This window comes from Nasonia vitripennis, chromosome 5 (genome assembly GCF_009193385.2).
Source record: "Nasonia vitripennis strain AsymCx chromosome 5, Nvit_psr_1.1, whole genome shotgun sequence".
In the NCBI taxonomy this organism is placed as follows: Eukaryota; Metazoa; Arthropoda; class Insecta; order Hymenoptera; family Pteromalidae; genus Nasonia; species Nasonia vitripennis.
Window position 1 is genome coordinate 23,184,419 of NC_045761.1, and position 141,580 is coordinate 23,325,998.

At 44.1% G+C, this 141,580-nt stretch overlaps 11 protein-coding genes across 20 annotated transcripts in view; 8 read left to right on the plus strand and 3 right to left on the minus strand.

The window, feature by feature from the left end:
- LOC100678217 (lymphocyte antigen 6C2) overlaps window positions 1-55,036 on the plus strand; it is a 58,017-nt gene extending 2,981 nt beyond the window's left edge. Inside the window, exons 2-4 of the mRNA XM_003426645.5 lie at window positions 28,503-28,630; window positions 46,067-46,124; window positions 49,814-55,036. Of these exons, the coding sequence (XP_003426693.1) occupies window positions 28,503-28,630; window positions 46,067-46,124; window positions 49,814-49,953 (326 nt within the window). The 3' untranslated portion in view covers window positions 49,954-55,036. The remainder of the gene's footprint in view (window positions 1-28,502; window positions 28,631-46,066; window positions 46,125-49,813) is intronic.
- A 5,578-nt stretch (window positions 55,037-60,614) lies between these two features.
- Window positions 60,615-90,455, minus strand: LOC100123668 (MICOS complex subunit Mic60). Of its 5 annotated transcripts, none has more exons than XM_008209024.3 (15): window positions 90,035-90,249; window positions 89,594-89,673; window positions 89,193-89,258; window positions 88,598-88,813; window positions 88,490-88,530; window positions 88,046-88,162; window positions 87,695-87,911; window positions 87,203-87,614; window positions 87,004-87,129; window positions 80,840-81,068; window positions 66,001-66,159; window positions 65,183-65,286; window positions 64,565-64,752; window positions 62,577-62,766; window positions 60,615-61,554 (listed from the first exon to the last, which is right to left on the minus strand). In XM_008209024.3, exons 1-15 carry the CDS (start codon window positions 90,083-90,085, stop codon window positions 61,534-61,536), a joined length of 2,217 nt encoding a protein of 738 aa, XP_008207246.1. In that variant the 5' UTR covers window positions 90,086-90,249; the 3' UTR covers window positions 60,615-61,533. The 5 variants fall into 5 exon arrangements, with proteins under 5 accessions (XP_008207246.1, XP_008207245.1, XP_008207247.1 ...); XM_008209023.3 differs by having other exon boundaries at window positions 88,439-88,530; window positions 90,035-90,161; XM_008209025.3 differs by lacking the exon at window positions 89,193-89,258 and having other exon boundaries at window positions 88,439-88,530; window positions 90,035-90,455.
- Window positions 76,937-80,048, plus strand: LOC100678103 (4-coumarate--CoA ligase 1). Of its 3 annotated transcripts, none has more exons than XM_003426642.4 (8): window positions 76,937-77,077; window positions 77,464-77,616; window positions 77,931-78,138; window positions 78,293-78,771; window positions 78,839-79,016; window positions 79,082-79,306; window positions 79,389-79,618; window positions 79,758-80,048. In XM_003426642.4, the coding sequence occupies exons 2-8, from the start codon at window positions 77,467-77,469 to the stop codon at window positions 79,914-79,916; spliced, it is 1,629 nt and encodes a 542-aa protein (XP_003426690.1). In that variant the 5' UTR covers window positions 76,937-77,077; window positions 77,464-77,466; the 3' UTR covers window positions 79,917-80,048. The 3 variants fall into 3 exon arrangements, with proteins under 3 accessions (XP_003426690.1, XP_032456400.1, XP_008207243.1); XM_032600509.1 differs by having other exon boundaries at window positions 76,940-77,339; XM_008209021.4 differs by having other exon boundaries at window positions 76,940-77,103.
- LOC100678189 (39S ribosomal protein L35, mitochondrial) lies at window positions 90,137-91,291 on the plus strand. The gene is made up of 4 exons (XM_003426644.3): window positions 90,137-90,248; window positions 90,519-90,666; window positions 90,749-90,886; window positions 90,965-91,291. Exons 1-4 carry the CDS (start codon window positions 90,206-90,208, stop codon window positions 91,212-91,214), a joined length of 579 nt encoding a protein of 192 aa, XP_003426692.1. The 5' UTR covers window positions 90,137-90,205; the 3' UTR covers window positions 91,215-91,291.
- A 661-nt stretch (window positions 91,292-91,952) lies between these two features.
- LOC100114488 (fumarylacetoacetate hydrolase domain-containing protein 2A) lies at window positions 91,953-98,221 on the plus strand. Its single transcript, XM_001608008.6, has 6 exons — window positions 91,953-92,981; window positions 95,051-95,212; window positions 96,424-96,640; window positions 97,029-97,363; window positions 97,438-97,525; window positions 97,614-98,221. The coding sequence occupies exons 1-6, from the start codon at window positions 92,863-92,865 to the stop codon at window positions 97,674-97,676; spliced, it is 984 nt and encodes a 327-aa protein (XP_001608058.2). The 5' UTR covers window positions 91,953-92,862; the 3' UTR covers window positions 97,677-98,221.
- A 498-nt stretch (window positions 98,222-98,719) lies between these two features.
- LOC107981096 (speckle-type POZ protein B) lies at window positions 98,720-99,659 on the minus strand. The gene is made up of 2 exons (XM_031931486.2): window positions 99,020-99,659; window positions 98,720-98,945 (listed from the first exon to the last, which is right to left on the minus strand). The coding sequence occupies exons 1-2, from the start codon at window positions 99,636-99,638 to the stop codon at window positions 98,938-98,940; spliced, it is 627 nt and encodes a 208-aa protein (XP_031787346.1). The 5' UTR covers window positions 99,639-99,659; the 3' UTR covers window positions 98,720-98,937.
- Window positions 99,660-104,432: 4,773 nt separating this feature from the next.
- On the plus strand, window positions 104,433-105,530 carry LOC103316296 (speckle-type POZ protein B). Its single transcript, XM_031931402.1, has one exon. The coding sequence runs from the start codon at window positions 104,433-104,435 to the stop codon at window positions 105,528-105,530; it is 1,098 nt and encodes a 365-aa protein (XP_031787262.1).
- Window positions 105,531-106,981: 1,451 nt separating this feature from the next.
- LOC103316295 (ankyrin-3-like) lies at window positions 106,982-109,816 on the minus strand. Of its 3 annotated transcripts, none has more exons than XM_031931144.2 (3): window positions 109,383-109,816; window positions 108,202-109,259; window positions 106,982-108,083 (listed from the first exon to the last, which is right to left on the minus strand). In XM_031931144.2, exons 2-3 carry the CDS (start codon window positions 109,072-109,074, stop codon window positions 107,298-107,300), a joined length of 1,659 nt encoding a protein of 552 aa, XP_031787004.1. In that variant the 5' UTR covers window positions 109,075-109,259; window positions 109,383-109,816; the 3' UTR covers window positions 106,982-107,297. The 3 variants fall into 3 exon arrangements, with proteins under 3 accessions (XP_031787004.1, XP_008207655.1, XP_016841054.1); XM_008209433.4 differs by having other exon boundaries at window positions 108,202-109,291; XM_016985565.3 differs by having other exon boundaries at window positions 108,202-109,294.
- Window positions 109,817-111,881: 2,065 nt separating this feature from the next.
- Window positions 111,882-117,177, plus strand: LOC107981095 (TD and POZ domain-containing protein 5). Its single transcript, XM_016985543.1, has 3 exons — window positions 111,882-111,916; window positions 112,008-112,353; window positions 116,290-117,177. Exons 1-3 carry the CDS (start codon window positions 111,882-111,884, stop codon window positions 117,175-117,177), a joined length of 1,269 nt encoding a protein of 422 aa, XP_016841032.1.
- Window positions 117,178-117,963: 786 nt separating this feature from the next.
- Window positions 117,964-118,994, plus strand: LOC107981094 (speckle-type POZ protein B). Its single transcript, XM_016985542.1, has 2 exons — window positions 117,964-118,735; window positions 118,822-118,994. Exons 1-2 carry the CDS (start codon window positions 117,964-117,966, stop codon window positions 118,992-118,994), a joined length of 945 nt encoding a protein of 314 aa, XP_016841031.1.
- Window positions 118,995-137,614: 18,620 nt separating this feature from the next.
- LOC100678036 lies at window positions 137,615-138,546 on the plus strand. Of its 2 annotated transcripts, none has more exons than XM_003426641.5 (3): window positions 137,615-137,955; window positions 138,020-138,319; window positions 138,395-138,546. In XM_003426641.5, the coding sequence occupies exons 1-3, from the start codon at window positions 137,868-137,870 to the stop codon at window positions 138,484-138,486; spliced, it is 480 nt and encodes a 159-aa protein (XP_003426689.1). In that variant the 5' UTR covers window positions 137,615-137,867; the 3' UTR covers window positions 138,487-138,546. The 2 variants fall into 2 exon arrangements, with proteins under 2 accessions (XP_003426689.1, XP_016841072.1); XM_016985583.3 differs by having other exon boundaries at window positions 137,644-137,955; window positions 138,392-138,546.
- The last annotated feature ends 3,034 nt before the right edge of the window (window positions 138,547-141,580 follow it).

Sequence of the window (141,580 nt, forward strand, 5' to 3'; positions counted from 1 at the left end):
ATACGCAGTATATGGCAATCGAAGAATTTCAGTGTGGAATTGCGAATAGCAACTCTTGAGAAAATAAGACAATTGAATATTTCATGCGGAAACTCACTCCCAGATCTGGTACGATATAAGACGTTGCATCGAGTTGACCAAGCACAACTCTCTAAAATCACATGAATTTTAATGAAGAATCTAAATCAAAACGCAACCGGATTTCTCCCAATTTCCATGAAAACCAAGGGTATAGCGATGAAAATGCTCGACTTTCTTCTGCAGAATTTTCAATTACGCTATATCAACACACCAAAGCAGTCGTCTCCACCCCGACAAACAAATGGCGCATTCAATAATGCATCGGTTTTTCGATCGGCCCGGCTTGAATTATCATATAATCGAATAAATTTGGCCGTTATATTAATGCGTAAAAAAAGTTCGCGAGACCAGAATATTCATGGATCTCGCGGTATAATTATATAAAAATGGAATAAAAATCTGCCTGTTGATTTCTTTCGGTTCGTTATATATTCCGTTCGAATTAAATATGCTTAATTCATATACGTGTACGTAAACGCGGTATATCGTGAAAGAAGCTTTATTTTATTAATTTTCAACACAGCAAACTATAGAGTTAATGCGATAACGCAAGAGTATAATCAAAGATAACAATAAATCCAGGGAACGAAACGAGGTCACGTTCATCAAAGCAAATCATCGACACCTTATTATTTCATCCCTCGATTAGAAAAACAGGCCCTCAACTATATAGATACACATGCACTACAAGTACACACGCAGAGAGAAGCTCGAGTCGGGGCGTAAAGGATTGTTATTTGCGGCACGTAAACACAGATCGCAAGATGGGGGATGGCAGATAGAGGCAAGGTCGAGCTTATGCAGATCTACACACACACGTCAAGAGAGATTCCTTGATAATTCACGAGTCGAGCGTATATATAGCGTTATATAGTGCACACGTTCGAAGCTAAGACACAATCGGATTAAAGGCACGTCTTGGCTTCAATTGTTGTACATAAGCGAAAGCCTCGCGTGCGTCAGCTATACCGTTGATGCGGATGTGTGATACCAGCGAGTAGTCGAAGTCAGCGTCGAGTCAGGCGAAACTATCGGCGCAACTTTCTCTCCCGCATCTCTCGCGATGGGATATTGCACCCGCTGTTTACCCTCCGGAAATATCTGTGCTTGCGCAGCCATAACGTACATTCGAAAAAGAAAATTAAAAATCACCGAGAGGCAAACGTTAATTACCAAGCCGCAGAGAAACGAAGCACAGAATATAAGGGTCGTTTTCTCCTCTCAGCGAATGAAATTCCCTCTCTCTCTCGTTTATACGAGAGAAGGCATCGAATGGCAAAAGTAGCGAGTCGGGGGCCGATTCGATTACGTTTCAGTGGCGGCAACACTTTCTCTCGACGACGACTCTCGGGCCCAATTAGCAGGCTCGCGCGCTTGCAGCTGACCTTAATTAGAGCGTGACCAATTAGATTTTTATCGAATAGGAAAATAGCCCAAACGTTTATGAGCTACAGCCGGACGACTAAGGCTCGAGAATTGTTACGCTAATGCGGACGTATCGATCTTCCGCCGCTAGAGGGACGCAGTTGTAGTAGTAGGGGCGGCTCGCGCGCAAGCGAAACCGATAATATGTGCAGTGTTTCGGGCGTAACCGCGCGCTCTCCCCTCCCGCCCCTGGATATTCGCCGCGTGCAAAAGTTGCTTTGATTGTTATCGTTATTATTATTATCGAAGCCTGATGAATCGTTGATATGTTTCCAGGGGGGGGGAGGTATATTTTACGATTCCGAAATTCAATAATTCCGCTCACGTCCGGGGGGGAAATATTCGCTTTTACTGCGCTGCACTTCGCGCGCGCGTGTGTGTATATAGTTTAATTAAAGAAAATAAAGCCGTAATGGAAAATACATACACCCGATTGTTTTCCGCAGGGCTGTACATTCGTGGCGAATTTCAAATATTCATTCGAAATCCTCCCGCGCGAAAGAAGAGCTTCGACCGCGACGCAGATGCGGCTGCAGAGACACAATGGCAGAGCGTTAATGCATCGTTCGATCATCGCAATTACCTCTCGATCGTCGCCATACCTATACCCACACGTACGTACGCGCACGTGCGGATACGGGGTAGGGATGATAAACGACTAGGCTCGATCGCTGTCCGCAGTTACGCGCGGCTCGGTTTGTAATCCGGGTGGACGTGTACGCGCTCTGCCCCCTCCGATCATCATGAAAGTCATGAAATTATAATTTACGACACAGCCGCGCGCGAATCTCTTGGTACTGTCCGCGCAGGTCTCTTGTTCTCTTGCATATGTTTTCTGTCATGCTCTGTTTATGCGTCGTAAATCATCGAGCGGTAAAATGAATTGCGTCGGTGGGGGGTGGAAGGTTGAGACTATTGAATTTTGATCGCATGAGACTAGCAGCCCGTATGTGAGGCTGTATACTGGCTGGAATTTTTGGAATATCGGTATGCGAGAGGTGTGGATGTTATTGATAAAGTTTCGGGCTAGGAAAGTTTCTGGTTGGATCTCTCTCGTGCTTTCAATTCGGCGCATGATGTGATCAGGACTTTCGCGAAGTTACGCTGGGTGTAAATAAGAGGGGAAAAAAGGGTTTACAAGAAGAGCGTATTATATTATATATACCCTCGAAACTTCGCTCTGGGAACAAAGGATCGAGTTTCATTACTACTTCGCTCTGCTGCTTCAAGGTTTTATACTATGAAGACTTTTCGCGCTAATGACTTTTTAAAAGTATGCGAGTTTCAGCTTTTTGCAGCTGTGTGTGTGTGTGTGTGTGTGTGTGTGTGTGTGTGTGTCATCGCTTGTTGTTTATCCGCAAGTCCCCTTTGTCTTCTTCCACCTTATTGTTTCCTCCTTTCGTGTATTTCTTATCTTCTCCATTATTAACGATATTTTCTAAGATTTCCTTCTTTGTTCCATCTCGCTCGTATATTCTTCTTCGATTCAGCAATAGGTTATCGGTCGATCAGGAAAAAACGCGACTTTCATTACCCACATGACCCAGTTTACCTTCACGCTTGTGGTTATAAATTGCAGTTTCTAGCGATATTTCAAACGCATCGAGTCAATTATATTTTTACGCTCGAATTCACAACTGGAGAACGCTGGATGCATACGACCATGGTTTTGATTTGTGCGTATCACATTGTCATCAAAGGCTGTATAATCAATTAACCGCGATCGGAAATGAATTGGCAAATAGCGTATAGTGTCCAACGATAAATCATCGAGATAACACGTTGAACTATGATACGATGATGGCACACATTGTGCTAATTAAAATCGGTACATTTCGCCTGAGCAAACACGTCCCTCCACCTTTTGATTTACGCGCATCCGCGAAGATCGCAATCGCGTATTTATCGATGTAACGTGCCTCTGCTGTTCAAAAATTCAACCAACGACAACCAGCATCGCTATACACCCCCGTCCATTGCACTTTTCGACCCGTACGCGTATACATCTCGAGCGGCACAAGCCGCAGCGGCATAATGACTGCTTGGGTTATGCATCACCGGTAGATCATCGTACGCGCTGCGTATAAATCCTCAACGGGCTGATGTAGGTATCAGTCGAGGACCAGTATATAGAGTAGCGGCACAACGAGTTATGCATGCGACGAGGGAGCGCCGAATCCATTTTCATTATGCCGAGTGGCTGTAACGCATTTACGAGGGAAGAGAGAGAAACGTACGCCACATTTCGAATCATCTCGGATGGATACAATGACGCGCGGCCAAGTTCGAGGTATAGGTGTTCTTTTCAGGGCATAGTATGGAACCGGCCAATGGCTGGCTGATTGAAAGGTGAGATTTGCTGACTGCAGCTGCTGATCATCGGGAGCTTTTTTGGTTCGAGCGTGACTTTTTTTATTGGTTTAAAAGAGTATTTTATCGACTTCTGATTACAAATAAAAGGGTGGTTTAACAAAGCCCATGTAAGTAAATTACGTATCAATGCTGTTTGGAACACCTTTAAAAGAGAGAGTTCGTTGTAACGAGAAACGAAGACTTTGGAGAAACGAAGGCTTTTATTATCTTGGGGCTGTAAATCGATTTCGGGATCGTAAAGAGGTAGTTTTACGAGTGTCTTGGATTTAGGAGACTGATTACAAATTGTATTATGGATCGTCGGATCATCGATTGAATTTTCACCCACTACTACGCCCTTTCACGATAAATTTTTCAAGACGAGTATAAAAACGTAAAAGCTACTGCGCGAAGAATAATTTACAGGCTCAAGATTGAATTTTCCGAAGTGTATCGAAAATCGATTACGAGAGGACCGAAAAAAAGTGCCAAAAAAACGGGAGCATCGCAATTTATCTATACTCTTCTATCTCTTCCCTATCGTTCCACTTCGCCGATAGATATTTAGTTATTACGGCACTATAAAACAGGTTATCAGGCGCCGCCCGTATAAAAAATGGAATATTCGCTAAAAACGCGTAAAATACAGCGTCGCTGGGAAGAATAAACTGGTGCTTCTGGAAACAAAATCGGCCGTTAACTATAACTATCGCTTATAACAATCCAGATAATTCCATAGGTCGAACGTAAATAAAGCGATATTCGTTAACTTCCACGCCGTCGTCAACCCGAAGTGGGGAATAAAAATTCGAACCCTCGCAATAAAAGTCGCTTATCGCGCCGATGAATCATCTCGTCACTATACACGCAAAGAAATCCGAGAAATAGTTCGAATTTTAATTCAACCCCTAAAGCTCTCAACAACTTTTTCCATTATGCATGACTGCAGGCTTTTACCGTCGATATTTTAAACTTTTATCATCGAGAGATCCGCGAGCAATCGGTTCGTTACGTATTCATGAGCGTTTAAATGCATTCAATCTCGCGAATAAAATCATCCGATAATATAATTCGCCGATGTAAAGAAGGAAGCTTGCGAAGAAAAAAAATAATCGACGCGGCGAAAATTTCCACCAGACATACACTCTATTACCCATTGTTTGCGATCGATCCAAGGAGAAAGAGAGCTCTGCAACAGAAACAGCCCCGCCGTTGTTTTTCAGCCGAACGACTTCATCCCGCTACGCGTCGCGATCGCTAATTAAGCTCTTAATCAGCGCAAGCTTCTCACTCCACCACGCTCGAAACTGTATATACAGTCGGTCGTCAATTTTCTTATCGGACGCGGCCAAACTTTCGATTGCTCTAGCTCTCGATACTTTCTAATTTTCCGTGTAGCCTCGCGAAAGTTTTATCGATTAGGGAAAGGCTTTACATGCCCCCCTGGGAAGTGTGTTTCGCGCGGAACTCCGCTGCATGTGTCCGCGGGGAGGCTGCCTTCGCCGCTAAAAGCGACTCTGTGCCGCGCGACTCGTTTCCTTTTTTTATTTCGTCGCGATGCGTCGAGTAGTAGAGGCTGGAGTTGGATGGCTTTGCTGTGGGCATTTGGGATTGCACTTCGGCACTTGTGAAGTGTAAAGTGTTCGATTACGGAAAGTCTCTGAGTGGAATCGATGAAGCTTGTTGTTCGAAGTTTTGTCGATCAAAATTTCTACCTGTCTCTCTTCTCTGCACAATTAAAAAACGCAATCGCTCGTCTCGTCAAGTAATCGCTCAGCGCCTCGAACCAAAATTCAGAGTAATAACGCATCCCCGCAGTGTCATCAAAAGAACCATCAAAACTTAACCAAGCCCAATAAGCTTTGAATTTGAAAAAAATGCCTCCCGCAGGTAAAAGCTCACTCTATCGTCGCTCGAGTTTAATATCCCCTCCATATATAATACGAGCGACTGTACGACAGGGGCAATAAAGTTGGAACGTCACGGAAGAGTATAACAATCTCATTCCTCTCGGAAATCCGAGTAAACGTCAAATCACGTATGTAGAGCTAGCCTTCCTCTCCCAAAGACAATTATATCTCGCGGCTGGGCATAAACTCGCGAACGTGAATCATCCAGGCAGATGTCTTCCGCGCGATAGAGCCCACCTGTTCTCGCGTCCGTAGGATCGTTAATTATCGGCTCTCTCTCCCTCACTCTTCCGCGACACACACTCGGATTTCGAATCTCCAGACGTCAGCCATATATTCAATGAAGGCTGTACGGATGGCTGCTTTACGACGACGTTCTGTCGTCGTGCGACTATTGCTAATTCCGCGTCAGCGTTCATCTGACCGACTTGTATTATTGTCGCGTCGGGCTGCTGTACACTGCGCCAATTTATATACTTTTGACGTTTATGAAACGTCTTGCCGGCTTCTGCAGGATATGAAGCTTTTTTACGGTCAGTTTCTTTCTTTACGTTTTAATTTTTATCCTGAATCGGCAAATATATGGCTTCCTATTCAATATCATGCGACGCTTGAAATACAGTAGCCGTTTGCGCGAAATGTAATAATCGATCTCTCTACCCGGAATTTTAGAGGTAATATATTCCGAAACTGAAATTAACTTACCGCGTTCGAAACTTCTGGCGGCTTTAATTTCGGCCCGTCTGTCACGTTAATCTTCGAATAAAATAACACAGCGAGACGTTCTATTCGTACACACGGATGCGTATAATAACCGACCGACGAATCAACGGTTCGCCGCGTTATAAGCGAGAATAATTTTTATCCCGCGAGAGGGTTAATTTTAAAAACTCTAAACTATTGTTGTCACTCAGCGGTGAGAAAAAAAACTGGGCTACCGAAACACACGAGAGCTGAAGCGACGACCGCTTTTTTCCTGTTTGTTTACAGCCGCCGACACGGTCGACATTACCGCGTGTGCGTACAGCAGTTGGTTATCAAGGTTTTAACCCCGTGAATTTGTTGAGAAAAATTTTCAAAACGATCGCTGCCACCAAGTCGTACACGGAAAGTGACAAACAGCTCCCGCGGTTATTACGATCTTCCGCACGACCGCTGAAGGTATACCGCTTTAATAAAGGAAAATATACGAGCCTCGCTGTATTACACACGTAAAGAGCATTTATTCTCTCTCTCTTCCTCTATCTTCCCTATATATAATACGTATAAAAGAGAAACGAACCTCATCGAATCACGTCCCGCGTTCCGTCGGGTGAATAATCGTCGATTTGTGAAAATTCGATTCGCGGAATATCAATAAACACATCTCCAATAAAGTGCAGGGAGAGAAATTTTTTATCGCCTGTTTACATGGAAATTTCCGTGTATTAAATCTTAGCTCCTCTCGCGCGCGGAGGAGGAACAAATTCGAACTGCGTGTACGGCTATACGTTTGTATTTACAGAGACGAAAAAGAAGCTGCAGCGGGAAGTTTGATATTATGATTTACGAGTTCGCGCGTTCTCCATTCTCGCTTCGCGGAGCTGTGTGTATACGGGAAAAATATACCGTGTATAAGTGCGCAGTGCACGGACGAGGAAGAATTTATTGAAATTATAGCACTGGCGCAGTTTTACTTTGATTGAATTTCCTTTCTCTCTCTCTCTCTCTCTCTCTCTCTCTCTCTCTCTCTCGATATTATTGGCACGATATTTCACGCCGCGAGAGCTGGGCCCCCTTATCTGACCTTATTCTCGGATCCGCGACGGCTGTTTACGTGTGCCGTTGCTTCTCTGGACTGTAGAGGAGCCCGAGAGATTGGTCAGGTCGTGCAGTGATGTTTTTTGCTTCTGAGGCTATGTAAAAGGTATTACTGGACGGAAAGTGGACGGGATAGCCTAATTAATTAACCCTATTCCATTCAAAATCGATTCTCCGCGAGTAGCAGACCGAAATGGAAATTTCCGCGAGTAATCAGCGCGCGAGGCTTTTTACGCCGGGATAATTCGAGCCCCTGTACTTTCATATACGGTAAAAATCTTAATACCCGAAAAAGCTTTCACGCGGTTAATACAGCCGCCCCTTTGATTAGCATCGCCAGAGAGGAAATATCTCAGATGACTCTCGAAAGTGTCCCGATCATGTGTGCTGCGGCGAGAGGTGAGCGTCGACCGAAAGTGCCTGGGTGTCCTATTAGCTTAAAGTAATTTCCGTTTAATTTCGAAGCTTCGCCACCGCTTCGCCCTCCTGTATGTGGGTATATACGACGAGCGAGAATTCCATCCGCGCACGCGCCTAACGAGCCTTTAATGCGGCTACAAAGACTCGGCTTTTTGCGCGGGAGATCCTAGAACTCTTGGGTTTTGCGCTGCCGAGGTCGTCGGTCGGCAAAACAGTGCTGATGGCGGTGTGTCATTGGGGTCTTGAATACTCGGGGTTGAGGATCGCGAGCTTGTGCTGTGCGGCTTTGATTGATGATGCGAAAACGTGCTGGATGGATGCGAATACTTAAGGGGATGTCTAATTCCTTGTATTATTTTCGGAACTGTTTTACCGACTGTTCTAAAGACAAGTAACCGATTTTATTGAGAACAAAAACTAAGTGCTATCAATGAATGCAAAATACAGTCGATAAAGCAGTTTTAATGAAATGAATGAGGTACCCCCTTAAATTTCCGCATATTCGAACGTCAATGTCCACGTTCCAACGCGGTTTTGCGAAGCGTCCCGACTACGCGTGCATCGGTCAATTCAAGCTCGTTGGCGGTGCACAGTCTGCGATACAATGTGACAGGCTTATCGATTCGATCCAGTCGCGCGGCTAATGACGTGAGTATTTGCGCAGCGATAATGAGAACCGCGAGAGTCGATTTTACAGATCACCGTCATCGACTACATCACTAGACATCCACAAAACTCGATTGAATTATTCCATTCTATAAAAGAAATATATTCAATAACTCTCTGCGGGCAATCAGCTTCGAAATGCTGAAGCTTTTTTCCCTCCCCGGTGAAAATTGAATCTCGAAAGGATTGGTCCTATAAACGCTGTGCTATGCAGCGCAGTGCGCAGCGCGTGTAAAACCTCGCGAAAACGATATATCGCGCGCGAGGCTCATGTTCGGGCAATGCGCGGCGGGCCGAATGTGGAAAGTTGAGATACTGGCCCTCGATTGGACTACGCGCGGACAATCAATGCGGCCGAGCGGTGTACACACACTTTTGTTCTCTATCCCGTTTGCTGCTGCTGCACCGAGCTCTCAATATAGCTCAAGGGTCGACGAGGAATTAGAATGGGATTCGAGTGGAATGAAACTTTTTTCCGCCCCGTGCACACTTTTGTTTCATACGCTATATACACTGCCCTCCCGCGTCGTAAAGTCAAAGCGATTATTGTTCCTGCGTTCCGTTGATGCTTTTTCCGATTGATTTTGCGGTGTTAAGAGAGAGAGAGAGAGAGAAATAACTTTTCGCGCGGTAATTGGAACTCGTTCGTTTGCTGCTTTCGTTGCAGTAGGTGATTACGCGATAAGTTTGGAAGTGATCGATTGTAGGTTATATCGGAACGATGGATCCGGATAAGTTTTATGTACGTTATTTCTCGCGGCAGCGACGATCGCGTGAGGGAAATCAGATCTCCCGCAGAGCGATTAATCCCGCCGCGCGAGATAGACGTCGTCTTAATAGAGTTTTCCTTCTCGTCGGGTCGTGTAGTTGATGATACGCGTGAAATCTTATTATAATCGAGCGACGTTTCATTTTCTCACGCGTCATTGGCGGCGATTGTGTGTCGCGCTCTAGCCTCGGCCGAATCGAAGGTCCGCGAGGCGACTATTTTTGGAAGCTATTCGAAATAACGACCGGCGCTCGATTTCGCGTGTCGAGGATTGAAATTTCGCTGGCGCTGGCTGGAACGAATTACTTTTAGTATAAACCTGGCTTTTTCCAAATAGAAACATCAATTATATCCAAGAACAACCTAAAGCTCAGTGCTGCCAACTTCCTCTCAAACGCGTCCTGCGACGATACCCAAGAGTAAGTCCAGAGGCAAGGGCGAGTCGTCCGAAAAATTGAAAACTAAAACAAACGCGCGTCTGGCCTGATTCTCTCGAGTTCCGCGAGGCGAAATTCCCCTGCCTCCAAAGTTTTATCAACTTTTTAGAGATGCCTCCGCACTAGCTGCAGCAGCAGCTGCTGTGTAACTTTTTGCAAAGCGCAAAACCAAGGCTCCTTCTCATTAGGGATGCTTCCTCCCTTAATTCCCGGGGAGGACGCGATCAATTACTCTCCGCTAAAACGCTGACTCTTGTAAACTGGGATCGGGGGAGAAAAAATCGCGGGCTTTTTGCGCGGTTGGCCACACTGTGTGGCCAGCGCGACTTATGCCAAGGAGGCGATTCCCGATAAGCGGCTCGTGGAGACTGGGCTTTTTTTTTGCTTTTTTCTCGGAGTAGTGTGTGCGAGGCTGATTTACTAGCGGCTTTGGAGTGTTGGAGCTTCTTGCGCTAATATTTTACTTTTTAAATTTTAGAATCGGCCGTTCTGCATCGGGATGACGTTCGTCTTATCTCGGGAAGGTTTTATTTCGACGTTTGTATGGTATTGTTTGAAAGTGGGACGATCAATCACGGGACGTCGATGAAATTTTTCCGAATGTAACGGATAGACCTTGGGTTGTTAGAGTGAGAATCTAAATAGAGAGAAAGGAAGTTATCATTCGTCGAGTAAACACACGTCTGAATAGGAAATTCTGCTGAATGTCCGAAAATTTTTAGCCGACCCAATCAAACTGTCTTTCTCAAGAGCGATTATACTCTCCGATGGCATTTTAAAAGTTCTCCAGCTTGAAATGAATTTAAAAGGACCGCCCGGGGCTATGTGCCATAAGTTACGGCTTTGCTCGTCTTACCGTTTATCATATCGCGCATCCTTTCTTTCCATCTATGCGCTTTCTGCATTCCGATTCTGTTTTTTTAACTATTATGTTGAAATTTTTGGTTAAAGCAAATAAATTTTTTTTTTAAGATTTAATCATTTTTTAAAAAAAATTTTAAAAGAATAAATGATTGAACATGGAATCCCGCTGGTTAGCGCAGATCTGGAGGCGTTATAATTGGCCTTAATTGAGCGTTGCATCGGATTCGTAAATTCATGCTCGATGTACAGCCCGTCAGTGTAAAATCGATTTCAATGCGACTGAATAAATTGCCGATTGTTCGGACGCGTTAAAAACGCGTTTCGTATATAAATTCAAAGCATGACCTTCTTCGCAAATTGATTGATGACTCGTGTAACCATATCGAGATTTTCAATTCGCCGTAACTGAATAAAAATATTACATCTGTTCCATATACTTTTTACTCGAAAGTTGACGACCTAATAAAACAAATCACTTCAACTTCGTAATTACATCAGCTTCGTTTACACAGCACTAGCTTCATGCAAATACCTCGGAGCTATACTCGCGTTCTCTACGTAAACAAGTCGTTCAATTTATATAACGACTTCGCGATTCCCTCGGGTCCTAATTTAGAAACGCTGATACCGCGCGAGAAACTCGCACAGATACTCTGTTTGATTCGTCAGACAGCAAAAGGCCTAATTGGAAATTCCCGCGTGTAATCGGAGTAATATTCATCGGCTTTAAACTCTTCGAGAGTTTAAAATCTCGCCAAAACGAAGCTCGATCAAAACAAGCCGCTCAGAAATGATTCGCTGCATAGCGGCGTCGCATAATTCTCGGGTGACGCATTAACCGGCCCCGACAAACACCTATCAGTCGCGCGTAAACAAGGCTAATTCGAATCTAATGGACAGGTAGGCGTAGCAGCCTACGATGTATACGTATACACCCTGTACACTCACACACACACACACACACACGTATCCTGATCGTATACATAGTGTATACAGTATACAGCCGATCAGCAGTCGCGAGCTGCGAAGCTCGTAAATCTCGTGCGGCTGATAAATGTCGCGAGATTTTTACGTCCACCGCACAGCTGCCGCCTCTGTGTGTACACGTGCACGTATACACACACGCGTGGAGCAGAGCGAAGGGAGAGATTCTAAAGAGAAGCTGATGGAGGAGGTCACGAATTCGCTGAAAAATCGGCCGCATCGGCTGCGGAATGCGGAATTTCTCTCTCTCTCTCTCTCTCTCTCTCTCTCTCTCTCTCTCTCTCTCTCTCTCTCTCTCTCTCGGCACTGTGCGTATATCACCGCGAGCTTTTATAGGGGATGATTATCGATTACACTGTGTAATGTGTACACACGCGACGTTCTAATAACGATGCATCCGACTAAATTTTCCTCGTTCAAAATTACCCGCCACTTACACACACGCCGCGTGTACATGTGTGTGTCACCGCGATACAATTGTGAAAAAAAGCGAGGCTGCGGCAAAGAAAGAAAGAAAGAAAGAAAAAAAAAATAGCCGCGCGCAGGCGCGACGCCGGCATAAAAGCCGCCCACGCCCTTCTACTTCTGAAAGCTCTGGCGAGGGAAAGAGAGCTATGCAGCTCATCGAGTTATTTAAGATTGACGTCAGCTTTGTCGTCTCGCGAGCCGCGGACGAATCGATGACAGGCGAAATTGACCTAGTGAAGACATGAAAAATCTCTCGCTCTATATATACATATAAAACATACTCGCTCGCGAGCAATTTCAGTCGTCATCCTAGTGTGCAGTCCAAGGGAGAAGAAAAAACCGCGGCAAAGAGCGAGTGTCGAGCTTGCGGTGAAAGAGAGCAGCTATAAAGTAGGCGACGCTCGACTTTACTAGTGAAGATTCGTTATGTATTTTCGAGCCTTCTATATACGCGATGGACACATACGCGGCGGGAACTTTCGAAATGTGTCAGAGTGCGACGCGACACATTTCGAGCGAGAAATCGTTGCGCGCGCCGGGCTTTTTAAGGGCTGACGCGCGCGTTTTATTTTTCCGATTTGCATATGCTTCTTTTTCTCTCTCTCTCTCTCTCTCTCTCTCTCTCTCTCGCGTGTGTGTGTAATTGCGCCGAGCGAGGAATTTTTCCTTCTTTTGTTTAAATAATGCGCGTCGAGAGGTGGAGGATAAATTTTCCGCTGGTAACTTTACACCGTCGCGTTTGAATGTGCGTATGCAAATTCGAGCGTCACTTTCGCGTCGACGCGTCGAAGCTGCACAGCGATAAGAGATAACAAAGTGAAACGTGGATATGGAGCTTTTTGCGAGCGCGAGCTTTATAAAAACGAGATATAGGGCTCACAGTTATTCCCTTTGAAAAACGACGTTCCGCATAATGTCGTCAGCTCCAAACACACACACACATACAACGTTCGACACTCGATATCATCTACAAGCCAAACATCTCATCGCCGAGTTTACGCTCCCGCGACTGGAATTAACCCACATTTTTGTCCCTCGCATTTTAGGGCTTATACATATACATCATCTTCGTCTTTCGCCTATATCCACGTATCATATCCCGAGGAAGTCGTGTATACCTCGTGGCGGCAGAGTAAAGAAAAAAACCGCGGACTACATAGAAAGAGCCCCCGGAGCAGCGTCCATTGTGTGTCTCATCGTCTGTATTCCATACACCGGCTAGATATTAATAGAGAGGAAAAAAATACGTATAATGCACATACGCGAGAGAAAAACTTTGGCATTACATGCTGTGCAAGCAAAAATACACAAAATACATATCCCCCTCTATATACTCGAGTATAGAGTATGTATGTATATATAGGTATACAGAGAGCCGCGTTCCGCGGTCGAAAGTTATTCTCCATCCGGCCGCAGGCACTTTGACCTACTACTGCTGCTGTACTCTTCGAAGAGAGAGAGCGTTTGACAACAATCCCGCGGAAAACCGCAATGCATACGCGCGGAGGGTCGGCCGAGTTCCAGAGAGTCCCTCTCCTGTGTGTGTGTGTGTGTGTCTTCCGCGTAATGTACTTTTTTCGCCGCCTCGATCCACTTGCGGCGCGTAAAATTTAACGCGCCAAGCAGCAGCTTCCGCAGAGCGAATTACGAGAAAGAGGGAGAGAGAGCTTTGGGCCGTGACTCGGCGGCAACTGGAGCGAAACCTAAGCAGCGGCGCAGCGAAACGCCGAAAATTAGCTCGTGTCGTCGTTTATACGCTATACTGCTGCTGCAACGGAGCGATACACACGGTCGGCTGGGAATTTCGCACGCTAGACTGCGGCGAGCTTTTGTGCTTTGAGTTTTTAATGACCGGAAATGCTCGTTCTTGAAGGCGAGTGTGTGTAGCTGGTGGTCTAGCGATGGGAATTTTTGGGTTTTGTTTAACGAGATGATTTCGCATCTCTGAGCCGAGGGACAGAAAACAAGAAAAATAACTACGAGACTCGAGACACGGAATCTTGCCGCTACGCCGGAGGGCTGAAGAGAATATCGAGTATCTCGAGGCGCAGCGGCTTCTAGTACCGGCCACTCGAACGAACTTTCCAGCCCTCTTCTGGTACACTCTTTCCTTCTTATACAATACTGCATCTGCATTCCGATCTTTCTTTTTCTCTCGGCTCGCAGTATGTTGCTGCGGTAACAGCTGGCCGAAGAAAACGTAATACATCGAATTATGAAATAATACCTTATATTCGTTTCTCAAAAATCGTCGCGATCGATCTTTCTCGCTCCGTACGTATAAGAAAAGAAACAAACCCTTATCTGCAGCGGTGCAGCCGTAAGAAGTCGGCGGGGGAACTTTTGTTCCGCAAGCTCACGAGTGTTAATTAACTCTATCTCTCGCTCTCTCTCTCTCTCTCTCTCTTTGTGTCCAGCATCGGGAAGCTCGTTTTCGCCTCTGATTATTTTCTTTTTCTCTTCAGCGAAGACAATGGCCTGATCGTTATGACAAGCCTCGTTAGGAGGCGATAAATATACCTGTATACTCTTCGCGCCTGATTACGAGACGATCTACTCGATCGCTGTAGAGAAGAAAGAAGGGAATAAATAGTATTGACGTCGTTAAATATGTTTTTATTTGTGTGCGCAGGGAAAAGCTTTATTACGAATCTTCTTTTTGTGTCGGAGCGGCGGCTAAGTTTATTCTGGAATTTTTTCCCCGAGCCGCGAGGGAGTGGCCGTCAGAAAGAGAGAGAGAGAGAGAAAGAGCCTTTGCAGTGGTTTTTCTGTGCCGAGGGATTTTCTCGTTATAATAACAATACAAACACGCGCGTGCTTGCAGCGGAACGGAGTATGTATAATGTAATAAAGCTTCTTCTAGATCAGAGTGTTTGTTTATTATTTAAAGCTACCGTATATTCTTCAAAAGCTCAAACCAAAATTATAAGTTTAATTCAGTATTAAAGAGTGAGCAAAGTCTCGTGAATCAACGTGAAATTTGAAAGTTTTTTTTTCTCGCTCGCTCTGCACACGGAAAAAAATCCGCGGCGTAGCCTCCAAATTGACCTATTAATATCCCTCCAGCTTTCTCTTCTTCCAGGGACGGATCGAAGCCGCGCGCGAAAGAAAAATCAATGCGTATCGAGAGGCACGAGCTTTTCTCCGACGAAAATTAAAACTTCAAAGCGAAAGCTTCGTTGTACGATCATCATCGCGAAAAAAGCTCGAAAATCGCAGGCAGAGGATAAAAATAAAAAGAAAAATAGTAGTAGATAAGTCGCGCGGATACGTTCTCTCGCATTGTACGCTGCTTTATTTTTCATTTCCCATCGCGCGGCGCGCATTGTTAGGCAAACTGTGCGAGCTTGCGACTCCCGAGAATTACGTGCTTGAATCCCTCGATCTCTCCTGCGAGCTTCATTTTTCTTTCCGTCTCTCTTTCTCGAGGCTTTCCTCGCGGGCTTTCAAGGAGATTCTCAAAACGAATAACCCGCGATGTTATTACGCGGGAATTTCGAATGCGGGAAAAATCCCGTCAGTCTCTGCTGCACGTGTTTTGTTGTTTCGCAAACGCAGAAAAGTAGCGCATCTCGTCAAACAAGCAACTGCAGTGTGTACTGACCACTCGCTCGTTTCTCACTCTCTCAAGCGTTTCATCTTTCCGTACGTACGTCCCTTTCGTTCCCGAGCTGTTAATCACTTCTCTCTCTCTCTCTCTCTCTCTCTCTCTCTCTCTCTCTCTCTCTCTCTCTCTCTCTCTCTCTGTCCGCGATGGGCTGCGCGAAAGAAAGAGGCGTGTAAACCCGTTGAAAAATAGAGTAGCAGTAGCACAGCCGGCGGGCGTTAAAATCCACGCGACCCCTCGTAGACACACTTAACCCCAGCGACGACGACGACGCTGAGAGAGAGAGAGAGAGAGAGAGAGAGAGAGAGAGAGACTGGAAAATTACTCGCATCCTTCGCGCCGTTACCGTTTATCTTTTTCTCGAGAGTTATTTTTCGATTTGTATTAAAGGATTCAAGAAATCGGCTGCGAATTGGCACCGAGAAAAGAGCATAGCCCCACCGACGAGAATGTTAAGTGCAGAGTTTTAACGGCCTACTCTGGGCCGCGCGCGCCATTTACCCAAATTCTCCCTCCACCTGCACGCGACTGAATTAGTAAAGTCTCTTTCTCTCTCATGGATTCCGAGAGAGATAGCGGAATTTTCGGAAATGGCGAACTTGCCGGTGGAGTTTACGACGTCGAGGAGAGCGCGGAATCGACGTCGATTGTCTTTATCATCCCTTCCGCGCTTCGAAGGTATTGAGCGAAGAAAAGTTCAGCATATAACTGATGCTCTATTATTTGCAAAAATTCGATTATAATTCGCTATTTTCAATTTACGACTCTCGAGAATACGCAAGTACCGCTAACTCGCAGTTTAAAATTTCCCGCTACTTATACAGCCAGCCGAGGCATAAAAAAGTTCCTTCATTGTTATACACGAGCGACGAGCGATAATTTTCGTGCTCATCCTCGTCAGGAGTTTTTTTCCCCCTCGGAATTCATCAAAAGCTCTGCACAGACGGAGTCAAAGTTCGTTAGGAAAGGAGCCGCGCGCCTTGTTTTTAATCACCGAGCTTGCGCCGCTGGAGTATTAGAGTCAAAGCCGAGGCAAATCGGACAAAGTAGCTCTCGCAGGGAAAAAAAGCTGAGCTTATACGTCACCGAAACAAAGTCTTCGAAAGGGGAAGCCGTGTGTCCCGGTGGCATCGTAATTTGGCTTGTTTTTCGCGCGCTTTCACGCAAAGGATGGGCTGCACTCGTTGGCTTGTTTTTTCTCTCTCTGGGTCGTTAGCTCCGAGTCTCTTTACGACTGGTTTTCATCTCAGTGGAATGAGAATCGTCGTGTTTACGGGAAAAAAGTAGCTTCGACGTGACTCTCATCTCCAGTGGGAAATATTGTAAATTCATACCCCCACCCGAAGCGAGAAGATCCTTAAAGCTCGTGCGTGTACGAAAAAGTCGATAAACTAGCGCGCGGCGCGTAGAATTTATGGTATAGCGTCGTGGATTTCGCCCCTTTTCATGCATATTGATGTAGAATCACGCTTCTAAACTTTCGAATAAATTTCAGGTACGTACGTTCACCGGTGTAAAAATTTCGTTCAATTTATTCCTCCCTCGCGCTCGCGCGTTAATGTATCCGAAAAAATCGATGTATCCGACCTAAATCCGAGTTTACTGCTTGATCCCGTTAAAATTTTATAATGTAAACACGAGAGCTTGAAAATAATCGTATAAATCCCAGCGCGTCGAGTCTCGGAAAAACAACACACCTCGAAACAAAAGGAGAGCTGCGAGGGTGGCAGTGGATAAAGATCTCCCTGGGCGTAGAGCAGACTTGCCGCTGACTTGCCGCTGACTTGCCGCTGAAATATTAGCGCGCGAAAAGCGTCCGATGCAGATGAGCCGGCAGTTCTTCTCTCCCTCTCTCTTTGTCGTCTTTTCTCTGCATCGCGTTGCGCCAGCTAATAACGACGACGCCGTGGGCTGCGCGACACATCGACAGCGAACGGGAGGAGTTTCTGCTCTATCCTTTTTTTATCGTTATTACCGTCATCGCTATAGTGGGCGTGTACGAAGGAGTTTCAGCGATTGATGACGACAGGCTATAGTGTTTACCGAGAGCAAGTGAAAAAGAATCCGATTCCTCCGAGGAAATCAAAGCCGGGGCAAATATTGACGAGGTCAATCGCCCAAGAAGGCACACATCTCGCAGGTGAATCAAAACGCGCAGCCTCTGAGAGATCCGTGCAAACAGGCAATCGATCCTTAATCTCTTCGAGCAGTCTATGGATACGTAAGTCGACGGCTTTGATCGATGAGGACTAATTACGCTGGTGCTATTTATCCGCCGCGATTGTAACTAGCCGCAATCGTCGGCTTATGACGAATTGCGAGCCGATAGAGATCCTACCGCCTCCGGAAGCTTTTCCGACTTACGATGATGGATCGGAGGAATATCGAAGCCGTCACGATTCCCCCGCATCCGAGCTTACACATTTCATTGTATCTTCGAGGACTCGCGACTTCATTAAGCCCCTCGACTCATCTCCTAATCAAATAACATTCCCTTCGAGAGTAGGAAGAAGTACGTGAGGCGATTCCCTAAGTCGGAGAGACGTTCTATCCCCCTCATGTGTGTGTGTGTGTCGTAAGGGACGAACTCGTGGCGCATAAAGAAAGGACAATGCTGACCTGTAGGTTACACGCCCGAGACGTATACTCTGTAGCGTACGGCCACTTGCACATGCCCATACGTGTGCGCAGCCTCTTTACGAGTTGGCCCACTCGACCGCCGAGTGAGAGGTTAAAGGAGCAGCGCGCGGCATAAGCTTCCTTCGTTCTTTCTTCTTCTTCTTCTGCTGCTCGTTTCTCTTGTTTTTTAACGAAAAAAGACGCTCGGAGAGACCGCTTGAGCGCGGCTAATTTCTTTTGATTTTTTCCGAGGGCTCGTTTGAGTGCAGCGCTAATCTAATCGCGTTGATTTCGAGGGTTTTCGGAGAAGCTAACTCGACATTGCGCGAAAGTGAGCGCAATTTTGTAATATCAAATTCCCGGACAATGAATTAGTCCTCTGTGACGCGCGGAGGACCGGAGATTCTCGAGCGGAGCTTAAATATTCAAATTTAAAATTATACGTACCCAGGTTTAATTTTGATTAAATCTACGCCTTCGACTAATCCGCTCAATTAAAAATAACAGTAATATTCTACTAAGTTACCTCCAAAGTATACCACTACAGCTACACACCGAACAGATCTATCCCGAGCACATCATCGCACCGTCAGCATCTCCGACTTCAGTCCCAATGAAGCGTAATGATACATACTAGCCGCGCTAGACTGGGGCTATTGTTCGAAGGAACAAGCGCGGCATAGAGGGTCAGAAATTGTTACAGCGCAGCGGCTTGATTGATGCGGGTCCAAAGTTGCCCCGGCAGAATTTGCGCCTAATAAACATTCGCGGATAATAAACAGGTCGGCCGTGTGATTTGTTAAGGTTACTCGTTGTGTATAGCTATAGGTATATTTACACGTGAGCGTAAATTCGTTTGATCGATGCGATTTGCGGCTGCTTTTAATTAGGCGAAATTTAGCGAGGCAAAAACTCGGTGAGTTATTGATATGGACTCGATGATTAACAGCGGGCGATTTGGGGATGCTGCGGGCTTGGGTTAAGCTTAAGCGATTAACCCTTTTTTGGGCGGCGTAGAGATCTACCACGAGTATACGGCGAGATATCAACGTTGACAGAGTAAACAAAATTAATAATCAGCTTCCAAACGCTTAATCACCCGTCCCGTCAGCAATTAAGCCAGAAACTGATTATACCCTATACAGGCCGCAGCATCGCGTTTAAATACATCTCATCCAATCACAGAGAGAAATCCTCTGATTCCGCCTAGTGCAAAGAGAGACTCCAGCAGCAGCAGCAGCAGCAGCAGCAGGACAATTCGCAAAAATTAGGCTTTCGCTCTCGGCGCTCGCGCGAAATTATCCCGCACGGTCCGCTAATTACTATCATTCACTCGGCTCCGCGAGACGCGACTGAATCGTCAATCCCATAACAACGCATTGTTTTCCCCGACGAAAGAAAGATAAAGCTCTACTGCAGCCGGTTTCCTTTATTAGCAGCCTTTGTGTGCCCAGATCTGCAAACTTTTCGGCTCTCGCTTTTCATCAAAGCTCGACGAGAGAGAGAGAGAGAGAGAGAGAGAGAGAGAGAGAGAGAGCTTTCACAAAAAAGAAGAAGAGATATTCCTCTTCACTCGGTGTACCTTCTTCTTCTTGCTCATTGCGTATAGTGTTCTCGTTTGTAGCTTCGACTTTGCGCGAATTTTCAGTCTCGAGTATACCGCCGGACCAAGTTTCACATCGTCGGGGGCCAGATTATTAGCTCTCTTTGCGAGGCACGCGTGGAAAGTCGAGTGTGTGCTCGCGCGCGAGCTTTTCCTCGAAATTACTTCGCCGAGAGAGCTTGTTTAGAATAACGAAACTAGGAAAGCGGCGGGGGGAAGGCCGTAAAGTTTAATTCGAAAAATCGATCCCCCGACTTTTTTGGCACACGTGTGTTGCGGAAAAGAGAGAAAGTTCGGGGTGAGTCCGGGAATTATTGAAGGGGGGAGGGGGGCTAGTAGCTCGATTTACATTCCTTGGCAGACTGCAGAGCGCGCCGAGGGGTAAAGACAGCGGAAAAAGGGGTATAGAGAAGACAAAGTTTCGTCGGAGGGGCGCAGCTTGTACCGCAGAGAGTCGAGGCTTGCGCGCATGGTTTTCGGAAGCCCGCGGCGAGAGCAGAGATTAAATCGTACCGCAGCAAAGAGCTAATCTCTCTTTCTCTCTCTCTCTATTCCTTTGGACGCTGAGCCAAGCCCGTCGCTTTCGATATCTCCGTCCATCTATCTGCGAGCCTTTTTTTCTTCGTCTGTTTACGCTTTACTCGCAGAGTTGGTCGCCGCGAAAATTACGTTTTTTAATCACGAGCCCGATACGTTCGATCCCAACGAGCTGCGAACGTGTACACGTCGCCGGCTTGAAATGGAAATTGCAGCGAAAGCTCTTGTGTATAGATCGACCGACTGGTTGTATAATCGTCTCCGTGGCCGCGCATTCGGATGGGCGAAATTCAAATGGCTCTTGACGACGACGAGCTTCGCAAGGAGGAGACAAATCAAAAGGCCGCAGGTACTATACTCGCCGATTGATTCTTTGATTTCGGGCTAATAGGATGCTGTTCTGCTTGGTCTCAAGGATAATACGTGCGAGATTCGCTCGTGGATTTGGCACGTTTCTCTCTGTTCTACGCCATTTGAATAAAAGCTTCTCGATGACTTTGAAGTCTATTTTAGACGCTATCCTAGTCGACTGTATAGCTTGCTGTTTGACCTGAAATCCTCGCGATACATTAAAAAAAAAGAGGAACCACATCGAAGCATCATTAATTTTTCGCTTGCCCAGCAGAGGAGGATCCTCTCCTCGAGAGAAATTCCTCCGCTGACTATTATGCGCGGCGGTAGTCGCAAGTTTCCGCAGAGCCACTCGCAAAGGAGTTCCTCACTTGCTTGTCGAGCATCACGCCGAAAGCTCAAAACAGAAATGAAGCGCAAGCTCGGCCTCTCGAGTGAGTCCGTTGAAAAAGTTTCAACAATTTTAATTAACCGCATTCTTTCGCGGTGAAATTTCGCCTAAGCCCCTCCTGCAAGCTTCATCCCGGTTATGTATTTTATATGCACACGGACTGCGAAATATGCTCAATTTCTACTGGCACTTGAAAAGCTCGTTTTCGACCTGAAATTTTTTTCCGGATGAAAAAATATCGTGTAAATAATACTTTGAAAAGTCGGATATTGCACGCGGAGCTTCGTTGGAGAATTATTGCGATTCTTTTTTTAATAACGCACAGGGGTGCAGCTTCCGTATATAAAGTGCGGAATTCATATACATATAATCAAACGAAAGATTGGCACTATCCCTGGCTGTAACTGAATATTCAGAGCTTGCGCGAAATAGGTATACTTTCACACATGAATATGAAGCTTTTAGATCTATATAGCCGAGGCAGTCGGAAAACCGCTGAACCAGGGATCCAAGCTCGCATATTAAGAATCGTACGCGGCCACTCGTGTGTTTGTAAATAAAGGAGGGCCGATAAAGTGATTTTTTTTTAAGTTATTCAATTAAAAAGTGAATTTTAACTTTGCGTTTTAGAGAAAGTAGCATTTCGGCTTTTAAAAATACTGTGCGTCTCTGGTATTCAACAAATTCAAATTTATTATTCAATTCTTAATAAAAAAAAAAAAAAAATACTGTACAGTATAACTTTAAAAAATTCAAAGCGAATACGTCTGCTCAAAACTGCCGCAATGACGCAGAATTGCAATTACACACACACAGCAGAGTCCGCGCAAGAGTGAATGTAAATTGCTTATAAATTTCGCGCCTTTTATACTCTCCCCCTCCTACACCGACGCAATCAGCCGGAAAATTGCATTAAAACCCAATTCGCGCGTCAAAAGACTAAGCGTCTCCGTCAAACGTATACAAATTTCAAGTCGCTCGAAACAAAAGCTCTGTCACACGGCAATTAGTCTAGAAACACGAAGTAGGAGGAAGAAAAAAAGTTCTCGTCGTCTCGCTCCTTAATTATCCGGCGACGCGCGAGATATCGCGAATTAGACGGCCGGTTTATCCAAGCTCTCGCGAGCGTGAACTCGCATCAGCCGTTTCGCAGCCGGAGTCTAATTTACGCGGCCGCCGCGTTTACCCCAGATGGATATGTACATATAATTATCGCGTGTTTTAACAGCCCCGACTGCCTCTCTGCGTATGTGTGTGTGTGTGTATGCAAGCGTCTCTCTTGGCTTTATTTTATTGTTGACGCTTTCGCGGCTGGTTGAATTTTACTCCTGGGAAAATACACTCAAAAAAGGGGTGGAAGAGAAATTTTCTGAATATGCACACGTACACTTTTGTAATGGAAATTATCTCGGTATGCGGTAGTGCGGTATAGTGAATTAAGTAGTAGAGGAGTACGTGAGATCTTCCGCTCGAGGGGCTAACTCGATTCTCGCCGAGTGGTCCGCTGTGATAATTTATTGAAACAATTCTTCGCTAAGCTAGATTTCACTCTAAGCGTTTTCGACTGCTTCAACGGTTATTACTCACATTCCGTTAGTCCCTCCCAAGTTTCTTCATTTTAATCCTAATTTCAGCCTTTCGCTCGCTTCTGCCCAATTATACTTGGCTATTCTCTCTCGCTTAAGAGTGTATATAACTCGGAACGGAGGAATTTCATCGACCCATTATAACTTTTATAAATTCTCGTCAAGCCGAAGTTACGTCAGTCGTCGCGCATCCTTGAATGCATCCTTAAACGCTGTCCGCGCAAGTCATTTTTCGCACTGAACTTCTTTATTGCCCTCGTCGCTGTATTGCTGCGAGGAGCCGGGTAAGTTATGCGGGGGATATAAACGTTTTGACAATGTTTCCCGGGGATAAAAAAGGAGGCGCGTCATCGTAGTGCCTTGTGTGTGTGTGTGTACGAGCCAAGAGAGATATGAGGGCCGTCACGGGATATATTGTTTGAATTTTTAAAACTGTGCCATCTACATTTTTCAAAAATCTCGTTTCTAGCCGAGAGTGGCTTTAGGGAAGATAGGCGATTCGAAGGGGCAAAAAAAGGAGGGTGAAAAATTGCGACGTCGAGAAATTCTCTTTCAATCTACTGCAGCGAGTGACGGATTGCGTTATAGTGCATAAGAAGCGAGCGACAACAAAGGAGAAATAAAAATTTGCGTAAAAGTCGAAATATCTCGAAGACGACGTCAGCAGACACACGCGAGTGTGTGTGTATATATATATATATATATATATATATATATATATATATATATATATATATATATATATATATATATATATATATGAGGCGAGTCAGCGCAGCAAAATCCCTGAGGTTTAAGCCAGTGCGGTACACGTCGCTTCCGTCGGCCGTTGCCGGGATTTATATGGACATGCACAGTGTCTGAGTCCGCGGGATCTCACTCTCTCTCTCTCTCTCTCTCTCAGCCTCGGCATTCAGCGCTATACCGCTCGCTATCTGGGTCAGTTTGCCCAAGCGACGACGACCGAGTTCTTCTTCTTCTTCGTTCGCACACACGGGATGATGCTTCTAAAACGTCGCTTCGCGGATTTTCGGCCTACGCGAGGCAAACTTTCTGTCTTCTGAAAAGATAAATAAATAAACATACGTTCGTTCCATCAATTTTTTTCTTGCTGTCTCGGAGGTATTTTTGTGTTTGGTCCGAGAAGTCCTGTGTGTCCCCCCCTAGATTCCATCGTGAATGCCGATTGATCACGAAGCTGAGCAAACTCCTCCCCAGAAGGAGTAAGGGGGATGCGACACAATGGCATACGTGGACCAGCTAGTTCGGATGAGATTTTTTGCCGGATTGTTGGAGTTGAAAAGAATCGAGTCTTGAATAACTCGATGCTAATGCACTGGGGTAATCTAATCATTGGCCTTTCGCTCGGTTCTTCCTAGTAGGAAAAGTTGGCCGCAACAATGTGTGTGAACTTTCCGATTAACTTCGTTTATATATAGCTACACGTACCAGGTCGTCGAGCGAATTTTGAACGAGCCGACAGCGGATTATCCAAGTTATGAACAATTAATAAACCAGTGGTAGTCTAAAACACAGCGGTGTGTATACATACACTCCGCGGAGTCCAAGACTTGATCAAAGTAGGATCTTCTCCTAGGGGCGCATGCATCAAAGTCCAGCGAAATTGAGTGGCGCCCAGCAGTAAATCGCGGCCATCTCGGCCGGAGGAAATTCCACGGAGGCGAGCCCCATCGGATTCTCATCTTCGCCGTGCATAATTCGAGAGAGAGAGAGAGAGAGAGAGAGAGAGAGAGAGAGAGAGAGAGAGAGAGAGCAAATTGATCCGAGAGAGAGCTAGTATCCATCCGTCACCCCTACGTGCCGACACGCGCGCGTGTGTACGTTCATACGAAATGACTAGCATGCTGTACAGAGATGACCGGAGCTCTGCTGGATGTAGCTTTCGCTGATGCGGATTATCCGCTTTAAGGCTGATGCGTGACTTGTCGTGCGATGTACGGGCGTGCTGAAGAGGCGTTTTTACTTTTTAGGGGGTTTCCTGCAGCCCCTTACGTTATTTTTGAGATTGTTTTATCGAGCGTGCATCAGATAAATTCAATTCTTATCAGGAAATTCGTTATGCACTTGTTTAGCCTACGGTCGATAAAACAGTTTAGGGGTACGAGAAACCCCTTAAAACTCGGCGCACTGTAAATAGCATCGAGACGTTGCAGCGGACAGAATCCACTTTCCCGCTGAAATCAGAAAGTAAGCGAGGACTCGAAATCGAATGAAAAAAAGGGGGGCAGAACAATTCGATTTCAGCTAAAAATACGCTTGCGCGCAATTCAAATAACTCGAAAAGCATCGGCGCGTGTGCGGCAATTGATTTTCACTATTTGGACAGATTGTCGGGAATCGAAAAGTTTTGGCGCGAGTACACGGCTGTTTGTTCGAGCTGCTTTCTCTTCCTCCTTTTTCGCGGTAACCCCCCTCCTCGCAGTGGCAGCCAACTTTAAATTGTTTTGAAAACACAAGACGCAGTCGTCGTCGACGAGACTATTTGCATCGTCCGTTACGATAGACTCGACTTTAGCCGAAAGAGAGAGATTAACTTTAACGCGGAACAAATACGTCGCGACAATTAAATTTTTAAATCCCTTTCCGTCCGGAATCGAGCATGAAAGATTCAGCTTGGCCATAGTCCAAAGCTTCTCCATGTGGTCCATTTGAGCGCTTTTAAATCTTATTGAATATTTAATAACCAGCCGGGAGCGATAGCTCTTTCGATTTTCCAGCTGGAATAATGATCGAAAGTATTATACGTCGTGATTTACGTGGATACGCTTCCTATAATTATAAACGAAAAGCTCGTCGCGGATGTGCGAGTTCGGCGGAAAAGTTCCAAGTCGAGCTTTGCTTCGGTTGCAATTATTCCCGCGGATATACGCAAAAGCCTGCAGCGCTTCGAGAAGAGACATAAATCGCTCGACTGCGCGAACCGAAACTTCCGTTTATACAGTCGACGATCGAGATACACTTTTATAAGAGAAGCTGATCAAAAGAAGTTCAGTTCGGCGAGTGGTCGTTAAACGCTTTTACGACCGCGATGATACTTTGCGACTTATGATCCGCTTCTTTCTTCCTCCGTTGAGTAATCCTTCCCCGAAGCAAAAATCCACATCTCGATTGCAAACTTCACGGAAAACGAGTATCAGAATCAGCGCTCGAAATCCATTAACCCTATCGAAGCTGAAAGTTCAAATTGTTCCGGCCGCCGATGCATCCCCCAAAGCTGTTTGACCCTGTCCGCAGAAGTTGCGTCTACATCAGTACCCAGCTCCCTTCCCTCATTCTCTTTCTTTCTTCGCATTAATCAGCTGATACAAGTGCGTGCACACGCGCGAGGCTTATTTCACAGGCAGTTGGGCCGATATCGACGCGTTTATACCTCCCCTGTGCGATGCGATCTATTACTCTTTCCACCAAGTCACACGTACAGGCTACATACTCATCCGGCTCTGTTTTACCTCGACGCGCGAATAGCCCCCTAGGGGGCCTTGTCCCCCCTCGCGCTTCCATTAAACCGGCCTGTCCACGATTAATTATTTTTACCACCTCGGTTTTGCCGACAGACGTTCGGCTGATTCGATTTTCCTCGTGAAAAGCCCTGCAAAAGGGTACAGAGCGAAACGAACGAGTGAAAAAATCGTCAAAGTCAGCCGTAGCCGCAATAAAACGACAGTCGCGACTGTACACAGCGTCATCGGAGGAACGGACAAGCCAAAGAGCCACGTCGCGTTGTCGGTCAAACATCAATATCGAGGAATATAGAAAGAAATAGAGACAGGGACGAGTTATTTCGGGGACGTATATTGCTGAAAGAGAGAGAGAGAGGCGTAGTCATCCAGCTGAGAAACCGCCAAAGGGAGCGAAGATAAGGGAGGAGGGGGGGGGGGGGGAGGGAGAAACCCAACGGATGCGGACACAACACTCGGCTGAACATTCGGCCGAAACTCGGATTAGGAGTTTTGATTCTATCGATTTTTCTCTACTGTACCAGACAGCTTCCCACGCCGATGGGTATGTCTGTAACGACACGCTTCGAACTTACCTTGTCGTCATTTGCAACTGTCCGACGTCGCGCGACGAATTTATTCCCGGAAAGTTTCTCCGACTCGCTTATTTCAATTAAACGCGTTGCACGAAATGTAACGTATTTTCCCCCCGCAACGCCGTGGAGTTTCATTACCGCGAGCTTTTTTCGGGGGTAGTTGCGGGATGAGAAAATATCGATCGAGCTTTAATTGCTATGCGATTCGATTTTTCGAGAAGGAATGACACTTGAATTTTTCGTTATTTACCTTTAATTTCCAGCAGCTCGCAGCGATCGTGACACGGATATACTCGATAGAATCATTAAAAACGCGCGGGCGATAATTGTCCACTCGTTACACATCAGCCCGCACGCGACTGTGTGCGTCGTATACGATTCAACATGAAAGAGCTCATCCGAGGCATTATTAAGATCCAGGTCAAGACGCTCGACTGAGCACGTAACTCGCCGCGAGTATACGCTTTTCTGCGACGAGACCTGTGAAAATTCGCCCCTAAGAATGATCCTAGTGCGCACAAGAAAAACACAGCCGTGCAATTATAACGAGACCATCGCTGCACACTCGTCGCGAGTTCTAAAAATACGGAAAGCGGGTTAAGCCTCCCTACGCAGCACATTGTCTCTCGCTCTCTGTGGGAATAAAATGAAATAACATATAAAATACGGCTGTTAAAAGCGCCGAAAAAAAGTAGAAACAATAGTACACGCGTGTAAAGGATGGATGAGGGTCGAGAGAGTTGAAGAGCTTAAAAAAAAAGCAGTAAGTATAGCGGTCGTGCTTAATCTGGATCTTGGCCCGCGGGCGTTACACGTATGAATGCGCCACTTCAATATCGCGTGACGTCCTTATTTCCATCTCTTCGAAGTATGTACGAGGAAGAGAGAGAGAGAGAGAGAGAGAGAGAGAGAGAGAGAGAGAGAGAGAGAGAGAGAGAGAAGCTTCTCTGTACTGCTGCTACTGCGAGTTTCAATGACCATCTGCTGCTGCTACTACTGCGGTGGTTCGTTATTAATACGCGGAAGGTCTCTTTCTCGATGAGCTGCGCTTCTGCTGCAGGTCGTTTTGCTCTTTATTCGGATGAGCTTTCGATGTCGATTAGAAGCGTATTGTGTATGATGACGCGAGGTTAAATCTCGAGTTTTTTACTTGGATGTGGAGTGAGATCGGGCTTGCGGCTAGAATATAGTGAACAAAAACACTGCCTTTTACAATTTTCACAAACGAACTCGAAAACAAATTGTAAAATCGTATAACCCAGCAGAAAAAGCACACCGTAAACAGCACCGCTGGTATTTCGCAATTTCCCGCATAAACACGAGCGCTTTCGTAAATAATCGTCCGCGTACGCTGAGCAGCCATACGAGGGCCCTTATACGCAAGCTCGTAAACGCTCTCTCGCGGCGTAGTAATTTCGTTTTTTTTTCCCCGGATTTGCCACGTCGAGGCTGTTGCGGAAACAAGAGAGAGTGGAGCTTGTTCTCTGGGTGATCGATAGCTGACGAGCTCTGAGGAAATTTTCGTTTCTATGAATATAATTATGCCTATGAATTAAACGTGTGATGATGTGCTTGCAGGTATAGCGGAAGGACTGAGTTGCTACAAATGCGGCCAGTACAATGACGGTGTTGGCAGCATCACGCCCTGCATCAACTACACAGCGACGCAGCTCCAGGAGTGTCCCAAGACATCCAAGCACTGCATCGTAAGTGAACACTCGATTCTAATAAAATGAAAACCATCGTCGCGAAAAGATCACACGAGAGATTCGGATAGCTGCGCGTTTTGTCGGAATCCGGCCCGCGTCTCTCTACAATGGCCATCGACGAATGTAAACTCTTTCTCTCTCTCGCAGGCCAGCGAGCGCCGGGAGGCGAAAAAAATATTGATTCTTCCGAGCCATTGATCCGCGTCCACTCTCTCCCTCTCTTTCGAATCCGATTATTTATCGACGTGGCCCTCCGAAAATCTTCGAAGTTTTGTGCCCTGTGTGCTCCGAATCGAATTTTCATTTTCATTTTTCGTTAGCACAAACCTGGACTATGCTTGAAGCGTGCGAATGCAGCGAGAGACATGGGGCTTGTGTGGATGTGCGTGGACGATCGCGCGATTCAATATTGTAAGTGCTAGGGTATAAAATTTTACGTCCCGCCGTTATGCGCCCGCGACTTTTATCCCCGTGCCGGGCTGGATAAATATTTCAAAGTCCATATTTTCAGTCTTCAAAGGATACGTGTGTATGTGTGTGCTCTGATTTCGAGCTGAAGCTAGTAGTAGCCCGTGAAAGGGATTGCGGCTTATCGTCTGCGCAGATTTTATCGCATATTGTATGGGGTTACATGTTGGGATTTTGATGCTTTTGAATATACCATCTTATAACCTATTCCCACTTTTTCGAATTTCGCGCCAAAAAATACGTCAATCATCACTACAGCTACTGGAAGAACAAAAGCATAAAACTACACATAACCTATAAAAACCGGACAAACCAAGTGCGAGTGAGACGACCGACTGACTTTCAATTGCTAATTCCAGCCTACATTTTTCGGCAACGTCACCCATCGCTATAATAATACAAGAAACCTTCTCTCCCTAAAGCCTTTCGCACAAGAGTACAGGGATCAAGCCAAGACGCATTTTGGCCGGCTGCCAGCCGTGGCTGTTCCGAAATTCTCTCTCTCTCTCTCTCTCTCTCTCTCTCTCTCTCTCTCTCTCTCTCTCTCTATTCCTCCAACTACGTTGAAAATAAATCAGTCTCAATCAACCCTTAGCCCATTACGGCGGTCATTGAAAATTTCCGTCACAATACACATCGGCACGCAGAGAACATTTCTCATCACGTTCTCTCTCTCTTTCTCTCTCTCTCTCTTTCTCTCTCTCTCTCTCTCTCCTCTCTCTCTCTCTTCTCTCTCTCTCTCTCTCTCTCTTTTCCTTCCTTCCATAAACATCTCGGCGCGCAAGGTCTCGCATTTTCATTTTCGTCATTTGCCTCGACAACGGAAGCATAGTCGGAAAGAGAGAGACAGACAGACAGATAGAGGTATACACCGTAATCCAAACAGGCCGCGAAATGTAATCATGCCCCGCGAAGATAGCGGAAAGGCGCGTTCGAGTTCAAATTGCGCAGGCTTCACCGTCTTATCGCGATGAAAGGGATCCGTCTCTATTACAATGGCTCTATTTTTTTCCCTCCGACTGCCTATACTCTTTTTTTTTCTGAAAAGCCGCTGTCGGCTGAGACGGAATACGAAAAGAGACCCTCGACTCGCTAGACCCGAAAATGGAATAATAGAAGGCCGAAGTCGAATATCGAGATCGGAGCCCCTCTCTCTCTCTTTCTCTCTCTCTCTCTCTCTCTCTCTCTCTCTCTCTCTCTATCTGCTCTATCATTCAGCGACTCAGGTGAACCGGAAGTGAAGAGGTGATGGGTTTGTGTCTGTGTGTGTTTGGGGAAGAGGTGCTGAGATTTTTAATTTAAAAAATTGTTATAGGCAGGAGTAACGAGAAAGTCGAAAGCCGGACTTCGATGTATAAATTAAACCGCGCGCGCACTTCCAAAGTTCATAATTAACGAGAGGGGCCGAACTGTAATTGCAATATTTCAAAGTGACCGTACATTCGCGTGCTAGCCGGCGGGACTTTATAAAATATACAAGTTCTGAGGTGAATACCGCTGCAATATATATATTTGCAATACGCCGCCGCGCTTCTCATATAATTTACTTTGAATTACGTCGCGCGAGCGCTTAGCGTCACTGGAGAAAAGTAATTTATATTCATGAAAGTACACGTTACACGCACAGCAGTGTCCCGTGAAAAATTCTCAAAACATTCCCCCCGTGTTGGTTGCGTTTTATGGGCGAAACTTCGCATGAATTTTCAAGCGACCGAAGTTCTTAACCAAAATCAAAAAAAGAAAAACGACGCAAGATCCGGGAAATTTCAAATTAAAGCTCATACACGCGTACACTTCGCACCTCCGTCCTCGAGAAATAAAAACTTGCGGAAAACCCTGGGCAAATAATTTCCTTTCACGCGCCAGCATCGCCGCAAAAGGCGCAGCGCAAGCTCAAAGCTCCTCTCGCTCGGTCTTAAAAACGATGTTAACAATTTCGCCGCAGGCTAGCGCGTTACATTTAACAGGCGAAGTAAACAGGCCCGTAAAACTTGAGCGTCAGCAGCCACTCCCGGGGTATAAAATGTAAAAAGCGCTGCTGCAGTAGTGTGTGGAGGCACTTGTCGCAGGCCGCGTAGCGAAAGCTCTGTATTAAATTCGAGGTCCTTTTCTACGCTGCTCAGCCAGACGGAAACATCAGAGTGCTGCAAGCTCTCCCTCGTGTTAGGGGGCGAGAGGATTTTCGTCGCGACGACGAGTTTTCTACGCTGATTGCACCGTCGAAAATGAGCTTGCGACTGCTAGTGCTACTTTCCTTGGATTTTCCCCCAACGCGAATAACGTTTTGTTGCGAGCGCGTCTCGGAGCTTTAAGAAGGAGAGCATCCTGCTGCACTTTTGAATTATTTATGTTGTTCGCGCGGGAAATCACGCGTGAATACGTAGCGTATAAGGCGATTCCGGGCAATACACGAGAATATTGCGCCAGACGAGTTATTCAAGCCGCGGATGAGATTTTCAAGAACGAATATGTCCCGTTCGCTTGCCAAAAGATTCTCCGAATCTAGTTGGTATGTAAAGCTCGGCGCGCATTCTTATTGTAATTTCTGATACGCGACGCATATGAGGCGCACTTGCGGAAATGATTCCCGAAATTAATTCGTCGACGAAAAGGAAGACGAGAGGGTAATTCTCCGAAGACTCGACGCTCGACCGCTGCCGGATTTATGCATCCGCGCGATCGGCCCCTCTAGAAGTCTATCGCTTCGACTCTCACGAATGGAAATGAAATTTCCTGAGCGGGCGAAATCGGGGCCGAGCGAGCGCAAGCTCGACTTATCTCTATGACTCTCTGGTTGGACCCTTGCAAATTTTCGAGCTTTCGACCGCGGCGCTTTTTTAACTCAATCGAGCTTTCGCCTGTTGTGTGTGTGTGTACATTTTTATGCGAGGGAAAATAAGCTATAGGAGTAAGCATAAATAACAACGTACGACGTGTAGCAGTAGCTTTTCATTTTCTCCCCGGGATCCGTAAATTCCACTAGCTCCTGGAATCCTCAGCCAGATTCGTGACACATTTCAAGTCACGCTCTCTCTCTCTCTCTCTCTCCCTCTCTCTCTCTCTCTCTCTCTCTCTCTCTCTCTCTCTCGCATAACATATGCATTACAGCATGAAAGAAAGGACAAGCTCTACAGAGAAAGAAAAGGAAGAAAAGCGGAAGCTGGCAAAACGAGAATGTAGATGAACCAAGAGGGACTGACTCGCCGGTGTAACGTCTAGTTGATTTCGAGTTATATGGCCAATTCCCTAGCGGAGCTTCCGGCTCTGTCTTCCGTCCTACATCTCCGCTAGGTAGAGAAGCGCGCACGACACATGCACGGATTTTCGCACAATATCGCGCACATGCTACGGACGTGTGCAGTCCCAGCGACAACTTCAAGCACGTAGTCGCTTGGATTTACATACAGGATAGAGTTACACGCGAGGATTACTCACTCCGGGGCTGTGTACGTTAAGGAGGTCATTTTTTTTTTGAGGCTCTTGTGACTCTTCCCCCTCCCCCCCCCCCAACTTGATTATGTCGTCGTTTTGCGTCACGCACTGTTGCTCGAAATGAAACACAAGAGCGTAAACAGAGTGCGACCAATCGCTCGCTAAAATACTGCGGCGATAAATCACGCGAGTGCCGTAAAAAAGTTTATGTCAAAAAGCTTCGAATAAAATTCAAATTAATCCCGCGCACAATACACCGCTCCTCCCGTGATGTCAGCTATAAAAGCTCACTCTCGTTTGAAGATTCATAGACTGTATCTCGTTACGCCTGCGACGCACACCTGTCATGTGGACAGCAAAACGAAGCTGCGTATGTGGATAAAACTCGAAATTTTGGAAAATGACCGAATAATAACGTTTCCTTCGGATTTCCCCAATTACAGGGCAAAGCCTCTACACGTCTTTATTAAATTCCACGCACATGTCGCGCTTTCGAAAACAATGTTCCGCCGCGTGTATACACTATACAGAGAACAGCAGCGTCGGCTTGGGTATATTTAGTCGTGATTGCATTATTGCTCGGCTACTATATACAGAGAGCCCGGGGTCATTGCAATTTCGTCGCGAGCTTCAAATTAACCGGTCTCATTTTCCTCGCGCCGCGATCGGCCATTAATCAGCGGCATCACCCATGAGATGGACCTCACTCGAGCGTTATAGCACGAGATAAGGAGTCGCGATAGCTGTAAGCTCTACTTGACTATGCAAAAAGCTCGTGTTGATGTGTCCGCGTCTTATCGTCGAGCCTCAGCCGCCAGCCAATTCACTTATCAGAGTCGAATTCCGATTTATGGCGACGACGGCTCGTAAAAGGGAAGAGAGGGAGGAATCAATCCCGAAACTTTTTTCTCTTCGTTCTCTCGTTCGAAACGTAAAACAAGATTCTGCGGTGGAAGAATCGTGTGCGCGGCTGCTGCTGCATGCAAAATGTTTACGAGCAGTGCTACTCCTCTCTGCGACGAGAGACAAAGGCGCATAAATCCACGCCGGATTATCCGGCACTCTCCGGCTGGGATTTCTCCAATAAAGTTGAGCGGGATTATGAGTGGGAGAAAAGTGCATGAAAATTTTTGGAAGGACAGTATTTTTCCTACTTTTTCTCTTTAAGTTAGTAGACCTCAACGTGCGCCATTCTTCCGGCTTTTTCTGAAGAATGAGGGGCTCAAAATTTCAAAAGCTTAGCCAACAATGTCGGACCAAAACATCCATTCACAAGCTCTCAAATTATCCCTATACCAACAGTTTTTCCGAAGCACCAGTAGCTGAGCACCACCTCTGCTAAAAAAAGCTCTCGCGTCTTGCCAACGACGATACGCATTAGCAAACAAATCAAATCACAGAGCCTCGGGGCGAATTTGCTCGGGAATAATCAAATAAACACGAAAGCCGTAGACTCTCCGCTGTGTTGAATCAACCAATCAGCAATGCGCAACGCGTTACATATTCAAGCGACCGCAAATCCAATCCCCAGTTCCTCTACCCTCACCCTCCCCCCCTCCCTCTTGCCCCAAGAAAATATAGAGAATCCACACAAAGCTCTGTGTGTACAAGCAAGCTGCGATCGGACAGCTCTTTTTGCCGCAAGCTTTGCACACAGGTGTGCCGCGTAGTAAACATGTATGCGCATAGCGAAAAAGGGCCGAGCTACAGCCCCTTGAGCTTTCCGAGAGCGCAGTCTTTTGGCGCTGTTTCGAGCTATTTATGCACACGAGAGAAAGAGTAGCTCTATACACTCATCTCTGATATGCGGGGAGCGGAATAAAATGCGCCGGATTTTCAGCTCTCCCTCTGTTTCCTTCGTCCTCTCGCTCTGCCCCTCGCATTAAGTATGCATCTCTGGGTATATACGAATGTATTTTTCGATACATTATACGATGCAACGAGAGGCTCGAGCCGATGTTCAGTATGAGCGGACTCGATCTGCTTTCATTATCCTGATGGTGCATTAGTTGATGGGCTTTTTTTCTCTTCGATGTACGTATAGCGGTGTATAAGTTTATTATTATTTCCTTTTTTAAGCTCGCAGCTGTAATACTTGGGCAAATGTAATTTCCTCGCCTCTAAAATACGGTTTGCGGGACTACGTCAGAGTGCAAATCGTGGCTCTCGCCCACATGCACATCGGGCTAAATAAAAATGCCTGGGATTTCGCATCAGTAATTCATGCTTACCGCGAGAGGTGGACCGCAAGCTTCTCGACACGTGCGTGCACGTCTACTTGTATCCGCAGCGAAGAGGAAGCCCGTGAATTTTTCCATTTTGGCGGGAATATCCCTGCCAGAATCTATGATTACTAAACGTGACACATTTCTCACACGAGAGTCTTTCCCTTGGAGTATCAAAAGCTGCAAGCTCACAAGTTATCTCGTTGGAAATCCGAGCAAAAAAGCCAGTCCATCGAATAAATCGCATCAACATTTTTTTTCTCGCGCTGCAAGCTCGAGGGCGAGTTATAGCCGCTGATAAAAAGCAGCGCCGCGCGCAGCTGGGCGAATTTCACACCTCAGCCTCTTAAATCTACCGAACGTCCAGTGCGCCGAGTGAATTCGCGCTCCGCACTTTTTACTCTCTCGCTCGCTCGACTGGGAAAGCCAAAGCATCTGTACTTATTTTGCTTCGAAAGCTTCTCTAAAGACGAACTACTCTTGACATGTGCATAATTGCAGCTCTGGGGGAGTTTCGAGATTGATGGTTCGAATTTTTTAAAAGCTCTGAAGTGCCATGATTTATTCCGTTTATGGAAATTAGCATAGACGGATGTAAACACTATTATGCGAGAGCTAGAATCTTTTTAGTGCACGAGAGAGAACGATCGTAATTTATGGGAGCGGGGAAAAGGAGGCAATCATCGCGTGAAAAATGCCGCCGTATTGTCGGATTAGCTTCTTATCGCGTTGCGCGTCGGATAAAAACAAAAACGGAAAACATATCCATACGGGGGAAGTGCCGAAGCACATTTATCGCGAGGCTACGAGTCAATTTTTGGATTCGTCGAAACGATATTTCATCCGTAAAAACGATTGCAATCCCACACACGATTCCATACTCCACGAAATAGCAAAACATTCAATAAAGCTCGCACACACGTAAAGCTCGTAAACTGCAAGCTCACGCACAACAGCCGGGCGCGTTAATCGCGTCGGGCCATACCGGGTCGCTAAAAAAGCTCCAAGCAATATCGCCGCGACAAAACAATCCTCCGCTGCTGCGGCTGCTGCTATTGCTGCACTTTTTGCTCGGCTTTTCTCTATTAGCGACGCCGGCTGCAAGCTCTACACTCCCTCGACGATCGAGTCGTATAAATTATTCGCGGATGAGCGGTGGGGGGAAAAAGAGAAACAGGGTTAATGTCTTCTCGCAGGAGACTTTTTCGCGGTGCGGGCACATTGTTCTCTCTTTTGCATCTGTTTAACTTTCCGAAGCGGAGCTTTCAGCACCAATGCGCGCTCCACTGTGTTTGGTTAATCGTTCGAGGCGCGCGCAAGTTCGGCTTTCTCTCGTTCTTTCTCTGCATAGCCGACTGCGCGGGAACACAAAGAAGCGCTATTTTACCCGCTTTTTATTTTGAATTTAGCCGAGGATGCGTAATTTTCGTTTGGTTAAAAAATAGCTCAATCGAAGTTGTTGAATTATCGCAAGCTTCAATATGGAACTTGATCATTTACTCGGCTCTTTAGTGAGTATTTAGTGCGCGTGCTGCGAACCCGTTAAACTTCTAAAAAGACCCGCACCTACTATCTGTTTACGAAGAAAGAACCGAGTAAACACTGCTGAATTTATTTAGCGCCGGAGCGCGGCAATAAAAACGAACGAACTAAGGAGAGGGGGGTGGATGCCGAGGAAAAAAAGCTCTCGTTTTACCTCGCTACTACCGGCTTTGAAAAAGGAGTTTCGCGCGGCTAAGCCGAAAGATTCGGCTCCGAGGGTAAAAGCTGCTCTCGACCGGCACGATTACCGGGAAAAGCTCTCCAAAGAAAGCTTTCTACTTATGATCCGCGCGGAAATTCTGGTCACACTCTTTTCGCGCTTTGCTCCAAGAGAGCAATGGGATCGATTCTGGTTTGTTCTGCATTGTTCGAAAGAGAAGCCGAGAGCGTCATCTGTGCTCCGCAAGCTTTTTGATGTAGTGGGATTTCGAGAACAGTCATCACTGTGGGTATACGCTTATTTCACGTTAATTTTAATGAGGCATATCGATGAAATTCTCTTAATGTACTGGAATGGTTTTTCATTTACATACTTCGAGCTTCTCGGATTTAATAAGCTCGTTACTCTTTATACATTACCTTTCACTTTGCGCGAAGCCATAATAATGCTGTAATTAAAGCTCCGCGTTATGCATAATTAACGACGAAATGAATAAATTATTTTACAGGGAAAATTACACCTACGCCGCGTGAAATTCTCTCGCGTTATTCTCTCAATAAACCCCAAAAAAGAACGAAAATCCGAGCGTGTACATCAGTAGTGGAGATAAAACGAAAAAAAGCTCCACAAGGGCTCTCGACAAAGGCGCGAAAAAGAAACAAGGCGGGGGATCGAAAGGCCAGAGACAAACGCTCGCAGAGATAGAGAGAGAGAGAGAGAGAGAGAGAGAGAGAGAGAGAGAGAGAGAGAGAGAGAGAGAGAGATGACTGTTGGCCCGGGACGCAATACCGCCGCGATATTTGCACTGACCACTCGACTCTCGGTATGTGTATGTGTGTTCACGTGCACAGTACGTTTGTTGACCGAACTCCGCAGTGTTGTACAGGGGGAGAGAGGGAGAAAGCTCGTAAAGAGGGACCGAGTGTCCAGCCTAATTTCCATGTGTCTTCGGGGGCCGGACAGCTCGCCGGCGAAATTGACGTGTCGCGCAAGCTCTCTCTTGACTCTCTGTGTGCGCTGCAAGCTTCGCCTGCCGGGATTAAAGCCGCTCGTCTGAGTGTATTTTGGCCGGGGGTAGCGGACCTTCATGACTATTTTTTCTCATCTTCCTCCTTCTTCCTCTTTTTTTCGAAGGAAAATCCGATTCTCTAAAGGAATGTGTGTTCCTGCGACAGAAAAGGTATACACGTACGCCCTCGGGCGCGATGCGTTGTTATCGAATTCTCCTTTCCGTGTGGCACTGGCGAAATAAATACAGCGACACGTAAGCCGCACACGTTACCTCTGCTATAGGAAAATAAAGTGCCTCGGGCTGCGGAGAAGGAGAAGGAGTAGGATGAAAAAAAAATAGAAGAAAATACGCTAACGTACGATCGACCGGAGCAACGTGTCGGCCAGATAAAGCTTCTTGAAGCTTGAGGGGGAGGAGGTCGGAGAGAGAAAGAAAGAATGGCAGAGAGCACGATGAGACGGATAAAAAATGAATCGTAATTTGCTGCACCAGCGAGTGTCTCCTCGCCCTGAATTATCGTCGTTATAAAGTCTTTTTAGGGACGATTTAATTTTTTTCGACGGGATTAATTTGCCAGAGAAGTTGAAATTAGGGAAAGAAAGATTTTCCAGGCCGCCCTGTCCTTTTCATAAATCCGATCAAATATTCGTAGAAGATCAGAAGGTCAATCGACAAATAAAATCAAGACGACGATGACAGTTCAAAAAGAATCCTCTTCCAAGTCGGATTCTTCCCCTGTAATACCCTCGTTGATCGTGTCCTCCCCTGAAACTTCCTCGGATGATCGTCCTTTTCTTAAATTCCATCGACAGTATCCGTCCTCTTCGCCGACGGTCGTCTCGATCGAGAATCCCAACTAGACCGAGCTCAGCTGTTCCAGACCCTCTGCGTGTGTGTGTCTGCGTGACTGAAATAATTTCATCACACCCAACTCGATGTTCCTTTATTAATGGTCCTCGCCAAATCACTATCCTTCACTTTCTCCATCATCATCATTCTTCAGCTATCCCTGCCTCCCTGAATAAGACTTTTCACGCCTCCACACAGCAATATCGTAGCGAATAGGTGTGACAAACGAAATTTTTCAGCCGAAATGACGAACGCAGAACTCGGTACGCCACTGCTCTTTTTCAAAAACTCCCCAGCCATTCTTGCCGGTCTCTCTGCTCCTCAAGGCGAATAATCCTCACGCGGGGGAGGAGAGAAAGAGGATTGCGGAGGGCGACGTGTTCACCGGCGTAAAACACGTGCAGCTCGAGGTACTGAGTAATGTGTTTGCTCGGCGAAGCTATATACGCTGAATCTATTCTTTCTGTCGGCGTGGACTCTGCGCCCGTTTTGTCACTGTCCGACGGATGCGTTGGCTGTCTTTGTTGTTGTCTGGTCCTTTTTTCCTACGCGTTGTTTGATATACATCTGCGACGGCGGTTCTGATGGATTTCGGATTTGAATTTTAAATCTTGTTTACTCTCAGCTGTACTGAAAGGATGAAGTGGTTAGTTATTAATTCGATTCTCGTGTTTTCGCGACTTCTGTTCGAGCGGATAGTCATGATGTAGCGTTCCACCGTATCCACTTGATTTTTCGGAGATAGTTCCTACAACGAGCGCGTATTAATTTAAAATGTCTCGCGTCCCTTAAGACTTTTGTAACAATATTTGGATTAGTTAATTAAAAAGTTCTCATCAGTGGCAGTTTGCTTTTGTTTCTCAAGAAACTGGGTCAATTACGTACCCAAGAACGTTGATTAAACCCGGGGAAAAAATGAAAGAAATCCGTCAAGGCATAATTAAGAATAACAACGACGAAATAACTCGTAGGCATCATCGTCGCTAATTCCTCCCCTACATCTCTCTGAATTTCACGATTTTATTCTCGCTCCTATTATGAATTCGTCGCGATGCCTCGACACAAAGCTCGAATATCCCGCCGCGGAAATTGCTCCCGAGTCGTCGTCGTCGTCCTTCTTCCATCAAGACTTTTCTGCCTCGACGCTATAAGGGGAAATGGGATTCGCTGAGGCTAAAAATGCCCGTCGCTTAGCGTCAAAGCCCACGTGTGTGTATACGTCGTCCGATGCGTGTTTATGATGGTTTACGGGATTACATGGCTATTGGCCGTGATTTCGTAGAAAAATCGTCGCTGCTACTAATTCTGTTGTTTTCCATTCGACAGGCGCGCGCGTATTTGGAAAACAAGCTTAAAAACGTCTCTCGCGTCTTATTACTTTATAGAGAGAGATGCTTTTTGCTTACACTTCAATCGAGCGCGAGGCTACTGCCGCGTCTCTGCCGGCTATATTGGATGGAAAATAACGCTGCAGAGAAAAGCTCCCCCGAAACAAATAATGCACAAACGTTTGCCTTTTGCCTACGTTTTTCCCATTACTCGCTAAGGGGGAGAGATAGGGAGCCTTTGATCGCTTATTAGATTCCTCGAAGGAGGATATTTGTATTTTTTATTTCTTTCCAGAGCTACATACTGGAATATATTTATTCCCCTTTTTTCCGTTGCATTCGAATGCAGAAGCTCGAAATTGGATTTCTCGAGAAAAAAGCTACCCTTCTAAACACACACACATCGCTTGTCATCCCTGACGACGAGCCACTGATTGAACGGCACCAAATTTCCTCCTTCCGTCGATCTCGATTTAATCAAACAGAGCGAGCCACGGCGATAAACGCGAAAAGCTCATGATTTATGAGAAACTCGCAGCAGTAGGTAGTCGCGCGGGTTATACGCACATACAGCTCTCGCGCGTCATCGCCGAAGGCATTTTTACAACTAAGCGCGAGAGCGTAAAACTGCGCGCCGTTTTGAATAGGTCAGACTCTCCGGGCGCGTGCATTTTTAATCTCCGATCGATCCGAGTGCGAGCTTTTTTTACACTCAAGCTCTACGCGCACAGGAGAAACGAGTGTGATTTACGAGGGCGCGTTTTTCGGGATTACAGGTGGAGAGGCTAGCAATTTCGACTTGCCCGTGCATTTTTTAAGGACTACGAGTAACAAAACTAATCCACTCGATGCTGTAATTTAGTAAGGGATTATACAGTCTCGCATTCCTGCGACAATAAGTAGCGCGATTCAATAGCCCATGGAAATCCATGAGCCGGAAATTCCGCGGTCGCATCCCTCTCGCGCAACGAAAACAGATTAAGGAAGACGAGTAAGCAACTTTTGGAACGTTAGACGCGCGCGCAACGCTACGGTATATAGCGAATCTTGCAGAGAAGGATTACCAAGTTTTCGTAATTAATTATTAATCGGAAACAAATGAATCGCCCGTGTGTACTTTCTTCGCAACTAGTCCTTTTGTGTGCGCGCTTCTCGCGAAGTTTATCGTCTCTCTCTCTCTCTCTCTCTCTCTCTCTCTCTCTCTCTCTCTCTCTCTCTCTCTCTCTCTCTCTACTTTTGTGTTTATTTATCAGCTAATTACCTTTTCATTCCCCCCAGAGAGAGGACTTTGCCCTATGCGGGCACACACACTCGCTCTAGGAATATTTATGCGGCGTTATGACGGAAGACTTGAAGCGTGATACCTCCGAGAATTAATTAAACCGGCGATTCTTCGCATCAGCAATGCCGCTAAGCGATAACGCGCGGAGCGAAGAAAATAAAAACTTTAATTTCGGACAGGGTCTAGCGAAGGGAGATAAAAACTACTTCTCGCAGAGGAGTCAGCTGATGCACATACGCACATTTAATTTTAGCTCACAGTAGCGTTGCCGAGCTTTCAAGCTCCCGTATATACAGCTCTCGACGTATATTAAGCAACTTTTTTTTCAACTCTTACTCGCGGCCAACAGCAGCCGAGAAAATATTACGCTCGAAAGCAATATATTTCACGCTCGCGAACCAGCTTCCGAAGCCGTGTCTTTTTACTCGCCTTTTTCGCGCTCCGCTGCAGCAGCGCACTTGTACTGCAGTATATATAGTAACGCTCAGGTATTAGTCGGACACGTCCGTCGCATGCGAGACACGTGCGATTCTTCAGAGCCATTTTTTCCCCCTCGACTGCTTCTTCTCCTCCTCTCTCATTTCGAGTTTCCTCAGGTATTGTTCCGCGCTTTATTACTTCTCCCCCGAGCTTTCCAATTAAAAGTGGGTCAGTCGCGAATCCCCCGAACGCCTACTCGCTGTATACGGAAATCGGCGGAGAGTTGAAGTGTCGTAAGGTACACCTTCCGCCGATTATAATACGCCGGTGTGTAGATTGTAAAGCGCGTCGCAGCTATATTATACGCGTTATCGGAGAAACGTGGAGGGGAAGGAGGTTTTGAGGCTGGTGGAGTCCAATTAGAAACTTCATTAAAGCCTCTCGCCGCGCCGACACTGACAGCTCTCGAAACTTGCGCTCGGGAGCATTCTAAGCAAGGGGTACGCCGATCCGGACACGCTTATCTATCGCTCTTTATTTATTTTTTTTTTGCTTTATCTCTTTGTTGGAGGTGATTAATTGTGTAATCCAACGTCTGGGGTGGATAATAGTTATCCTCGGGTGTAATTGATAATCGATAAGGCTCCGATTACACCGGTTTAATCCAGGATCAAACTCGGACATTAACGACTCTCGGCTAATGAGCGATTAGTCTCTCGATCAGCCTGATAAATCAATCCGCGTACTTGCGAATCGCGTAAATTCACCGAAAAATTGTACGAATATCCAAAATCTTTCCACTGCGTTATCCACCGCAGCTAAGCGTCTCCTCAAAGACCCCATCCTTACGATAACTCTCTCCCGAGCTTCTACATAAAACTATCATCCAACTCGTTAGTCGAGTCCCTTAAAAACTCCTAATTACAGCCCCTCTCCAGACCACACTATCCCGAACAGCACAGCTGCGCGCAACGGAACAAAGTAGGATTTAGCGGGCCTGAAAATTTGATGAGCTGCAGCATTGTAGCAGTATTTACTCTCTTGCTCTCTCTGCGCGAGTTCGACGCGTTTTCTCCGGGGGCGGCGTTGTGTTTGCAATATTCAGCTGCCTCTCTCACTGGGCTGAAAATTTCAGGTGCGAGGGACTCCGGACCAGATGCGCCGCAATCTGTTACACGGCGCCTCCGCGATAAACTTGCGCCTGTCGCAGCGGCACTGCTGACTAACTAAGCGTTGCTCTCTGCAGCAGCAGCCAGAGAGAGATTGCGTTTCTCGCGAATGCTTGCAGGGAGGAGGATCGTTTTCTCCTTTTATTTCGGGGCGAAGCTGTGCTCTTCATCCTCTCGCGCATCGATTTTCGCGTAGTGTCTACCCGAGCGAAATCGTCTAGACGCGGCAGCATTTTCGAACGTGAAATGATGGAGGATCTCTTCCGGAGAGGATAGACGCGTCGACGTCACGACGGTATTATGGAGAAACGAGGTCAGGGCCGCTGCCTCGCAACCGACTTCCCGCAGTTCCTTCACTCCAGCGATGATGGCGCGGGAAAGAACGTGTCTTTCAAATTCTCCATCAATCGCCGTCGTTGCTGTAGTCTCTAAAATTTCGACGCGCAAACTAAACGTAATACAGTATAAAGCTTGATGTGTGTGACGTAACCTTGTATAACTACGTACGCCCTTGCGAGTATAGACACACTTTACGAGGTCATACTTCAGCAGCCGAGCATCAGTGGCTCGCGTGAGCTAATCAAGTCATAAAAAGCAGCAGCGGCTCAAAATCTTATCTGGGCCACTTCTCACCTCTCTCGACCCCCCTTCTCCCGCGCGTCTAATTGCATTCCGTTCCAACTTCCCGCCAAGAGAAGTTTCGACAGTGTCTTATCGTCGAACTCCCGCGATGCGTTCGAAAATTCGCGTACACCTAATATAATACAGCGTCTAACGAATCGAGCCGACGATGAAGCGAGGTATAGAGAAAAACTCGAATATCCGTCGCGCAGACCAGCAGCAGCGTAAGCAAATTTTCGGCCTCGTTAGCCGACCCTCCCCCGGGCGCGCAATTCCCTTGTGTGCAGCAGCTTTTTCTTTATTCTGTGCTCGCGTCGTTTCGGGGATTCCCCGGCTTGTGTGTGCTCGTCGTCTCTCATACACATAGCGGAGAGTCGTGAAGTATATTGCCTCAAGACCCCGAGATCCCTCGTGTGTGGTATTTATAGTGGAGCTCGTCTGCTCGTTTATTAGTCTTAACTGTGTGCGTAGTCCACGGCAGCAGTTTATACGAATAAAACGTACGGGCACTGCACCTTAATTGGAAAATGGGATATTATACACACCGCGATCTTATCTCGCGCGCGCGCGCGTCCGATCGTTATAGTTCAGGTTATTTAGTGCTAATTGGAAGCCGGAACAATATTGACTCTTCCCCCCAGTGAACAATATTACACGTTAAAGTCAAACAAAGCGCAAAAACTCATCTCTGGGTCAAACCACGGCAAATCCCTGCCGCAAGCTCCGCAAGCTTGCAGAGAGAGAGAAAATCCCGTCGTCGTCCGCTGCGTAAACAGACGATCCTTCTCCTCCTCTGCGCCTATACGCATTTGTATCTAGCTAACAACGAGCGTTTGCAGCTCGGTTTATCGCTCGGCGAGCGCCGCTCATGCATACATGCGTGCGCCGTAACGAGCGACGCCGCGGCCTATACCGTTTACACGGCGATTTCGTACAGCAGCGCGGCCTACTCTACGCGCCTTATACGGTTATGTGCTTCTCTTCTCTGCCTGTACACGAACCTGTGCGTAGGCTTAACGAGCCGCGATATACTTTACGAGGAAGCTCTTCGAATTTATTCGAATTTCGCGCCAGAGCTTGCGACCCGAAATCGAATGATATCGCAGTAGTCGAGCAAACGAAGCAGTTTAAGTTACAAGTTTCTCATTGAAATTTCAAGGCGCGTCACCTTTTATACGCCAGCCGAGAGCAATTCTACTTTTCGCAAGTTCGAGGCGTGGCTTTCGATTTCCAGGCGACGACGCGACGATTGTTTCGGGAAATGACCCACATTCGGGGGCGTGAATTTTTCTGGTAATTGACTCGAGAGCGAGTTTGATTGAATTTCTCTTCGATCAAACGCAAAATAGTTTCCCGCACGAAAATCTGGCCATCAATCGGATATGCGGCGGCGATACTGATAAGACACCGCGGGCCATTGTGCGAACCATTGCAAGAAACGTCCCTCTCTCTCAGAGCTATGCACAAAGGAGCCGCAGAATAAGGCTCGTTATCTCCAGTACCGAGAGAGAGATAATATACTTGTAGGAAGTTCCGGGGAGAGGCAAGTGTACACGCGACTGTCCCCTTCGCCTCTTGAACTTTGCTAATTTACGACAACGTATAATAACACAGTATAATACACTTCATTCCTCTGTTTGCGCAATGCAGCGGTTATGCTTCTCTCTTTTTTTTTCACTTCTGAAAATCAAGAGCACAATTTCCGTCGACGTTTCTAAAATATCCCGTGTGAGAGAGCAATAACGGATATTTGATGTAGGGACAGAAGTCGAGGCAATATAGGTTTATACGTACAAATGTGTGCGTATAGGGAGAATTACGAGCCACAGGCGCAAGAGAGAGAAAGCTCGGCGCCATGTGCGCGAAACGTATCCTACGTGCGACTGCCAGATGGCAGTGATTATGTGACGCTTTTGGAACTAAACTGGTTAAGGGGCCTCTGCGCCTAGGCTGGATTTTACGACGAGTCGTCACTCAGCCGATAGTATACGTACCCGCGGCGATAAGCGAGAGTTGTTTTTTCTTTTGAGCTTTCGGCATCGTCGATATAACTTGAGAATATAGCAAGAACATGTATAAGATTATTAGAGATGTCTGAAAAGTCGTTGTATACGAGTGTTCGGCTTAGGGACTGGGTGGCAAATAAAGTACCCATTTTTATTTCATTTTTGTCAAAAAGGCGTGATTTTTATTTTCTGTAACCATATGACACGTTTTTCTAACACGCCGAGACCTCGGCCCTGCCCTCCGATCCTGTTCTCTCGCGCTCCTATTTTAGACTGCCGTTTTCTCTCCCACCGTCGCGTCCATCTTTTCCGGGCCTACTTCCCGCTACATGCGCCCCCTTCCTATCTCCGGCGTACCGGCTTCTACCTGCGCCCCAAACCTCGAGAAAACGTCTTATGTTTTCCTGCCTCGCCCGCTATCTTACCTCGGCGTATTCCTATCCGGAACAACGAGTATAGATTCTAAACACAGCGAGTCGCAGAGTTTATTAACAACGCCAGCTTATTGCGGCGCATTATTAGTTTTGATAACTGTGCTTTCCAGGGGCGCAGCCCATTACTCCCTGCACAACTGGCTCTACACGGGGCTGTAACTTACACGAAACGGTGTACACGTAAGCGCAGCCCTCAAAACAATCATATTCGCGAACAAAAGCTCGAAAGAATCGCGGAAAATTCCGTCTGGCGAAAATAATAATAATAGCATTTATCAATCGCGTGTAATAAAATGAAGCCGGTAATTGGGTTTACGAACGCCACGGTCGAACGCACTCCGCGGTTTATTGTGAATTCCGTCACGTTTTCCACATCCGTCCGATAATCTGCAGCCGCCGCCGCCGCGCTGGCGTTCGAAATTTAAAAGCTAAAATTCGCTTTTCACGTCTCCGAATACACTCTCACCACTCATTATCTGTTTCAGAAATACGTGAGCGAGGGCTCCACGGTGCGAGACTGCGTGCCGACGTGCCAGGAGAAAGGTGAGTGTACTCAATATTTTTTTGTTCAAATTCATTATTCGAATTTTGCGCCAGAGCTTGCAAGCAGCGAAACAATAAAGCCAGGTTAGCAAGAGCTTCAATATCATTCCGCAGCATCGCTAAACGATATCCGCCTCAGCGAATCCGGGAAATCCCAGCGCCTTGAATCGACCTAAAATCGTCCCACCGATTTTCTTTCGAGCGCCGATGCCGATCGACCTCTCTCGTATTCCCCTCTCCCGCGAACTTTGAATTCTCCCGCCACATACACACTGCAGCGGAGCTTTGCTGCGGCTGCGACGTCAAAGAACTTTATCGCTCTCGCTTTCTCCTTTTAACCGCGCGCTGACGCTCGAGCTTTCCCTTTGAGCCCCAAAGCACTACGTCGGCCCCACTGCGTGCACATTCTTACCCCCTATTCTCCGACCGTACACACAACCTCTGGCGATCTTTATGTCCATCCCCCTTTGTCTCTCTCCCTCTCAACGCTGGTCACTTTTGTCCGTTCGCCATAGGTTCTGCAAGCTCCGCGTTATGAAAACGATTTTTTTTTCTTCTAAATATTCAAAAAATTCTACTCTCGCGGCAGCTTCTTTCTCGCGCGAAGATAAGAACGTGGGCGGATGAAAGATCCTGTCAGTCGCTCGCGCGTTTAGAGCTTCCATTCGCGAAAGTACTTTTTCCCGGGAGAGTGAGAGAGCCGAGAGAGAAAAAGCTCGCGTCTCTCGTGCGGCGCCAGCTCGTTTAGTCTTAGATGCACGTTTATCCGAGCATTTCCAACGCGCGCGACTGCCTTTGTCTCCTTCTCCGCAGCTATCAGCCTATCGTCATCCAGACTCGCCGGAGAATAGAAAAGGGTTTCAGTGGCTCGTTTTCACTCGCGCGAGCTTTTCTCTCTTCTACCAAACTTTCGGAATTGAATATATGTATTCGTCTCTTTTGAAAAATAAATAGAAAGTTTTTTTTTGTTAACTCCGTCGTGCGGAAAGAGATCGGCATACTTGGAAGGGAATAAAAGTCGCGTCGCACGTGTTTGCGTATATAACCCGACATCCAGCATCGGATAGTATGGATGTCAATTTTTACGAACATATCTAGCGGAGACTCGTAAAATTCTAATAACCAACTTTTAAGACTCCATCCCTCTGGCAGTCAATTTTCCGCATTCAAACTCGCCCCGCGTGGGAGGAAAAAAATTCGTCCGCGCGATATCAAAACCAATAAATATTTTACAACTTATTTATTCTCCCGACGAATCACCAAAAAAAAGAAGGACTCGTCCGACCGATGCTCCCCATCTTTACGACGCCATTCGCGGTAATGGACGTCACGGTTGGTTTAACTCGGCTATACGTATACGCGACTGTATACACTCTCGTCTGTAAGAAATCGTGACGATGCAATTGCCAAGAGAGCAAACGGAAATCTGTAAGCGATAAAGGCGCGATGCGATAAAGACCGGAGAGAAAAAGAGAGCCTGTGGATTTATGGGCCGTGTGTAACTTGATTTATTCTTTCGCGAGCGGTACTAGTGGCCTTTCTTTATTTTTTTTTTCTCTTTCTTCGAACGTAGCCCCCATTTTCGGCCACTGCTTTCTCAGCATCTCGATATTCTATCAATTGCGAAAAAGGGATTTCGAGAGGGGGTCTCGAAGCCTTATCGCGGGCTTGGAATTTATGTTGGCTAGTGGTGCGTGTATAGATCCCCGGGTCTGGCGATACTTTGAATGTTCGGAATTGTTGCGGGATTTTGAAGTTTGCCGAGGATATGTGGCCGGAATGTTGATTACGTTGTAAGACAATGTGTTATAGGTACTTCGACGTATGGATTATCAATTTGTTCTCACTTTGCGTCTTTTATCAGAAAATGCTGACGAGAATATCCGGTATAAAGCTTTTATTTATAGATATACGTTCTTTTCGATGCAGAATAAGAGGAGAGCGAAAAGCTGTATTTTAAAGCGAAAAAAGTGTCAGCGCCGTTCCAGCGCTTATCAATCATGGTAATAGTCAGGAGAGAAGCGCTGAGTCATAAGAAGCTTTGTCGCCAAATGACTTTACATATTTCTGCGCTGAATTTCGAAAGATTTGGATTTAGAAATATTCTCAGGTGATTTGCATGTTATCATCGTCCCAACTTGTCTCACAAGGACTATCACGTGGAACACGCTTTACAAGCAAATTAGCCGGGGCTATCGTAGCAAAGACGATTAAGTTTTCATTGTCGACAACTTAAAGGAGACGGCGCGACGAGACAGGCATTAAGAGCTTCAGCCAAGCTCCTTCGCACCTCCCGAGAGAAGCCTTATTATTCGCGCTGCTCGTGAAACGTTTATAAGGGATAAGTAGCGTCGAACTACACTCTGTTCTCTCGAAACATTCGTCGTACAGTAGTTTACGCCGGTAAGTATTCCATCGGTGGCCGTGGAAAAGCGCATGCGTAAATTATGTCATATGGTTGAAATATGACATAAATCTGAAGTAGTATACCTACCCTCGTATAACCTTGTAGTTTGTTTGTCGCGGAGCAAATGTTTGCTCACTAAGGCTGGACTCGTTTCTGGGCCGCTGTATAGGTGCCATGAAACTTATCAGAGAATATATCAAACTTAAGTGAGTGACAGCTCGGCTAAACTGTTGTTACCGATATATTTTGCCCTTATTTATCGTTGTTCGCGAGGTTGCGCAACTGTGATGATAACAGAGACGAGGATGCGAATTGCACAGAGAAATTCAAATATACTGACGTTTTGTTAGTTGCTATTATTATTTTTTCATTATAATCCCTACTGGTGTACGAGAAAAATTCTATTAATAAATTCCATAGCCCAAACTCTTTCCGAGAACTTTTTCCAAAGCATCCGGTGTGCATGTCAACCACTTAGCGGCCTCAAGTATCGGATGTACGCCCGGCATCTACCAATAAAACTTTTTCCGATTAAACCACCCCCATCCTCCGACTACTTTTACCCTAAGATTCTCATTTCGCAACTTTTCCCCCCTGAAATTATAAACAGTTTTTACTCGAGCTAAAAAAGCGCGGCGTTCCTTCGAAGCTGAAAAGCCAATTTCAGACCAACGTCACAGGGGAGAGACGTTCGGTTACATTCTCTCTCGTCGGTGCAGGCACGTATATCGCGGAGCACAGTCGTCGCCGAATGAGCCGTCATTGATTTCTGATTGCGCCCGCATGGCCGCGACGCTCCTTCACAGTATATGTACGAGCTTTGCCAACTCGACGCTTTCGCGCAAAAGGACAGCGTCGAACAGTGCGCCGTTAAAGCTCCTTGCGCTCCTTTTTTGTTTCTCCCGCCCACCTCTTTCCTTCCGTATTCTTCTTTTTTTCGCCTCCACTCATTCAGTCTCGACAACGATTGTGAAGTATCGGGAGCGGCTGCCGCCGGTGGTATAGGTTGTTGTCGATCGTATGCGCGATTCTGGTGACGCTAGCCTGCTGTGTGAAGCCATGCGTTGTAATTTGAACATTTCGCTAGGATATATGGGAGGGGACATGACCTGTTATCATAAAAATCCTGATTGGCTGATTCTGGTGAATTGCAGTTCGTACAGGCTTAATCATACCTAATCATACCTAGTTATACCTGATCGTACCTGATCATACCTAACGAAACCTAGCCAACCCCAACCATAAATACAACGTCAAATTGTAAACGTCTCGACTGTTACAGAGGCTTGGAGCACAAGGACGTACTGCTGCAGCGAGGACGGCTGCAACGGTGCGCCGGGTCCCTTCTCGTCGAGCCTCTGCCTGGCGGCGTTCCTGCTATTCCTGATCTTCCAGCGCCAGCAGCAGCAGCTTCGTGGCTAATGCAGCAATCGCCACCGGATCGTGAGCTCGTCTTACGCCCTCTCTTCTCTCCCCTTATTCCATCCCGCTCCCCCCCCCCTTTCTCTACCTATATACATCCCCGACTTTGAGCCGATCGATCGGCAACTATTCCATATTCCGGGGGCGGCGAGCTTCGCCTGCATGAATATTCGGGATCATCGACAGCAATAATAATAATTACGGGACAGTCGTGTTGGGAAAGTGAATACATATTGTCGACGTCGCGCCTCTTTGCTCCCTGCGCTTTGTCGTCTCTCTTGTAAGCTTTTTTTCGAATAATCTTTATGAACATATAGCGAGAAAATGTGTACCAGGAATTGCAATCTGTCTACTCTGTTTTTAATCGAGATCACGTACGTTAATCGACTATAATTCAGCGTTTTATAATAATACGTCACCCTAAACAACCACACAAGGCGTACATACACACTGACGCGCTTTCCTTCCGACTCATTAGCCGATGATAAACAGCTCATTCTTATCCAGATCGGCAAAACAGCATAAATCTACACATACCTATCTGAACGAGAGATCAGGCGCGCGTAATGGAGCGGAAGGATTCCTCTGCGTGAAGCGCGAAAATTTATCGCTTTTGATATATAATAATAACAAAAGTGTTGACCAAAGCCTCTCCTCCTCAAAAAGCAGGAGTCATATTTATGAGAGAGACAGAGTCGAAAAATCGATTCGCGCTTGACCAGTCGGAAAAAGGACCCTTTCTTTCTTTCATTTTCAATTTTTTTTTCGAGCCAGCTTCTGTTTCTGGGACAGCTGCTGCCACCGTCGCTTTTGCAATTTCCATTTTTTGTCCTAGCTCCGCTTCTCTTTTGCACTTTGTCCCTCTCCCTCTTTTCATCTGGTCGGACAGCATTTCGTCGGGTGAATTCAATTTATTTCGAAAGTACACCGGAAGGGGGATGAAGGGGAAAAACGAAAAATTCTACAATTGTTTACTCGAAAAAATTAGAAAAAAATTGTAATTGAAATTTCGCCGTCACGTAGGAGGACGAGAGGATAAGGTAAACACGGAGACGATGAGAGAACGAAGCGAAGAGACACCGCGGGAAGAAAAGTAATCTGGCTGTAACAAAAAAGTGAAAGGTCATTGATACGTGCAGGGGAGGGATATGGACTCCATCACCTTTTTCGTTTTAATATTTCTCTGGTCTATTTTTCCCTTCTGTTTTTGCTTCGGTCGCAAACACGCTATCCTTTTAGTCAGCTGCAAAATTGTACTCGAGTATTATATTATTGTTTTGTCGATTGAGGGGGAGAGGAATAAAAAACAGCAGCGCAGTGAAGAAGATAATCCACATTATGACACAACGAATCCCCGCGTCCCGGAAAACATTATACACTCCTGGCGTTTGCAAATGGACCATAGCCAGTCGGCGTCGACCTCGTGCTAGTCGATCGTGATGGAGAGTTACCCCGAAGGATTAATCGGAGACGAGCGAGATTTACCTTTATCTGGTTTTTGTTTCAACGATACACACGCGCGAATAGAAGTGGATTGACGCGCAACGATCGACTGACGCGAGCGTGACGATCGGCGATACCGACGGTTTTATAACGATGCCGGATATATGATTATTAAGCCGTAATAATTGATTAATTTGATTAATCGATTGTCACGACGTCGTCGCTACTCCTATAACTACTAGAACTAATATTATAACGTACAAGTACTACACACTGTTGTATCGTGTCATCTATGAAATTTATAAATGAAATAAATAAAAAAGAAGTAACATTATACCGATCTCGAGAGTCTCCGTAAAGGCAAATGCCCCAATCATCGGTGCCGTGCTTAAGTACATATAATACTCGTGTCACTTTATTATTAGAACATGTTTACTTCGTTATCGTATGTTATACGCAGAATTGTTTGTAATATATTCACGTGTAACTTTTCGTTTAGGTGTTCAAAAGTTGATTATACAATGAATTCCCTTGTAATATATCCTTATTTTCAATCGTCGTACGATATATTTAAAGATGCATTATTACTGTTGAAATATTGAGTGTAACGCGTTTGTTAAGAGTTATTGATCCATGAATTGTCTTGGAACGATATTATCTTTGATTCTCCGTAACTAATTATTATACAAAAATTTTTTCGATAAAGCTGCTTGTGTATACATTTTATATAGCGTGTAGTGATTGAAAATCGTCTTTCTTGATTATTATTACATACGAAAAATTAACAAATAATTATAAATCGATTACTTATAATTCGTGTTGTTTCTCGAAGCATGCAGTTTTTAAATTTAACGATAAATAGTTTATAATAGTCACGCGAGAGCTTGTTTGAAAATCCATTGCGTAACGTTATTATTATACAAATATATAAGGGAAATACCAAAACAGACGAAAACTATCTAACAATTGCACATGCATTTTGAAAATATAGTCTATTTCGGCTATCCACGTATATTTATTCCTGGCAAATAAATAACGGCTTCGCCGTACATCGAGTCGCTCACTTTTTTAACATCTATCTCTCGCTCACGGATTAAATAACGACGTGGCTTTTGCTTCCGATATGAAAATCCATACGCCAAATAATTGATTGTTCAAGATCACAAAATTAATGTAATAAATGTTCACGATGTATCGCCAGATTAAAGCTATACGACCGTATTTACGATATAGATGATAAAGCATTTTTTATTGCATTACTACAATCGATAAAGTGGTATATATAGTAGACAACATTATAACTTGCAATTATAATAAAAATGATTTAGTGTGAAAACTAATTTTTTAAATATACAAAGAATCGCGATAATCTCATTACTCCTACCATAATGTAAATATAACACGTATTTTTACGAAACTATATAAATGACAATGAGCGCCTGATTCATTGCATTTGGTAATGTATTGTTATTGAAGATTTGAAAAAAAAATAATAATAAAGAAAACCGTTCTCGACTGGCTACTCACCGGGGGCATTTACCTTAAGTAGAGTACTTGGAATATATGTATATATATATTTATTAAAAGTATATATCTAAAAGTTATGAACGCAGGGACGAAAGCAACATATTGAACATCGCACTGCGACTTTAGGTAAAAAATAAACACAAATGAAATAAAACAGAGAGAAGATAAAAAATGCAAAAATTAAAAATATTATATGGTCACTTGTATTGTCGAAGCGAAAAAAAAGAGAAATCGAAACTCGCGATGCTGAACATCTCTATATTAGAGTTTAGAGTTTCACGTTAAGTTTCATCGTTAAAGGTTATATTAAATCAAGCATGCCATACTGGATGCGTTTAAAAATAAAAAATAAATAAATCAATGAGAGAGATGATATAATTACCTATTATATAAAAGGAAAACACAAAACAAAAAATGTAGCGCTTCTTGCCTGTTCTTCCGACGAATGCATTACAATAGTTAAAATACACAGAATAAGTAAATAAAAAATAAAAAATAATTATAAAGATACAGAATTATTATATAGACGAAAAAAACTTTTTAAAAATCGTACGATTGTAGTTTGCATTTCTTATATACATGCGATATAAATTCTAGTTTCGAAAAATTAATAAAAAAGAAAATCAAAGAGAAGAGCAGATCTACGATCTCTTATATATAATATATATGATATAAAATATTATAATAACGACGAGTCGACGTAACAAACAATTCTTTGACTTCCATTGTACCACTCAACAGAAATAAAAATATCTTGTGAAAACGAATTACGAACAAAGCTATTGTTATTCCCGTAAACCTCACTTCTACATTATACAGTATCCGGCAAGAAAAAGAAAACGGAAGAACAAAGAAAAAAAAGACAAAACCACATTCTAAAAGAAGGCTCTGATAATGCTTTAAATTATAAATAAAACTAAACGAAACTATGTGGACAGAATATAATGATATCGCCTCGAGATTCACAGTAGTCAGTAGGAAAGAAAAACCAATAAAAAGTCGTATTAGATTCTCTCAAGATGACAAGCCGATAAAAGTGACGCAGCCGGTGTCGAGTCGTCCGCGAGATGACGGAGAAATTTTGTAATTGCCAAAAATAAAAAAATCAACCGAACAAAACCACCCTCTTTTCCTTCGCGCGCATCGAAGGAGAAAACGCCAGTTGAAATTTTCCGACAGCCCTCGAGTCGCTCGACACCAGCTGCGTCAAACGAAAAAAAAAGAAACCAATGTGCAACTATCACCGTACTGTTCTTATATGCTGCTACTATTACTGTACGCGATGACAAAAAAAAAACGATATTGCAACTAATCTTAACTACTAATGGTTATATCGTCATAACACTATAATCGAGTCCGTTGATATCGAGAGAGTATATTATATATAAATATAAATCGCAATATATAAAAAAGAGTCAGAACAGATAAAGAAAAAAAAACTTCAAGGACATATTCCAATGTGCTTCTTAGGCAGAAATGAAAAAAAAACTACACACATACCTTCGAACCTCGTTGATCGATTATACTTTATTATACACTAGCTTAGGGCTGAGATACGCGCGACTAGCGTAACAAAAAACACACACACACACATTTTCATTGTACGACTGTGTGCGAGACTGGAAAGAGAGTCAGCTGATACGAAGGGCTACGAGTAACGCGCCGTGATAACCATTGGACGTTGCATAGGTGCGCGAGTGTGTGAGTGAAGTCGAGCGAATGGATATTAACAACGCCATACACGACGCTGTGACTAGACGTCGTCGTCGTTGTTCCGCGATTTTTTCGGAAATCAATGGAAAACCGATCACAGTAATACATTACTCGAGATTTTTTCTTCGGAGACACGCGATGAAATGCAATAGAGAATTCAGTCGCTGAACACGTCGACGACGCCGAGTCTCGAATCTTCTCGCCCCATTCGAGCGCTATTATAGCTTTAATGAGCATAACGTACTACACACGTGAGTATATTATTATATCGCAAAAAAGCGTGACAAACTGACGCGTGGGAGTTTAGCCGCGCGGAGGAGGAAACAAAAAACAAAATTAATGTATAATGAGGAGTTGTACATTTATAATAGACATGCAATAATAAAAAGAAAAACCTTAATTCTAGAAAAACATTATTTTATTTCCCACCACAAGCACAGCTGTGATTTGTGTCTTAGCTTTCATCGTAGCGAGAAAGAATTATTATTCCAAACGGTCGCCGTCTGAAGAATCTTGCTCGAGATAAAAGCGCAGCCGTAACAGTCCGCAATTATGCCAACAGCCGCAGGAGGCCACCTGACGATTATTAAGCTCTTTCTCTCCAGGGCTATTGCAATAGCACACTTCTACGTTCTCGTCGTTCTTATTTTTTCTGGAAGTGCAGCTTTAGGATTTCGGCTGATTTTGTTATAGGTACGTATGCGAACGTTGTCATATGTGCATGTGAATTTTGAATTTAGAGAGTATAAGAAGAGGAGCCAGGAGTGACGCGATAAAAAATGTCGAGATATTTATTTTAGAATTTATACGCTCTGTCGTCATTTTTCGAATTCACAGAGCGTATCGATTCTATAATAAGTGTCTCCGATAATAAGCAACGTTGCAGCGTCGGATCGTCGATAACGAGTGAGTACATTGAATTTGTTTGTATTATTACTCGATTATGTTGCTGCATGAGAGGAATCACACTCGTATATGAATACTCACGCCAGGCAAGACTGATCGTATAATATTTACTGCAATCGCGTATAAGGAAAAGCTCCTTTTACGAGGCAATAAAAGCTCGAGCTGTATTACCAAAGGACGCTTTAATAAGGCGGCCGAGTTATTTTATCCTCGTAAAAGACGGATAATTTCCAGGAGCTCGCACACATACCTACACGTATAAAACACAGAGAGATAAGCTTCTGCAGAAGTATAGCCTTTCGCATTAATCTCCATTAAATCTTGAAGAGAGCCTCGACGGAGATTAATCGATTTCATTTGCGCTGACTTTTTCCGCGCGCGACGGATTATCGATATAATTTATTAATTTTTCACTGCTAAGAAAATCCAAACTCGATTTTCATCCTTTCGTTTAATTAACCCGTCGGAAATCTCTGCGCTGAAAACTCTAACCCGCTAAAAAGAATCTCCTCAGCCGCAAGTACAGTTCTCTCAGCGTAATATAATAAATCTCTCTTTCTCGGCAAAACAAACCGTGATCCCGCTGGAAGAACACTCCGTTTAATTAGGAAAACAGCGAGTCGCCGATGGCCCTTCGCTATAGCTAATGTTTGATCGATCAGATATGGCGAATGATTGAAGTGGCCGTTGCTTTGAGCTTCCGCGTCTTTTCCTTAGAGCTTCTTAGGGCACTTTGCTTTCGAGTTTTAATCGTAAGCGACATCGAGTGCGCGAGAGATGAGATATCTCGTTTTAAGGACGATCGCTGGGCTGTGTGTGCGAGAGTCGCGCGGGGAAAAAGCTTTCGCTGACCTATTTTTCCGAGAAAAGCTAAGTAGGTTTCAGCGATAAAAACAGTGTGTGCCTTTTATACCAGCGCGAACTATGCTCGGAATATTTATCGTATAAAACACGTACTCGAGACACATATAATTAGGCATTTGATCCCGATACGGTATAGAGCCACGTATCCGCGAAAGGCTATCGGATAAGATGGCAAAACGGGGAGCGAGAATTGCGGATCTCTCTCTCTCTCTCTCTCACGGGCATCTCGCGGGATTCGGCTCCGCGGAGGAATGCGCGCGCGGCCCATTAGCATATTTATTAGAGGCGTCACTCATGCCCGTCTAGTTACCCAGAAGAAGTGTCTCGGTGTACAGCCGTCGTCGCTCTCAAGCGCCTCTAGACGACGTAATTACTCTCGAGTAGTGTCTGTACTGATGTGCGTGAGGCGCTTCTCATCTGCGGCTGTAGACATATCGTTTTTTTTTATTTTAATGCGTACACCACACACACACACACACACACACACACACACACACACACATGAGATGTACATATAGGCGATAGGAGGAGAAAACAAGGCTCTCGAACGTCACGAATCCCAATGTTCCAGTGCCGCGGCGCATTTGCCGTGTTTCGCGCAGATTAATCTCGCCGCTAAACTGGTGTGTGCATAGGCGCGTAGGTGTTGGCCCAGGGCATTATCGTAAACACGCTTGGCGAGAATTGATTTTAAATCAAGCCGCTACAACGCGCCCGAGCAATAACTCGTCGTTGCCTCGATATTCGGCGCGTGCAGTATAAGCGTCTACTGCCATAAAACTTTCAGTAACCGGCTGTGCGAGGAAGAAGCAGGCCATAACTACGAGGGACATTCCGTGGGGAAAAAATGTTGGCTATACGCTTATTGTTTCATGTACGTGGGTATACTAACGGCACATCTATACCCTCATTTCGCAAAATGGGTGTGGCTATCCCTTGGGCTTCGGAACCGTCCTTACCGAATCCACGATACCTGGCTTAGAGTCCAGTCTAGAACGAAGGAGGGTTTTTAAAAGGGGCAGAGGACACGGTCTCCGCAGGTCTGCTCAGCTGCTTAGTCTGGTTTAGCTGGAGTCAGGCTGCCGTCGAGAAGCCAGCTAGAAAGCTTCGGCCGGGATGCGTGGGTGGGGATGGGCCTGAATCGATGCGCATCTGCTACTCTCGCACAATACTCAGTCCAGTAGAAGACACGGTAGTCTGAGGATGAAGCGATCTACTCCAGAGTGTGAAGTTGTAGTGTGCTAAATTTTTCTTTTCGCAAACAGTGATCGTGCTGACATGGCGAGCATGGCGAAAAATTACGAAAATTTGAAGCTGGCTTGTAGGGATGGAGATTTGAAGAAGGCCGAATCATGTCTCATAAACTACGTTGATTTCAAGTGTGTACCGGATAATTATCGCGATACGCCGTTAGACGCGCTTTTCTTTGGATTGCGTGTAAAGCGCTTCACCGACCTGGACGTGTGTTACAAAATAACGCGGCTGCTAGTGTCCCACGGAGACAGGTTAAACAGATATACAATGAGCATCATTTTGTCGGCGATTAACTACGCCAACCTGGACACTGTCAAGCTACTTGTGAACGAAGCCAACGGCGACCTAAGCTATGTCTCGACACTAGAGGGAGCCTCGTGCCTCCACGCGGCCGTGTTGTGCAGCCAACCTGGCGTTTTAGAGTACGTCCTTGGTTTTTTCAAGAGGAATCAACTGGACATCAATTTGCGGGATAGAATTGGCGAGACGCCTCTGCTGATGGCTTCTCGCCCCATCACCGAGAATCACAAAGCCGTGAAAACGCTACTGAAAGCAGGCGCCGATTATCGCATCGCGGACAGGCAGGGACTTACGTCGTTCGATCTGCTGTTAATAGGTGAGAGGAACCCTGAACTAGCCTGGCTACACTTCGATCTCGGCTACGACATTCATAGAGACTTTAAATTGATCTGCTTGCTCTACCCATTGGTGATTTCGGAAGAGCCTTGGCTGATAGACATCGGCGCCGAGCTCGTCATACAAGAGGCGATGGGAGTACCGATCGCCAATACAAATTGGAAAAACTTATACAAATACAGCACGACGAGGCGTTATCTGAGCATCTGCCGTGAGCAGTTGAAAATAATGCGCAAGGTGACGTTTTACGAAGATCTTACTTTTTGGGATATGTTAACGGTGGATACAGGGAAATTACGGGAATACGCGGAAAACTTCGAGTTAGTTGAGGCATTCTTTGCCGCCAAATGTAACGGAGATTTCACAGTCTTTTGTGCGAGAGTTAGATATAGGCTGATCGACGTTATGTCCCAAAATAATGTGAAAGACTTATCTACGGCTGTCGTTTGTAAATTGTTAAAGCGCCCGAAAATGTACGAAATCATGCAACATGAGTTGATGAAGTACATGGATGACGATGACTTTTGTAATATACTGAGTTGCTGTCACAAACATTGAATAAATTATATGTTAAATAAAAACCTATCGTATAACAATCTAAAACTATGGTATTTTACACAGACTTATTAAAAAAAAAAAACCTGTACAAGTATAACTCCTATTCCAAATTACTTATCTATAGCACATCAAAAAACAATTCATATCCCATCTCCAGAGCTGTTTAATCGTCTCCTACTGAAGACTACTCTTGTGTACACTCAAGTTTCGTCTCGAGCATTGTAAACGCGCCGGAATTTGGTAGTCAACGAAGAAGAAGACATCCAAACCGTTCGCTTGCAGTTTCAAGTGACCCAATACGAAACTACAAGTGCTGTTCGTTCAACTCTCCGACTCTCCGCTTATCGCCCATTGAAATATCAATATAGCGACGATTCGCTCTCTAAAACTTTGCTCTAATCTACTCTCTCGTTATTGTGCCTTCCAATTAGGCGTATTTTTTTTAATTTTCGAGACGCCGAAAAAAATAAAAATCACACACAAGAATCCAATTATTCTCTGCCGCAGCGTTGGCTCCGCGCGGTCATTAAATATAACCGAACGCACAGGCTATATAGGCTTAAAAAGCTATCATTAGAGTAGCGGACACTCGATCTCGTGTCCACGCGAATGACGCCGTTCCGCAATTTTGGCGAAATACGCTCCCGCAGTTCAAATATTGGCTTGTTTGTTCTCCCGCGTTTGCTCGTCTCATTACGCAATGTATATTGCGGCCAGCTAGTGTTTTCGCTCACATAGTTTGTTGTTGTTTTTTTTTCTCGAAATATAAAGTCACTCTGTATTGGACCTATAAAATATGATTTTCGAATAAATTCGTAAGTTCTAACGATCAAACACACGCAGCCTGCGAAAATTGAGTTCTAAATCAAGCACAGGATACACACAAGAATATAGAGGGCTGTATGCTCGGTCGAGGCGGAGAACGAAATTTCATTGTGCTATAATCGTTTTCGTGATACCGTTTTCACGGCTACTTCTTTGCTCTCGCTCTCTGTGTAATCGCGTGGGTATTGTCACGATAATGAAGCCGAAATAGAATTTTCAATGAGTAGAACGAATCGCGCTCCTTTCACGCTCGCCCGATCGCATATCAATTTCGCCTTTTCAAAAACATTGTTTTACTCCTTCTTCTTTACCGCACAATAACGTATCAGAAGCCCAAAATTGGGTTGCCTCTCGGGGAAACTTCTCACATCGTCATCGCGATACAGGCGTCAAAACTCGATCTCACGTAGCCATTATAATTCAGCGGGTTTTAAAAGCGCGCTCCCGCGCGCCGCTACGAAAGCCCTTCTCTACGTGAAAAATGAAGTTTGCACCAGGCGTACACGAGAGAGAAAGAAAAAGTTCGGGAGGAGAAAAGCCAACACGCCACGAGTGTCGATCACTTATATACCTATACTGCCGGACGTAGCTACTGCGATACACGCGATATCGAGCCGTTATATATGCGATTCTCATTAACGCTATACTCGGCCAAAGTTCGAGAGGAGAAAGAAGAAAAAAAGCTTAGGATGGATAGAAAGGGGAGAGAAGAAAAAGGTCAACTAAATAGTATGGACAAGAGGAGTCGCGACGAGGTTAACGAGAACGGGACTTTGACGAGCTTGCGCTTCTGTGTGTGCGTGCGTGTGATAGTGGAGGCGGTGGAAAAAATTCCTCTCTGTGTTTTTAAATTAATTAGTGTCACATGGCTCTTACGGAAAAATCCTATGGAATTATACAATCTAGGGGAACAAACTTTGTCGATATTGCGGATGTTTGAGAGAAAAAAATTTTATTAATAAATTATTCTTTACATAATAATAACAAGGTCTCTTTTCAAGTGACTCGGATTTGCAATCGAAAAAGAAAAAGAAATAACAAAAGATCATACAAAAACATACTCGTTGGATTGCTGGGAAACGGAGCCAAGATTGGAAATATTGAAAGAATAAACTCAGATATATAGGGGTGTGATGAATTTTTTTTGCGTTCATTTGAAACTCATTTTCACATCGCCATTTTCGGACGAGTAAATTTACACAATTGGCAGCTATGTATATCCAACTTGAATTTTTCAATATATATATACTCTACAAATAATAGTCGGTAAACGGTCGAACCTTTTCACTTTAAAAATAAACACGTATTCCTAAGCGGGAGGAGGCAGAGAAACTCGTCATCGTCGCGTTCGAGTTTCACGAAGCGTGCAAAGCCGTGTAATAGTCCTCAGGACCCTCTGACGCTTCGCTCCCCTCGTGAAACCTCGAGTAAAACTAGAAAAACCTGCGCGGCGTCATCGACACAACAATCATCGTATAACAGGTGTAGAATTTATTGATTAAAAAAAAAGTAACCATAAAAATCATCGTCGAGAGGAAAATAAATTACATATATAGGTGCGAGATCGACTTGGGTGTGTGTGTAAGTGTTCGCGTGGATACATCATCGTCGCAGGATAAAAATATTGCTGGTCTTGCTGTGTGTGTGTCCTTTTTCTCTCCTCTCCCTCCGGAGATAATTTACTAAAAAGAGACGGTGACTGTACAATTAAGGCTGACTGGTTGCCGGCTCTTGCTCTCTTTCTCTCCCTCGAGCTGCTACTGCTGCTGCTGCTGCTGCTGCTGCTGCTGCTCCTGTCGCTGTTCCTCTCTCTCTTTCTCTCTACTCCCAAATGCGGACGTCCCTCGAGCTGCGCTACTTTTTCTCCGGCTCTTTCTGCAACACACAGACAATACAAATTGGAACGTTGCTCGTGCTTCTCCCGCTCTCTCTCTCTCTCTCTCTCTCTCTCTCTCTCTCTCTCTCTCTCTCTCTCTCTCTCTCTCTCTCTCTCTCTCTATGACTTCGGTTGGGTTTTCGTTAGGGTCCATATGCAGAAATTGAGGGCGTAAATCAAACACTGTCGCTGGTTTTCTTTTTTTTCGCGTTTAGTTTACGGCAATTTATGTGCGCGCGAGCATAACGACGCGGCTTTCTTCGAAGCTGCTTTTTTCCGCGCGATAGGAGAAGGGAGAATTCATTTAAAACGCTTTCTCGCGCGACATTCGTTTTTCGTCGCGAGTAAATTATACCGTACACGCGCGCTGTACGAGAGAGAGAGAGAGAAAGCTTTTAATGGACGATGCGTCGTGAGGATGTATGGCTATTTCTAATGGGCTTTTGATTTTGTCTAAGGATATACCGGCGGATTTTAGAAATAAATAAAGTTGACTGAAAGTAACGTCTATTTATGTCACGTGTTGTTCTGCTTTATTAAAATAATAGCAGTGTATACATTATCGGCCCGAATAAATAATTCGTTGATTACGCGCTATTCAGTTTATCGGTAATAAATGTGAATCATACCGTTGTAAAAAACGCATAACACGTGGCAACGTTGTAACCACGATAGCTATTCGTTAAAAAAATAAACGAAAGCGAAGCGCATTTGTAACACGCTTTGTTAAATAAAATTTTAAAGAAATCCATTATACTCAGGTGTATGATTTTTAGGATTACAATGGGGGATGTTTTAAATCCGAAATAAAGGATAGAGTGATGTACGTTTAAAAAACATCGTTTTCCATTTTCGCGCGAAAGCTTTTCAATACTTCAACGTTATTGACGCACGTGTGTGAAAATCAATTCGCTTGTTAATAAACTGAAATCCGTTTTCCAAAATACAACCTCGTCAAGCAAATCAAAAATTTAGTGCTCTATAATAGAAATTTCTGATTGCAAATGTGTACAAAACCGACCTTTTCGCCACCACCCATGAACACAAGGCTGTTAGCTCCGGCATAGGCAACAAGCGACTCTATAGCCTGCTGCGTCTCGAGGAGTATCCGCGCCTCGTTCATCCAGTCGCGTGCGATACTACGAGGTGCACCTTTCAGCAGATTCATGTATTTCAGAGTCATCTTGAAGTCACCGCGGTCCAGCCAATACCTGAAAAATAAAAAAAAAATCACCTGGATTACTCTCTCTCCCTCTATCTTCATACGTCAATAAGACAAACCGCCGCCTCCTATTCATATATTTCCGGTCGAGGAGCTTCGCATCGGATGACTGCAGTTTCGGGGAGGGGAAATAAGAGGAAGAAACTCTCGAGCTTCATTCGTGAGAATGAGAAATGACCTAAAAGAGACCTTTTCTCCTCTCTCTGCAGCCGCGCGATATCGTCTCTGTCACGTAACCATAAATCAGCCTGATGGGCCAGAAAAGCGAAAACAGTTAACTCCTCGAGAGACGATTCCTCTGCGCGATACAATAGGAGATAGAGAGAGAGAGAGAGAGAGAGAGAGAGAGAGAGAGAGAGAGAGAGAGAGACTTGCGCGCACGTGCTTTTTGACTATTTGCTGCCGTCACTGCGGTTTATGTGCTTCGCTGCTCTTGCGGAATTTAATTACTTTTATTCGACTGCGCTTCCAAGGGACTGCTTTGGATACATGCTTGAATTGTTCTTAGTGGCTTCGTTTGCTTTTTGAAAAATTTATTCTCGGCGTATCGCCAGACCGTGTTTATGGTTATTACAGCTCGCTGAAGTGGCTTCTCTCAATTAGTCTTGGTTCGAAGCACATCTTATCCCACTCGAAAAGTTTATCTCTGTGATACACTCTAAGGGTTATTTTCATTCTCCATTAACTAATTGTGTCCTAATACCGTAAAAACTACCGAACAAACCATAATAAAATCCTCATTACTTAAAAAACCGCCTTTCATGCATTCCATCGATATCTACCCCGAAAAGCTTCGTAGAAAAAACCGGAGATAGAAAAAAAGCAAATCTTGTCCAACTATCCTTTCAATGTGCCCAGCGAGACGTCAACTCCGCGGAAGGCCACGAGCGTAAGGACCTCGTCATTCCGGGCGAGCTTAAAATGTGTATGTATACGTGCCCAAACGAGAGAAAAGAGTACATGCACAAAGCGAGGCCAGAACGAAACAACGCAACAGAAGATAGAAAAAGAGAGAAGAACGCGGTCGAGATTCCCAAGGATGAATTCGCCCCGTCGCACGGAAAATGCAGACGTCTTGGCATTTTCTCGTATACGTACCGACTGTACATGGTAAATGCTTGCACACTATATATATTTGGCGATCGATCCATTTCAAAGCCGTATACACTGATTATAATTCCATTTTATCCCAAAACGAAATTCCCGAATTATTCGCAAACCGCTAAAGCCACTACGTCGCACGCAATTTCCTATACACCGGGCCGCGTCGGAAATGGCTTAATTCAGCGAGAAGGCTATCTCTCTCGGAAAAACTAATAAAGCTTAGGTCAAAGCGTTTTCCTCTAAAGCAAGCGAATCATTTGATTAGCCGGCGCGGCTGCTTTTTGCGCGACGTGAAACAAATGTTCTCTAACTATACAATACACAAGTGAAAACAATCTTCGGCCATCGAGGGGGCTCCGTTTCACGTCGATGAAACAATATACACGCATCCATCCAGCTCGGCAAAAGGGTCAAGCATCATCAGCTCGTGTTTCGCCGAGACACATGCGAAATTGTATTTGTGCCATTAGGACGCTAATGGGCCGCTGCAGACGCCTCCTTGGCAAAGTCTCGATGTTTGTCTTGTCCGGCGCTAAAGTGTGTGGGAGGAGATGCGATGTTCCCTGTGTACACGTGCTCGCACGCTCTGAATGATATCTGTCTCGAGGAGCCAGTACGTAGATCCAGTTCGATCGAAGCTGGTACGTCCTGTACTTAGAAAAAAAATGAGATTATACGCATACCTGGCTCTCTGAAGGACCTCGTAAGTGTTGAGAGAGTCGACGTCGATGGGCTCGTCGTCCAGTTCACGTTTAGGTATGGGGCTGACAGCTTTGACCAAAAGGAAGCTCTGGAGATAGCTCAGGAGGTAGATCGGCAACGAGGCGCCCTCCTCCGGCACCAGAGCCAGCTTCCTCGCCATTTGCTCCACCTGCGTCACAGACGGTTACGTTTTTATTAAATTTTTCCCTTGGTATCTCTCACTGGTTTATTTTACTCTTTCCCTCCGCGTATACGACTTCGCGGGGGTTTCGGCGACCCACGCGTTATAAACAGAGTTTTATTTGATTCAATTGCAAGACTTGAATCCACTTTTTTTTTGCTTTTGTAGCATAATGGAAGGACGAAATTCGATATTACGGAAATTTCGCTCTGTTTTGATTTACATATCGTCGGGACCGAATAATTTATCCGTATAATCCGTAATCCGCGGCGCGGCTTTCAATCAAATTAATTCAAAATCAATGATTTCCGCCGATCGAATCGAAAATTCGCGGTGTATTAATTTCAAACCTCCGGAAATCAGTGGCCAGACTGAGGAAGAGCGAGTCACTAATAGCCTTAAACAAGTTAACACATACCTTGAGGAACCTCTCTCTCAAAGCGTCCTCGGGATACACGCCACGCTTGACTGCCTCCTCGGGGATTCCCTTGATCGTGGCGTTCACGAAGACGTCATCTTTGGCTGAAATCCCGAAATAAATTTTCAAACCTCCTGGGCTTCCATCTCTCTCTTGGAGTTACAGACTTGGACTCGAGGAGCTTAACTCTCACGGCTGTGTTATTGGGTTACGATACATCTACCTATATATAATCCGCTAATACAGCTATACCCAGCAAAAATCATCATCATCTGCGCGATAAAATTCTCGAGAGTATATTATATAGTTTCAATCCACGGGCCGTTAATCAAAAAACTCTCGGCGTAATCTCGCGTCGCACTCGTTTTCACCTTCGCTCTTTATTACGGCCGCGAGCTCGTAAATTTCCGGCGCGTTTCGACGCGCGCTCCCGAGCATTATCTCTTTAGCGGGCCGATTAGACGCGCTTTTGTTTCGCGCGGGAGAAAGAGAGGAAGAAAAAAAGAGCGTTTAAGGTGCCCTGGCGCTTTTACGAGCCAAGAGAAAGTGCGTGGAAGCGAAAACGCGTTGCTCTTAGTTTTATGCCTCAGGTCTCCTCGTTGATTGCCCTCGTGAGTTTACTTCTCCGTGATCGAGTGCGATTTAAATTCGCGGAATGAGAATTTTCCGAAAAATAACGCGGGGACAAATTGAACGGCCAAGCCGCGGATTAATTATCTCTAGGGGGGTGGAAGGTAGGAAATTGTTCAAATGGAGTAAAAGTCTGCGGCGGGACAAAAAAAAAGAGAGAGAGAGAAGGAAGGAGACAATGCACTTACGCGCTGCCTTGACAATGGCCTTAATTTCCGGATCCAATGGCCTCACGGCCTTCTCCGGCGAAGTTCCTGGTGGCGCTGCCTTAACGGCTCTGACTAAAGCCTGACACGCTCCCCACATTAGCTGGGCCTCGCTTGCATCTTTTTCAGCGTCCAGACGACCTGAAACACACAGGGAGAAGGCGAAATTTATTGCCAACGCTTTCTTTCCCGCAGGGATTATGTTAATTTCGACCGAGCTGAAAAGTATAAGCGCAGTTTGAATAGACTTTTTGAAATGAAATTTATAGGGGGGCTCCCTCATTGTCTTTGAAACTGTTTTACCGACTGATAGTTATTTAATGCAATGAGGCAGTTCATTTGCATCCTTGATGATTATGCTTATAACTTTGTACGCGATCGATAAAGCAGTTTGAAGACGGACCCCTACGAATCATTTTGATAAAAAATGCATGTCGAATTAGACGTTGACACTTGGCCTGAAAAATAAACGCGATTCATTGCTAAAGGTGTTGCCCCCTATAGATACACAAGTGACTCTTTTTCAAACCCCCCTGAATACCCACACCCCCATGCGAGCTTTCCAAGTCATCATCGGCGTTCCATCTTTAATTCTCCGACTGTCTAGCTCGAACATGACGCGCCGGAATCCGGCCTCCTCCATTAATATTCGCGACTTACGCGATTCACGCGCATCAGATCTCGCTTTTTAGCGCATCGCTCACACATACACACAAAAACCTAATGAAAAATGCATCCGGCTTTCTCAGATTCTCCAGGGGCGTAAAAAGGACCGACGCGTGATCGATCGGTTCGTGTTGTATGCGATTCCACAACAGTGTATATGACGCTTATTAGATCAATATATCGTAGGGGGGCAGAACATGGTCGTCTCGATTGGCTGCTGGTATCTCTTCGATGTACACACAGCGCGACGATTATCGTATACAGTCTCTGTCCTATTGATATTACTTCTGTTAACCGATGAAATTACGCTTACAGGACACTTGCTGGAAACGCGCCTGTCGATACACGTTGCCTAAAAATTGTATAACTATTGTGTGTCATCGGACGTGTTGGCAAGTGGGAAATGAAGTCTGTTGTAGGAATTTAATTGAGCACGATGTCGATGTTATTCGCGAGAAAGAGAACAAGTGGGAGTTGAATTTTTCCGACGGTTTTATGGACGATCGATCTTTGGGAGAAAGAATTGAGAGGAGCTGACTTTACTGCACGAGGTATGATTGATACAAGAGAAAATTCGGTTTTGTCCGGTATAATCGGAACAGCCGAGGCGGACTTTTTTTCGAATTAGTTTTACAATTCTAATACACGCGCAGTGTCAACAATTCGTTATCGCTGTATCAGCTGATAATTTGCGCATTGAATTAACTGCGCAGCGAAAGCAAACTATGGATCGTCGCGACCCTGACAAGAGACTCTGTTGCTCCGGTGCAGCCGCAAAATTGGTTTATTTGCGACAAACACGAAAGTAAATTAATTTTGCACACATTGTTCGGATAATGGCGTACACGCGCGCGTCTCGATATAACGGTGAATGGAAAATGATTGATGAATCAATATAACCGCTCTCTGTTACACACGTCATCGCTGCTAGTGTTGATTAAATTTTTAATAAAGGACGAAAATATTCCTGCGACGAAATTAACGTTATTCCGCATAAATCGGGCCGACGACGACGGTCGAGATAAAATATCGCGCGTGATTTATTAAGAGATTTCATTATACGAGAACAGCGAAGGCACATCGCTAAAAGTTTCGCGCTTCACGCGCCGTGAGAAAATGACAAATCGGCCGTGTGATCAAAAAAATTCGAGCCTCCGCGCGATATTTCGCTCGCGCGTGTGTGACATGCTCTCTTGTACTGGAAATATGTCAATCGTGAAAACTTCTCGCACGACGAATTCAATATGCGAATTCGCGTATATGCCTTGAATTTATTCTACTATTTAACGCGAGAGAACCTTTATGTATAACTGACTTGCGCGAATAAATTTAAAATTAGATCGTAAACAAGCGGAGTGTATTGTATCGGTGTAAACGACTCGCATTTAAAGCTCTGAAACGCAAACACGCATACACAACTCGGCAGCGCAAACGCGTTCGTTAATTCCATTAAAAGCCCGTTTACACTTCCGTCCCCCAACAAAAGCCGACGACTCGTAATTGCCCCTCTCTCTTCCCCTATTAAAAGCGAGAAAAACAAAGAACTCCTCGCTGTAGTTAATAATCAGCCATAAAATCCCATTAAAAAAAAAAATAAGAAGAAAGTTGAGAAAGAGGCGCGACGACGCAGAAGAGGAGGAAGACGTAAAAAGGGGGTCGCTTCGCGTATAACACATACACGCGCAGGCGTATAATCCGCGACTCATCTTTTACGAGGTCACTAAAAGGGAAAAGTGCATTTCTCCGTTTGCGCCGCCGCGTATCATTTTTCACAAAGCCAAGTCCGAAGTGGCAAACTCGCGCTGACGGCCCACGACAAGATCTATTACTACTTCTAAACGACGCCACGCCTCCCGGCGATTTTTCGCTCTCACTCGTTTGTACTGTACCGATGAGGGAAGCTTTTTGATGGCGAAATTTTGGGCCGGAAAATTGTGCGACGGGGATTTGTTTTTAGGTATATGTTTTGACATTTTATTGGTCGTTTTTATCCATTCCGCACTGCGGTCTTATTCCAAGACGTCACTGTCGCTAGGGCTCACACTTGGTTGCAACCTCGACGTTTCTTGGTATTTCGAGGAGGAAAGCGCCCGGGAATTATGAAGAATGAACTGGCACACACTGCAGGCTCTTTTTCGCGAGTGCGGCTCGACTGGGGAATGAAAATTTAAGGGCTGCCTTTGGCAACTGAGATCGATCACTTCTGGCGAGAAAGAGCAGGCCGGCCGTGCTTCGAATTTTTCCGGCGTTAGATTTACGATACATAGTGCAAGCTTGTGGCGAAAGGGCTTCGGGAATACGTTTCCATTCCCGGCATGACGTTGGATGAAATCGCGTGTTCGCGATATTTAGCGAAGCTCGTCGATCGTCGCAATTAAAAATTCGTATAAACGCCATGGATAATTCAAGCCCATCAACGGCTCTCTCCCCCGCAAAATAAATGTTTCAGCCCTCACCGCGGAATAAATCCAATTCGAACCCTTTGGGTCTTGCTTTTCACGCGCGCGTCCTTCCAGTTTTCTTTGAAGCTGTCCACTGTGTGTGCATCTCCATTTCACTTTCCCTCATCTCTTATTTCGCCAGCAACCGCCTTCTTGCCTTTGTCGCCAACAAAGCGGATTTTCGAGCGCCAGAGACTCGTGTTTTCCGCGCGACAAGTCTTCCGAGCGAACGAGCCGAGCCAGTCGGGCGGAACGAAGATGTTAAAAAGCTCCGCAGGACCTCGACGGATTGCTTCTGTTCTTCTTCTTCTTACTTCAGAGGGACGTGCGAGCTTTCTTCTTTCGACTTTGCTTTTAATTGCGACGATCGCGCAGCCGAGATTTGCGTTCGAATTACGTTACAGCTTGTTTACACGCTTGACGTTTGACCCGGTTCTAGAGCTGGCAACTGGTTTACATTAATTATGTAATTCGCGTTACGTCCCCTGACATTTTCTCCACTTTACGCGCGCCAGAGGATTCTTATAACGAAGTTTCGGATTTCCCCGACTCTTTGATCATGCTGCGCATTATAATTTGAAATATGCAGCGCATTAGCCTGTATTTCAGCTCGATATGGTCAGAGCGAGATGTAATGCAGTGTAAACAATGCCGAGGATTTCGCGAAGCTTTCTCTCTTCCAGGATAATACCTCGACTGCTTCTGAATGGAAGTTCTATGTTTTTTTCCATATTCGCATAAATACCCCTTCCATTCGAGCAACGATCAACAAAAGAGCGCGTGTCTATTTTTGGAAGCTTTTTTCAGCTCATTCGAATGAAAGCTCGCGGATGTATACGCACTCAACGTCGGCAGAGAAATGAAATCAGTCGGTCATCTTAATTAAGCCTCGCACCTGAGCCGAGAGAGAGAGAGAGAGAGAGAGAGAGAGAGAGAGAGAGAGAGAGACGTCTCTCAATCAAGCTTCCCGTGTCTTTTAGACAGCTTGATACATCCGGACGTTTCGCCGCGTCACTTAGGCTAATCCGACCCGTCGAATGTAGGAGCCTCTCGTCGCTGCATGTGATGGCTATACTGCTATTTGGCCTTATTACCCAAGGAGCCCAATCCCGAAGGCGCTAATTTGCTATTGAATTTTCCTTGTGGTGCACGTGCACTCTAGAGACGAGTGTAGCACGTCGTTATCGAGTTTGATCGCTTTTCGAATGAGACGTGCATATTGCGTGTATATTATTACGATGCGATTATAGGGGCTTCGATGGTGATAGTGGTAACTTGCGATTTGATGGACTGTACTCTATTATCGAGATTTTTCTATTCGAGTTATATACATGGATAAATAAAAGAGTATATAGACGGCGGATTAATCAACGTTCCGTATTTTAAAATTCCGCGATATGCATTAGGTGGAAACGTTAATCATACACCGTTCTAACTCAGCGGGTCTGAGCGATTTAGCACGAATAATAGAGGCTTCCTCTTAGCGGCCTTCTAAACGGGATACCCCGTTAATTTTTCGACCCATCGGTTCAGACACAGTGTGTACATACGTTTTAGGCTTGTCCGAATTTGCTACATTTGGGTCAGCTGCGTACGCGAGAGCGATTACTTTTCCTCCTCGTTCCGGTCGATATTAATTCGAATCGAGAGAAATCTTTTTCTCTACCGTATATCGATGCGAAATGTCCGCGAGGAACTCGATCGCGTGCTTGTCAAGCTGTCTCGTAAAATAAGTATAAAGCTATAATAAAAGGTCGGGGGACACTAATATCCGTCATAAAACTGTACAGGTAGTCAATAAAATGCGCGCCGACTACACGCGGGCCTGCACCACTTGCGCGAGAAGACGCTTTACAGAAAGTAGAATATTCTAAAGGCGACGGAGGGATGTGTATTTGTTTTTGTTTTAACGCGTGATCTACAAGAAATCGAACTACTCGGCTCCGATCGCAAGCTCGCAGTCGTTAATTCTAAGGACGAGGTATAGCAGTGTAAAGTAGTTCGCCGATAACAGCCCTTTCGAGTTCCGGGCCTTTTGTTTACGACTCCGGCAAGCGTCGAATCTCTCGGAGCGCACGACACGAATTGCTCGGACGCGCTGGATCGCTAATTACGCGTTCTCTCTCGGCCCTTCTAGCATTTCTCGCTGTCAAGTAGCCCTTATACGTCCCTTGGATATTCTTCTTTTGAAATTACACTCGTCGCTGAAATCCTACGCCGTGCTATTCTCTAAAAATATTTCGTTCAACTCGTCGTCGGCGAAACGTGAATCGTAGACCTACTTTGTTAATCCAGCCTGTGTGTGCATGTGCTTTTTTTTCAACGAGGAAAGCGAAATCCCCTTGCCGAAGCTTGTAATTACGTATTCCGATAGTGATCGTTGATAATATCGGCCGGACGGTAAAGGAATTTAATTAACCGTTATACCCGTATATGCGCGCATATAGCTAGTAACGACGCTAAATCGTCTCTATTATACAGGGGGCCGCCGCGCGAGCTCACGTTCATTGCTTATTATGCAATTTGTGCCTGTGCAGAACATATTTACCGAATCAGCGAGTAACAAGCAAGCCCTGTGTGTATGATTTTTTTTATCGTTCGAATGAATTTAAGCAGAGAAGAACATTTTTTTCGAGAGGGGTACAATTACACGCTGCTCAGCTGCCCAGTCGTTCTTTCCAACTAGATTTGGATAAATTACCGCGTAGTAGCGCGATGGCGCTTTTTATAATTCGTCATTAATTAGACAGTCTATTTGATAAGCTTAAGAGCGGGCCGGTATTCAACTGACCGCAGGAGAGGGAGAGCTTCGAGTTAATTAGATCCGGGATGAAGTGGTCTCATCACCTTCTCTTTCGTCTCGCGTCAGCGCGTCTATACGTAATTTTTACGATAATTTTTTTCACCGATGCGAGAATCGAGTTATACGCTTTTTTCCGCGCAGCTGAATAACGCGCGGAAATGGCAGATTTGTCGAAAGCTTCAGAAGTCCGAGAAACGCATTAGAGCCCTTTCAGGTCACGCGTGGAAAAACGCGGGAAAAAGGCTATACTTATACACGGAGTTCGATTTTTCAATCAGTCCATCGCGAGAGAACGCTGAGAATAATGCGTTCGGAAAAGGAAGCGGCGATATCTTTTTGCCTCCGCTTTTTGCGTATCTATGCGGAATTGAATTTCGCTGTGTCGCTAGCGATTACGCTGTTATTAACAAACACTTTTCTTCGTTCGTTAAATCCTACATTTCAATCCGAGAGAAAACTCGTAAAGCTCACATCTAGATCTAAAAAAAGCTCCTCGATCTTTACCTCCCTTAAATTACCGCGTAATACAAGCCGATTCCTTCGACTGTGAATTTCCAGAGCTCTGGATGAAAAAGATTTTCCACATTTTCATTAGCCGGGCTCATAATTCACTCTATTTTCTGCCAGTCAAAGCTCGTGCGAGCTGATGCAAAGAGAGAGAGAGAGAGAGAGAGAGAGAGAGAAAAAAAAATACACCGAAGGAGTTGTACCTCGGAGCTATATGGGCTGGCATTCCCTCGATGCCAAATTACCGAGGCGGACATATTTTGGCACGGATCAAACGCGAATTTTTATCCCACGCGCGCATGCGGCTCTTTATGTTATTGGAAAGTCTGTTTATTTTCGGTGAGCTTTTTCCGTTTGTTCGAAACCTTCGCATTGAAGTCGGCTCTGCGCTTGATCGATGATAAATAATCAATTAGTCATTGAAAGCTTCCTGAATGCGAAGCTCTCTACTATTTCGCTCGGAATTGAATGCTGCCACATATGTGCAAAGTAGCTTCATGAAGACGGAGCGCGAATGAAGCTTCCGTATCGATACTACAGAGACAAAAAGAGAAAAATTATCCATTCACACTAATAAAACTCGGATTTACAAAATTTGCCACTTTAACTCCCCTACTGTCAGTAGCCGAACTGAAAGTTATGCATCGAAGCCCTCACCGCGTCGCCTATACATCTCTGGCTTCTCGTGTGCGCGAGAAATATTCAAGCATAAATTCTGCTATACAGCAGCTACGGGGACGAGTCGCATCGCAAATGCGGAATAGTAATTCGAAAAGTTTGCCGCTCCTTACCTCTCACCAAAAGGAAGATAAGGAGAGAGAACAATAGGAAAGAGACGTCGTCGTAGCAATGAAATTGGATTCAAAGTTTTTAGCGAGCAATTTTTGCCTCCGTAAGCCGTATTGTATCGGCCCGGATAGAGATTTTTGCTTTGTGTGTGAAAAGAGAGAGAGAGAGAGAGAGAGAGAGAGAGAGAGAGAGAGAGAGAGAGAGGATTTTTATAGGGACAGGCGATATCGTTCGGGAGCGAATCGATTAAAAGTTTTCGCGGGAAAAATTCCGACGTGTACGCGGCTATAGCCGGTGCTCCGCTATGCTTTTTGCGGTTTTTATGGCGCGTAACCGAGTCTTCTTTCGCCAGGCAATTTCCCGGAGAGGTTTTACTGTGCGCCGTGTTTGTGTGTGTGGGCTGAGTTTTATAAGTTTGGGTCAAATTTTAGGGGACAGCGTTTCTATTTTTTACGTTCGGACTCGAGTTCATTTTTTAATCAAAAATACACACCCACACACACACACACACACATATATATTTTAAAGTATTAAAAAGAGATTATCCGTCAGTTAAACGCGAAAATTTATTAATAAAACGAGCTTCACTCGTCGCCGCCAGGAAAGATTACGAATTTCCATGCAATTTTCCAGCTCCCGCATACCGTTCAGAAAACCTATAACCCCTGTGTTACCAAAGGCACAGCACACAAGGCGCGACATATAACTTTTTAATTAAATTACAACAAAAGCCCGATAAAAATCTCAACATACGCTGTACCTGCACACGGCCGTTAAATAAATTCCCCGACCGACATCGCTCCCGGCTGCAGTATAACTACACACACTCACACATACTACACTTAACCCATATCGATAAGATCGGCATTAGCGCGCTAACGCATTAAAATCGATGTCCAGCCCGCGGCTAATAAACGGCAATTTAAAATCGCTTCTGAGCTTATCTACACCGTACAATAGCAGCGAACGACGGACTACCGTATGTATATATCTCACGATCTTTTTTTCGGCGAGCTTTGCTGTACCGAAACAACAGGTGTATGTGTGCAGTAGAGAGATGCGACGATAACGGGGCGGCTTGGCTTTCTCTATTCACCAGGGCGAGCTTTTTGGTCAATGGAACGAGATGGATTATTTTCAGGGGTTTGGAAACTATCTCGGGCTATCGGGAAATTAATGCACACTCCCGACTGATGAGCTGCGGTGCGCGGCTTCGAGCTAAAAATACCTGATTGATTCGGCTCTCAGCCGAATACATAGCGTAATGATCCGGAGAAGTGGTTTTCTGGTTATGCCTATAGAAACTACAGCCACAAAAGACACGCAGCCGTTCGGTTTATTTATCCACGTACAAAATCTCGCCTTTCAACTCGCCCGCTTTTTCATCCACGCACACGGAGGAAAACTCGCAGCCGTTATCTCTGGAAAGTTCTCCCGACGATACGCCGACCGTAAATCAGCCGAGCCATGGCAAAACGATGATAATTTATCCAAGAGATTCAGCCTACGTTCGTATAAATGTATATACAAGCTCAAGTTCGCATAATAGCTCTCGATGAGTAGTCCCGTTGCGACGAGTTCTCCTGTGTGTGTGTGCGTGTGTGTCCCGTTTGCACAGAGCCGCTGACGTGTTTGTGCGTAGCTGTGCTTCTAGGCTTGCAAGCTCGCCTGATGGCAATTATACTTTCGACGTTTGTCGCGGGGAAACGTTTGTTTTGCCGGAATGAGGCTTATTTGCACCGGCTTTGTTATACTGGGATGATACTCCGTTGGGAAGAAAAAATTGAGGTGAGTTTGTTCGATTATTTTTTAATCATCGAATGGACCTCAAAAAGTTTCTATACAAGGCGTCGACGGAAAAATTCGGATACTCCCACTGTCTTTCACGACGACACTGCGGTATTTGCAAGTTTTTTAATTATCAGCAACGGGAACAATGGTACATGCGGGCTGAATGGAATTTCATCGATCGCCATCGGCGCTTCGAGTTATTATAGATTCGCCGCTGCTGTTTGTACAGACGAATACGTCGCTCCGAAACTATATTCACCAGAGCTGCAGTTTCGCGAGAGGATTTTCGATGCGACCGAAACGTTCCACGTGCTTGATTTACTCAACGGAGGCGCGCGTCTCGAATGAACAAAAGACGCAGAAGAAAACCGGGCCGTATCAGGTGTTTGCTCGACGCGCAACAAATTGCAGCCGTCCGTGTATACACCCTCGACTATAGCTACTTCTTCTTCGCTATTATCGGCCAAGATTTATCGCCCTCGGCGGCTTTCTCTCTCTCGCCAAACAAGCCGAACTCGCTAATTTACAAACTCACCCGTTCTGTCTCAACTTTCTCCCCCTTTCTTCTGACCTGCTTTTTCTCCCGACTTCGCTTTCAAGGATACGGCTTTAACTTTGAGCGGACGAGGGTGAGAGAGAGAGAGAGAGGAAAAAAATGAAGGGCTGCGGACTCGTTTGTTTTAACCGACCGCGTGTTAAACGATGAATGTAATGTGCCATTGTTATATGCGCAAGCTAGCGCGCGGGTGAATTATTAACGGCTTTATGTATGGGTTATTTATCAAAATTAGCCTCATCTCCGCGGGTCGAATAATAAACGTTGTGGGCTTTTTATCTCGTGATTTTTCATCATCAAGGGTTTACATATTACGCGAATAACTCATCCGGCGTGAAAAATTATCCGAAGAATTCTCGAAAAAAAATTCGCGCTATGAAGATTACACCACCTTAATTAAAATTTTTCCATTAAAATTCTAACTCCCGCACAAAGCTCGACGCATTGCACACGTCCTCGAAACCAACCAGCCAAACAACCGTAAACCTCGGTCCCGATAATCATCTCTTCATCCCTCGATTATCCCCTGAAAAGAAGTATAAACAATCCATCCGAGCTTTTCATCCCCTATAAATATCCCTCGCCCCCTCCTAACAACTTTCGCCCATCCGAGCTTAAAAGCGTCCGCGTTTCTTCATCCAGCTGTTACTTCGCTTTGTTATCCGTCCGGAGAGGGGCATTATTTTTCTCTCCTCTAAACCGCGCGGAAAATTAAGGGGCAGGAGAGAGGACGCGCGGCATTTCATTAACTTCCGTCCGAGTGTGCGGCGGCGCAGCCGCGGATATTACTGCTGTGGTTCTATCCTAGCGCAGCTTGCGCGAAATTAAAGCGCGAGCTCGCATACGTAATGAACGTATACGGCGTATAGTAGACGGAGACGCTTTTTATGGGGTAAACGTATGTGTGTAGTTTTGGAGGCTGTTTTCAGAAGGGCGGCTGATGCCTCTAATTGCGCTGGATCGCGAGAGATCTTATTGGTGCGCTGGGCAGCTGTGGTTTTTGGAGTGTAATGAGTATGCGAGAGACGCAATCTTGGAATGTTGTTAAATGTTGGAAATTTAGGCGAGGGATAATTTTATTGTTCTGCTGCTGAATGATAAGAAAACTAGACGATTGATATTGTATTTTCTTGTCAGTGAAAAACCAAGCGATATTCATTCGCTTTAAAGAACGCGTGATTCCTTGGATCACCGGCAGGGGTCTTATCACGGCGCAACATAAAGGCGGATTTGCTCGTCGCGCTTGAGCGTTCGGCTTTCTTTTTCGTACGTGCGTCGGTTCGCGCCTCGCTGAAATGGACCAATGGGATGTGTCGTCGACAGCGTTGCGAATTAGAGGCTGTTTCGTTTAATTTGGCAGCGTCGCATTGAAGCCGAGACTCATTCAGAGCTGCACAGCTGACGAAAGCAGACGTGTTTTTTCTTGAGTTTTTTTACCAGGTTCAGTTAGAACTAGGTTGACTAGGTGGATGTGTTTATCGAGACTTTGGCGAGGCTGATTTTTTGGTGAGGCTGTTTGGGTTGGCTTGCAAGTTTGTAGCTTTTTGTTATTCTATGAAACTCATTCGTGTAGCGTAAAAAAAATGTAGAGAAAGATTCTTCTTTTCAAACGAGATCGAGTTCAAGCAGTAAATAATAATCAAGCGATTGAGCCGAAATGACAGGAAAAAATAAGTATGAGTCATGTATGAAAAGTCTGCTGTATTACTTGATAACGAAAAGATACAGTATCTTTTCCAAGTAATTTGTCGAGATTTTTATTACTCATGTATGCATAGCAATGAAAGAACGATATTAGACAGGTTTAACGACGTATAAACCAGTACTGATACAACAGAAGTAGCAAATCAATCGACTCCAGTCCCAGTTAAGATTAATAAAAAAATTTACAGACGATGGATCACGAAAATATTTACAAACGCGTTGGTTTCACCATCGAGGACAACATCATCAAAGGCTACCCTAAGCCCTACTGTATGAAAACTCATAATCTCGGTCAAGTCATCTTGGACGTCCTAAGCAGCAATCCACATCATGTCTCTCAGGTAAGAATGCTATAAAGTATACATTCCACTGTATAAAAGTTATAACTTCCAAAACGATAAACCAACATTTTTTCCAATTTTCTCCGAACGTAAAAGTTTCCAATATAATAACAGCGAACGCATATGCCGTTGACTCGCAGGGAAATTTCAAAACATTTTCCCCCGATGCACCGTAAAAAATAACAGTATAAATGGAGAAGGCTATCTTTCTACTTTTGATCCAGCTAGTGCTCGAAAAACAAACATATCCCTCGCGTCGGTAGTAATATATTCCTACGGGTGTAACTTAAGAAAACTATAAAAAAACTTTGCAGATCGAAAGCGAAACGGGCAAACAAACAACTTTCGCCGAAATGAGAGATAGCAGCATTCGGTGTGCTTTATGGCTGCAGAAACAAGGAATTTCAAGCAACGACGTAGTTTCGATTTGTACGGATAACCAACTGGACGCTTACATTCCGGAATTGGCCACGTTTTACGTCGGTGCAGCCCACAACCCCTGGCATCACGACGTCGCACTGAGTAAATAGCCGTTTGTATTTGATGAACCTACGCGGTGTACATACATATGGAAATGAACATTGCACGAGTGCATAATTTAACTGCGTATTTCTCAACGCGAACTCGATTATCCAATCAGTTACAGCAAACAACTATTCGAATATATCTTTTACAGAATCAGCCCGTCACCTAATTCAGCTGGTCCGACCGAAGGTGATGTTTACCTGCGAAAATGCAGCCGAGACACTCGCGGAGGCTGCGAAGCTCGAAGGAATCGATACGAAAATAGTGGTTTTCGGTAAACATTCCAGTTTTGAGTCGCTGAGCGACGTGATGAAACAGCAACAAACGGAGGAGGTGGAAAATTTCCGGGTGAAAGCCGTGGAAAATCCAGACGACGTGGCCCTCATCGTTTTCTCCTCGGGCTCGAGCGGTCTACCCAAGGGTATAGTTCACTCGTACAACACTTTTTCGAAAAATATTTTGAGATTCGCCAGGCTGCCCGAGAAAAGCGACGTTATGCTGTGGTACACCTCGCCCTACTGGCTCACCGCCGTCTATTTCACTCTGCAATTATATCTGCTTCAGTCCACCAGAATACTGCACGCTAAATTCGATCCCGAGGAAACCTGCAGAGTCATCGAGAAGCACAAGGTCTGCTAATTGAAAAATCATTTTTGATGATAATTTTCACGTTAGAATTTTCAAAACAAATACACAGATCACCTGGATTTTCATCACCACGGACATGATCAACGTGTTCAACAAGTCCGAGGTGTTCAAGAAGCACAAAGTCGAGTCCTTGAAACTCATCCAGACCGGAGGATCCAAAATAAATCGAGAAGTCTTCGAAGAATTCCAAAACAGTATCCCGCATACGCTGATCCTACAAGGATACGGTAGGATCTCGCGGCTTTATTTTCTCGCGGCGATAAGAGCTAGATAATAACGTCTTCAACCGTAGGTATGTGCGAATTGGGTGGCACGGCTACGATGCAGACGGAAAAGCGTAAAAGAGTCGATTCCGGCGGTTTTGTGATAGAGCACGTACAGGTGAAAATGGTCGACTTAACGACGGGCGAAGCACTTGGGCCGAACCAGTCAGGCGAACTCTACTGCAAGTCTCCGACAATGATGCTCGGCTATTACAGGAATCCAGAAGCCACAAAGGAGACGATCGATGAAGACGGTATGTATATCTTTTTCTCTTTTAAAATCGAGAAGTACACGAAAATATTCAGTTTTCGTAATCGTCGAATTGCGCACAACAGGCTGGATTCACTCGGGCGACAAAGCTTATTACGACGAAGACGGTGAGGTGTTTATTGTGGAAAGATTGAAGCAGGTGATGAAATTTCGAGCTTATCACATTTCCCCGTCAGAAATCGAGGCAGTTCTACTTAGTCATCCGGCTGTGATGGAAGTGGCGGTGGTGCCGCTGCCTCACGAACTAGACGGCGAGAGACCGATGGCGTTTGTCGCCAAGGCACCGGGAAGCGAGGTATAACTCGATATTTTCAGATATCAATTCTAGAATTCTCTCGCTGCCGTTAAAACCGAACGAGTGTATCCACTTTTCCAATTAGAGCAGTATATTCTCTGTGTATGAGTTTCTATTTACTCGGCTCTTCCGTTTATAGGTGACAGAGGACGAACTGATTGAATTAAGCGCCACTCTTGGAGAGTATAAAAAACTTTGGGGTGGAGTAAAGTTCCTCGAAGAGCTGCCCCATACGCCGTCGGGAAAAATTGCCAAAGTTGAACTCATAGAGATGGCGAAAGCTCTGGCGAAGAAGTGACTCGCTGCTAACAACGCTGATTTGAGCATTATGCTTCCTTGTATGAAAACCTGACGATTCTGAAATTCTTTATGGCATTTGTTATTCTGTAAGACATGTAATTAAAATTTAAATTTTATATTCGATTATAAATATTGTGCTGGAAAAATTCATTCAACGCGTAATACCAAAACGTGCCTGCGAGCAATCGCGACGCATCAAGCGTCAGATCTATGCAAGAGCCGGGCTATAATTTACAAAAAAAAATGAAAAAGAGCGGTCTCGAATCGGAAGATATCGAGAGGATCTCCCGCGAGAGGAGGAAATGCAGCTCGGCGGGGAGTCCCAGCTGTGATTTCTTATATTTCGCTGGCAGTCTTCCCAGGACCGAGAGAGAATCCCTTCCGTCGATTGGGGTTTCAATCGCTCGGATTTGCCATTAATGGAAATGCCGGCAGTTGAGCCCTCTAAGATTCTCCATATACGACGTGTTCCGTATTCGTACGGGAGGATAAGAGTTTATTCCTTTTTTCGAAATTCTCGCGGTCGGTGAGCCGCTCTTCGGAAAAAAAGCACTAATTCACTCGGCGTCGAGCCAAATTCGCTGGTTTGCAAACGCTCATTAACCGGAGTAATATCGGAAAAAAATATTCAACGAGTTATTGCTCATTTCGCTAATTGAATCATCGAGTCGAATAAGTCTCTCGTGTTTAACATCAGTTCGATGAGCAAACATTCGCTTCTTTTAAAATTACTCGCAAGATGCACTAATTGCACTTGGATAATCCCGAACGATCGGACCCCGAAACTTCAGAGGCACAACACCGTGCGGTAATTCCATAATCCAGCACCCCCCCCCCCCCCCCCCGAAACTTTCGAGCTTTCCGTTATTCATGCTCGCGTGAATATATAATATATAGATACACACGCGTTATGGTACTCACTCTTGAGAGCTTCGTCGAGTCCTCTCAGCCTCCCGATAACAGCGGCGAGCTGAGTCTTGTTCCTGATGGACTCCTCCTCCTTCTGTTCGCTCAAAGCTCGATTAACCTTGCGCTCGGTCTCGCGCTCCTTCGTCGACAGAGCTTCGCGCAGGTGGTCCGCGTGGATCTGAGCTTGCAGCTTCATTTGGCGACGCATCTCGTCGTCCAACGCCTTGCGCTCCTCCAGCAGCTGGAAGAGAAACGAAATTTGTTGGTAAATTGTTGCATCACGAGTATGTATGTGTGACCTTCCCGTCGAGAGCTTGCATAAGCCCATCGGTATTCCAGACGCTCCGCAAGCTCGCAAATGCAGAGAGGGTAGCGACAGCAAAGAGCAAGCCTAATTTCTGGGGCGGAACGCACATACGCGGATACGCTCTCGCGCACGTGATCCGTCGCTCTGTACATTTTTGCTGAGCGAGCTTGCGAGTGGAAGCTCTCGGATTTTGAAGCGCGTGTTATACGGAGACACGGCGTACGACTAATGAATTCAGAGCCATAACGCGGAAAAGCGTTTCTCCTTATTTTTTCAAGCTCCATATTCGCGAAAGTTTCTCCGGGCAGAGAATATGCTTCTTCTTTGCCGCGCATAAAACGAAAGTTGGCCCGAGTTTCGCGAGTGGATGAGACACATAAAACTCGGCGCGTTATATTTACAGGAGATTTCGCGCGCTCGGAGATAATGTATATACGTTTGCTTCAGGGAGAAAGAGAATATGCACTAAACAACGCGGTGATAATTTCACGGTAAATTGAGCTTCGAGCGAGGGGTAATAAAGAAAGGAGTAAAAGCTTTGGAGCAGTGAGTGAGGCTGCTGGCCTGATTGTCAAGTGACCCATGGAATGTCGTGTCCGTCACGCCGTTTTCTCCAACTGCTGGCTTTGTCTATGTACTTCGTATATGCGAGGAGGGAAAGACAGAAACTGCCTATACTCGTAGAAGCACAAACACTTTGCGTTAAATATAAATTTTAACGCTGATCTATAACTACTCGTTCCCGTCCATAATTAAACGTATAACCCTCCCTGAAAAAATAATTTCACCCTCCTGCACCCCAGAGCAAGGTCCCAATAAAACTAATCCACCCCCGCGCTTACGACCGCATCAACACACATCTCCGACCACCGGAGACACCAGTATCCTCACCGCAGGTCAGTCTCTACAAGTCGAAGTATAGGCATCGGGAAGTAAGGAAGGACATCGGACTCATTCGAAAGAGGCAAATGCGGTGGCCCTATCTCTCGCCTGTCAATAATTAACAGCCCGCTGACCTGACAACGTCTCCGATACACACAGTCGACGAGGCCGAGGGTTGATGGAAAAGAAAGGGGGAGGCAACTTCGTCCCACACACTCGAGCTTTTATAGATACATTATAGAGCTTGCGAAAGGGTGAAAGCCTTTGGTGGAAATTCGGTCTCGTTTAATCGCGCGAATAATTAAAGCTCGCAATTATACAACGAGGAGTCAGCGAGTGAATAAAACCGGCTTATATAAACATGTGTTATGTGAAGCAGCTGCGACGCATGAAAAACGCGATAATACCGTAGACGAAGGTGTAGCAGCGCTATTTTAATAACTCCTCGCTAGAGAGTGTACTTCTTGCAAGCGCGCATGTAGTATGCTCTTTGGCTCTGCATATGCTAATTCGGGCCGTTTTGCCTCGCAGGAGATATCGCGCGTATACGCGTTGAATCTATTATGCTGCCTTATCTCACCTTTGCATCCGAGAGCGTTATCACTCGTATAATTTTATTCGAAAAAAAATGCGTGTCGTAATTGACTTTTTCGCTAATTAACATTAATCCGTCGACGAAGAAGCTTATAAATATCAAACATGAGTGAAATGTCGAAAATATAAATCTCACGTGCTCCGCAAGGAAAACCACGTGTCTGCATAGCCACACGTAAAGCTGCGCAAAGCGTATAGTACACAGTAAGGGAGGCTTAACGCCTGGCTGCCGGTCTGAAAGGAATCGATTTACCTCGGCGCTCTCGTTTTCCATTTCTCTCCCCTGCTATACCGCTGCAGCTTTTACCTTACACTGACGGATCCACGACGTCGCTCAAGCCGTAATTTCGCCCTAATTCTCGTCGTTTGTCGAAATATTAAAGGCTCCGAGACGATGTCGAGCCACTGACTCTTTCCGCTTTTTTCGGGCGTTTGTTACATCGTTGTTTTTGGATTGTTTATAACGAATTCGAGAGCTTCATCGAAAATGATCCATCAAGTCGTTTGTGAATTATTCGCGCACGTTTTAATTCCACGTCTCGCCGCGGCGCAGTGAACAATTTATTTTCCTACTCATGCATGTTTAATCGGCGCCAACGTGATTGATCGGAAACCTGCTCGATTTGTAACAAGCGTATGAAATATGTATCCGACATGTACAAGAATCGCAATGATTACTCTCTCGTTTTGATTTTTCCAACTTGCGAAATTATAAAAATCTTTCACGCAGATATAAAGTCGCGTCGCACAGGCTTAAATTAGAAAAACTAATTAAACTAAATATCCCGGAACAGGAGCAACGTCCTACACGCATATAATACAGCTCCGATACAGTTGAGAAAGGAAAACAGGCGCGTCAGGTTGGAAAAAGCGCAGAGAGACGGATAACGAAGAGCAGCAGCGCAAAACGCTAAGCCGCAATATAGCGTCAGCTTCGCGGTCTCGCGTATGCACGTTAAACGGATCCGACCGCGCGGACAACCTATATACATACGTGTAAGCGAAAGCTCGCGCTGGATTTTCTCATTGGCCGGCCTCGAGAGAAAAACTCGTCGTCGTAGTCGTCCATTGATCGCCACCACGACGCGACCAACGAAAATATAGCGGATTTTTTTTCTATCTCGACGAGAAAAGCTCATAATTTTGCCGCGGACGAGTTAACTTTCCGGACGTTCGTGTCGGTGAGCTTTGCGTCCGAGCTTTTATAGAGCGGATTTTTCCGCGGGATTGATTAGAATTTTTTTTCAAAGCGAGTGCAATGAAAGTATACTCAGTGGTCAAAGTCGAGAGGACTGCAGTGTAATTGCAGAGAAGCGAATGAATTTACAAATCAAACAACCCCCATCCCACAAAAACCCTGAAAAAAGGACTCTCTACTCTTGCCCGAAAAACCTCAAAGCTCGCGTATCAAAGAAACCTTCTAAAACGAAAAGAAAAATCTAAGTGCACCGCACGACACATTTCATTTCACCCGAACCCCAAAAAAAGTGTATGTATAAAGACAACGCGCGTCGGCCCAATATGCCGCAGTCGCGACCGATATTTCAGCCGATGCTTTTCCTATCCGCGAGCGTAGCCCCCACCACTGCGCGCGTTACAGGAGATTTACGAGCGCGGCACGCGATCTTCGAGGAAAAATTCGCCGCGTCGTCGTCGGGCCTCGTAAATTTTTCCAGAGACGCGAGACTTTTCCGCGCTGAAAAAGAGACGTGTTTTTGAGTACGCGAAATCGGAGGGGGAGTAATGTAGTGCGCGCGCGGTTTAGTTCGCGACGGCTTTTGAGCTCGAGAGAGAGAGAGAGAAAATATAAGAGATGGAAGACTTTGTGCTGCGGCTAGTAGTTTTCGAGTTTCCGAGCCTCGAAACGCGTTTGAATATATAGACGGCGTTTGACTTTGCCCGTTTCTTTGCACCCGTGCGTTTACACTGCGGGCGGTATCCGAAGGAAGAGATTTTGAAATTTTGACGCGAAATAACGCACTTTGACATCGCGCAGTATTTAATTCTTTATCTCGGCTTTTTAGCCGTTTCGGAAAACCGGCCGACGAAACTAATCCGAGCTTTCATGTGCTTCTATGCGGTCGGCGCCATTAGCGCGCGAAAAGCCGGCAACGTATGTGTACACCGAGGAATCCGAGTCTGTACTTTCGCACGCGCTCGTTTTACATATTAAATTTTCCTCCCATGCGAAAATATGCCGAATATTTTTCGAGCTCGCGTTTATCTCCGTAATTAACAGTCGCAGTGTGTGCACAGCGACTGAAAAAAAAAAATGAGAGAAGCTCGTTCCTCACATCTCCGGCACTTCAAAAATATACACCGCTGCATCAACATTTCGCGTAACAAATAGCGCGTACATCCTACGCGGGCGAGTTTCTCGCGAAGAACTAAAAGCGAGCGAACAACATACTCGCAAGAGTGTATGTAGAAGTAGTAGTAATTTCTCTCAGCGCACGATGATAAATCTTCCTGCACTCCTTCGCTATGGAAATTCGACAGCGAGAAGTCACTGCAGCGCAAAGTGAATCTATCATCTTCGAGCTTTGAGCTTCAAGGCCGTAGAATTTCGAATGCGCGAAAATGCATCTTTCGCAGCAGCAGAGCCAATCAGAGATGTGCACAACTGCGTGCGTGTATGAAGTTTGTCGACAGTAGAGCGATACGTTCCACAAAGCCGAGAGCCCGAGGGTGCGAGGATCGTGGCGTTAAGAGCTCAGTCGAGATCAAGACGTGTAGGTGTATGTAGGTTACACAAAAGAGAGCTATCCTTTTTATTTTTCGCTGGATTTGCATTGGTTTTCTCAAAAAGCCGTACAACCTGAAATACTCGTTCAAAAGTATTAATCGTTAAGGTTGCGGAAAGCTCATTCGAATACTTCCATCTCTGCAGAGGAAAACACAGCCCTGAGAGGACGATGACGACGATGAGGTTCAAAAAGTGAAAAATAATTAATCCGATGAGAGGAGTTGGAAGGAAAATAACAGAAGTACTCTATTCGAGAGCCGCAAAAGAACGAGAGTAAGTGGGTAATATAATGAGAAAGCGTCGGAAAAGTCAAGGAGAGTAGGAAAAAACGAAAAATACCGGAAGATAGATCCGAGAGAAATTCCTTCCGGACTCGAGAGAGTTAATAAGAAATTAAGAAACCAAAGAGAGAACAAAGCTGTACTTTCTTACAATGACCGACACGTCCGTACGAGCCTGATTATTATACGCGGCAAAAGAGCAGATCGAGGCTGATTATTTTCGCGATATTTGCGCGAGCTCTGGCAAGAGTGGCGGCAGTGGGCGGTAATACACAGCTCGAACTTTTAATTGAATTATTAAAATTTGAGAAGATTCTCAGAATGAAATCCTATCTCTCGCGGAAAGGCTCGAGCCGCAGTTTAAATTTGCTTTTAATCTCCCTTGGTCTGGATGTGAATGGCGATATAATTAGAACTGGAATTATCGTTTAAAGCGATGGCAATCGTTTTATAGAATATAACTTGGCTCTGCGCGAAATTTTCGAGTGCCGCGAATAATGGAAGAAACTTTTGAAGAATAAGCGAGAGCGACGAGAAAGTCGGGAAACGTTACGACAGCCCTCGTTGTTTACTCTCAGCGCTGCACAAGCGTTTATCGCGACGAATTGGGACAAAATAAGCCCGACAAGAAAAACCCGGCGCTACAGAAACAAGCGAGGAGACACGCGAAAACTCGGAAGCGTCCCGAAAACGTTCGATCTTATGATTCGACGAAAGCCCATTGTTTGTCCGGCCAACAAAAGGAGCCGAAGCAGATACAGTGCTTTAACCTCCTTTACATCGTTCAAAGAGAGAGAGAGAGAGAGAGAGAGAGAGAGAGAGAGAGAGAGAGAGAGAGAGAGAGAGAGAGAGAGAGAGAGAGAGAGAGAGAGAGAGAGAGAGAGAGAGAGAGAGAGAGAGAGAGAGAGAGAGAGAGAGAGAGAGAGAGAGAGAGAGAGAGAGAGAGAGAGAGAGAGAGAGAGAGAGAGGCAGCGAAGAAAGGCGCTGCTAGAACAGTACAGCTATGCGAAAAATAGAAGACCGATAACCAAGACAAAAAGTATGAGGAGGAGAAAAAAATATCGGTCGAAGTCTGCGAGGGGATAATATTGCGACGAATGTTGTAGTTGTGTAGGAAAAATATTGGAGTCGATCCAAATGGAGATGGATAAAAAGTTGTGTGAAGACGAGTGCTCTGCTGCTGTTGAAACGTTCACACCTATGCAAGCTTCGGTTTTTGCGCAAATTGACATGTAGTGTAATTTTGGTTTTTGTAGGATGGAAGCACGTCGAGATATTAGAAGCGGTAAACGCTGACCCATAGAAGGAGACGTCCTGAACATCTAAACAATACTGATACAAGAATTAATGCAAACGTATCACCCACCTTTTTGTCGAAGTCCTCTTGCAGTTTCCTCCTTTCCTTGGCTACTTCTAGATCTATGGCTTCGTGGAGCTTATCCTGATCACCCTCCGATTTCAAGGCAGTGTTCAACTTAGCTTCAGCGATGGTCTGAAAAATACAACAAATGATTAATAGTAGTAGAGACAAATTTTCGTAATTTCACGAGTCATTAAGTATTCACCTGCATCTTCTCCAATTCTTTCTGCAAGAAAGCTACTTTGTGGTACATGTGCAGGACAAACAGATCGAAGGCTTCATCAGTGACAGCAAGCTTCTTATCGTGGATATTAATATTGGGGAAAAGAATTTGTAATTCTTCGTGGAACTTTTCTCGTGCAGTCTTAACGCCTTTCCAATACTTTTCGGATATATTTGCATTCGCCAATTCTTGCTCGAACTTCTTCTTTGCTTCGTCTACATCGGCCAGGATTTTGCTGATATTTCTTCTCGTGATCGTCTTTTGACCTGTCGTTGCGTTTATTTTCGGGTCGTCGATCGAACCGTGCAATTTCTTCAACGTTTCGACGGCTTCGTCTGCTTTTTTCTCTGCCTCCTCCAAAGCTTTCACTCTTTTATCCTGGGCTATCTTTAGTCTGAGCAAATGCATGGAAACATGTTAAAATAAAATTTGACTAAAAGTAGACGAGTAAAACAGAATTCGTGAGTTTCTTACCTATCCCAAATTTGATGTCCCACTGTCGAATCGGAGCTTTCTATGACGCTGACAATATCCTTGTTGTAATCTTGAACGGCACAAGCTGCTTGTTGAAACGCAGTAATAGCTTTCGTTGCAAGTTCACCTCCATACTTTTCCAACTCGTGCAGATCAGATGCACCAGATGGAACACTCTTCTCTTCCTTTTTGGCTATTGGAGCCGGCTTTTCTGACACTAAAAGTACAGAGGAATCATTTACCCCACTTACATTGATAATTTATTGTTTCATGCAAACAATAAGACTAAAGTTTGATCAAAGAAACGTAAATTATTTTCTAAAACAGTATAAAAAAATCTTCTATGCATACCGACTTCAATTTTTGCTCCTTTATCTTTGCTTAACCGTAATTCTGGCTTAGGTTTCTCAGGAGGCGGCAATTTCGGTGATAATTCGAGAGCCGGTGGCGTAAAAGCAGGTTTTGGCGCTAAACACACGTTAAATTACGGGTCAGCCGCATGAGTTAGTCACGAGTTAATGAAATCTAAACTCAAACTGCTATATATTATTAACTACAACACAGGTCTATAATTGAGATTTTCATAAACTTGTAATTTACTGAACTATCAAAATAAAAATGTACTAATCAGTGAAAATCACTTAAATTTAAATAAAATCTCATCATAAATCAGTTAGTGGCTAGAAAGTAATGTATCAATAATATTTGTAATAGGAAGAGGAAATGGATAGGATAAGGACTCACGTTCATAGGTTTCAAGGTTTTGGCAATCTACCGTTTTTTTAAAAACCTGACCTGGTTTTGCAGAGTCATCTCCAAAGATAAGGTCCAAAATTCTAAAATAATATATAAGCATGAATATACGTAAAGTTCTGCTAGATTTTTGGAGATTGTTGTACTTACTTCTTCTTTAGAGACTCGAAGAAGCTGATGACATAATCAAAATAGCTGGACTCTTCTTGAAAAATAATTTTGATTGCTTTGTCTGTTCCTGGTATCCATCCTTCTAACGTTGCTCTGAAACCCGAGTCATTTTTCGCGTATGTTAGTATTCCAATAGCTCCGATTGTCACAGCACCAAGGGTTACCAAGGTTCCAGTGCCTCCACGTGATCTTTCACTGTAAGTACAAAAGCAGCTCATCAGTAAAAAAAGGCTTAAACATAAGCAAATTGATATTTTAGCTTGACATTGGTTAAAGCAGGATACGAGTCATACATTTTTTAGGTGTTAACTAAAATATGTGCTCTTGCTAGTTGATGTTAATGAATGCGGTGTGATGTCATTTCTAAGTTGACTAAATGCAAAAATACACTATATTTGTACCAAATATAACAGTAAATTTGAATAGAAGCCAACTACTGATAAAAATAAGAGATTTCTCGTGTAAAGATCAAATACTTTTTATAAAATAGATTGCACAAACATTTCTGGAAGGATGCAGGAGGGCAAGTGCAGGAAGGTCCAAACCATTACCTATAAACTTATAAAAACTATACCTTCTCGATTCAGTAGAATATCTATGTCCAGATAATCTGGAGGCAAGAGTAACATCCTTGAGCAGCCTAAAAACATACTTTCTTAATTTCAGTTTTACAAAAATGTCTACTTATCATCGGTCCATGACCGCGATTGTCATTCTTATCATTTGATGCAACACATGACCTTCAAATGTATTAAACGAGTCTAATTGAATTTACCCAAACATAACCTCATCCTAATCAGTCCAACAGCCTAAAATCTGAGTTTAATAACCATCATAAACTCTGCTTTCTCTCGACTACAGTCTTTGGCATTGAAAAACACTGATTCTTAGAACCACTGCACTGGTTAACCAAACTGACACTTCACCCAGCGTCGAATATCCCAAGCAAATTCCCAAGCTCTGTATCGCACTCACCTGTCCTCGCACTTGATTTTTGGTCTGGTCTCATAGCTCCTGGCAGTCAGGTAAAGCCTTTCGTAGCCATGTTTTTTGATCTGCAAAAAAACACGTTGCTGTCAGTCATAAAAAATACACACAGGCAAATTATGTAAGCCATCTTGACACGAGCAGGCCGTCTTGCACTCGTCCTTCGTCAGTCAAATAATCAATGACAATTTCCGCGACTCTGTTGCTCCGCGACTCCGAGTCGTACTCTCGAATCAACCAACCACTTTAAATACCGAAAAATCATTGAAAAACCCTGGAAAATCGTGATTACACCTGCGAAACCCAACGAAAACACGTTCGTCAGACCGTCTCTTCCACGAGCTTTACGAAGCCAATCGACCGGTAAAAATAAACAATTATCGGAGCACCGGAGTCCGGAAAAATTACTCGATCAACGACGATACTTACCCGGTTGAGGTTGAGGCCGTTAACGGGAAATTTTAATCCGACTCGGAGCATCTTCGGGGGATGGCCGGTGTCGGGTGGCTGCCCAGGAAAAAAGGGGAACGACGGCACGCGGAAAAACAGCTGGTCGTGCGATCTTAGATCTTAGTCGCAGCGGCAGCAGCAGCGCCGACGATGAGTGCAAGTATGCTGCGGCTGGTCAGCGCAGCGCTGAGAGGTAATAAACTGACTGATTGTCGAGGAATTTTCGCGATTCGGTCGGGTCAAAGTGTGCTTGAGTCGTGGTGCTTCATTTTGGTGTGATAGGCTTGGGGGATGTGTTTGTTTTCGAGGTTTCCGAGTGTATTGTGAGAGGGTTGAGGTTAGGTTCGGAGGAAACGATCGACGGCCATGTTGGATACGGTTGAACGGAGGAACGAGACTCGAAGCTGTTTTGGCGGGAGGATTTGAATTTTGTAAGCTGAGCAATGTTTTTTCCGTGTTTCAGACAGCGCGAAGAGAGTTTTTACGACGAATTTAAATAACTTTGTGGGTAATCCGTTGGCGAATCAAGTGCGATGTTTGAGTGCGTTTGCTAAGCAGCTCCAATGCCCGGACGTTATAAACTCACGAAATGCCGGCACTGGTATACTGAGGTACTACGCTTTTTCCTTTTATTTCAATCATTGCAAAATTAGGATAACCGTATCAAACTGTTAAAATTCATCCTTTTTTCAGTGATTCGCTCAACAAGCTGCTACTTCCGCAAGCACAAACGCCAACTGTCCCATGCAGAACAGTCACGAAGTTCTCCTTGACCAAGGGAAAGCGAAAATCCGTCAAAACGGTTCTGAAAAGATTCTACCGTTTGCATTGGTAAGTTCGATCAATTCCGAGACAATTTAATCGAACGTAATCGTTGAAAAATTAAAGAAACCAAACAATTGATAACAGGGGAATATGGATCCGAACGAGAGCCGGTCGTCACAGGCATCTTTGGAAAAAAAGTAACGCCCAAAGGAGGCGATCAAAGCAGCACGTTTTCACCAATGCCTCTCAGTCCTGGATGTTGGATAAGATGGTGACGAAATTCTGGAGACGTCCAAAGCACTGGGTAGACGATCCTTACAATCCGTATCACACGAGGGAAGAGTTTATGTACACTCGAAAGAAGCCCAAACCGTTGCCGGATGATTTCGTTTAAATTTAGAGATAAATTGTTGATTAAAGTTTAAGGTATACCGCTACTAACGCTGAATAAATTTACTTTGTTTCTTATAATTCTACGTGTAAAGGTATTTTTTAACATTTATAGAGTCATTTTCGCAAATTCGTTTCCAAAGCATAAAAAACTGGTTTTGGCTAGAGATAAGTAGTTTATCGATGTAGGTCGACTGGGAAAACGGAAAAGAATAGAGGAAATCATGAGCGTTCAAATTCATGTGAGTAACCCACGCGCTAAGTGTAAAAAAGTATATAAATATAAGAGGAAACGAGGAAGAGAAAAAACGACCTAACCTAAGAGTGTATCTTGAATGACGATCGAAAACAGACGAAGCTCTTGTGACGTAATACTTGTTCACTCTCTTCCTATATAGATATACAGTTTATGTCTTTTCTATATAAGAGAGACTTTTCCGTACTTTTTTTCTGGGAAATTCGCAAAACGAGTCACAAGGCGCTATGATTCATAGAAACGTATATTGAAGCTGCAGTCATTAAGTATAATGCAAAGTACGGCTAGAAAATAAGATCGTTCGTTATTGTTGATTATTCCTGCCTTAGCCGGTCGTGATACATTTTTGTAAAATCATTTATTTTTAATTATACGAAAACGATTAAATTTGAGTAAAAATATTAAACATGGCAGAATCATAAAAGCACATTTAGGTACATAATTTCGGAGCACAGCTGTATAAAAAATTTATTATTTTTAGGTTAGCCAAGTTATGCGTGTGAGAACGGATAAAATGAAAAATACCTCACAAAAGAGAGTGAAGTAAAGTTAAGCCGTAAATGCAAAAAAGTAAAAGATGCGCGGATTGCATGTATTTGTTGCAAAGCGTTCGAAAACAACAAATGCGTGTCGATATAATCGGCTTGCGTATAAAAACAACGATAACGAGGGTAATACATCAGTGCATATTTCAATATGTATCAATTATGCACTCGAGCGAATTCACCGATTCGTGAAAAGTTTCTTGCCGTATAATTGCAACTTGAAAAAAAATTCTATCCGCTGTTTTTAAAACTCGCTTTTCAAAATCGCGCTCTCGACCCACTTTTTCAAAAAAAATAACCAAACCCTACAATTTCTCCAAAACCCCGTCGACTCCTCTCTGCTGCCGAGTTACGTAAATTTTCGAACCCATCAAAATCCCCCTAACCTTCAAACCGAATTCCCAGCTCTCTCACATCCCACAAAAAACCAGAGTTTCGAAAAATCATCCCTCGGCCGTATCCACAATTATCCCTCCCACATCGCGTAGACGCAAGAGAAAGAAAAGCCGCTGAAAAACTCGTGACTCTCTGTCTCTCTTTCTCTCTCTCTCCTTCGCGCATACACATACATAATACAAGAGTTCTGCCCCTTCTTCGCCGGATTTAGGCTGCGCGCCGCGCTTGTACACAACTACACACCGCCGGGCTATGCTAGTCTCCTCTCGTCCTTCGCGGCGTGTGTTTCTCGGTGTGTCCAACGTGGGTATAAGACACGCGATTAAAGCCGAATTTTCCGGTTTAATACAATAATAGGAGGTGAGAAAAATTGCAGCGAAAAACCTCGCGTATCTCGTCCCGGTATCTCGGCGAGATTGTAACGAGCGGCTGATAAGGTGTAATTAGAAGAGAACATGCCCCTCCACGGAAAGCTCCGAATGTGCTGCCAGCTCGTCGACAAAAGCCTCGGCGCGCGATGGATAGCACGCATTGCCGGCCGGAATTTCTCCACAGGAAACGCGGCTAACATGAGGTTTGTTGTTTTATTTTCTGTTATAGTGTATAAGTTGTGAGGGGGGGGGGGGTGGAGAAAGGGTGGAGGTTTGGGTGCGGGGGTGGATTATCGAGCGGCGAGCGGCTGCACGAGGTGAGGAAAACATCAGAGACGCCCTCCTCCGGTCAATGATTCGGTATGTGTGGGAGTATTATGGGAATTTTTTTTATATTTAGGGGGTGATTTACTCGGTGGGTAATTCCGACGCTGACGCTTGATTGGTTAGAAGTTAAGATTTGTGCTGAGAGAGTTTTCAATGTTCGTTGATACGTGATTGATAATGTCTGATTGAATACGTAAAAGAAACTTTTATGGGAAGCTAATTTATCTAGAAATTTTTCTCACGGTGTCGATAAAGTAGAAAGTTGGCTCCCGGTATTTTCTACGTCTATTTTTGAAACTCTTGTTTTTTTTTAAATTTACTTTCGAGATATTACGTAAACTGCGTCGTTACCTTATTTCCGGAGTAAAGTACAACGTAATGTATGCAACGAAAATTTACGAATTCGATAATGAGAAGTACTTGTAATTTGGACGGATGTTTTATAAGTCACATTTTCCATATGTGCGTATCTCTCATCATGCGTCAATAATCGTATGTTTCCTCAGATTATCAATTTCTAATGCGTTTGTTGTTGCTGACAAATATTGTTCACTAAATTATAATCAATATTCACGAAGCACGATGTTTTGATCAACGTCGAGCCAAAACAGTCCACCACTAAACAATTTTGAAAAAGACAGTTCAATTATACACAAAGATATCAGGTGAACGCGTGTGTAGAATTCAAATTTAATCGAGGAACTATTTTTAGACCAGAACCGGAATATATATATATATATATATGTCTGGTCAATGTTTGAAAACTGTATAAAGAATGTTGTCCGCCCGATGAAGAGACGTATGTGTGAAAAGGGGAGTGGCCGCGTTAAATTTATGACAATAACCGAGTCGTTTCCTATTTAGAAAGTACATAATCCAAAATTTATAATTTTCTTCAATCGTCTTGTAATCCTTCCAAATTCTATTTACACACTCACTTTTTCGAATCTCCTCGTCGCGTAAAATTTTATTCCTTTCGTCCAATGCGATAAAGCCACAAAAAGGGCTTTCTTCGATCGGCCAAAAATCCAAGGCCAAGGGAGAGAGTTTTCTACACGCGTCACTCGGAGCAGGGGTGAGGCACAGTAAGAGAGAAAATAAGGAGATGAGCGCGTGTAGTAAATAGAGGCCAGATTAGTGAAAGAGAGAGTGCCAGGCGTCTGATGTACTTGCTTATCAAAATTTACTCCTTTCTGAATTGCACCACTTTTTGTCAATAAAACTCGGAGTCGTTACGCAAACGAGATAACGCAGCATGTAATTTAGTTTTATTTTTAAAACGGTATCGTCGATCGATAGTCGTGTAATTGGCCACAATCCGGCCACTCACAAGTATATGTATATAGTATGTATAAAACTGAAAGGGTTCAATATACAGAGCGTAATCTTGTTTATCAAATTAGATTATATAACTATCTGTCCCTTTAAAAAATGTAGTATATATAACACAAGTTGTGCTTGCTTTCTTTCGAACTATTAATTAATCGTGTTAACCCCAACTAGTTGAGGCAAAAGTTCACAGACCCTGTATGAATCAAAGCAGCTCCGGTTTTTTTCCATCGAGTACATGTCATCGACATAAATTCTCGATATGTAACATTCGTTAACGAACGACGAGACGCCGCGTAATAATACCTCGTTAAAAGCAGTAAACATCTCGTTACAAATTTTTTTTTTCCACATACTCTCAATCGTGAAATACAGTAGCATCGAGTCATCCGTAACATCTTCAGCATACACTACACATACATCTTGCGTAAATAAAATAGCCGCATTTTATTGACGCATTGCAAAAACTCGTTTTCTTTTCTACCGGGAAAATGTGTACAAACCGTCACGCGACTGAAGAGGATCGTTAGTATTGCATAAGTTCGATGCATTGTACCGTATAGGTCAATGTTGCCGGTTAATTTATCGATGAGTTAAAAAATTATGCTTTTTTCAGGTTCGTACAGTTCGTGAACAAAAACGGAGGTCCCCAGCACCTGGGGGTCCAGCTGAAGCAAGGCGGAGACATAATAGCCATATCGGTACTTAATTCGCGTATCCCCAACACACTGAAGAAGTTCCTCGAGGGCGGCGAGGAATTCCTTAAAAAGGCAAAGAGGTGAGAAGACTGTACAAACCAGTTATACTGAATTTAATGGCTTGTATATAATTCTTTACAACGTTAAGCGTACGGCCCTTATTATAATACTGGATTTTCTCATCGATATGATGAACCTATAGAGTATAAACTGGTTTTTGTTTATTTGGAATTTCGATTAACTTTTCGTAATTATTTTCAAGGATTTTGAAACGTCGTTTTATCCGCGTTGGATAAATAATCTTAATGCAGTATATAATAGGGGCTGTATCGCGCAATGTTACGATTTAGCATAACTTTCTACATATAAGCCGGTAAATAAAATAATGTCGATAAATAGCAGTCGGCTTGAAAACATGATATTTACTCTTTAGGAGCGATGACTTCGACTTAAAAGCTGAAGTTGAGAGGTCAGTCGACTGAGAGTTCGAAGAAGTGTTCGTTACAAAATCATATTTAAATTTGAATCCTTCCAAAGACGAAGGCACTGGTGTGTCCCTTGTTTATCCCTCGTGGTTTGCTTACATCTGTTTGTATACCGACTAAGAACTTTGCAGAAAAAACTTACTTAAACTCCTTCTTCGCATTTTGGGCTTGATTGTCGCATTCGGACGAGTCGAACGTTCGTTTTGCATAATCGACAGCTTTCACCCTGACCTCGATACATTTCGATAAACGAGAGCAAACCGTGCGTTGCATCTTCAAGTGGCGTTAAGAAACAGCCATTATTTTCCAGCCGATGATCGAATCGAACGTTTTAGTCGCGAATTTTAAAAGATGATTGTAGAACGAATTTCCTGCATAATTAAATCCGTCCTCGAAGGTAACGACATGCCTATAGAGTATAATTTAAGCTCGTTTCAATCTTGCGTGCTAATGTAATTGACTAGGAAATGCAATTATTTTTTTTTCAACTATCATCTATCAACCCTTACCCTATACTTGAATTGAAATTATAATTGTCAGATCACCTGAACCTTAGAGCAAAAAAACAGGCTACGCATAACCTTCACGTACACATTATTGACATCACGTATACGTGATAAAAGGATCTTATCTTATCACTTTAAAAAAGTCACGCTATACGATTGTTTATATAAGTGTTCCCTCCCTTGCGTGTGTGTGTGTGTGTGGAGTGACTTCTTTCCTCCTGAATAAGTATGCATCACACACAACTGCACAAATTGAAAATTGAGTATGTTTTGCTAACAATAGAATAACTAATTTCACAGGATAGTCGCCGAGGGCCGAAGCGTCATCCCAGAGAAAGATGTTACATTCCTGCCACCAATCACGCAAATGGACAAACTGGCCTGCGTCGGCTTAAATTACAGCGGACACTGCAAGGAACAGAATCTCGAGCCTCCGTCGACTCCTGTAATCTTCAGCAAATTCCCCAGCAACATCATCGGCCCTCACGATGATATTCACCTGCCTACTATTTCAGACGTAAGTAACCAGAACTAAGTAAATCTTAAAATAGCGACTGCTGTAAATAATGCGCGTCGTGTATTATGCGTTGCTTCTTATTTGCATAAAAGTTTACGCATACGAGGATATTTTCGAGAATTTTTAAATTTTTAATTAAACTGCAAATTGTTCGGTAGAGTGTAAAAAAGTTAAAGCTTAGTGAGCGTTCGAAAGCTACACCAACTGTTATTTTTAGAAACCGGCAGACGGCCGTTGCGTAATGTGTTAATGAACTTGCCTTCTCTATCTATTTTGAAACCTGGGAAGCACATGCCGTTCAAAACATTCAAGACGTATTCCCAAAATTCATAACTCTATATCGATCAATTAAAAAGAAAAAAAATCACCATACGTTTCCGCATTGCAGAAGGTCGACTGGGAGGCAGAGCTGGCGATCGTCATCGGCAAGAAGTGCAAGGGTCTGAACAACGACGAGGCCGAGGACTGCATATTCGGCTACACCGTTGCTCAGGACCTGTCGGCGCGCGACTGGCAAAAGGGCAAGCGCAACGGCGGCCAATTCCTCCTGGGCAAGGCGATGGACAACTTCTGCCCACTCGGACCGGCCGTCGTCACCAAAGAGTCGATCGCCGATGTGAAGAACCTCGCTGTCAAGACTTGGGTCAACGGGCAACTCAAGCAGGACGGCAATACCTCCGAGCTCATCTTCAAGACCAACGACATCGTCGCCTACCTCTCGCAGTTTGTATTTTTCTTCTTTTATTTTTAATTGATCAACGTTGATCTTGTTAGTGACGATTTTCGTGCTGTTGCAGATTCTTCACGCTACTGCCCGGTGATGTGATCCTTACTGGAACTCCAGCTGGAGTTGGCTTCGCGCGTAATCCACCGGAATTCTTGAAGGTCGGATGAACAAAATTTTTACGCTCAAGAAGAGATAATGAATTGTCGAATGCATTTTGTTTGAAATCGTATAATTTGTGCTTTCCAGAAAGGAGACGTTCTGGAAACCGAGATCGAGAGCCTTGGACGTTTGAAGAATAACGTTCTCTGATGTTTCGAGAACGATTCGATGTACTACGAGGAGACGATAAGCTTTGAACAAAAGATTACGGCTCAGGTCGGAAGAAAGCATTGACTGCTCGTCAAGAGTCAACAAAGCATATTGTTCAAGAAAAAAAAATGTAAAGACGAGACGACGTAAAAGCTGACGCGCTGGAATACTCGAAACAAATTTTGTGTCCTTTTAAATGGCCTGGCGTGACGTGATTTTCAATCGATGTATGTACTCTTTTAAAGGGCGACAACTGCGCCTGCAGGATTGCCAACAATCAGCCATAATAGCGCTTTTTTCATTCTATAAGCAGACGCTATACTGCCGGGAATAATGAGCGATATTTATACATAATTACATCGATTCGGTTTATAATTTTTACGCATATAGTGTATTTAGATGCCGCGTAATAGCAAGAACAGTTGGAATTTTTTAATCGCAAGCTTACGCGGAACGCAGTCAGTTGAATCTGTCATTGTCATTTTTAATGTTACTATTATGTTTTATACTGTAAAATAAAGAAAACGAGATTTTAGAACTGTATACATAAGACTTCACACTATTTCATCAATGAATCAACTCCGTTTTTTTTCTTTGTTATAAAAGATTTACAATTAAAAACTTTGGGATGATTTTCCTCTAAAACTGTATAATATGTTTATTCAAGCTATAATAATGAAGAGTATAAAACTCGAGACATATTGAAACTTAAGCTATATCGCCATCTATAGTTTCGACCAGGTACTATATAAGCGATGCAGCGACGGGCTATGTATAGCTTCTTACCATCGAATGTGAAGCTAGTATTCGTTAAGTTGCGCAGGTTGTACAGTCGATACGGCAGAGAATCGGAATCTTAACCGAAGCTGTTGAAGTTCCAACATTGAGAACAGGATGGTGCCACCGATATTTTTCTTGAATACAACACGATTCTGGCATTATTTTCTTTCAGTCACGAACGAAATATTCGAATTGAACCTCGACAGATGCAAATTTTTCGTTTTCTTATGATACTAATGCAGAATGAGAGAAAATTCGGTATATTCTTTTCAAAAATATGCTTTGTTATTTCTTCATACAGTATGAATGGACATTTTATTTATCAATCACCTCTAATTATTATACGTCTTCAGATCCGCGATTAACCATAGATTTGTACGCCATAATGCGAACAACTTCGTAAATAGGATGCGGCTTCGAAATTTCCAAATTCTTGAATTCCGCCGATTGAATTACAGTGAGGGCATGATCGGCTATAAACTTACTGGCCTGTAATTTTAATTTATGAATATAGTACTGATCGGCTATCTCCAGAATTTCAATAGCGTTCTCGTAGTTCATACCACTGCAGAGAATTTCTTCGCATCTCGCTTTCAGTCCTTTGATATCGTACTCGATTGCTGCCGCCAAGAGATCTTTCGCCATGTTGCTGTGGACGCCGTCTAGTTTATCCGTGTAAATGTACTGCAATAGCTTTTTGAACACCGTAAGTTTGACGTTTTTTATCTCAATGAAGCTGGAATTGCCGTTGTTGCTCACTGAACTATTTTCCATGATTGAAGATGCCAACACGGGACTACGGGCTGCCAAAATAATCTTGTGTGCTCCGATCTCGTGATATCCTAATTTGATAGTGATATCGCTGAATTTTTCATTTTCCAGAAGAGTAAGGAAGTCGTCGCTGATTTTGCTTCTGAGTGTTTCGTCTCTCGTACTGCACTGATCGACGTTTGATCCAGAAGATTCAACAACGTTCGATATCGCGTGAATTTCACAGTTTATAATTAAAGTGCCATTCGGTTGACAACTTTTGAATGCCTCGTCACGCTTGATGAACCGTGTCCATCCCCGACCAATCATTCCTTTGAAGGTATAACTTGTTTCTTCTTTTACAGAACCTATGCTCAATGCATAGTTTACGTGAACTGTATCAGCATTTTTGTGAAATAGATAAAGTGACATGTAAGTACTATCATCTTCATATTGTGGTTATAATTTAAGATACCACTTGAAACCACTTGAAAATCAGGCAAGTCGATACAGGTACTCTGATTTTGTAAAGTAACTAATTTGAAATTATTTATCATCCACGTATACTGGAATTTCATCTCTTCAAATTGAGTTACACCCCAATTTTCAGAACGAATAACACTGTTTACTTCGGATAACACTATTATTATCATTAACAAAGGTATGATTGCACTATCTTTTAAACTCATGGCTGAATTTCGTGATACGCTAAGCGCTTAGTAAAACTTTGACTCGAGCTTTGACTATACTTTTTAGAACGTATCACCCCAGAGCTGCCTGATCGTATGACGAGTGTACAACCGCTCGTATTGAAATATAGGAACTGAATAGCGATGAGAATATAGATATCGAGAGGATTTGACCCTTACAGACCCCAACCTGCAAAGGTCAAGATATATATGAGTCTGGTGTGTAAATCGGCATTCTGCATTTGCAAATCGTTTCATAATCACAACACTACCGAGAATCGTTAACAGATTGTGAAATAAAAATATTCAAGGCTTTACTATATACTGATAAAAATAATACTTATACATCGGTGGTCAAACAATTGAGGAAAATTCAAGAATTTTGATTTAAAATTTTGTTTTCGCTTAATTTAAGCACATATATTTTATTCATCGTGTATATGCAACAATGAGGTAACATCGTGTACAAATAATTTTGACTATTGATCCAAGAACGGTTCGGAAGCCTCAAATACGTGGGTCACAGTACGAATCTCACAATCCACCATGAGAGTGTCATTCGGTGAACAACTTTGAATGGCTTCGTCACGTTTGATGAAATACCTTTCCACTGTGTAGTCGTTTCCTTGAAAAGTTCTGCTATCGTTGTGTTCTACCGAACCTATACTCAATTTGTAATTCACGTGAATACTATCGGAATGTTGGTGGTGCAAAAAAAGTGACATGTAGTCGGGGTAGTTATCGGCTTGCGGTTTCAATCCAAGAACCCATTTGAAGCTTTCGTTGCTCGGTGGCCAGAACTCCTCCGTGTAAATGGTATCTTTCACAGCATTAAGTAAATTGCAGTTTTCTATTAGCCAAGTGTACTTCAATTTTAACTCTCTTAATTCTGTAACGCCAAGCTCGGAATAAGTATCACTGGTTACACTCCAGGAAAATAGTATCAGTATCAGAGCAGATACTATTTTTACGTCCATGACTGAATATTGTTATACAAAATCACAGCTTCTCTTATTAAAACAAGATTATAGCTCTGTACTACTTGTTGGAAAACTGGTACATTATCATATACTTGTCCGCTTATATATGGGCTACCGCTATCACAAACGTAGTTAAAAACGCAATGACTTCAACAGCGAAACGCGATCGGATGTTTCGCGAAGCTGCGAAATAAGCGGTTTTTGAGGAAAATCAAACCAAACGCGCAGAAGGAAAATGCTTCGCAAGAGCTTCTCATCGGAAAATTTCTCTCCATTTCCTAATCGACACCTCTTGAAATAATCTGCGCCAGCAACTCGAGCAACCGATATGTCCTCGTCTATAAAATTTTCACGGCGATTACCCGTCCTTCCTCTCTGCCCCTTCCACGCTCTCATCCCCGCAACATGGCACACGAGATCCCCTACTATCACAACATTACGTTACGCGCATATCCTACCGTTCGCCCCTCCCATATCTGCTCTCGTACAGCATCTCACATACACGCATTCGTGTGTATCTGTGTACACAGCTATTGACCTAACGAATAGACGCTCGCTCGAGCGCATCGATCCCCCGCCGACCATCGACAATGGCCCCCTCAATGCTACCTAATTCGTAACAATGGCTTCTATATACTTCGCTCGCGCGCACATATTAATGGCATTGTCGCCTCGATGACGATGCGCTTTTGTGAGCCCTGCGTGTGTGTGTTACGTATTACGAGTTGAGCGCAGATGCTCCTTATGCGAATCCATTTATACGATGTGTATGGTGTACAATTTTTCTTTTCGAGTCGAATAGAGTAAGCTAAGGAAAAGCCAAGGCGTCGAGCTATATATATCGCTTATCGTCCGATTTATTGTCGAGTAGAGTATATATGAGGTGACGAGTCTCGTCACGGAACCACGAGCATCGCCCACACGAGCTATGCGCGTTTATATACCCAGAGGGTGATCTTATCGGAGTCTCCATTAAGAAGCATCGCGACGTTATTATTTCCTCGGCCGTTATATACGACCCCCTGTATATTTGTACACTTGGTCTTTTAGTATTACGAGATTCTACACTGCGGTTGACAAATTGCCGAGATATGCGGGACGTATAGTCGTCGATTTTCTCGTGAGAGAGAGAGATTAGTCGGTTTTCGGAAGTACTGCACTGTGTTATCTATATTTCACTACTTTTTTTCTGGTTTAAAAATTAATAAAGACATTAATTTTTATCAAACTAATTTGATTCGCACAAACATAAAAAGAAATATCATCGAAAGATCCACGTGTATACAACGAAGCGCAAAGCAAGATGGCTCGAGGATCGATAACGTCAGTATAAGAGCCTCCGAGTTTTTACACTCGAAGGTAGCTTACACACACACACACACACACAAACACAAACACGTACGCAAAGCGTATAATTGCTTCCCGCTCGTTTATTCATCATAGGCGAGCGCAAGCGCGACTCGCTCATAAAGTAATTGCCAGTGTTTATCGCTCGGAGCTACTGTACTTTTTATGCTGATTCGCTGGAGCTTTGCCCAGATAACGCGCCGCGCTCATTTCCGATAAGGCGCAGTGTGCTGTATGTGTGTACACGTGTACTCATTGAAAACGTCATCGCTTTCTGGCCGGTGGTATTATTTATTTAAATTTAATAAGTTTCACTTTTCGAGGCAGAGAGAAAGATAAGGTCGCCAATTTCCGCGGTTGCCTCTTTTAAATTATACGGCTGTACACGTACATATTATACGCTCCGAGTTTTTAATCTCCTGATTTATAGCGGCTTTGATGGCTGTACTTTAAATTGCCTCTGCGCGCGCACTTCTGAATATACGATTATTGTTTTAATTATGTAATTAAGCAATTTTCTCGGAATAATTACTCGCTGCTCTCTTGTTTTATATGTAACGCGCGAGATACAGATCGCTCGGAACATCCTTGTAAAAATGCGTAAAAATCTCACAATTATAGCCCAAACTCTGCGCTGTACCTCGGAGCTCCGACACAATCGAAAGACATTTACGTGCTAACGAGGTCAGCATCAAGCCCACACACACGAGCGTCGCGCACACGCCTTTTCAAAGTCTATTATTCGGAGGAGGCAGATGCGGAGTCTCTTTCAATCGCGGCAGCATCTCTCCGGGGAAATCAAACAGTCGGCCGAGTGTAAAGTGTGTCTGTCAACCCTCGTGATCTTCGTGACATTTTTGACTCCCGTTCGAGAAATACTGTTGAAATATTCAGCTTTGGATATCGATATCGATTTGAAAAATAACATCGTCAAGTCGCGGGACGAAAAATCATTTTTTGCAGTATCACTTCCAGAACAAAGTGTATATAGTATATAGCGGTAGCCATAATCCCATATCCGCAGCCGGCGCAGCTCTTCACAACGATGAGTATAAATAGCTCCCCTCGTTTCATCGTTCTCATCCGTCTCACAATAGGCCGAGTCTCGCGACCAATAAACCTCGTCTGTTCTCTCCCTCTCGTTGCGGTTGTCGCGATACACATACACACCCCATCGTAATTCGACTCGACTCCGACTTCAGACCCATAGTCCATTAAACGCGTATAACCGGCTACTTATACACTGTATAGACTCGCGCTCGGATTTTTGTCGCGAACCTCTTCGAGAATTAATTAAATGTTTGCACTGCGAGTATAAATGCGTTGAATTATGCGATTATTAGCAGAAGCGCAATGAAACATCAACGGAGATAAGGACATCTCCGGCTGGGGGAATCCCGTTTTCGCGCAGTTCATTACACCCCGGCGGCTTCTGAAAACAAAGTGTCATAAAGTCGAATACCGATATGCCAGCCGTTCCGGGAATCGTCTAGCTACCGTCTAAACGAAACTCTCGCGTCCACGTTATATTTCCTCGGTAATTATTTAGCAGCCGTAGACCGCCGACGTCGTCGTCGCTGCCAGAGAAGAGAGAGAGAGAGAGAGAGAGAGAGAGAGAGAGAGAGAAGACGAACGACGCAACCCCGTATAGTATATAGTAAAGTTGCGGACTTATTACGCGCCGTGGCATCGGGTTTTTCGTCGCGAACAACGCGGTGTCATATTCCCCTCTTGTATATACGGTTGCTTATTCGGTTGTACGAATGGATGCGCGCGCGCGTCGTAAAAAAGCTTCGCCAGTGACATTGACCGAACGTACTCCTGGTCATGTGCACTTGAAAATGTCCGTCGTCGTTGTTCGCTCGTTTTTCCCTTATGTGACGAGCTTCGTTTATATTTTTAGAATTTCTGCACGCCGAGTTGCGGTTTCGTGTATATACTAATGAAATAATCGCGAGATTACAACTAATGTAGTATAATATATTTATAAATTGAGGCAGTTTCGACACACTGCGACTACTTAGTGATAATAATTCCTGAAGCATGTAAATATGATATTGATAACCCGTGACAGTTTCTTGGATGATACAATGGCACAGTGTTGCTGTAGAGAGCTCAGTTGTGATTCAGTTGCAAACGAGCAGAGATCAGCTCTGGAGTATACAATTTATTATTAGCAGTATAACATTTTTGCGCTAATAAATTCAGTTATGGAGATGAAAGAAAGTGCAATCATACCTGTTCTGATACTGATGCTGTTTACGTGGAGTGTAAGCAGCGATACTTATTCTGAATTTGGTGTGACTAATATCAAAGAATCGTCGAAATTGACGTTGCAGTACACGTGGATGATACATAATTTCAAATTGTCTACGAAACCGGATAATGACACTTTCTTCCTTCAGTCGCCAGAATTTGGGCCACCTGGCAATGAAAGCTTCAAATGGTTCCTTAGACTTTACCCTGCAAAATCTAGCGTGGGCATTTATCTAATTAAAAATAGTTCTAGTACTATCGCAGTAAATGATACATTTACTATAGGCTCTAAAAAAAAGTCGTATGTCGACACTTTTAAAGGAACTAAACCAGAGGGATGGCCAACGTTTATGGACCGTTCAGTTGCAATAAACAGTTGTCTTCCCAATGGTAGTCTGGTCGTAAAATGTGAGATTAGTACTTTATCCAATATTGTCGCATCTACCGAAATAAACGTGGATCCGTACTCCTCAACCAAAAACAAAGTTAACAAGAGCAAACTACCGGACGAGCTTTTGACTCTTCTGGAAGACGAAAAATTCAGTGATATTACTATTCTCTTAGACGACAACGAGATTCGAGCACATAGAATAATTTTGGCATTGCGCAGTCCCGTGTTCGCATCTTTACTCGAGGAAAATCGCACTGAATCGAACTGCAACAGAAATTCCAGCATCTTGGAGATAAAAGATGTGAAACCGAAGATATTTAAAAAGCTACTGCATTACATTTACACGGATAAGGTCGACAGCATCGACAGCAAGATTGCTAAGGATCTTTTAGTAGCGGCGATCAAGTACGACGTTAAAGGACTAAAGGTGATATGCGAGGAATTTCTCTACAATAGTATAAACGTCGACAATGCCATAGAAATACTTGACATCACTGATCAATATCACATCCCTGTATTAAAATCCCGAGTTATGAAGTTTGCAGGCGAACATGCAATCTTTTTAATACATTCGAGTGCATTCAAAAGTCTGGAACAGTCTAAACTGCATCTTCTGTATGAGCTTCTGGTCAGTATGATACCGTGCAAGGCAAATGTTTAGTCAGCTTGATGGCAAAAGAGGAAACGTACATTAAATATATAGCCGAACCCTCGTAGGAAATTAAGGCTAATTTGGCCACGATATGTCAAATTTTATGCCCAGTAACCAGGTTATGCGGTATATCGTGGCCATATGTCTCTGTTAACAGGCGACGGTAAGTGGGCATAATATGCCATCAAATTATGTCGAACGTTTTATACATGGCAACCTAACCTATTTATGTATATGTAGAAATATGACTACACTCAACACTCACACTGAAACGTACACTTTTTATGTGGGTTTGGTTATTATAAACATTAAGTAAAATTTGTGTGTTCAAGATTTTATCAGTGATGATCTTGATAAATATTCCCAACTCAGTGTTCAAGTCAGTCGCAGGCAGTATTCATCATTATAATGCCCTATATGCAGTGTATTCATGCAAGATGTTTAATTTGTGATGTAGATGCTTATTTTATTATGTAGAAATAGGCTAGCGTAACCCAACCCTATGGCTCCAAAATTTACACATGGGTGTTTATATGAAAATTTAAACTACAGCACTTGAGATAAATACAAGTGGATATATTGTTTTAACTGTTTGAAACAAATCACCATGCAAAATTTCAGCCCTCTAAGTATGATAGATTTTAATTGAGAGCAAAATCAAATTCTCAATGATTGTACGATTACTTTTTTCAATTATTCTTTTTGCTCTCAATTAAAATCTATCATACTTAGAGGGCTGAAATTTTGCATGGTGATTTCTTTCAAGCTGTTAAAACAATATATCCACTTGTCTTTATCTCAAGTGCTGTAGTTTAAATTTTCACATAATCACTCATGTGTCAATTTTGCCCCCGGAGCCATGGGCTTCGATGTGGGTCAACTAGCTAAGACAGACAAGCAAAAATTGTTACGCTGGCCTGTTTCTGCATAATAAAATAAGCATCTACATCACAAATTAAACATCTTGCATGAATACACTGCATATAAGGCTATATAATGATAGACACTGCTTCAAGAACATCACTTTTACACTTCATTATTGATAATCTTGAACACACAAATTTCACCTGATGTTATTTCTAATATTCACACTTACATAAAAACATGCATGCCAGAATAGTATACACATATGTTAGTGAGTTTTGAGTGTGATTATATGTAAATTTATATGTATGAATGTTCAAGGTTAGGTTACTCCTCTTAACACATTGCCTTGTATTTTCAAAATTTATTGTAAAATCCTTTTTTTAAACGTAAATGATTTTAGAATTTACTGCGTTAAAAGAAATTTGATTATTAAGTTTATGGATTTTAGGTTATAAACTCATATCTTATGGCGTATTTTCGACGAGGGAACATGTATAATTAATCTGATGTTTGATTATAACTCGACAGTAGAGTAGACTTCGATGCTTAATGTACCATGAAGGATTGTAAAATATAATAAATAAACATGTATGTAATTTGTAAAAGAAATTTATTCATTTCTGTTGTAAACCTCACTGTGCTATCTATGCGTAGCAAGCAAATTCGACACAGTATTATAGAGTTATTATAAAATCAAGTCGCTTAAATAAAAATCCTCTTTAAAAAAGTGACAGCGAAAAATTGAAGCCGAAAATGGATTAGTTGATTCTAAAGAGTCAAGAAAGGTGATTGATTAATGGCGGCGCTGTAGCTAATATCTAAAAACTTATGTAAATTTGAAAATTCTAACCTTAGTATTAGAAAAAGAAAACAAAAACAAAATAAAGCGTACGTCCGTGGCTCAGTTGATCAAGGCGCGCTGCGAGAGGCACTCACAGTTTTTTTTAACTCACATATCTCGCATTTGCTAAACACGTATGAAATCACCTTTCTCACTACTACGCAAGGCAAAATATTATTAACAACCTCGATGATAAGGTCTTCGAAGTCGAGGATGTGTTGATAATAGCTTTCCGCGCGCTCGAAAGCTTCCAGTACGTCTTCCGCGTACATGGGGAAAACATCGAGATCGCACATCCTGAATCTGCTCTCGAACTCTTGGTTCTGCATGAGGGCTGCTATGTGACACCGGCAGCTCGTCAATAGTTCGAAGAGTGTGCAGGTCTCGATGAATCTCCTGGACTTCAGTAGAGAGATGTTCGCGTGGCAGAGCTGATAGTAATTCCAGTGCTGCGGGAACATTTCCCTGATGATCCTCTCGTTGATGAATTCGGCCAAAGGCTGTCGGCTGCAAGCTTTTGCCAGCGCCAACATCTTCAGCATCGGTCTGGTGCTCGGATTTTCTATAAAATTCTGGCCACAGACTATCTCGAACGGCGTTTGGCCGTAGCGATCCCCGACGAACGCGTCCGCGCCGACGGACAGAAGCATTTTTATCTTCTCCAGGTTCGAGTTCTCGCAAGCGATGTGCAAGGCGGTCCGACCGTGATTATCTGTCGCGTCGATGTTGGCGCCGCGTTTCAGCAGAGTCAGCAGCACTTCCGGATCGTTGCATCGAGTGGCGAGTTTTAGTGGGAAATCGCCGTACGCCATTCGCGAGTTCACGTTCGCGCCGTGGTCAAAAAAGAGATTCATCTGGAAAAAATGTGACACACTATATGAGTATGAAATTCACGTGGCAGGCTTACGAGAAAATATGATCGCAAGTTTGAAATCAAATCTAGCGACAGGCAAAAAGTATACTGCTACGTACCAATTTATTGTGTCCCCTGTAAACGGCTAGATGCATCGGCTGTAAGTGTCCATCTTTAGTTCTGTCGTCGAGTGAGACGCCCATCTCTATGAAGGCTCTGGCCAGGTTGACATACTCCACCGGGGCAGATGCCAAGTGGTGCAAGGCGTTCTTACCTACTTCATCACTGGCGTTAACATTTGCACCGTATTTCAGCAACAGCGGCAGCAGTTCGTCAGCTGCTTTAGTGCGGGTTATTTCGAGCATCGGTGTCAACCGAGGGCCGCGAACGGCATTGACCTCGGCTCCCTTTTCCAGGAGCATTTCGGCCATCTTGACTCGACCGTATTCTACCGCCAAGTGCAGTGCGGTACAGCCACACGCTGCAGCCTTGTTACAGTCAGTAGCGTCTCTAGCATTCACGTCGGCACCATGGTCTATTACCAGTTCTATCAATCTCTCGTTCCATTTGGAAGGATACATCTGAAGCAGTGCGTGGAGGATGGTCGATTTTTTGAGAAGTTCGTCGGGTGACTTGTCCAATCCGTAGCGCTCGTTAACGTCGGCACCGTAGCCCACGAGCAGCTCCGCTGAATCCTGGTAGCAGCTTATGACTGCGATCCACAGCAGAGAGAGCTTGCATTTTTTCAGGAGCTGATGGCCGAGGGCAGGTTCCCGCCGCACGATTAGCTGGACTATGGAATTTTCGTCGGTGCGTTTCTTGGAGGTACGGAGAAGTTGCTTGATTTGGCCGGTCGTGAGATGGCTTTCGCTGATGATCGCGTTGATTGCTCGATGCAGCAGGCGATCGAAACTTTTGACGCGCTCGTCGTCGTATGGATCTGAGTTCATGAGATTAAAGCTACGGAACACAATGAACTCACGATCCAACATCTCGGTAAGATTTGATATTGCACTGCTATTATGAATGCTGTCGTTCACGATATTTTCTCGTTAAGTAGATTTTACTCAACAAGTCCTGCTTGGCTTTTTAAGCAAATTTTACCCTGTGGCTGGGCAATATTTGCTCAAGATTTTTACCCCTTTACATTGTCTAGATGTTTGAAGATTTTGGTATCCTGGGTAAAATTATCAATTTTGCATTAATTCTCTGCTGAAAAATTGAACAGCTTTTTTGAAGAGATACTTTAAAAAATAATGCATTATAATGTGCTTTTTTGCTGTGCGATAGCGTTACTTACCATGAATTGGCGATCGTTGATATTTTCGAAATAAAAAGGTGATTCCAAGATGACTGACTTCGACTTTTGTCCTGGACGCGTCGGGGACACAAACTGCAGTGCGATAGACGCCGACGGATTCGTCATTTTCTCACCTTTGACTAACGCCGTACAAGCGTCGGGTATGAAAACTTCGGTGGCGGGTGGGGGGGGGAGGAGCTTTGCAGATTATCCGTAAGTCCCCGGTGGCGCTACAGTCTGCATTAGAAGTGCTGCTCTTCTTGGCTCTTATTGAAAAAGCATAAATACAGACGTTAATATAATGACTAACAGACCCTCATCACCGAAGTTTGTAGACCTCCAACATATGAACGCACAAGGCCGATTGAAACTTTTAATATTAAGTAAGTGCGCCATGTTTTGGAAGGTGCATTCAGGCGTTCTGCCTCCTGTGGCACCTAACCTTATCTGACCAAGGTCAACTTTACGTCACCTGACGACCTGACGATGCGCAGAAGATGGCGCCATTTTTGAACAAAGAAAATTGAATGTAGCTTAAACTGATTCTTTTAAATCGTGGGTCCCTGGTAGAGCGTTAACAGGTTTCACTAAAAACCTGTCTCTTTGACGGCTCACCTACTGCTGAAACCTTCTTATAATCTGTTAAGATATTTAAAGCGAACTCTTTGTCGGTAAATTATCGATCGAAAATATAAACATAGGAAACCTCGTTGCGCATATTTGACATTCTGCACAACAAAACGTAACGTTCTGCCTCTCTTTCTCTCTCTCCCTCGCGCTTACAATCACACACACACACACACACACACACACACACACGTGGTATCGCAATTACGCGCAATACAACGGTTATTATAAGCCAAGCTTAAATTAAGTATCTGTAGCGAAAACTAGTATACACGCATCGGGAGGTTAGGTCTGGCATATATCGCTATCGCTGTGTCCCGCACGCCCCGCACATGCGCCGTATACTGACATTTCAGAATGAGCAGGTCTTAAACAGTAAACTGACTTGAAGTAACTCATTTTCATTGGCAGTTTTTTAGCTAGAAACCCGTTAAAAAGGTCGCTCTGGTAGCAGGTTGTTAACTAATTTAATGCTAATTTTATAATTCTACCAGGAGAATATAAATTCAAAAAAGATTTGTGCCGTTACGCATATTTATATTATAATGTACTAGACGTGGCGCAGTGCGCTGCGCGCACTGTAGTAGACTATAATTTCATTAATTTATTAAATGGAATATAAATACTTGATTGATATTTTTAAAATTTGTTTTCTATCACGGAAATATATCAAACTTTACAATATATGATTCATTTCGCGCTCATATAAATTTCAAAATTGCCGCGGTTTCATCGCCAACTTCCTTTTAAAATTTTAAGGTTATGTCTCGAGAATAGAATAGTCTCGAGAGTAGAATGTCTCTAAAATATTATAAATACACAAATTATAATTTGATATGTATTATAGTATTATATTACATTTTTAATATTAGAATCAATGTTAGAAATCAAAAACAAATCAAAAAATTCTAACGATACTTTTGACGCATGCGCACTACATGAGCCAATCATATTGACGCATTCTTGGCTTCACTTCATCCGGTCATGACTTTTTTATATAGGGACCCATATTAAACAGGAGAAATCTGCGATTAATATGTCAACCTGCAAAAATAATCAGTCTGTGCTTAAGTACGCGACGAAATGACTAAGATATACTGACGGATATAAACATTATTGTTTTACTTACTAAAATTATTAAAAGATCGCAGAACTATCTTTTTATTCCCTCTGATTTTACTAGAAATTATTAGTTGTCTACCTTTTTTGTGACAACTTGTACCACTTAAATTGTAATATCGCCAGCAATGTTAAAAAAATGTGTCTATCAAAGTAATCTTATATGACAATAAGTATATCTCCATGAAAAAGCTATACGTACTAAATAAGAAAAAATGATCGATTCCGGCAAATTGCAATTTTACGAAAAAACTGTTTTTTAAAACTTATTGATGACGATATAACTACTTAGACTTAGTGATAACAAATTTTACTATGTTAGTATTAGGCTATATAAGCAGAGCTGCGCCAATATTATAAAATACCAGTATTCAGAAAGCCTGCACGTAGTAACAGTGTTGTTTAAAAAATAATCGCTATTTATTCTAAACTGTGCAATTAAATTAAATGGCTTTAGAAAACCGTAAGGAAAGCAATCAACAGTATTTCCAAACATTTTTTTCAAATCAGAAGTTATTCCTGCAGTTATGAAGTGTGCGAACAGTGCAGTCATATTGGTGTTAACACTGATATTGTGTTCACCGAGGGTTAACAATGCTATTATTAAGACTTGGTAACAAAAGTTTCGCATGGTCTCTTGGGTTAAACATACAACATTAGCCAGGCTATCCTAATATAAGAGTCTATATCACGAAAGATCTAGTACCGTTCAAATGAATTATACATTGAGTATAATAGGTTCTGTAACACATGATGGTAGCAGAACTTTTAAGGGACGAGATATTGAGGTAGTATCCTTTAATCGTGACGAGGTACTCAAAAGTTCTTCACCCATTGGCTCTCTCAACATAAACTGTGAGGTTCGAACCATTAATAAAGAGTTGAAAGTTCTAGCAGCAATTTAAATCAGGTCTCTTTGATGAAAAACCAGACTGTTGATACGAAACCAAGTGGTAGTTCTTCGAAAGCTGCACAATCTAGTGATGTAACTATCGTCGTAGGAGGAAATGAGATTCGAGCAGATAATAAGATTTTGGTGGCTCGCAGCCCCGTATTTGCATCGTTACTTTTAACAAATGGGACATCAAACAACTATGACAACTCTAGTATCATTAAGATACACGACGTCGAACCTAAGGTGTTTATACAGCTTATGCGCTGCATTTATACGAATAAAGTGGATGACATCGATGATACAATGGCTAAGGATCTTTCAGTAGCAGCTGTAAGTATGACCTCAAGGACCTGAAAGGAATATGCGAAAAGATTCTGCGCGATAAAAAAATGTCGGAATTAAAATCACATGTATATAATAAGTTCCAAGCTAAGCGTGTACCCCTTACGATTCAATCAACCGCTAATGTTGTACCAACATGAATTTTCGCTACACTATGAACTATATTTGTGCATGAATAAATATTATTTATGTTGCATGAGCAAAATTATGAAGTTTCGTTGATTTAAATGAATACATTTAACCGCTTATCATTCCTTGTCATAAAAATACAAATATTATTAGCAATGAAAAATAGGCAATTATTATCTGATAAACTGAAATTACAACCTTCGTTGAAGCACTATATAGTTGCAAGTTTTACCTAATTATCAATGATCAAGATTTCCGGTCATCTTCTCAATGATAAGATAGCGTATTATATCTTTATTGTCAACCAGGAAACGATGTAATCTTTAACGATTAACAAATCAAGGATTTCCCTTATAACCACACGTATACGTTCTCGAGCAAACTGTATATGCAATCCAAGAAAACACTTAAAAATTGGTCAAACCGCTCTTTTCAGTCAGCAGTGGAAAAATTTCATATAACGAGCCCTATAAGTAATAGCTAACGCGTGCGCGCATCGGTCAATCGCCTAACGACATCATTTATAACCTTTCACGCGGCGAGTGAAACCGAGCCAGAACACCACCTACACTCCAGGTGAGAGCCGCGAAAGAAAAGCCAAGCGGTTGGCTCTCGAAAGTGAGACATTCGAGGGTCGGCGGAGTCGTGCTGCGAAATGGAGAGCCCGAGAGAGAGAGAGAGAGAGAGAGAGAGAGAGAGAGAGAGAGAGAGAGAGAGAGAGAGACAAAGAGACGCGCGACTCCTGCGGGTAATTTGCAAAGTATAGGCTGCACATGTTCGCTGTGTGCCTGTGTTATAATACTGCACTCGGAGGATATCGTGGAAAAGTCAAGGTCGTAGCGGAGAACAATGCGTGGAAAGTCGAACTGAATGCCGAGGGGAACAATGACAGCGGGGAGGCTGTTTAGGAAAGTTCGTCGAGAAGGCTGAATAGCGCGCGGCTAAATAATGACTGTAGATCGTAAAGCGATACGCCAAATGGACTAGTGCGACCATATGAAGATGTTAAATTTTACGATAGAGTTGGGGCCGCCGTTAGTTTTGAGCTGAACATTTAAAAGTGCTCGAAATACAGATGAAGCTTATTAATTCGCTATTATTAATATAAATGGGTATTATAAGAGCCAGAACTCATCAGCACTACCCCAAACGAGAAACTCTCCAATGCAAATATACAGCGCGAAAGCTAGTACCCCGAGCTATGCACAATCAACCGAAGAATCGGTCGAGGACCTCCTGCAGCCCTGCAGTCGATTCTGCGGAACGGAATGCTGCAGCTGAAAAGAGGCCTTTATTCGGTACATTATACGAAGCTCGTTTGTCAAAGACGCCCGCGCCGCGTGGGCCGAATAGGGAAAAGCGCGTGCCGTGAACACAGGCTCCTATATGTGCAGCATGCGGTTGACCCATAGGAACAATGAGTCCGGCGTCCCGACGAGACTTTGATACGCTCCGCTGATGCTTCTCGGGGGTAGTTACAGATACATTCGAGGGAGGAAATTGCGGTAATGAAGTTCGTCCATTTCTGCCGGATGCCTCGTGATTTGTTGGTCGACTTTCCAAAATGACGATATTTTATACTGTATAAGGTTACCTGATATACTTATTGAGGTCTGTATTAAAGCGTGAAATAAAGGCGCGTTTTGACTTTTAATTTCAATAAAAATAACGCCTGAATGTACTATTGAAATCGTAAAGATAATGCCGTCGTGCGACGACGCGGGGATTTAATTTTCCATTCAATTCATTTAATAAAGAACGTGATAACTAACAAACGTTTCGCTGGTTTTATTGGCTTTTGATCGTTTTTATTCACACGAGATTAAAAAAGCAATTACTTCACTACGGTCACGTATATTTCGTTATTTATTCATTAAACGCTTTGCTTTGGCTATGCCATAAAATGTTTATGTCTAATCGATTTGCGAAGCCCGATGTCTTAATCCGCTTCTTATTTATATCGACTGTTTTATTACTTTTCGCTGCAGTAGTATAGGGCAACGGTGTGGAGAAAAAAAATTTCACGCGCGTAAAACTCATTGGGACTGCTTTACGAACAGAGATTAGAATTATTGCAAGCGCATAATTTGCACGTAATATATTATCAAAGTATTCCCTTTAATTCGGGTTATCGTAGCCGAGCGACTTCGATGTGGACGTCAGTCTTCTTCGATGTTAATAAAGTAGAATAGAAGACTTCTTGAAAAAACACATGATTTAACGCATGCAAAAGGTCACGTGATAATCTCGGGGGATCCCCGCTCGCTTGTCGCGTAAAAATGTGATAAGGCCGAGGGGATTCCCCGAGATTATGCACACTATATTACGCCAATATCAATACACTGTCTCTTTGTCTCTCATGCGCGATAATTATGCACGCAATACATCATGTAGTGAAAGTGTTTCGACTAACGTCGGGTTATAGCTTTCCGAGAAGAGAGGTTACACGAATTTTCAAAGAAAAGGCTAACGACCATACAAGCGTCGAAAGTTATCTTTTTCGATCTCGCTACGCGACTTATCTTTTTTTCTGTACCTCGATCGTTGCGTTTATCTATCCATCTTCGTTTTTTTTTTTTTTTTTTTACTAATCTCGTTAATTCCTTCGTCTAATCTATAAACGAGTAATTATCGATATCCAGTACCTCACAGAAATAAAAAAAAAATTCGAACGAATTTACCTTCCGCCATGGGATTCTGATAGAAATTCCCACAGCCGCACAGCAAGAAAAAAATTCTCTTACAAAAAGGTGCAAAAGAACGCGAAAACGATCTGGGAGCCGCGCGCGGCGCACCGATAAATCGGCCGAAATTACGCGACTATCCTCGCTTTCTTTCTCCACTTTATATATATATATATATATATATATATATATATATATATATATATATATATATATATAACCGCACACTTTGGCTTAGGAAATACGAGATACACGTTTGTATAGGTGTCCACACATACACGCAGAGCGATGAGGTTTTGTGGGAGACTGATTGGTGTTCGGTAGCGGCGGCTCGTAAATCTGTCTCGGGCTTTTTGCCGGTTCCGTGAACTCACCCGCGAATTTTTTTTTCTGTGGCACAGAGCGCATATAGCTACCGCGAAATCCGTGCTAGCTCAGGTGACACATTCCTTAAAGTTTCGTGGATTTTGTCTTCATCTAATGCTGCTATCTCGACGTGCTTTTTTCGGGGTGGACAAGTAGATTACAGGTAAGACTAAGACTTGATAATTTCTTCATTTCCATAATAAGTAGCAGTTTTTGAGGAGTAAAAAAATGATTGATATAAAGGAGACTGACATCTACGGAGAAAGTTTTCAAATAAAAGTCTGATACTGATTTGTGATTTCCCAGCAATAATCTCAAATTGCATAAACAGCAGTTATAACAAGTTCTTTCTATTGAAATACTGATTCTTAGAACTCACCGTCTAATGCCAAGGAAGAGATAAATGTGATAATAAATGCACGCATATGTATTAATAAACCGTGTCGCAGTTTCTTTGAAGATACAATGATGCTTTTCTGAGAGCAGTAGCGATGGAGACATCACACGAGTAATAAGCAGCTCAGAATTAGAACGACTTCCAAAGAGTAGCAAACGTTGATACATACTGGGCATTACAAAATTAAATCATGTATATTAAACAAAGTGGAATCATACGTATGTTCATTTTAACACTAATTTCATTGAAATTGAGCAGTGCGATTTATTCTGAAAACTGGGGAGTGACCCATTTTGAAGAACTGACATTACTCTACTAAATCAAAGCCATTCAATTTATTCCCCCAAGTTTTGGCCCAAGGGCAATGAAAGTTTCAAGTGGGATCTTCAATTATTTCCACAATCTCGGAAAGATAGTACTTACATGGAACTTTATTTGAACCATCGCAACATTGATACAGTTAATGTAAACTTTACATTGAATATAGGTTCTGAAAAAATTAATGAGGTCAGTTATACCTTTGAAGGAATAATTGGTTTGGGATGGTCAAAGTTCATCAAGCGTGACGAGGCATTCAAAAGTTGTCTACCCGATGGAAATCTAATCATAAATTGCGAGATTCGCGCTATACCCAAAACTGTCGAAGTTTCTGGACAAACAAGCTCGAGCCAGCAAGTATCAATCAATAACCAAACTTACAGCAGAAAAATGGCCGATGATTTTTTTAATCTTCTGGAGGATGAAAATTTTAGCGACATCACTATTGTCGTAGAACAAAACGAGATTCGAGCGCACAAAGCTATTTTGGCAGCCCGCAGTCCCGTCTTCGCATCGCTAATAATGGAAAACAGTAGTGTAGCGAATTGCAGCGGAAATTCCAGCACCATAGAGGTAAAGGATGTCAAGCCTAAGATATTTAAAAAGCTTCTGCAATACATTTATACAGATAAAGTCGACGGCATCGATAGCACGATTGCAAAAGATCTTTTGGTAGCGGCAATAACGTATGATCTCAAACAATTGAAAGCAACGTGTGAAAATATTCTGTACAATAGCATAGGCATCGACAATGCCGTTGAAATTCTTGACATCGCTGATCAATACTACATTCCTGCATTAAGATCGCAGGCTAAGAACTTTTTAATTGAACATAGAGCTTTTTTAATGCATACAAGTGCCTTTAAGAAATTGATACAGTCGAAACCGCATCTTATAAGTGAAGTTCTTACCATATGAACGCACAAATGATATATTATGATGTATAATCCAATACTTTTTTAACGATTGCATGCATTAAATATACGTTACACATTGTAAGTTAAATATTAACCAATGTGCAAAAGTGTAGCGAGATGGGTGAAAATAAATAAATAATGACAATGAAGTAATGTATACTCAATAATTTCGCATCCCATATGGTAATTTCATAATACAAAACTACTTTTTATTTCATAAATTAAATGATTAGATTAAACATCTTGAGATAAAATATATTTATTGATAAATTGCGTGTAATATTGGTTGTACATTTAAATTTTTCGAAATTTCTTCTTATAATTATTATTGTATTAATTATATATATATATATATATATATATATATATATATATATATATATATATATATATATATAAATCTAAATCGAATCTAAGTATACGAAAATGTAATAATATGTATGTAAATAAATACAATGAATAAAAACTATCTGAATCATACACACCAAAGCTGTAATAATTTTACTCTTTTATACCAAAAAAGGTTCGATGGCAGTATCACATTTATTTCAGATTTATTAAAACTTAGTAGCATTGATAACTTGGCAAAGTGGAATGATTATAGCGCTATCACATAGTCTTCCATTCATTTCGTGATAATATTTCTGTCAGCGGATTAGGGTGTGTGCAGTGATGTTCGAGTTCCCTGAATGCTACACACTTTAGATGCCGTTTTAAGAGCAGTTGAGATTCAGTCGCCATCCGAGCAGAGAGCTCCGACGGATTGCGTGTAAAAAAAATTCCAGCCATGAGTGGAGCTGTAAAAGAAAGTGCATTCATACCTTTGTTAATATTGGTACTATTTGTGGCGTCTAGTGTAAACTGCGCAATTATTTCCGAAAGCTGGTCTTCTACTAAATTTGAAGAGTTGATACTGAATCACACCTGTATAGTCAACAATTTTGACCAAATATATACTTTGGAGTATATTAATTCACCAGAGTTTTGGCCACCTAACTACGAAAATTTCAAATGGTACATCCGACTATATCCATGTCAAGAAGGTCATATATTATTTCAGCTGTACCACAATGAATCCAGCACTGTCAATGTTAACTATACATTAAGTGTCGGTTTCGTGGTACGAACGGATAGCAATGTTTTTAGAGGAGTCGATTTTAGGAGTTTCAGTCATTTTATGAGCCGTCAGGAAGTGTTCAACCATATTCAACCCAACGGCGATCTCCTGATAAACTGCGAAATTCGTAAACCTATAAAAGTTTTGATTTCTACTGGTTCTGGAAGAACCATAGACTCCTACACTTCCGCCAACAACCAAACTTGCACCAGTAAAATCCACAACGAGTTAGCCAATCTTCTGGAGGATGAAAAATACGGCAACGTCACTATTGTCATCGAAGGAAACAAAATTCGAGCGCATAGGAATATTCTAGCGGTTCAAAGTCCTGCGTTCGCATCGTTACTCATGAACAGCAGCACCAGTGCACAGAACTGCAACTGCAACTCCAGCTCCATAGAGATAAAAGACGTCGAATTCGAGGTATTCAGAAAGCTCTTAGGTACATTTATATTAACGAGGTGGAAGGGATCGATAACGAGATGGTCAAAGATCTCCTAGTAGCGTCAATCAAGTATGATATTAAAGGATTGCAAGCCATGTGTGGAGAAATTCTCTGTAGTAATTTGAATGGGATCAACGCCGTTGAAATTCTTCTAATTGCCGATCAGCAGAACATGCCTGAATTGAAATTGTGCACCAGTAAATTTATAGCTGTAGTTTATGCACCAGTAAACACAAAAATAAATAATGACCAATAAAGTTTATGCCAAATAAAATTTTAATAAGAAAAATTCACCAATCTCTGCACACATTTTCCAAAACAGCAAAATCCTTCGCTTCCATAAATAAGTCCCCTTAATTTCTCCCACAACTATACACTAGCTCTTCGTTCTCAGCTATTATAAGAATTATATATCTCAACGGACGGAACAAGCCTCTCCCTGAAACTTGTTCATATTTTCACACGTTCGCTACACAGGACACCTGCGGTCTCTCTCTCTCTCTCTCTCTCTCTCTCTCTCTCTCTCCCCGTTTGTTTTCTTCAACTCGCGCAATATATAACGCTCTCGGCTCTCCTGTGTGCGTCGTCCGCGAGTCCGTGTTATTATCGCGGCCCGTTACGCCGTCATCGACTGCTTCGCGAAGAGTTATCCCGCCTAATAAAGACATAATTCTACGCCGATAGAATCTATACGCTCTCTCTCTCTTTCTCTCTCTCTCTCTCTTGTTCGGAACTTTTTATAAGACACCGCGCGGTGTGCATTTCGAATGCCGACCACGACTCTCGCTCCAGACGTGGAAACAGCGTTCGGAACGACGCCCCCGCTCATTTACCTTTTCCCTGCTGGTCGATCTCGAATCTCTTCAGGGAAACGACAGCTCTTTTTTTTCTCGTTACGTGCGCGTATTTTTCTCGGTAGAGACGTTTGTGTGTGTGTGTGTGTCTGTGTGGGATGTTTGCCTTTTTTATAGGGTCTAACGAGCGACGATTTTTTAAAAGAGTTGTTATCTGCGGCGTTGCAGATGACGAGGATGACTCTGTTTCGGGGTGGATCTTTTTTTCAAAAGGGGAAGAGAGAGAGTCGTACGTGTTATGGAAATAATTGAATGAATTGCTTCCAGGTTTTTCTGACGGCCGCGGTGTATTTCAGTGTGGCTTAATAGCTTCCGCGTTGCTCGCCTACTTAAGCGCGTTGATTTATTGAAATTACTAATTTTAGCTTAAACAAGCGACTGAAAACCAACTTGTAAAAAAAAGCGTAACCGCGCTCATCATCACCTTCCGCGTTTTAATCAAAACCGCGCGCACGTATGCAGTAGCAGCAGCAGCCACCCACGCAATCTCTCCCCGAGGCTCGATAAAAGTGCAAAGTCCTCTGGTTACATACGCCGAGCTGCACTGCAACAGGGCAGCAAATCGAGGCTCATCATCGCGGAGCGACTCTCCTCGCTTATAATACTTTGCACACAACACGTGTGTCTCTCTCTCTCTCTCTCTCTCTCTCTCTCTCTCTCTCTCTCTCTCTCTATCTCTCTCTCTCTCTCTATCTCTCTCTCTCTCTCTCTCTCGCACTCGATGGAAAACGATTAAAACTGCCAACAGGCCTCGTAAATTTTCCCATTTCGCCGCAGCCCCGGGGACCGTTCGGTCACGCGTGTATATAGAGAGACAGCGAAGGGACAAGTCCCTCGGGACGAATCTGCGTACACCAGCGCGGAAAAGCCGAGGGGCGTTTACTGCGATTTTCGAGGGCTCGAGAGCGAGCGAGCGTGATGACTTGATTTAGGGATATGGCGCGCATATAGGCTCTCTCCGTCCGCGCTTGTTTATATCAGCTGGAAAAATACACAGGCGTATATATGTTAATTCGCGAGCTTGTACGTATATAATTATATCGACGAAGAGTCACGGAATAAAACGATACGCGCGCTTTGGATATATTATTATTGGAACAAGTTTTCTTTTGGCGCAGGCCGCGCGCGCGTCGAGTGTAAAAATAGATAAACAGCGGACGCGTACAATGAATGCGCGAATGTAAATTTATAAAGCGGCCAAAGTGAGAACCAGTCGATATTACACGAGTGAGTGAGGAGCTTTCGAAATGAATATAAACGTCCTCGGCGAGCGCGCGTCATAAGATCGTCGAGTGTTACGACACTATATGCATTTCAGCGTCGTCGCCCTCGGCGCGTTAGATTTTTAAACAATATTATACGCACGTAACGATTTGCCAAACTCTCGATAATTGAATGCGCGCGGGAAAAAGCAGAAAAAGGCGCGAAATTCGAAATATGTGCGCGAGCGGGCGTAATAACACTATCCGCGAGAGGGAGAATTGAAAAAGGACCAGCAAGAAGGTGAACGATATGAGGCAAAAAGGAAGAAGAGAGAGAGAGAGAGAGAGAGAGAGAGAAGGTTCTGCGTCTCCCTCTAATTTTCTGTCTTTCTCTCTCTCTCTCTCTCACTGCAGCAGGAGCAGAGCAGCAGCAGCAGGTCGAGAGATGGGAGAGATGTGCCGACATAACCGATAAATAACAACGGCAACGAGCCTGTCAGACCCTTGTTAAACCTCGCACTCCCCGCGCTCGCTCGCGCCGCCGAGATTATCCTGAATGAGACTCTCCTCTGTGTCCGTGTAGGTATACATGTACCTATGTGTACGTGTCATATACGAGGAAGGGCTGCGGCTTTAAGAACGTGTGTACAGACGCGCCATCTTCTTCGAGAGAGCGCATATTAATGCCGAGACGTCTGAATGAGTGCAGATGCTGATGTGGAGAGAGATGTGCGCCTCTCGAGTGCCGTATGTCGCGTGTGTTTCCTGGTTTTAGGAATGATGGAATTTTTTCGGAAGCGCGACGGCGAAACGTATTCGTTATACGATCGCAGGTCCTGAGTTTTAACGAAGCGGAGGATAGAATAAGAATGAGAGAGGAATAATTTCGGAGAAAATTAATTTTGTAGCGTTCCCTCCTTGCGACATTACGACGACCTGCATATTTGCGCGGTAAGACAGTGTCACCCCCTGGCGTCGAATCGGAGCACCATTTCCGCAGCTATCTATAATGTAGGAGGGGACCCGGCCTCAAAGTCCAGCCTCCTTTCGTGCACTGATAAGCCGAGACTCTCGGCCGACTTATCTCTTCGTATACAGCTAGACACTGGCACCACCTGCCGGCGATATCCCGCAACGTTTTATCAATACAGGCACACGTGGAAGCGATGACTGAAAATATTTTATGCCCGAACGAGTTTCAAAATTAGAATCTCCGATGCGCAGCCGGTCGGGTCATCAAATAGAAAGCGTCAGTCGTCGGGCATGTGTATAAGCTTTCGACTTTTTACGAGGCGCCGCCCAACTCGCTCCACGCGCGAGTTATACGAGCTGTCGACTGAGCCGCGGATTTCGACCACTTAACTAAAAGCGATATAATGCTTCGCACGTTTTCACTGAGGCGGCAGGATATGTTTTCGATTAATTTAAAAATATAAACGCGGATTAGGATCGCACTGAGAGTAACATTTATAATAATACCGAAGATCATCCTTTTGACAAAATCCGAAGCACGTGTGATAATATCTGCGGAAAGAAAACTTCTTACTTTCTTTGGGGAAAAGTTTTTACGACTTTTCCCCAAAGCAGTCGCAGTGTCTCCGAAAAACACACAAAGGCGTGGCTGGGAGATAGCGTGTGCGAGATTAGCCGCAGCGAGAGACAGAGAGCAGATGGACAGCGTAACGGCGGCGCGTCGGAAGCTTTCATGTCCCCGCGCGGGCCTACAGGGAAATTTCACAAATGAGGCGTAAACAAATTTTCAAGGGACGTGGCCGGTCCGCGTACATGTTAATTACGAGAAACTTTGTCTCGACGATTAAACTAATAATAATAAAAAACTATATTTTTCAAATCAATTACTCACAATGAGCCGATGTCGCGAGGACAAATATTATTCCAAGACAGTAGCTGCGCAGTCAAAAATCCCCACGAGGGATCAAAGTCGGCCATTGTGTCCGGTCTCGCTCTCACCTGGGCCGGAACCCTTTCCAACAATATTTCCTTAGCAGTAGAGCCAGAAGCTTGTTTACACACTGCGAACGTTCGTCGAAGGGATTATGCCGGCCTCGAGTTATAAAGAGAAAACATTTTCCTACATCGAGCGCAAAGCGGCCCGTTTTTCTCGGCTTTTCGTGAAAATGCACCGACTTTTTAAACGCTTCCTGCCCGATTAATTTAACGATCTAATTACGTAAACTCGGCCGTTTCCCTGGCTTCCGGCTCTAATGATCTGGATGTGTGTGGAACTTTTCGTTCGGCCGCTATTTATCTCCCTTTCGTCACCGGCATTTAGGCAATCACAAAAGACATTCGTCAGAGGCAAGAAAAAAACGCGGTGTAGCGATCAATTTTTCTCGGCTTTTCCTCTTATCTCTCGATTTAAAAATAAGCGTGTTTCCGAAAATTCAATTTACGCGAGGAGCTTCCAACACAAATAAATCGAGTTAATTCCTCGACGATACGGTAGAGACACTTGTATTAATAAACTTTTTCGAGACTCGAATATTTCTCGACGGATAAGACGATCTCTTCGCCCCAGCGGCGTATTCTTCATTCCGCGACGGCGACGTATGTCCCGTCATTTTTCCGAGGGAAGCAAGAGCCGAGGGAGAGGAGAGAAGAAAGTTTATCGATCTTTTTACGGCGGGAATAAAAGGCTCCGTTACGCGGATTTACATACCGTTTGTTTCGTGATTCACCGCCTGCCAACGGAACCGTTTTTTTTCTCGCTCTTTTCCCTCCGCGAGAGAGATGGGGAGGGAGATTCGACTTTATTTCGGCGGACTTGTGCTGCGCAGCTTCGAGAGTATCGGAAAAATAATTATGCGACTGATTTGCCATAATAGCTGAAACCGATAAATTCATTCACTTGCGTTCCAAAATTAGCTTCTCGAATTACTAGCTGAGCATTTTTTTCAGGCTAAAAATACAGTTGCACAACTAGCGCCGATATCGCCACGGCGCGAATAGGAGGATATTGAGCTTATTAATGACGTTTGTTTTGAAACAAATCGCGTTATCGGCCGAGACATTACGATTTTTATGGGCATATAAATAGCGACAAGAAACGTATTCACAGAGAGAGAGAGAGAGGGGGAGAGAGAGAGAGAGAGAGAGCAGAGATTGCGAAATATCTTATCTGTGAAATAATTACGTCTTTATTATCGCAATTTTTTACCTACACGCCTTATTACATCAACATACACCACGCGGAGAGAGATAAGATAATCGAGCGAGCGCCAGATTTATTCCTCCAATATTTGCCGTCAATATAAACAAAATGTATTTTGGTTGCGGGATAAATACAGCGCCAAAGTGAGAGATCGTCGCGTCATCAGCCTATGTATTTTTAGAATCGCTTATATGTCGGTACGACGCTTATATGAATGAATTCTGGTCAAAAATTAACGCGACAAACAAAGCCGAGACAGACGTCATCTAGCATTGCGCAAAGTAGGTATTTCCCGAAAAAAAAGCGGCAACCACACGCGTACAAACACCACATGGTATCTCGTCGAGGTCAATGACAGAGATCAGAGCAGAGTCTCGCCTCTCGGGATCATAATTAACGCATAATTACCAAACTAATGGCCTCATTTCTCGCGATAAGTGTCGCGCGCAAGAAGCCTCATTTTTGCGTCATTCTCTTTCTACCGCTATGCCTCGTGTAGGAGAAAAAAAGGCGAATCTACTCTATTTTCGTGCGTTTCGCGCCGTACTTTCGCAATGTCTCGCGCTGAAAAGCTTGAGAAATATGTTTTTCGTGCGCGGGGATTGATGCTAACCAGTACGAAAATTGCATCAGCGTTTATGTATATGGAGATAAAAGGAGCGAAATTCTCGCTCTGGTGTGTATTGTCTGGGAATCGGATCGGTAGTTGGTTAAATTTCGAAGGAGATTTTCGATCGGTATATTGGAAAATTTTCGATGTAGGCGTTCGAAGGACCTTAAAAACCCGAAGACACAACTCGGCTCAAGAGCTGATGTAATTCGTACATTTTATAAATCATGCTAATTAACTCGTTGTTTTCGCGAAAACGCCTCATTCATCAGCGATAAGCTCGTCCCATAATTTTCGATAACATATAAACGTTCGCAACAAAGCGTCGGTATTTCGTACACACCAGTTCCCAAGGCAAAAACGGCTTCGTATCACCATATCCACATATACTATGTAATCCAATTCGAAAACTACATCAGAAACGCACAACGGCCAAAGATCGACCGACACAAGCGTCCATACACTGCACACATAATCCGACAAGCGAATCAGTCAATCAGCGCGCGTAATCGAGCTTTGCCCAGAGAGAGAACATTAAATTCCAGTTCGATTAAATCGAGGGTGAGTATCTACATACACAAGCGCGCAGCAGCGGCGTCATATCCGTTTCGCATATGCCGCTTCGAGCCGAGAGCATAATAGGGGCCGGCGTCTCGCGTCATTTGATTTCAATTCCCTGGCAAGCCCTATTAAACAAATAGAGTATACGCGCGACCCCAAAAGCAGCGCACGCGCTGTGATCTGATCAGAATACGCCCGAGCGATTTTCCAATGGCTGGTGACCTCCCGCAACGCAATTTCGCAATATAACGCGATGCTCGTATGTTCTAGTGTGCTTGTGTGGAGGACGAGTTTAATCGGCGGGGTTTGAATACCGAACATGCCCAATTTACTCCACTTCCCGTTTCCCTCGTTATTTTCCGAAAAAAAGCAACGACGACTTCGCTCAAATTTACGTAACGAAAATAAAACACACTGTACGCTCGGAGGCTCTCGCAGTTTATCATAGTTTTTTCTCCTCGCATCCAGCGTCTAACGCATATACCGGCGCATAATTTACGCTTCGCTCGTGTATACAGGGGGGGGGGGGACGAAGCGACTTTCGGTAATTTTCGGATAATTACGGTGCGCATGTACACGCGCGCATCGGCGCGGTAATTTACATGTTGTTAACGCGTGATTGATTGACTTACGATTTTGTGGTTTTTACGCGCTTGCGAGGGACTTTATTAGCAATAAACGTGTTCATTTGCACGACGACGAACGGAAAGAGGAGATGAGGGACGCTCTTTTTATGCCTCTTACTTTTTTCGGCGTATCGCGCGAGACGATACAGCTTTGTTGTCGTTGTTTTTTCATTCAATTAAAATGGTAATTTTCGCTCTAATCGCGAGAGAATGTGAGTGTACGCTTTTTCTCTCTCTCTCTCTCTCTCTCTCTCTCTCTCTCTCTCTCTCTCGAGATATTATAAGCGATGATTAATCGAAGCTTGTTAGCGACTCCGGGATTTCATTGTTGATGCGCCGCGCGCTTGTCTTGTGTAATTTCTCGGATGTATATTTATAAAAATTAAACATAATGACTTAATGTCAAAATAATACACACGTCCGCGAGTGCACACCGCGATGCGTTTATCCAATAACGTTAGTCATTATAAGACGCTTAAAGCAGTCCTATAATATAAACTCACGAGATATAATTTTCTGCCCATAATCAGCATTATATACCATATAAATCCACTGAAGACACATAAAAAACGCAGCTGATGATTAAAAGCTACTAATCGATCACCATCCCCGCGTCATCTGCCATTTCGCGCATAATAAAGCCTCCGCCGTGCATATACCCATAGGTATTGCATAATATAATTCCAAACGTCGTCTGCAATCAAGCGATGCATAACGCACGATTATACAATATTCGGCGACGATTAATTAAACCGGTGACATTTTTTCTCCACACACACACACGCGCGACTATACGGCGCAGCTGCGCGCTTCCGTTCGCTTCCGCCGATATTTATCGCGTCACAATATTTATACGCGGATTCGCCGCGCATAAATCGAATTAAATAATTATACGACGAGATCCGCATCGGTATCATATCCATACACAATGCGCAGAGGGTACGAAACTTGGAAAACAAAGTATCTCTCGCTTCCGAAGCTATATTCGCTCTTTCGAAAAGAAGAAGAAAAAGAGGAAGAAAAATAGAAGAGCTCGAAGCATCGCTGCTGCTACAGTGCGCAGTAAAACTGAGCGCTAAGCAAATAGCAATTCTCCGGCGCGCAGCTCACGCGCCGGTAATCGTCGCGCGTTTTACTCCGCAGGTGAAAATTGCCGGTTTCGCCTCCTCTCTCTCTTCAGTTTTATCGACTGAAATTGCCCGGAACTCTTCTCTCCCTTTTCATTGTTTCGAGAGAGAGAGAGAGAGAGAGAGAGAGAGAGAGAGAGAGAGAGAGAGAGCTTGAAAGAGCTAGAGGCAGCTTTTTACGGCTTATGCGCAGAAATCATCCTCCCGACGTTTAATCGTATGTAAAAACAAACACGGAGTGTATAGCCCTCTGTGTTTGAATTGCTTCTGGAAGCGCCGCTCGTTTTCTCGGGAAACAAAGAGGGATATAGACAGAGAGTAAGAGAGAGAGAGAGAGAGAGAGAGAGAGAGAGAGAGAGAGAGAGGGACTTTGTGAATGACGAAGGGGAGAAGAATTTCGCCGGAGTGCGCGCGCGTATATATATTTTTTTTTTTTGCTCCTCGAGAGGCTCATTGAGGAAAATGCAAATTTTACCGCCGGTAATTTTCCGGAACGCGACTGCGAATAATAATCGATAGTGCGGAATTCTCCCGGCGATGGTTTTCTCTTTTACAACATTTTTAATTCCTATACGCGCGCACAATAGCGATCGTCGCTTTAGAGCTTTGAATATTCACGAGTTTTATCGCTTGGCTGCCTATAGCGAGGCAGGAATTCGTATTTTACTTCTCTCCTCGCTCTCGTCGGCTAAATGAACGCTCTCGAGAGAGCATAATGCTCGGGCGCGGATAACTTCTGGTTTTACCTCGCCGGTAATAAGTAATACGTTGATTCGAGGAATCGACGCCGGGAGAAAAAACGTTTACTGCTGCGTTGCTTTCGATTCTCTTAATTTCGCTCGTCGGCTGTCATGATCGTTGCGCGCGGCTGCTGTTGACTGGGCGGAAAAAAATATTAATTTTCCATAAGTATAGGATTTTAGCTACCGGCGAGCTTCTGCACACACGCGCGTAAAGTTTTTTGCGGGGATAAGCGATGTTTTCTGCATTGCTTCATTTCTTGCGTTTATATTTTTAATGGGAGGGGAATGCTTGAACTCTACTATTTTTCTTCTTGAAAAGTATTAGCGTTGTGAATGTCGTGGATGGAAAGTGATTCGAATTCAAATGTTGGCGGGACAGAGCTTTTTTGAGCTTTCGCGGCATCCGGTCATATTTTTACTGTAATCGATGAGTATAATTTCTCATTGCAAAACAGCCATCTCGTTCTTCCTCCGATTCGCGCGAATTCATCGTTCGAAAAACGTCTTAACCTTTTCCCTCACTCTCTCGTTCAACACCGGAAGTCGTATAATACAGAGATCAGTGAAAGAACCCATCACTTAGCAGAAGTGCAGAAGCGCCAGTTATTTTCTCACCGCAGCAATTCTCACCCGAGAGAGTCGAGCCGTTTGCACAGCAGCAGCAGTTTGACCTGTGCCTTGTATCTCACAAGAATAACAAAGCTCGTGCGTTCAAACGCGGTATTTCGTTTGAAAAAAAAAATCGAACAGAAGCGTTAACCGACGAGTAAAATCTTTACAACTCGAGTCGTCGAGAAGAAGAAAAAGAAAATGCGATCGAATATACATCGAGGCGTTATCATACAGAGGTAAACAAAGCGAAGGTGGCCAGTCGCAGGTATAGAATTACAAATCGAGAAATCGTCGCGCGCGGCGCGCCGCAAAAGGAGCAGAGGAATTCGCGGCGACGAGCGGAACTTTAATTTACCGGCTGACCAATCGCCGCTTACAAATAAACATCGCGCATCGTCCTGCGACTACTGGTTGCTTATACGTTTGTGTGTGTGGAGGTTGAATCACTTGTAAATGCCAGTGTAAGGTAAGTGAATCATACGATTAGTTATAAATAAACTATTAGTTTATTTTTCGTTGAATTTTACTTCTTATCGTAGCAATAACATCCCAGAGCGCATCGAGTTGTGTATAAGCATGATTTTAGGCAAGCAATCTCTGCCCTATAGTTAAGATAAGACGTTATGCTACACATTCCCATAGGACTCACTGTGTCACCTGATGTAATCGTCTGTAGGAGTAAGATGCCAATTTTACTAATAGAATTGTAGAAGCTAAGTCTTTACTGCATAAATTGAGAAACGAATCAAACTGCCTTTTTTGAATAGTGTAATATTTCAAGTGTGTTATTCAAATAACTACAAATCCAAAAATTAAGTGTACCGAAGTTATAGCAGAATTCAATCACAATCGAGGTGAGATTTAAACTAAATAATGATATTTCTTTTAATCTATCTACTAGTGCCAATCGCTCGGCACTACTTGATAAATACTTGAATATAATTGATTTAAATCTTACAGTACGTCGCACGTGACACGTTAATCGATTTAAAAATCCTTTCTGCAAACACACGCCGAATCGTCGAACAACACGTCAATAACAATACGATTCTAGATCCAACGCTCAAAAAGAGCATATAAACTCGTTACTCAACAAAAAAACAAAAAACACTTGAAGAAATAATCACACGCGGCAAAGGTCGTGCGGGCATTTAATCGTTCTCGGGACACACGAGAGCCAAAGAATAAGAGAGAAAGAGCCGCGCTGCAGCAGTTCGATTTGCCGTGATTTATTGCGGCTCCACGCCCGCCTTTGGAATTGGACAGAATTATAATTGGCTCGCGGCGTAATTTATTAATGAATTTACGAGCTATATTCCCTCTCGCTGTGTGCACCTTTAACTTAACGTTCGATCGCGCGCGACAGTCGCGCGCACTTCTTTAAATTTCACGCCTCTAACGATCCGGTCCAGATTTCTGCTTCTGATATACACTTGTTTCTCGGGTGCAATTTCGTTATTGAAAAATCATTGATTTGAAATTTATGAAGGCGCGAAATTCGCAGAGCGTATATACGTGTACACAATCGTAACTCGATAATGACTTTGATTTAACTTTTGCGTCTAATAAACTTTCATTTATCAATTTACAACTCCGATAAATTACGAGCCGCGTGGTGTGTGCGACGGTATATAATCGAGTTCGGAAAAGCGATAACATCGCTTCATTACGAATGTAAGTAACTTACGCACCGGCTGTAAATTACGAGCATCGCCAGCTCTCGTGTACGTATATATAATATTATTAATAATCACCCGAATTCGAAATCTAAAAATTCCAAAGCTAATCTTCCCACACAACAAATACAAACAACGAAGCTGTAGTTGAGAAAATCGCAATAAAACGGTTAGACTTTTCGCTTTACGATTTTCCGCGCAGCTGGTTTGCATTCGCCGTGAGCGATTTCGCGGGTGTAAAATCGAAGGGCGCTCGCGCGATCCCGCAAAGGATTCCATTTTCTCAAATAATCTCGGAGCGAGAGCTCGTAAAGCGCCCCGGGGCAATCTCTCTTTCTCGATCTTTTTACGAGCTCGGGCGATCGACTTTGCTGTCTGCGCGTGTTGTGCGTAGGTGGAGGCGAGGCTCGAAAATTAATAGTGGGGGAAGCTTGCAGGAACGGTTATTTCGTTGGATTTTTAAATTTAGCACAAGTTGGCTGAAAAATCGTTAACTTTCAGTAATTAATAGCCAGCGGTACAAAAGAAGCCCGACTTTTTCCACCTGTATTATCCAACAGCTAGAGAAACGCTTCCTCGTGTCTAATGAAGAATTTTTTCCTCCGCAGAGGCGTGTTCCCCTCGATCGTTATACCGAGAGAGAGAGAGAGAGATCATTAGCCAGACGGCGGCTCGCTTGGAAAACTGTTTTTTTTTCTTCCTCCACCGTAACAAACCTGTTCACGCTACGGCCAATTTTCCGACGTCTATACAGTGTATTATATAAAGCGTGTCTATAGGCGCCGGAGGTGGGAGTTGCCTGGTCATTACAGGCGCCACTATATACTATAGTTTCCACTTTGACCGGACCGGATCGCAGGTAGAAGTGTCGGATTAAATGCCGTTTGGATTCGACAGCTTCGGAATCGCTTGATAATAAATTCAAATTTCCCGCGGTTAAATTATTCAAACACCGAGGCTCGTTATAATGGATCCACCCACTGACTGGGTCGACGGCTGTTTTAAACGTGTTCGCGCGCGTGAAAAAGGTAGTGATAATAAAATGAGTGACCGATTGTCAGCGAGCGATAATAATATAACGCTAAAATACTCAGTGCTCGTATTTAACGCTTTAAGCACAGCAGCCGCTGTATACGTTTTTTTTTTCGTAAAATTGTGGAATTCGTTTTAAATAAAGAAATTTCAATTACGCAAACTATTAATTACCAACGAGAGAGCTGCGAGAGCATTAAAAATCGCGTAAACTTAAGCCGCTTTCAGTCCGAGCGATAAATTTCAATTTTAAACCTCGGCGAGGCCGTAAATAAAGCGCGATAATTACCCGCAGGCGTACTATAACGCCGCACGATACATCCGAACAATAAAGCTCATTATACTCTCGTATATAGCCGAAAATCCTGGCCGGTTAAATAAATTTCCGAAAAATCCGAATAACTACCGGACTTTTTCGGTTTACGCGTTTTCGGGGAAGGCCGGGAGAGAAGCTGTAACTCGAGAGTCGAGAGCACGTGTAGAGTCTGTTGTGTCACTAATTCCAGTAATTAAGCGGATACTTTAGGGACCGCCTGGTGAGAGCCTTGGGTCCGGAGGAGAATTTCTTCGTTTTTTTTACAGCTATGTGTGTCGTAGGAATTTTCGCGTCGGCGATCGATGACGTCACGACGGCTCATCATCGGAGGGAATATATATAACGTTTTTTTTTTACGAGTAGTCCCGTTGATAATATTATGTTTCTCGGAGATCTGTGTTTTATTTCGCTTCCTGCTTCTTCTGAAGTTTAGTGAGTTGTCAACTGGCGCGTGTGGAAATTGAATTTTCTGCTTTTTATTTTTTCAAAAATAAAAAAAAAACGGCGACGGCAAAGATAAACGAAAAAATATAATATAGTAATTTAAAAAATGTGTGTTATATGGGAAAGGAATCTGCTGACCTCGTGTCCATCAGCGAATCAGAGCGTTAGTTAGCTAATACGAAGTACATCGAGGAACGAGCCTCTGGGGTGCCCCTAAGGTCGAAGCCCCATAGGGCTTTGTGTTATATACACCACAGCTACATCTCAGCAGTCGCTCAGCGGCCGTATAATCGCAAGATTGCCCTTCGATTTTCTCTCTCTCTCTCTCTCTCTCTCTCTCTCTCTCTCTCTCTCGCTCACTCCGACGATCTCGGCGTCGTTCCATTAATTAAGCTAAGCTGTATACAGATCCACCCCCGAAGTATAATAATTAACCGTTAGCGTTGGAAAATTTATTTTTCACGCAAAGTTTCTTTCTCCTCCTAAGTTACAACACACACACACACACACATGCCCCTCGTCATATACATACCCTCCGCAATTACAAGGTCTTTTTACAGCCAGCGATTACCCAATGAGAGCTCCCATTATCTCTCCTTCTCTCATACGCGCGTTTCCTAGTCATCGGGGCAAATTACGCTGCTCACGATAATCAAGACATCGTCGTGCAGAGTGAGCTGAAAAAGACGAGTATAAAATCTTGCCCCCTACTCCTCGCTCTGTGTGTGTGTAAGCGCGCGCGAGAGAGAGAGAGAGAGAGAGAGAGAGAGAGAGAGAGAGAGAGAGAGAGAGAGAGTTAATGTCTCGCAATTTCGCGCTAACGAGCCGAGCCGGTTGATTCGAGGGGACGAGGAGAGTCGGGCGGAGGCAGCGTCGGCCAATCAATCGAGCGCAAGCTCGCCTCGAAGGGGCGGAGCTGTGTCGGCCTGGCTCTGATGCTCTCTCTCTCTCTCTCTCTCTCTCTCTCTCTCTCTCTCTCTGTAAGCTTATGTCTGTGTGCTTGCGTGTGTAGGTATATATAGGTGGTGGGGAACGGGCCGAGAGAGAGAGAGAGAGAGAGAGAGAGGACGGTGTCGAGCGCCGCCACCGGGAGCAAACGGAGAGGAAATGTGTGGGATTAGAGGTATACTGCTGCTGCTGGAGGGTATGGATAGTTGGGACGAGAGATCGTGGTATTGATTGGTAGGGTTGGAGGGTGGTTTTCGATTTTTTTTTTTGATTCGATCGAGGAGCAGCTTTGCTTTTGATATTTTTTTTTTTTGAAAAAGATAATAAAACCATCGTCCCCGTGTCGCAGAAAAAAGCTCTCCCAACCTCCGCAATAAGAGCTTTCGCAGAATAAAGGAAGACAGCCGATAATGACGCCAAGCCCACACATCTATCCCGCAGACTATCTCCGCAGTTCGCTGCAAAGTACACATCGGACCTATACCTATACGTCTGCACATCCGAGAGCTGCGGCGATACGGGTACAGAGAGAGAGAGAGAGAGAGAGATAAAATTACATTATCGCTAAAGCGTCCTCCGTCGAGGAGCGGCTGAAATCACGTCCCGTAATTCCAGGGCATTAAGGTAAACGTCCCTCGGCTGCTGGAGCGTCGTCATGGTTACAGCGCCAGCCCCTTCTTTATATAGAACCGCGGCGGCGCAACCTCCCCTGCAATCGATATAGCAGCGACTAGCTCTCGCGTTTGCTCTGCTGTATGTACGTCTGAGTCTATGTCTATGTAGATGGCTAATTCGCGTATAGCCCTGTGCCATGCCGAGGGATTACGTGTAGGATTTGGGATGGGGTTTTCTTTCCGACGAGCGCACGGCTGGATTTTGAAATGAAAATATAAGTATATATAGTAGTCACGCTTATACCGCCGGCGAAAATTCAAGCTACAGCCCTAACGAGCTTTCTATCCGATATAATATTTCAATATCGATCGATCGCGCACAGGGCACTGCTTAATTCTTTTATTGCATCGCCTCTCTTTCTCTCTCTCTCTCTCTCTCTCTCTCTCTCTCTCTCTCTCTGCTCTCGCGTCGCCTTTGTCCTCCGTAAATTGAACCGTAATTCAGCGTGAAAATCAAGTGTAAATAAGTCCATACGTTTCAAATTACCATCAGCCTTCTATATGCACGCGCGATATAATATCTCGACGGTCCTCTACCCTCGTTACAACAGGCGGCCGCTGCGGACAAAAACGAATAATAACGCGTTCCGACTCCATTTTGGCGTGACAATGTGTCGCGCTTAAGGGGGGGATATATGCCTCTGCGTATGTGTAAGCTCGACGATTCGTCAAAAGCGAGCGAGACTCGAGAGGAAAAAAATTATATACGTGATCCCTTCCGCTCAATAAACTGGCGTATCAAGGGAGCTCGTTGGCTCCTTCTTTCTCGCCTCCCTCTCCATCGCGCCAGATCTCTTTCGGCCTTTTATGATTTCGCTTCCGTTTCTTTGTACGTATTATATACGTGACCTTTTTGCCGGACGAGCTTGTATACAGTATACAGCGTGAAATTTCAATTTCAAATTCGAATCGTTGAACGTTTTCTTATATTCTTGTTTGTCTAAGAAAAACAGGAAGATCGAACCCATAATCGACGAGCCAAAATCGAGGCGCAAAGTTGCCTAACAGCACCTCAGGGACGTACTAGTGCCCGAGAGTTTTATCACGCCGCGGGATTTCACGAGCGATGACGAGCGCGACTCTGTATAGGGGATGACTTAAATATAGGGGCTGCTGGGAGAGATATGATATTGTACGGTTGGACGGGAGACGATCCTGCTCTGATTTTTTGATTATGGGATGAAATTTTTCAATCTATGCTCCTCGTGTGAAAAGGTTTTCTTTTGTCGCATGGCATTAATTCAACAGCGATTGCGTTATGGGAGTTTCATGCAAATCTCACGACGACGACGTTGTATCTCAACTGCGATCGTTTATCGCCGATAAATATCGTAAATTGCGCCTTGATTTCTCCCAGTATAGATAACTTAATTATATTCGATGACTCCGAGAACCGCCGACGACTATTACGATCTTCCTATGATAATCCCCGCATATATAGTCGGTTTAAAAATAACGATTTTTTCTCATCGATCGACACCAAAAAAAAAAAATCGTCAACTCCCTACAGACGCGCGTACAAGCGGCATGACAAATAATGTTCACAATGGGCCATTTCCTTTGATCGACCCCCCCCAACGATCGACTTTCATTTTTCTCCCGCTGCGCCGCCGCCGCCGCGCGTGTCATCCCCAACTCGTTTTCCAGTTATAGACGACTATAATACCGTGCAGATATGCGCGGCAGAGCCGTTGTATACAGCGAGCATATCGGTTCCGGCAATTTCACATATTCGCGTCGAAGCTTCGGCTGATTTATTGTAATGCGTTTGCCCCGCGCCATTTTTGCCCCTTTTCTATGTGTGTGTGTGTGTGTGCGCGAGCGTTATATTGGCTGATGGTCGTTCTTTTGTGTTGTATACGATAATAACTGATGTAGCTGACACAGGCAATTCACGATTTTTCGCCGCCAGGTGGCGTAAGAATCGCTATTCTGTAAACAAAACAAACAGCCACGAGCTCTAGCGATAAGAAGACAGAGATAAACAGAAGCGAGTCCTTATCAGCACTTCTAATTCGAAGAACCAGTATCGGTCGTCATCGGCGCTTACACGTAAGCGATAATCTCAAGATCGCAAATTTAGACTGCTGCGCTATCGCTTCCCCTGCACACAAAAAGTCCAATAAAAACCAGACCACAATTCCAAGCCAATGTCCCTCCTCTCAGAAATCCCTCGGAATCCATAAATCGCCGGGTGCAGGTCAGAGAAGTCGATTAAACGGACGGAACATCGGGCGACAAGCTTCTCGATCTTTTCAGCCGGAAAACAGACTCGCGCGAAATGTCTCCCCGGACGCAACGACGACGAGTTGTTTCGTAGCGCTGCTCTTCTTCTTTTTTTCGTTAACCGGGAATTGAAAGCGCCGGGAATTCGATTGCGAAGCGATTCTATTTTCCAAGCGCGGCTTCTGTTTATGGGCCGCGGGAAATCGAGTTTCGAAAATGGGATTTTATTTCGCGGCGGAGAGACGGTGTAGTGCTCCACTTTTTCGCTCTATATTTTTCTATACTAGGCCTGAGAGAGAGGGAGAGAGAGAGAGAGATCCTTTTCTATCGTATTACACGCCCCCGAGGGGAATTCGACGTTCGTGTCTGTGTATACCGTGCGGTGGATGATGGGAGGAGTCTTTGGGGATGACGCGGGGTGGCTGGGACGGTTTTAACAAGTTGCGGCGACGCGAAGTGGTCTTTTTATTAGCGCGCGTGGATTTATTTTTACGATTTCGAATTTTGGCGCGAAATTCAAATCGTACAACAGTGTATTACAAGCTCACGTGCACGCGTATAACGAGGATGCAAATGTACTCTCAGTTTACGGTCGGGATGGTTGTTTAATTGTATTATGTATGAGGGACCTGCTCCCGGCACAGAAAGACGCACACGGGCAAAAAAGACTCGCCGCAAAGAAGAAGCGACGCTACGCACACGCAGGAGGGCAAAAAACCCGAAGCGGCAGAACTACCGCGGCAGAGGCCTTTTTTACACGATCGTCGTCGAGTCGAGAGTTTCGCGCATTCGCGTAGCGCGCATTATTTTATTAGAATGAATTATTCATCCGCGTCACTTACACGGTATGCATAAGTTGCACTCTTTCATCACTCCGCTCTCTCTCTCTCTCTCTCTCTCTCTTTCTCTTCTCTCGTTTTCGGCGATCCGCCTTTGTACTTACGCGCGCACGAGCGTCGCTGCATTTTTCGGCATTCGGCCAAAGCTCTCTCGTCCTCCCGGTTAATCGAACGGACTCTTCCTCTCCTCCCCTTCTTCTTCTCTCCTCCGCTTCGTTTGTTCTTGCTCTCTGTCTCTCTCTCTCTCTCTCTCTCTCTCTCTCTCTCGCATTAAATTTCAAATGAAGTTGCTTTAAAGTGTGAGCGCGCGCTCGTCATTTGAATCGACGACGAGCTTTAGATCTAGCGTTTTTTGCACACACGCTGCGCCGAATTTCGAAAAGGATTATATACTCCGGCCGATGCAGGAAAAAATGTAAACAACGAAAAGCGCGCGGGGGGATCGGGCTCGTAAAAAAGCCCTCGCGAAATTGCCGATTCCCAACGCCACGCCGTTTTCTCTGCGCTGTAGTACAGTGCAGTGTATAAGTGCGGAGAACAGCGGGTAGCGGTCAGTCTCACGATGCGACGAGCCGACAGAGCAGCTCGCGTCATCCCTCAACGTCAATCCGAATCGTCGTCCCCGATAGAGACGAGCAGATAGACGCCGCGAACGAGAGCGGAGTAACAAATAAGAGAGAGAGAGAGAAAGAGAGAGAGAGAAGGAAGCACAGCAGCGGCAGCAAAAACACCGAGAGAGAAAGAGGGATAAAATAGAGGGACGATTTGAATGCGCGCGCGAGCGGATTCCGGGCCGACCGGTCTTCCGAAAATATGCGATGATTCTTGCCCGCAGCAGCAGGGAAGGGACTTTTTTTTTAAATTCGCCGCCAGTGCAAAGACGAGACAATTAGAGAGAGAGGGCCGAGGAGAGGAAAAACGTGTTGATAGCTACGGCCTTGTGTGTGGGTGATATTTTACACTGAACATTTCAAGCGCTTGGCTTATCTCAGTCCAAACTTAACATTGGCTATAAAAAGCTCGGTATTCTCGAGAAATAGATCGTAGTACTTACTACCGAAACATATGCTCTCGATTACGCATAAAATATAATCGCAGCGATTCAATCCGCACTCGATAAGAGATTGCGCACTTAGGCAAAAATATGCAATCAATCACTGCTCGCTACATTGATAGCGATAAACAGCTGTTTAAATCAGATTACAATACACACACGCGCGGCTTGACATTATAAACTAGTGTAAGTTTCGCGCGCTGCTGGAAACGTTTGTTCGAAACACGTATTATTATCGTGTATTGAGAGCACGACGATGTAGTTAAAATTGGACGAGCAAACGCAAAGCAGGAGATTATAAATACCGGATCACGTTTTGAGTGTGGCCGATTCTTTTGTCGTTGGTGAAGAAAAAGTGAAGGTGCTTTTGCGTTTTTGTTATTATCATCGACTTATCGCGTCGATTGCACAAAATGAACGTTTGGATTTTTCTAATCGTCGCTCTGCACTCGATAAGCGGATTGAAGCTGATATCCGAGGCTGCCAGTATCGCTAATTACGGTAAGTCGTGTGAAAGTTTAAATTTAGATATCCATATGTAACGATCCGTAATGTGTACGTACAGGCAAAGGAAAATATCCTCCGCTGTGTCCCTTCAAGCTGTGCATCTTACCGAGTAAAGTGAATTTCGACGTTATTATCGGCGGTATAGCAGACTCCGACCATTATAATGTGTTCGCACGTCCGACCAGAAACTTCGTCATCAATATCATCTACTTTGTCATGAATCGAAACAAAGTCACCTCCGATGATAAAGTCGTTAAATCCGATGACGAAGTCGCGGAATCGGCTCCCGTTACAGAAGCCATCGAAGCCATCGAAGCCATCGAAGCCGAGAAAGATAACGAGCGTAAACAGAACGAAGGTAATTAGTCTTATCTATATTTGAAAACTTTAAAAACAAGCACACACATTATCCTCATTCATACACTATAAGCAGGTTCATCGAGGCCGAAACGAGACATCTGCTACTTCAAAATCTGCAGCATGAATCCACCCAGCGGATCCTCGACGACTCCAAAGCCGAATTAAGCTGCTGCGAGATACTCACTGTATATAAGCCGCAATAAAACGTAAAGCTGCAAAAAGCTATCCGTCGAATTAAAATCAAAACAGCTCCTCGGAAGAATCCGCACGGATATCGATGAATTCGAAAATCGGATCAAAGAGAGAACCCGGCGCTCTCGTCGATGGGGGTCGCGCTAAACGAGCGAGAAACAATGCGCGATTTGCATTTCGGGACGTTAAGAGCCAATGTAAACGGCTGCTATTACCGGAATACCAACAAGCCGCTTCTTCCTGCCACCACCTCTTCTTTTATCTTTATCTCTCGTTCTCTACTCCTTCCCTCACTTTATCTCTCGCTATACATATAAACGCTCGCGCCGATGTGAAAATTCCGAGATCATTTGCATATCAAAGCGCTGCCCGATTTCGTTCGACTAACGCATTTGCACAGTCTCTAATTCTTGTAAATGGGCCAAAGTCGAAGCAGCCATTACTTCAGTTTTTACAGCTCCGGAGGCATTGTTGTCATTAATATCGAATCGCGACTATGTAAATAGAAGAATACCGAGAAGATCGTTAAAACGTTTCGAGCCGTGTGTGTGTGTGCGCTATACAACCATTATAAATCGTCGCCGCTAATATTTGCTAATTCGATTCCAGTCGCGCGCGCAAACGATCTCCATTTATCCTGGAATTTATAGCGAAACTCGCCTTAACCCACAAAGCTCGTCGTCGTCGTCGCGATTTTACAATTTCGCCTCGGCTCGTTTCCGCGTACGTGTATATGCTTGCGTTAGTGTGTAAACTGCCGTTTTCTTCCACATACATAAATTGAGACATTCCGAGAGTAACGCAATCCCACATACAGATGTATATACGTATATAGAATCGAATTAAAGCCAATAACGCATATCGATATATTCCCCCGTCAATCACGCGGTATATAAAGCGGCGCAGCCGTTCGTTTAGTCGCGGTACTTTCCCGCTGTATTCGCGGAAACGAAAATATCCACGCCTGTGTGTATGTGTGTGTGTGTGTATGTGTGCACTTCGGAAAACAATAAACCCGAGTCGATTTTACAGCGCCGCGGGGGAAAGTTTTCTCGCGCGCGCGTGCGCGATGAAGCGGTCAGTGAAATTACCATAAGGGGACAAGCGCGCGCGGCCGGTTTTAAAATGTGAGAGAGAGAGAGAGAGAGAGAGAGAGAGAGAGAAGCATAAGAAAAGCCATAAACACTCGCAGCGTGGGACTCGGCGTCGTTTTTCTTCTTCGGAGATTCTTTCCCTTTTTTTTACTTTTCCTCTGTATACACGCGTCTATATCTATACTCTCAGTGTGTAATAACCGCGTTGGAATGGGACTACGCGTGAGATATATTAATGGATTCGATGTATATGATCGCAAGCGTTGGTAAGCGATAAAAAAGAAGCATATATAACTTTTTCTTCCACGAATTATGTATCAATAATCTTAAAACATATATATTCGGCCGTTAAAGAGCTCGACTTACACAGCGCGAGATCTCTTTATCGCTCCTTCTACAAATTTAATTTTACGCGGCTCTTTGGCTTTTACTGCCTAGAAATTGCCCGGCAGGAATGCCGTTGACTCTTTCCTATAGGCACACGTATGCGTGAGGATATCGAACGACGAGTTTTCCGGGAAAAGCCGCGGGAGAAGGTGATTACGCCGTGTCTTATTTTCGTTTAGACTTTCGGCATTATATTTTCGCGCAGGTGTCGCTAATGACGCCTCGCAAAGGACTCCGGTGATAACATCGGAATCCTTATTCCCTCGAATACAAAGAATCCGGCCGCCTTGTGTGTAATTTGTATCGCGAGCGGCGCGGTTCCGCCAAAGGCCTCGGAGAAATAAATAGAAAGGACGATCGGGAATCCGGTAATTCCGAAAAATAGTTCGCTATACGTTAATTCAAGAGCGAAAGATACAGGTGCAGCACGGAGAGGAATCCATGCCCAACTAAAATCCTTATCGGCCCGCTTCATCCGCCGGAGAAAAGGACGATCGAATTCGGCTCCGAATATGGAACGGAGACTCGACGTCCCCTCCGAAAACGAGGCAGGCAACATCACTAAAGTGTCAGCCGCATCACAATTCCTGCTCTTCTCGGTGCAGCTCTCCCGAACGAGGAAGAAAATAACCGCTGAGCGCGCGGAGGGAAAAGTAAAGCAGCGGCCGCGCGCTTGTTAGCGGGACGCGGAGATAGAGAGAAGCCGCGCCCCGGCAAAAAAGAGCCTTGTATAAGTGCGAATAAACGCGCAGAGAAAAGGATGGGAACGAGAGAGGGATATATCGGAGTTGCTTGTTTGCTGTGCTCGGAAATCGTCGGGAAAATAATCCTCCGCAGCGATGATTATTCATATCCTAATGCCTCAATCTCAGCTCTGAAGAGCTCGAATATCTGTCGTGAAATTCCGATGACCGCAACTCGCAAAACACAGCGAGCGGTCTCCCGCGGGAGATTGATACATTTTTAATGTGCCAACCGACGGTAAAAACAATATGCGCACACGCCGCGCGAAGGCCCCCCTCGGAGATCCAACCGCCGCGGCGGAGCAAGAAATAAAAGCGCCAAAAGAGAGTGCGAACTGCGAAAGGCCGCGGGCGAGAAAAATGCGCTCGCAAGAAGCGAGCGCTGCTGCTGAGATTTAATTAATTACCGGCGACGAGATCGATTTTAATTGTGTAATTGATGCCGCTCGGAGTATTTTCGAATTCTGAGAGAGAGAGAGAGAGAGAGAGAGAGAGAGAAAAGGAAGAAAGAGAGGTGTGCGTGTGTGTGCGGATTCGAAGACAAAGAAGCGAGATAAAACGAGACGAGCCGCGAATCCTTAAACAAGCGATGAAGCGCGCGCGGCCGAGTAGGAGGAAGGGGCTATTACACGAGAAAAACGTCAAAACAGAGAAGAGAGAGAGAGAATCGCGAACGGGAGAGAGAGAGAGAGAGGCGATCGACGAAAGAGACGAACCGCCGACGCGAGACTGACGAGATGTATAGCGAGGGACGGACGGAATTCGTGCGCGGCTTTTTGTGCCGCGAGAGAGAGAAAGAGAGCGAATGCGAGATTCCGCGGCCGCCGCAAAAAGAGCGGGAAG

What these genes read in the sequence shown, in the direction of transcription:
- LOC100123668 (XM_008209023.3), bottom strand. Translation starts at nt 90,085, where the DNA reads ATGCTCCGAGTCGGATTAAAATTTCCCGTTAACGGCCTCAACCTCAAC. An exon ending in GGACATCAAATTTGGGATAG is followed by an intron (nt 87,615 to 87,694) that starts GTAAGAAACTCA and finishes GCATTTGCTCAG; the next exon opens with ACTAAAGATAGCCCAGGATA. An exon ending in TGAGAGAGAGGTTCCTCAAG is followed by an intron (nt 64,753 to 65,182) that starts GTATGTGTTAAC and finishes TCTGTGACGCAG; the next exon opens with GTGGAGCAAATGGCGAGGAA.
- LOC100678189 (XM_003426644.3), top strand. Translation starts at nt 90,206, where the DNA reads ATGAGTGCAAGTATGCTGCGGCTGGTCAGCGCAGCGCTGAGAG. An exon ending in GGTCAGCGCAGCGCTGAGAG is followed by an intron (nt 90,249 to 90,518) that starts GTAATAAACTGA and finishes TCCGTGTTTCAG; the next exon opens with ACAGCGCGAAGAGAGTTTTT. An exon ending in AGATTCTACCGTTTGCATTG is followed by an intron (nt 90,887 to 90,964) that starts GTAAGTTCGATC and finishes AATTGATAACAG; the next exon opens with GGGAATATGGATCCGAACGA.
- LOC103316295 (XM_031931144.2), bottom strand. Translation starts at nt 109,074, where the DNA reads ATGTTGGATCGTGAGTTCATTGTGTTCCGTAGCTTTAATCTCATGAAC. An exon ending in ACAGGGGACACAATAAATTG is followed by an intron (nt 108,084 to 108,201) that starts GTACGTAGCAGT and finishes CATTTTTTCCAG; the next exon opens with ATGAATCTCTTTTTTGACCA.
- LOC107981094 (XM_016985542.1), top strand. Translation starts at nt 117,964, where the DNA reads ATGAGTGGAGCTGTAAAAGAAAGTGCATTCATACCTTTGTTAATATTG. An exon ending in GGTATTCAGAAAGCTCTTAG is followed by an intron (nt 118,736 to 118,821) that starts GTACATTTATAT and finishes ATGATATTAAAG; the next exon opens with GATTGCAAGCCATGTGTGGA.
- LOC103316296 (XM_031931402.1), top strand. Translation starts at nt 104,433, where the DNA reads ATGGAGATGAAAGAAAGTGCAATCATACCTGTTCTGATACTGATGCTG.
- LOC100678103 (XM_003426642.4), top strand. Translation starts at nt 77,467, where the DNA reads ATGGATCACGAAAATATTTACAAACGCGTTGGTTTCACCATCGAGGAC. An exon ending in ATCCACATCATGTCTCTCAG is followed by an intron (nt 77,617 to 77,930) that starts GTAAGAATGCTA and finishes AAAACTTTGCAG; the next exon opens with ATCGAAAGCGAAACGGGCAA. An exon ending in GGAGACGATCGATGAAGACG is followed by an intron (nt 79,307 to 79,388) that starts GTATGTATATCT and finishes TGCGCACAACAG; the next exon opens with GCTGGATTCACTCGGGCGAC.
- LOC100678036 (XM_016985583.3), top strand. Translation starts at nt 137,868, where the DNA reads ATGAACGTTTGGATTTTTCTAATCGTCGCTCTGCACTCGATAAGCGGA. An exon ending in TGCCAGTATCGCTAATTACG is followed by an intron (nt 137,956 to 138,019) that starts GTAAGTCGTGTG and finishes GTGTACGTACAG; the next exon opens with GCAAAGGAAAATATCCTCCG. An exon ending in CGAGCGTAAACAGAACGAAG is followed by an intron (nt 138,320 to 138,391) that starts GTAATTAGTCTT and finishes ATACACTATAAG; the next exon opens with CAGGTTCATCGAGGCCGAAA.
- LOC107981095 (XM_016985543.1), top strand. Translation starts at nt 111,882, where the DNA reads ATGGTAGCAGAACTTTTAAGGGACGAGATATTGAG. An exon ending in TTAAGGGACGAGATATTGAG is followed by an intron (nt 111,917 to 112,007) that starts GTAGTATCCTTT and finishes CCATTAATAAAG; the next exon opens with AGTTGAAAGTTCTAGCAGCA. An exon ending in AGGATCTTTCAGTAGCAGCT is followed by an intron (nt 112,354 to 116,289) that starts GTAAGTATGACC and finishes TATTCCCCCAAG; the next exon opens with TTTTGGCCCAAGGGCAATGA.
- LOC107981096 (XM_031931486.2), bottom strand. Translation starts at nt 99,638, where the DNA reads ATGTCACTTTATCTATTTCACAAAAATGCTGATACAGTTCACGTAAAC.
- LOC100114488 (XM_001608008.6), top strand. Translation starts at nt 92,863, where the DNA reads ATGCCCCTCCACGGAAAGCTCCGAATGTGCTGCCAGCTCGTCGACAAA. An exon ending in GGAAACGCGGCTAACATGAG is followed by an intron (nt 92,982 to 95,050) that starts GTTTGTTGTTTT and finishes TGCTTTTTTCAG; the next exon opens with GTTCGTACAGTTCGTGAACA. An exon ending in ATCGTCGCCTACCTCTCGCA is followed by an intron (nt 97,364 to 97,437) that starts GTTTGTATTTTT and finishes GTGCTGTTGCAG; the next exon opens with ATTCTTCACGCTACTGCCCG.